This window comes from Cibotium barometz, chromosome 16, assembly GCF_041138505.1.
Source record: "Cibotium barometz isolate CiBa-2024 chromosome 16, ASM4113850v1, whole genome shotgun sequence".
Lineage (NCBI taxonomy): Eukaryota > Viridiplantae > Streptophyta > Polypodiopsida > Cyatheales > Cibotiaceae > Cibotium > Cibotium barometz.
Window position 1 is genome coordinate 27,461,352 of NC_141061.1, and position 126,556 is coordinate 27,587,907.

General features: G+C 43.8%; 1 protein-coding gene and 1 pseudogene across 2 annotated transcripts; one reads left to right on the forward strand and one right to left on the reverse strand.

Annotated features, from left to right (window-relative positions):
• Nucleotides 1-43,459: 43,459 nt before the first annotated feature.
• Nucleotides 43,460-116,143, reverse strand: LOC147630512 (tRNA (5-methylaminomethyl-2-thiouridylate)-methyltransferase). 2 transcript variants are annotated; one of them, XM_086810399.1, is made up of 10 exons: nucleotides 115,495-116,143; nucleotides 115,107-115,181; nucleotides 114,761-114,814; nucleotides 59,635-59,713; nucleotides 59,390-59,517; nucleotides 59,173-59,256; nucleotides 59,000-59,083; nucleotides 56,471-56,622; nucleotides 56,231-56,381; nucleotides 43,460-44,816 (listed from the first exon to the last, which is right to left on the reverse strand). In XM_086810399.1, exons 1-10 carry the CDS (start codon nucleotides 115,999-116,001, stop codon nucleotides 44,361-44,363), a joined length of 1,770 nt encoding a protein of 589 aa, XP_086666525.1. In that variant the 5' UTR covers nucleotides 116,002-116,143; the 3' UTR covers nucleotides 43,460-44,360. The 2 variants fall into 2 exon arrangements, with proteins under 2 accessions (XP_086666525.1, XP_086666526.1); XM_086810400.1 differs by having other exon boundaries at nucleotides 115,107-115,177; nucleotides 115,495-115,733.
• On the forward strand, nucleotides 94,094-94,605 carry LOC147630513 (histone H2AX pseudogene; annotated as a pseudogene).
• Nucleotides 116,144-126,556: the final 10,413 nt, after the last annotated feature.

Genomic DNA, 126,556 nt, shown 5'->3' on the forward strand with positions numbered 1-126,556 from the left:
AGGTCCATCACATTAGTGTGCAGTGGGCCATGTTCTTGGGCGGTGACCGTGTCTATGCAGTGTAACCGCCCTCGTTATATACACGTCTACCACACCGCCTATAGTACTATATATGGACATGGTTGCCACCATGAGCTAAGGTATCCAATGCTTGTGAGTATCCACCCCCTTATACACCTTGTACATACTCCATCTAGAGTATGTCTAGATCGCCATCTAAGCTCTACTTGAGAGCGCACGGGTGGATAGCACCATCACTTGTACCTCTTTGGTATAATCAAAATTTTAACTTCTTTCCATTGTGTATCTATTGCATTGTCTATTATGCTTTGTCTTGCTATCTCTTTCCACTGTGCCATATTCTTATATGGTATCAGAGCTTAAGTGCTCTTAGCAAGAATAGTACATAAATTTTAGTTTTTCTTTGCATAGAACCCTAGGAGTGATGGCTTCTACCTCTGCTGCTTGCTGCTGCACCAGTCTTGCGCATTCGTCCACATGCCTTCATGGAAGGCAAGCTTGATGGGAGGAACTATACTCTTTGGAAATTCAAAATCAGTGCCATTCTAGACTCTTATGAGCTCCTAGAAAATGTTATGGGAATGGATGCAGAACCAGTGGGAAGTCCTAACCCCAACAACCCTACAAACATGCTTCTGCCATATGCAACACTTCTTTAGGCATGGAGAAGGCGCAATGTTGATGCACTTTGTGCCATTGTCACCAGTATAAGTGATTTTGTTCTCACTCTGATTCAACATACTACCAAGGCCACAGAGGCTTGGATCATACTGAGAAATCAGTATGAGACTCGCAATCAGACCAGGATTTTGAACCTGGAGAATAAGCCTGCTGCTAAAATGTTTGTTAAGGAGAAGCTGCTGAAGCATTTATCTCGCAGATCAAAAATCTGCGAGATCAAATGGTTGCTGTAGGGATTACACACATTAGTGAGTTGGCCTGAAGGTGCATTTGAATTCTTCCACATAAGTATGACGGCTTGGCTACATCATTAAACACTCAGGTTAGAGTACCATCTTTATCATTTGAATAATTTAGTGCTATGCTACTTGAGAGAAGGAGATGTGGTTGAAGACCCGCGGATGGTAGTGATGCTGCATTTTTGGCCAATGCTAAAGGCAAAGGTGTGACATCTTCTGATGAGAAGAAGAAGAAGTTTCAAGGGAGCTGTTATTATTGATGTGACAAGAAGGGTCATGTTGTCAAAGATTATAGAAAGAAGCAGGCTGACGTGAAGAATAACACCTTGAAGTCTTCATGGAGAAGGGAAAGGAGTCACTCAACAATGTTGAGACCGAGCTTGAACTTTGGGTCGCCATTGAAGAGGTATGTTCATCTGCTCAGACTCCAGTTGATGATTCATGGATTTTGGATAGTGGAGCATCCCGACACATGACCAATAAGAAGGGTTGGTATAGTTTTTGGAAGCCTCTACAGGAACCCATTAGTGTTGTTGTTGGGAATAATGCTAAATGTCTAGCCCAAGGTTCTAGAACCATATCTTTTGTGGCATCTACAGATGAAGAGAAGAAGCTATCAGATGTGCTCTATGCTCTATGAAGAGAAGAAGCTATCAGATGTGCTCTATGTACCCCAAATAAAGAGAAATATACTATCAATTGTTTGCGAGATGATAGATCGTGGGCTTGAAGTATGCTTCAAGAAAACTGAAGTAGAAATTCTAGATGCTATTGGCAAGGTAGTCAACAAAGGAGTAAGGCGCAACAATCTCTACGAGATGAGTGCCCTTACAGTGTCTGTAGATAAGAGCATAAGCAAGCTTTCGCACGAGTGATTTGGTCACATTGGATTTACCGTGCTAAAGGAGATGCAGAAAAAGGGTATGGTAGCTAATTTGCTTGCATTTTCAGAATTGCAGGAACCATGTGAAGCTTGTATGATGGGCAAGCAACAACACAAGGCATTTTCATTAGGTAAGCAACAATCGAGCAAAGACTAGAGCTAGTACATGCTGATCTTTGTAGTAAAATGTCTACTATTGCATTAGGGGGATCTTCTTACTTTATGCTATTAGTGAACGATTACAATAGGAAGATGTGGGTTTATTTCCTTTGGGATAAGGCCAAAGCTTTTGGCAAGTTCAAACACTGGCATAAGCTTGTGGAAAATGAGACAAGAAGAATGAAGGTGAAGAAGTTTTGTATAGATCGAGGAGGAGAATTTCTTTCAAAACGGAATTTGATAGCTACTGCAAGGAGAATGGCATCAAGCACCAACTCACCATTGCTCACAAACCTCAGCAAAATGGTGTTGCAGAAGAACGCACAATCGAACTGTCATGGAGATGACTCAATGCATGTTGAAGGTAAAGGGTTTTCCCAATACATTTTGTGCTGAAGCAGTTAGCAGTTTATATCCTCAATTGGAGCTACATAAAGGCACTCAAATGTGCATATTCCAGATGCATCAAGGACCAAGCTAGATGCCAAAAGCAAGAAGTGTATCTTTCTTGGATATAGTCAAGAGTCGAAGGCATATCAGCTCTATGATATAGAGGAAAAGAAGACTGTGGCCAACCGAGATGTTGTGTTTGCAGAACAACCACACTCAGTGGAGGAAGGAGGTCCATCCACTCTATCATCAGCCGAAGAAATAGCAACCCACCAGTCAGATTTCCTCTCAAGGAGGTGGAGTTTCTAGAGGATGAAGACTCTCACACATTAAAACAGCTTGTTTGCTGTGCCATATTTAAGGAGATCAAAAACACAAATCACAAAGAGAGGTAAAGGAAATGTGTTTGTAAGAAGGTCATATGACCTAGAAGTGCATAGTGAAGAAGAGAAAATGAATTTAGGTTTAAAAGAATGGATTTAAACATATAACTAAAAAAATTTTAAAAAATAAAATTTTAAATGTATTAAATAATATATTATTACTGATAATGACAAAAACATCCTTTAATCATTGTAAAGTGAAGTCATCAGTATAAGAATCCAAAATTTATTTTTAATGAGAATGTTTGATGTTAAATTCATACATAGCTCTCATGCATTTATTATTTTAATTGTGAATATATATATTTTAAATATGAATTAAATTTTTTAGTAAATCTATTATGTAATCTTATTATATATTAGTTTTTAATGATAATTGTGTATTGAATTCAACACGTTTTATAATCGAGGTCTCTCTCTCTCTCTCTCTCTCTCTCCCCCCTAAGGGCCGGAGAACGAAGGGAGAGAGGGGGAGGAGGTGTTTGCCTCTAGTTAAGAGGAAGCCCCCGAATATGGTCTTGCATGACCATATTCGGGGGCGATATATATATGTATGTTTACACACACACACACACACACACACACACACACACACACACACACACACAAATATATACATATTTATATATACGTATGTTTTGTATATATATATATATATAAATATAAAATTTATATATTTGTAAATCATATGTATGTATAAATACATACATGTGTGTGTGTGTGCGCGTGCGCACACGCGTGTGTATATGTATGTATGTGGGTTTTATTCATAATCAAGTGGAAGTGAGAAAAGGGATAGTTTTACAAACCGAGCGAGGAAGAGATTTTGTTCATTGTGTCACACTTTCCCATGATTATGTGGGTGTTCTTGTGACATATTGCGAGAAAAAAATGTGCCACTTCGGTTTCCAATAGAAAATGGAGACATTCTTTATCTTCATGATGCAATGGAAAGCTTCATCATTTGGCCCATAAAAGATATGGTAAGAGTTTGACTTTCACTTCAATACTATATTATTTTATAATAAAATTATGATAAGTTAACATTTTATGACTTCTACTTAGGTATTGATACAACGATTGAGAAACTCTTTGAATGTTAAAGGATGCGAGAAAGAAACTCTGAATGAACCTAATACACTTGGAGAAAAAGTCAAATCAAATACACAAAAAGGTAGCATAGAAGTATGCAGTAAGCACACCCATAAAAAGCGCAAGGCCAAAGAGGAAGACAAAGATTGGGTGCCTTCACAATGGCACCAACAAAGGCACCAACAAAGGTCTAAAAGCCAAACTACCCAAAGAAGAGGAAAATGTATAGAGGCCAAGAAAGAAGACCCCAAAAGAGGTGTCACAAGAACATAAAGATGAGTCGGATGGGGAGGAAGATGATGATGAGGTTGAGACAAACCAAAATTTTATGATTAACTCCTTCAACCGTCTTTGATTGGATCTTATACAAAATACCATTGATCATCTAACAGTAAGCAAACATATTTGTGTACAACAAATGTAAGTTGAAGTAAGGGTGTTATGATCAATTATAATTGGTATACACCAATCTTTTGAATAGGTGAAGAAATCGACTTCCCTACCTCTCGTTTCACTTTGTCGCCTAGTGAGTAACCCTACAAAAGAAGGGTTCACTCTAGGTACTAAAGGTTATGTGTGGAGCATTTCACAAATTGATATGTTTTGTGCATGGTAATACCAGGTTTGAGTGGTGGCTTCACCTCTCCTTTCTCATTTGATGATCTCATGGAAGGAGGTGTTGGCACACACTAAATAGAAGCCTTCAGATTAGCGGTTGTAGTTGAATTCTATGGCAGGTGAGGTGTTGGCTACTTCACGACTTCTGGAGTGGCCTGACAAACTTGTTGAGTGGCCAAAATTCAATAGAATGGCTCGATTGGGACTAGTGAGAATTATGGAAGGTTTGTTGCCACGTAGAGGCCGCTTATTGTCTTTTCAAAAAATCCATCAATATTTTTGGGTTCCACGTGGATATGTACAGTTATGGGAGAAGGTGAGGGAAGGACTTACACCATTTGGTGATATTCCTCAGTTGGAGGATCAACAACCTTGCTTAGATTGGGCATTTCGAAAGCCTTAGGTTAATGTCTAGCATACAACAAATCAAGTGTACCATATGATGGTGGAAGATAAGCACTAGATCACTGAGAAGGCTAATAGGGTATGAAACATTAGGAAAAGTGGGGCCTGGTGGAAGGAAGTAATCTTATAGGGTTGGTGGTCTTCCATATCAAGGAAAGGTGTTCCTATGGCCCATGCTAGGTGGAGGCCTACCATTGTGAAAGCGACGGATTGCTTCTAGTAATTGTGTGTTTTATACTACATGCTTGGAAACATGCCCACATCTTTTCATTTCATGTATGGGTGGCAAAGAAGGTGTGGGATTTCCTTTCTTGCATATCAATTCCGTTGACAGATAGGCCTGTAAAGGTTAAAGACTGGATTTTTGGCAAGATTCTGAATAGGCTGATAACCCAGAACTTTTCTTTAATTTTTTCAAGTGGGTAGGTTTGTGGCATATCTAGTTAACTAGGAATGCCTTCATATTTGATGTAAAAGTTGGTATTATAGCTCACATAGGTTGTATAAAAGGGCTACTATTGTGGCAAGTCTCTCTTGAGCTCATTTGGTGGAGAATGACACAGCTATATATTGGATGAGGGTACTCTAAGCTACACCTATGGTTTGGAGTTATTAGTGAGGGAAAGCTAGTATATCACGTGGTGGCCATGTGGCCATTTGTAAAGTAATTTTTGGTAATATATCTTCTATTATGAAAAAAAGAGATGGTAGGAGAGGGATAAATATAGTAGAATCCTGGTAGGATAGAGAGAAGAGAGGAAGAGATATAAAGATGGTAGTAGATAGAGAGAGAGAGAGAGAGAGAGAGAGAGAGAGAGAGAGAGAGAGAGAGAGAGAGAGATGGTAATAGATAGAGAGAGAAAGGGAGGAGCTAGGGTTGGGGCTAGGTTGGGAGGTGGTGGGAGGAGGTTGTGATGGAGAGAGTTGAGAGAGAGAGAGTGTTCAAAGTATAGAGAGAGAGAGAGGTAGCCAAGAAAAGTCCCTCATTGACAACCCCCATATTTCTAGTGTAAATTTTAACATATTTGTTTTCTTTGACTTATTTTGTATTTATGTTACGTATATATTCTAAAGGATTTTTTGATGAGTAAACTAACTCTAGTCACCATTCATTGCTAATTTAAGAGCCTTGACATCCTTCTATCAATATATAGTCATAATTGCATGTAACTTGATGGTAAGTATCCTTTGATGTGAGTTTTTAAGTTTTATCCTCCTCTGAGTTAAAAATATCAAAGTTATGTGAATAATCAATTAGAAGGAAGACAAAAGTCTATCATTTATCTAAATTAAAAATGCAAAAATGTTTTATTCATACTTTAAATGGTACCTATATCAAAACAAAACATGTGTCATGTTTTGTGTTCTTTTTATACGTCATGTATCATGTGTCATATGTTTTGTGTTCTTTTTACACATTTCATTTATCATGTGTCATATGTTTTGTGTTCCTTATACATGTCATTTCTCATGCCATATGTTAAATGTCAAATATATTATCTGTTCAAGAGATCAAATAGAGGAAAACACCTTTAAAAAATTAAAATGGTTGTGAGAGAAGTCATGTATTTTGAAAATCTATATTTTTTAAAATGGTCGTGAGAAGTCATGTATTTTGAAGGGGCAACAAGTTACTAAAACATGTAAGTCATTTGCAAATTTTTACTTTTAATAACCTATACTTTTAAGCTGGCTCAATGAATAATAGGAGTCCACTGCTAGGAAAGAGTGAAGTGTAGGCTTTGTTCAAGAATGATGTGATATGAAAGGCTATAAGTGTAAGTAGAAAATCTACTTTTACAAGAAGATGTGATTTTTAGGAAAGAGTGAAATGCATGCATTGTGTAGGAAGAATTGTGATTTTAAAGGGCTATGAGTGCACATACAAAATCTTGGGAAAATTTGCAAGAGCTTTCTTTTATTCACTATGCCCACTAGGAAAATGTATGTGAAGACCCCTATTGATAGCTTTTCTCTAGAAGTGTCACAACATGAGCTTACATTGTCATGATTATGAGCCTAGGATGACAATACAATCATGGCTATGAGCTTAGATAGAGCATGATGGTAGGGTATTGATGGGCACGAGGATCAAGACTAGGTCATCATGGCCATGAGTATAGAGTGGTTTTGAGCGTATTGGAGCATAAGGATAGTTGATGTCATGGGTGTGAGTTTAACTAAGCTCATGTCCATCTCAATGAAGCAAAATTATTCCCTTTTTCTCAATTAAATTTTCTCATATATCTTTTTTTCCTTCTTCTTCTTCCCATTCTTTGTTTTTTTTCCTTCTTCTTCTTCCCATTCTTTGTTTCTTTTAATCTTTAAATAAAAAAAAACTCTTAGAGATCCTGCAGTTTTTGTTAAAGAGAAGGGCAAAGAGAAGACAAGACAAAGGAAACATTTTGGGTTTTGGTAGATTGAACCAGAGTAGAGGTGGTGCTAAGGAGATAGTAGGTCATAGGATCACTGTAAGCAACTTTGTTAGAACTTGGTTTCATCCCGACATTCAGGTGTTTCTTGTTACTTGTGAAGAAGAAGGTTTCAAAAGTTTTTTTAAAATTTTGCAATTGAGGTTCCTTTTGTGTTAGGGTCTGGATTCTTAGAGAGCTGAGTTTGGCTATTTGTCAATCACTTTTCATTTTGTTTTCGAGGGTCAAGTTGTGGAAGAATCATATCTGTATCAGAATGTGATAGTTTTGTTGGTGGCAAAGTTCTAAAAGTTTGAAGTATCTTGTTTGTGTGGGATCAGATTTGGATTTGATTTTATGTTGCTGTGACTCTCAAGAGTCTATGTCTTCTGTGTGTGATATGACCTGAGAGGATTGGGATCTTATTTGTTCTACATTCATTTCATTGGTTGTTTCAACCAATTTTGATTCAATGATAGAGTTGTTGAGGTTGTGTGAGTTTTATCTATCTGGTTGGGATTGTTGAGGGGAAGACATAGCTATGTTAAATTTGAACATAGTTGTGTCAAATCTGTGTTAGACAAACTTAGGTAGAGGCCAGTTTAGGTTAATAAAGGATAGATGGAGTCAGAAGAGTGACTATGATGTTTGGTATGGTCTAGATTTGAGGTTTTTAGGAGTCTGGAGGGGTCATAATCTATCAATTGGATCAGAATACAGTTAGATAACTGTTAGTTTGGGTCACTTGGTGTTAGCTGTTGGTGGAGGTCCAAGGAGTTTGGAGGGGTCATAATCTATCAGAATACAGTTAGATAACTGTCAGTTTGGGTGGAGGTCCAAGGAGGAGTCAGAAGAGTGACTATGATGTTTGGTATGGTCTAGATTTGAGGTTTTTAGGAGTCTGGAGGGGTCATAATCTATCAATTGGATCAGAATACAGTTAGATAACTGTCAGTTTGGGTCACTTGGTGTTAGCTGGAGGTCCAAGGAGGTCAATTGGTGTGATAGGGTGTAGTTTAGGATTGTGGAAGGTCAGATCTGGCCTGGGAAGATATTTGGAGGAATTAACTAAGTCAGATTGAGGGTGTTCAGGTTCCCCTTCTTTATAAAGAGGGACTTCTTATGTATCCTTTCATAGCTTCATGCTTTTTTTAGAAGGTTCTTTTGTATCTTCACTGTTTTTGAGTGGAGGATCTTATAGTTTTACTTGCCTAATTGTTTTAAAATTATTGCAAACCAACACTAGTAGGTTTTTGTACATCTATCCATATTTGATGAAGTATGATTAGTGCTCTTTTTAAAATTATTTGATGAAGTATGCTTAAACCTCTTACTAGTGAGCTTATGTGAGGGAGTGTGTGATGTGAAAGTAGGGACTGGGACTCGTAGTCCAATGTATCAGTGTGACAATTCTCACGTGAGAGAGAGCGATGATGAAATTAACTTCCCAAGAAGGAGATGAATCTCTTGGAGCATGTGGGTAAAGGACGAAGTTCCCATGACACTAAGGATAAAGTAGAATTTCTTCCCATGACACTAACAATGAGGTAGGATTTCTTCCCTCATGGCCTTAACATTGGCACCACTACCAATTACTATACACATTGTAGTAAGAGAGAACATTTCATAGTTCATGTTGCTAAGATAGTGTTACACCATTGTAGCCCTAAGGAGAATGTCTCGGACATATTCACCAAAGCATTGGAAAAAGAGCTCTTCTACAAGCATAGAGCTATCTTGGCATGATGGAACTTCCCTTAAGGGAAGAAGATTGCGCAATAAGGGAAAGCTTCCAACAACAATTTAACGAGCTAACATCACGGTCTAAGATTAGTTGATTTTCTTTTCTTTGATTTTGCAAATTAGACTTAGAGATGACATTCATATTGTGGAAATGTGTTAATGCATACATCACACCATCTTTCAACACTTGGCAGCATAAAGATACGACTTTCAAGGTATCTCAAGATTCATGTTACATCTTGTGCAACATGTAGGATGCATCACAAATTGTGGAAGCATGAGTTCTTATCTTACTAAAGGAATTGTTCTCTAGATGGAGTTTATGATTCTTTGTTTATGAGAGCTGATAAGGAAATATACTGAAGTGTTTCCTTCATATCTTGTGTCTCAATTGTCTCTCTCTCAATCTCCCACTCATCGTGGATTTTACCATGTTTTACAATAGCCATTGCATATTACTGTGCACACTCACCGCTTACTTTACAATAGTATGGCGGTGTGAGAGGCTTTTTGAGTTCTATGAAGTCATGACATAAACAAGCTTAGAGGAGGAAAGGTGGGTTGTAGAAAGATGAGATGTACATATAATAGTCTAAAACAAAGTGTGTAGTCAACATAGTATGAAAGCAGTATAACCAAGATGAATGGATAAATAGAAATGTTATCTACCTGCTAAAAAGGGAAGCTGTGCTTGAAGGTACATGGAGAGAGGTCTAGATGATGAAAAACAAAAGCAAGCGATGGGTGGTAGTTTCATTTTAGAAAGGAAGAGAAGTGTCTTTTTGTTTTGGGATAAAAGGAAGAGAAGTGTCTTTTTGTTTTGGGATGAAAGGGATTATTGGCTAAGGGGTGACCAAAATGGGAGGGAGGCAAAAAAGAGAAGAACAAGGATACACCCATTGAAGAGAGTCAGCAGTGTGAGTAGGTGGGTTGGACCAGAGCACAGAGAGTTAGTGTGAGTTAGAGGATCAGTTGAGGGTTGCAGAGGCAAGCCTAGGATCTTTGACCAAAACTCTATTGGAACTTGGTGCTACCTAGGACTTTTATCAACTGTAGATTTGTGTTTGAAGGAGAAGCTCTACAGAGGTGGCTACAGAATTCAACAAAGAAGTTTGAAGCTATGAAGGATCCCTTAGTTTTTATGCTTTTTACTCCTGTTTGAGCCCAGGGTCTAAGGGTTTTTGAAACTATTTTTGTTCTAAAAATTTGAAGAAAACAGAATGATTTGGTTTGAACATGTTGTGAGTGGATGGATGAGTTTTTAGCTATGGTGTCTTGGTTGTGTTGTTTTGATTGAGATTGTTGAGAAAAATCAATTGTGATTGAAGATCTGAAGTCTGCTAAGTTAGATAGGAGTCAGTTGTGCTGATAGTTAGGAAGAAAGGTATTGACATGTTTAGTACGGTATTGGAGTAAGAGATTTGAGGGTTGCTGGATCTAGAGGAGAATCTGAAAGTCTAGAGGATCAGAAGCTACTTGAAAGTTTGATAAAGTCACCTAGAATCAATCAGGGGTTAGTAGTTAGTCAGTGAGGAATTAGATTAGGTCAGTAGATGATCAAAGGAGGTTATTTGAGGTGTTATGATTGAAGATCAAGGTTGCTAAGAGTTAGATCTGACCTAGGAGGACATTTTTGTAGGTCATCTAATTTAGACTGAGAGGGTTCAGGTGTCCAACTGAATCAGCAACGAGTTAGAGGATAGATACAAGGCTGCTGGGTGCCTTTGGCTAGGTGTTTTCAGTTATTTAGATGCTATAGCTTCAGATTTTATTTGCTCTTCCCATGTTTTACTACCCACACTAAGGATCAGAGAGTTCTTGCATAGGGATTTGATCAACAAGTTGGAAAGCACTTGAAGATCAGCTTAGGGCCTATGGCAGGAGTGAAAAGATGCAGGGGGGAAGAGAGCTTGAGCCCTTGCAAGCACACGCACACAATCACAAAACCCTAATAGAGAACACACAAGGTGAGAGGCTGAAAATCTTCTTCTTCTCTACTTAACACAACACACCATATACAAAAATAAGAGTACTCACAATATGAAAGGTACTCAACCAAATACATACACGGGTTCTCTATAGTGTGAACCCGACTAAATGAGCTGGCGCTATAACTATGCCAGTCTCTAGAATGGCTGTCACACAGCCTGTCATCCCACTGGCCGCATATCACCCAAGATCTCACCAACCATGCCAGTGGTGTAAGTGTGGGGCCTATCCCCCCCAGACACACTAGTGAGAGGAGTTGGCCCGGAGCTTGTGGCCCGGAGCCCGGAGGTGCATCCGAATTCTTCCACAAAAGTATGACGGCTTCGCTACATCACTAAACACTCAGGTTAGAGTACCATCTTTATCTTTTGAAGAGTTTAGTGCTATGCTACTTGAGGAGGAGATGCGGCTAAAGACTCACGACGGTAGTGATGCTGCATTTTCGACCAATGCGCATAGGTGCAACATCTTCTGATGAGAAGAAGAAGAAGCCAAAGAAGAAAAAGTTTCAAGGGAGTTGTTATTATTGTGACAAGAAGGGTCACACTTTCAAAGACTGGAAAGAAGCGGGCTAACCAGAAGAACGGCACCTTAAAGTCTTCATGGAAGGGAAAGGAGTCAGTCAAAAATGTCAAGATGACCGAGCTTGAACTTTGGGTCACCCCCATTGAAGAGGTATGTTCATTTGCTCAGGCTCCAGTTGATGATTCATAGATTTTGGATGGTTGAGCATCCCGACACATGACTAGTAAGAAGGGTTGGTATAGTTCCTGGAAGCCTCTACAAGAACCCATCAGTGTTGTTGTTGGGAATAATGCTAAATGTCCAATCGAAGGTTCTGGAACCATATCTTTTGTGGTATCTACAGGTGAAGAGAAGAAGCTGTCAGATGTGCTCTATGTACCCCAGATAAAGAGAAATCTACTATCAGCTAATGATAGATCGTGGGCTTGAAGTACGCTTCAAGAAAACTAAAGTAGAAACTCTAGATATTGTTGGCAAGGTAGTTGGAAAAGGAGTAAGGCGCAACAATCTCTACGAGTTGAGTGCCCTTACAGTGTCTGCAAATAAGAGCACAAGTAAGCTTTGGCACGAGCGATTTGGTCACACTGGATTTGTCGTGCTAAAGGAGATGCAGAAAAAGGGTATGGTAGCTAATTTGCCTGCATTTTCAGAATTGTAGGAAACATGTGAAGCTTGTATGATGGGCAAGCAACGATGCAAAGCATTTCCACAGGAAAGCTGCAATCAAGCAAAGACTCCTTTAGAGCTAGTACATGCTAATCTTTGTGGTAAAATGTCTACTACTACATTAAGGGCATCTTCTTACTTTATGTTGTTAGTCGACGATTACAGTAGGAAGATGTGGGTTTATTTCTTTTGGGATAAGGCTAAAGCTTTTGGCAAGTTCAAACAATGGCATAAGCTTGTGGAAAATGAGACAGGAAAGAAGGTGAAGACGTTTCGTACAAATTAAGGAGGAGAATTCCTTTCAACGGACTTTGACAACTACTGTAAGGAGAATGGCATCAAGAACCAACTCACCACTACTCACACACCTCAGTAAAATGGTGTTGTAGAATGCCCGCAATTAAACTGTCATGGAGACTGTTGGCTCGATGCATGTTGAAGGCAAAGGGTTTGCCCAATACATTTTGGGGCTAAAGCAGTCAACACAATAGTTTATGTCCTCAATCAGAGCTACACAAAGGCACTCAAAGATGTTACACCCCAAGAGGCCTACTCTAGTAAGAAACCTTCAATTTCTCATTTCAGAACATTAAGCTATGAATGTTATGTGTATATTCCAGATGCATCCAGGAACAAGCTAGATGCCAAAAGCAAGAAGTGTATCTTTCTTGGATATAGTCAAGATTCGAAGGCATATCGGCTCTATACAGAGACAAAGAAGATTGTGGCCAGTCGAGATGTGGTATTTGCAGAACAGCCACACTCTGGAGGAAGGAGGTTTGTCCACTCTATCATCAGTTGGAGAAATAGTCCACCATGAGCCCACCAACCCACCAGTCAGATTTCCTCTCAAGGAGGAGGAGTTTTCAGAGGATGAAGACTCTCACATATCACAATAGCCTACTGTTGTACCATAAGAAAAGCCACTTCCAAAGTGGGCACAATAGCTCTTTGATGAGCATAATCTAGTACCTGAGAAGCCAAAATCTTCAGTAGGATGGACCACGTAGATCAAGGAGAATAGAGGAGCAGAGAAGAGGATCTGATCTCATTGTCAATATGGCCTTGATGGGGCTGAGATAATGGGAACGATGAAGGAGCCAGCCACCTTGGATGAAGTCTTAGCAAATCCAAAGTGGAAAGTCGTGATGCAATCTGAGTATGACAACATCATAAAGAACAACACTTGGGAGCTAGTTGACCGACCACTAAACAGAAAGGTAATTGGTACCAAATGGGTTTGGAAAGCTAAGTATAAGTCTGATGGCTCTCTTGAAAAATACAAAGCTAGGTTGGTTGCATAGGGATTTGCACAGGTAGAGGGTTTTGACTTTGATGAAGCCTTTGCTCCCACAGCTCGTATGACAACTATTAGGGCGATACTTGCCTTGGCTACTCACAAAAAGTGGCCAGTCTTTCACATGGATGCCAAATCAGCATTTCTGAATGGCCATCTCAAGGAGGAGGTATATGTAGCTCATCCACTAGGTTTTGAGATGCCCATATCAAAAAACAAAGTTTGCAATCTAAAGAAGGCATTGTATGGGCTAAAATAGGCCCCAAGGGCATGGTATCATAGGATAGAACAATTTTTCAAAAATATTGGGTTTATAAGAAGTGCTTCTGATGCTAACTTGTATGTTCTAAAAAGGCATGGCAAGATTGTTTTGGTTGTCTTGTATTATGTAGATGACTTTAACATTTCAGGTGACAATGAAGAGATGATCTAAAAGATAATGGATATACTGAGCCATGAGTTTGAGATGAGAGACTTGGGTCTTATGCATTTCTATTTGGTGACAATGAAGAGATGAGAGACTTGGGTCTTATGCATTTCTATTTCAGGTGACAATGAAGAGATGATCTAAAAGACAATGGATATACTGAGCCATGAGTTTGAGATGAGAGACTTGGGTCTTATGCATTTCTATTTGGTGATTGAGGTTTGGCAAGAGTCAGGTAAAATCTTCATTTTGCAGCAAAAGTATGCTTGGGAGATTCTCAAAGCATTTGGGATGACAAACTACAAGCATGTGTCTATGTCAATGGAAGTGAACATGAAGCTTTCTGCAGAGGATTCTTCATCACTTGTTGACATCAGGAGAAGTACATGAAGTTGGTGGGCAGTTTGATTTTTCTCACTAACACTAGACCTAATATCAGCTTCACAGTTGGTGTGTTGATGAGCAGGTTTTCCAACAAGCCAAGAGAGAGTCATTGGAAGGAAGGGATGAGGGTACTTAGGTACATCAGAGTTTCGCATCACTTACAGCATGGGTGACACTCTGACAGGTTATTGTGACTTAAATTGGGCAGGAGATTGTGATTCTAGGAAATTAGTTTCTGGATATTGTTTTTCACTTGGTTCTAGTGCTTTCTCTTGGACCAGCAAAAAGCAACCTATAGTGACACTTTCTTCCACATAGGCTGTGTATAAGGTAGCTTGCTTTACTGTATGTGAGGTAGTATGGCTGAGGAGAATCCTGGTTGACATGGGAGTTCAGATCAGGGAGGCTATAGTCTTGTGGTGCAACATTCAAAGTTGCATGGCTATCTCCTAGAATTGCGTGTTTCATGCTCGCACACGAAGCACATTGAAATTCAATATCATTATGTGCGGGAGCTGATAGAGGATGAGATAGTGGAGCTGAAGCATTGCTCTACAAAGCAAAATTGCACCGACATCTTCACCAAGGCTCTTGGGAAGGACCAGCTCACTCGACATCTTCATTAACTTGGAGTTGGGCCAAAAACCTAATTCATCTTTGGGTGGACATTGAGGGGGGGTGTTAGTATACACTCAATGCCCGCCTCTCAGCATGTATCTCACTTTGATGTATAATGCACATTTGTTACGCCCCCATTATGAGGAGTAACCATGGTGCATATGTCTTTAGTTGGAACCCTGACTTAGATATCAATGGGGTCATTATTGTGACCATTGATGATGGTTAGGAGATGGTCAGGGGTACAAGCGTTAGTTGGGGTCCGGGGCAACGGTATGAGAAATATTCCCTAGAATATTTCCTTGGATACCAGGTCCATCATTAGTGGACGGTGGTCGGTGGTCCACGTTCTTGATACGCAGGCGATGATCGTGTTTATGCAGTGTAACTGCCCTCATTGTATACACATCTACCACACCACCTACAGTACTATATATGGACATAGTTGCCATGACCTAAGGCATCCAATGCTTGTGAGTATCCACCCCCTTCTACACTTCATACATACTCCATCCAGAGTCTATCTAGATCACCATCTAAGCTCTACTTGAGAGCGCATGGGTGGACAACACCATCACTCTTTGGTATAATCAGAATTTTAAATTCTCTCCATTGTGTATCTATTGCATTGTCTATTGTGCTTTGTCTTCCTATCTCTTTTGTCGCTGTGCCATATTCTTATAAACCTGAATCCTCTCAATCTAATGACCCATCAAATGTCCTCCTAGGTCATATTTGACTCTCATCAACCTTGATCTTCAATCATAACACCTCATCTGCCCTCCTCTATCATCAACTGACCTAATCTAATTCCTGATTGACCTCCTTTGATCATCCTTGTTGTATACCCCTGACTAATACTGGGTGACTTTATCAAAACTTCAGGCAGTTTCTTATACTCTTAGACTTCCACATTCTCCTCTAGATCTAGCAATCCTCAAACCTCTTTCTCCAGAACCCTACTAGACATGTCAATACCTTTCTTTTGATTATCAGCTGACTCCTGTCTAATTCGATCCTCACTTAGTAGACTTCAAATCTTCACTCTCACAATTGATTTTTCTCAACAATCTCAATCAAAACAACACAACCAAAACACCATAGCACAAAAACTCATCCATCCACTCACAACATTTGAGAACAAAGCACTATGTTTTCTTAAAATTTGCATCTTAAAATTTGCAAAACAAAAATAGCCTCAACAACCTTGAGACCCTAGACTCAAACAAGAGTAAAAACATTAAAAACTGAGGGATCCTTCATAGCTTCAAACTTCTTTATAATTCTACAACCACCTTTGTAGAGCTTCTCCTTCAAACACAAATCTACAATTGAGCAAAGTCCTAGGTAGCACCAAGTTCCAACATAAGTCTAGTCAGAGATCCTAGGCTTGCCTTTGCAACCCTCAACTGATCCTCTAACTCACACTGACTCTCTCTCTGCTCTAGTCCAACCCTCACGTGCTCACACTGCTTACTCTCCTTAGTGGGTGTATCCTTGTTCTGCTCTTTTTTTCCTCCCTCCTATTTTGCACATGCCTCGGCCAATAATCCCTTCCATCCCAAAACAAAAAGACACTTCTCTTCCTTTCTAAAATGAAACTGCCACCCATCGCCCGCTTTCTTTTTTCATCATCTAGACCTCTCCCCACGTACCTTTATGCACAGCTGTCCTTTTTAGCAAGTACATGGCATTTCTATTTATCCATTCATCTTGGTTATATTGCTTTCATACTATGTTGACTACACACTTCATTTTTTATAGGTATATGTACATCTTATCTTTCCTCCTCTAAGCTTGTCTATGTCATGACTTCATAGGGCTCAAAAAAAACCTCTCACATATTTGCCCAACCCATTGTGAAACACTTTCAAGTGTTTCACCCTCTCTCCTACTTTACATAAGTCTAATGTGGTATGGCTTCAATCTCAAGCCATTGACCATGCTTGGATGCATCCTGCCATCAAGATCCTTCAACTGGTAGCTTCCATTAGAAAACACTTCATGCACAACATAAGGACCTTCCCACTTCACTCTAAATTTGGTTTGGAAAGTGGAATCAAGAGCACTATTATATCTCAACACCAGCATACCTTTTTCTGAGTAAATGCTTTTCTGAGTAAATGCTTTAATTTGGTTTGGAAAGTGGAATCAAGAGCACTATTATATCTCAACACCAGCATACCTTTTTCTGAGTAAATGCTTTAATTCTCTCCTTACTAGTTTTCTCATACCACTTGATGGCTTCATCCCTATCCAAAAGAAGAGAATGCAGGCTGGGTCACCTCTACTCTTGTTTCTACTGTGCTAAATCATACTACAAAATAAAATCAAGTGAAGGAGCATAATATTAATAGGCAACACACACTCATCACCATATACCAAATGATAGGGAGTGAATCTTGTTTCATTCTTTTATGATACTCTGTATGCCCATAAAGCTTTGTCCAAATACATATCCCAATCCCTTGGATATTCTTCCACAAGCTTGAACAACAACTTCTGCAAGACACCATTGAAACTCTCCAACAAGCCCATTGCATTAGGGATGATAAGGAGTAGCAAACCTTTGATTTATGTTCAGCATCTTGGCAGATCCTTCATCGCATCAGCCCTAAACTCTCTTCCCCCACATAAGCTTGGCTATCAAAACCTTCCTCTTTGTGATGTTACATACCTCCTCATGACAAGACTTTAAGAAATTCTGAATCTCATCATAGCATAAAACTCTTTGCATAACCCCATAAGTCCCTTGTCACATAAAGGTAATCACCAATCAAAACATAGCTCATGGCTCTCTTGTTAATTGCTTTCCTCTTTGAAGTATCCAAGTTCTTTCTTTCAAAACCTATAAGAAGAACATAATCTTCCTCATGAAGTGACTCTCTACCTTGATACAAAGGCTCTTGGATCTTTATAGCATGCACATCTTTGGTAAAGACTTGCTCTACCAATTCATGGGCTCTCTTATTGTCATCCCTGGGGATACATGCCATATTTGTAAAGCTTGAAAACTGTTAAGAAGCTATCTTACCTTAAAAAACCATCCTTTTATCTCATCTTTTTTGACCTTCCATGTGCCTTGTATTGCCTTATGATAAGCATGGCATCCCCTTTTATGATCAGCCTTTTGGCTTCTCTTCTTTTGCACTCTTCAAGACCCAAACATAGGCTAAAATATTCAGCCTCATTGTTTCTCTTTACCTCTATCTCTTGGCATCCATGCCATAGCTCCCTTGTTCATTAAAAAAAACAAACCCTTCTCCTCCTTTTTTGACAATTTTCTTAAAAGCTCCATCAAAAAACAATATACCATCAACATCCCGCAACTTCTCATGCAACTTAGGACTAGGTACAATTTTCTTCTCAACATCCTTGATAGAATTAGGCTTTACTTCAACTTCCCTATAGGTGAGTATATCAGCCATGTGAGCTCTCGCACTGTCCTCTTTGATGTTTCCACATGCATATCCATAGGAAAAGTCTCCACCACATGCCTACTTGTTTTCCTTTCTTTTCTTACCAGCTCTTGTTTCCTCATCTTCTTCCTCCATTGCTCTATGGGGGCCATCCTTACTGCCTTTGCATAAGTATCTGGATCCTTAAGCTCCACTTTTCTTTAATGCTTCCATACAACAGTCATATAAATCTATATTTCTTCAAGAAGTTTGGTGGCATTATCTTCTTCTCCAAACTGCTTCAAATCTATTCACAAAAACTGTAATTTCTTCTGAACCTCTCCTTGATATAACCTACTCAATTCTCTCCAAATATCTTCTAGGCTGTCCACTTTTCCATATGCCCTTCTCAAAGCTCCCCTCAACTGGTTCCAATTTCCTTTTTGATCCTCTATAGCCACATCCTCATACCACTCTGGTTGCTCCTTCTAAAAGCAATCCCACCATTCTTGCTTTGTAATCATCATCGTCTCTATTGTTATTAAGTGCTGCTAATTCAATCCTCCTTAGGAATTGGTCTACATCTTCACCCCTCTCTCCTTTAAATAACTCATACCCTACTCCTTGTTGAGATATCGAGCTCGTCTAGTGAGGCGGTGGACACTGATGACCCGCCTGGGGGATAGGCCCCACACTTACACCACTGGCATGGTTGGTGAGATCTTGGGTGATATGCGGCCAGTGGGATGACAGGCTGTGTGAAAGCCATTCTAGAGACTGGCATAGTTATAGCGCCAGCTCATTTAGTCGGGTTCACACTATAGAGAACCCGTGTATGTATTTGGTTGAGTACCTTTCATATTATGAGTACTCTTATTTTTGTATATGGTGTGTTATGTTGAGTAGAGAAGAAGAAGATTTTCAGCCTCTCACCTTGTGTGTTCTCTATTAGGGTTTTGTGAGTGTGTGCGTGTGCTTGCAAGAGCTCAAGCTCTCTTCCCCCCTGTATCTTTTCATGGTATCAGAGCCTGGTTCGTGCTAAGGGTTGAGCTGCAAGCAAGAGAACCACAGGAAGCGGTACGAGGGTAAGAGCTTCAACTACTCTTCCCTATTGTGTTGGTGACTACACCCTTGTCGGGAGCTCTACAGGAGGCACCGGCAAACGGTCTCTGATTGAGGAGCTTTCTTCGCGCGGGAGTAAAGCTATAGGGCAACTATACAGTCCTATCAGACTGAGTCCTATCGGACTGAAATTTTCGGGCGCGTCTGGACCTCCGTTTTTTAGAAAGCAAGCGATTTCGAGCACTGCGGGTAAGTCATCGATTCTCTGCAAAACTCTGTTTTAAGAACTACAGGAAGACAGATTGACTGTGCAGACACTGTGGGTGCTGCAAAGAGGTCTACAGTTGCCATTGGGTGTATGTATGCACATTGAAGTCACTGGTTGTGACATTTGAGAGTACTACAATACCGCTGTACAGAAAATACAGCAGTTTGTGCAGAAAAACCAGAGTGCAGTTTCTGGTAGAATTGTGTGTTTGGCAAGATGTCTAATGATGGCATAACACAGATTGTGGCTGAGAAGCTAGATAAGAATAACTTCCATGCTTGGAGGTTCAGGTTAACGAATTTCCTGATGGAAAAAGGCTATTGGGACTACATAGAAGGTGAGCATGAAGAGGCATCGGAGATACCGGATATAAATCCGACTGCTGCTGCAGATGTGAAAGAGTTTAAAGACTGGAACCAAGGAGCCAGGAAGGTTATGTATTGGCTTTCCATTAGTATACAGGACACCATGATTGGGCACATTCAGGATGCCAAGTCCCCCAAGGAGGCGTGGGACACCTTGGTAAAGCTTTATGAAACAAATACCAAGTCACGTAAGATACAGTTGAAGAATGAACTTCATACTGTGGAGAAAAAGAGCATGTCTGTGAATGACTATGCGTTGAAGATAAAGGGTATTGTGGAATCCCTTGCATCTATTGGTGTGTCAGTTAGATGATGATGATAAGGTGGAGGTCTGTCTCGGGCCACAATATAAGGCGTTCAAGACGTCTATTCAGACTCGGGAAAACATTCCCAACTTTACAGATTTGGTGTCTATGCTGATTATCGAAGAGAAGAACTTGGGTGAAGACCAACAGTCTTCACAAAGTAAAAACATTCAGAGCAACAGGCCTTCTACACGAGTTCAGGAAGAGGACGAGGTAGAGGAGGCCGTGGACGTTGTCAAGGAGGTGGCCGAACAGGTAATCAGAATTATGGCCAGTAGAGCAACAACAATAACAGTCCCAGAATCAATAACAACAACAACACGCAGGTGGAAGAGGCAAATTCAGAGGCAGGGGGAGTCAAAGAGGCCGTGGAAATTGGCAAAGGCAATATAATGATGCACGTGAATGCTATTATTGTGGTAAGCCCGGACATGTGCAGTCAGAATGTTATAAGAAGCAGGCTGACATGCAAAATGGGAAAGTGCAGCAAAACAACTATGCATCCTCAAGCAGAAATAATGAGGATAATGAAAGGTTGTTTGTTATGCAGCATGTCGTGAATGCCATGTCTGAAAATGTTGATGCAGCACAAAAAGATAATGTATGGTATGTGGATTCAAGCACTTCGAACCACATGACGAGTCATGGGGAGTGGTTCAAGGAGATGAAAAACCCGGAAAGACCAGGTTTTGTGGAAACAGGGGATGACACTGCTCATCCAATTGCCCATGTTGGAGATGTGTCATTGTCTATGCACGATGGCAAAGTGAAGTACCTTGCAGATGTACTTCATGTACCGAACATAACAAAGAATCTGGTTTCAGTTGGCCGGATGATTGAGCAGGGTTTGCAGGTTCGGTTTAACCCTGATGGGTGTTATGTTGAAGATTTCAAAGACAAGTGCAGGTTGGTTGCAAAAGGCAACAGAGTGGGCAGAATGTTTACGTTGAATGTAGACATGCCTGAAATGAGTGCTGCAATGTTTGCAAATGGTTCAGGAATTGTTGCAGACACATACATTTGGCATAAAAGGATTGGATATGTAAATGTGCAGAGATTGAAGTCTATGCAGACAAAAGGAATTGTGACAGGGCTGCCAAAATTTAAAGTGGAAGGTATGCAGAAAATATGTGAAGCATGCCAATTTGGGAAGCAAACAAAGCATGTGTTTCCACGTAACAGATATGTGAGCAGAAATGCACTAGATGTTGTGCATTTAGATGTATGGGGTCCTACGAAGACCATATCTATGGGAGGCTACAGGTATTATGTGACTTTCATTGATGACCACACAAGGAAAGTGTGGGTATATTTCATGAAGGAGAAAAGTGAGGTGTTCACTCACTTTCAGAATTTCAGAGTTTTGGTTGAAAAGCAAACAGGGAAATATGTAAAGTGCCTAAGGTCATATGGAGGGGGAGAGTACTTCTCCAATGAGTTCTCTGAATTTTTGAAGAAGAATGGTATTCGGAGACAGTTTACATGCAGATACACTCCGCAGCAAAATGGAGTTGCTGAGCGGAAAAATAGGCACATTGCTGAGATTGCGCGAGCATTGATGGAAGAGAAGAATATGCTGCATTGCTATTGGGCTGAGGGTTTCGACAGCAGTATACATCATGAACAAGACTCCAACTGCAGCCATACATGATGTAACTCCAGAGGAGAGGTTTACTGGCAGAAAACCAGATTTGTCTCATCTGAAAGTTTTTGGATGCATTGCATATGTGCATGTGCCAGATGAGTTGAGAACTAAGCTGGATCCAAAAGCTGAAAAATGTGTGTTTATTGGATACTCCCTTGAGCAAAAGGGATACATGTGTTATAACCCTGCTACACGTGAGTTGAGGGTAAGTAGGGATGTTGTCTTTGATGAGATGAGCAGCTGGTATGCTACTGAAAAAGAAGCTATTGGGGCTGATGTGAGTGGAAGTGTGGTTGCACAAAATGCAGGTGAGCAATCACAGTCTTTGAGTGGACCAGGAGAGTCCTCATCTAGTGGGTCTGTTGATAGACCATGGAGTGGCAGGCTGCGTCATAATACAGGCCCTGCAAATGTGATTAGTACATCACGTAAAGGAAAAGAGAAAGTGGTTGAGCCCCTTGGTATGCCTGACATTTCTACAGGGCATTCTCATATTGATGGAGAGTCTAATGGCTCAGATATGAGCCTTGATGAGGAGCTTGGGATCCCAGCTATGAGAACACCTGGTGTAAAGAAGGCTATGGAAGCCATGAATGAAAAGCTGCGAAGATCTGGGAGAGTGAAAAATCCTGTGCAGAGATTTACCTATGATGGTTATGTGGCACATCACTATGCATATATGGCAAAGGTTGTGCAGGTTGTTGAGCCCACATGCATTGATGAGGCTGTTGGAAATGTGTGTTGGGAGAAAGCTATGGATAAGGAGATGGATGCACTATATGGAAATGAGACTTGGGATTTAGTGCAATTGCCTGAAGGCAAGAGAGCCATTGGATGCAAGTGGGTGTACAAAGTTAAACATAACAGTGATGGAAGCATAAACAGGTACAAGGCTAGATTGGTAGCCAAAGGATATGCGCAGACATATGGGATTGATTATGAGGAAACTTTCAGCCCAGTTGCCAAGATGGCAACGGTGAGAGTTGTGATAGCAGTGGCTACGTCAAAGCAATGGTCTTTACATCAGATGGATGTAAAGAATGCATTCTTGCATGGGGATTTGCAAGAAGAGGTGTATATGTTGCAGCCACCTGGTTATGAGGATGTGAGTCACCCCGAGCATGTTTGCAGGTTGAAGAAAGCCTTGTATGGCTTAAAGCAAGCACCAAGAGCATGGTCTGACAAGATTTCTGAATATCTTGTCACTATTGGCTTTCATGTAGCCAATGCAAATTTCTCATTGTATGTGAGACATGGTGATAGAGGAGTTGTGCTTGTTGTCATCTATGTAGATGACTTGATCATTACGGGGGACCAAGATGTAGAGATCTTTGATGTAAAGATCTTGCTTACACAGAAGTTTGAGATGAAGGATCTGGGGGAGCTCAGATATTTCTTGGGCATTGAGGTGATTAGGTCACCACATGGTATTGGATTACTGCAGAGACAGTATGGCGTGGACATGTTGTCCAAGTATGGTATGACAGGCTGTAAGCCTATTTCTGTGCCATTGGATCAGAATGGCAAGTTGAGTGCAGATTCAGGAGAGATCTTGGAGGATCCTACTATGTACAGGAGCATAGTAGGAAGTTTGATCTACATGACGATCACCAGACCAGATTTGAGCTATGCTGTTGGGTTGGTGAGTCAGTTTATGCAGGTTCCACGGAAACCGCATTTGGATGCAGTGAGACGCATACTGAGGTATGTGAAGTCTACTTTGCATTGTGGACTATTCTATGAGACTGGGACAGAGATATGTGTACATGGGTACACAGATGCTGATTGGGCTGGTAGTATCTCAGACAGAAGATCTACCAGTGGCTTCATGTTTTCTTTGGGGAGTGCTGCTGTGACTTGGAGCAGCAAGAAGCAGCCTACGGTTGCTCTATCGAGTACAGAGGCCGAGTACAGAGGAGCTGCTATGTGGCAGCATGTGAGGTAGCTTGGTTGAGGAAGCTACTTGCAGATTTGGGTCTATCAGTGGATAGACAAGTTGTCATTTTCTGTGACAACATTAGCAGTATACAGTTGGCCAGGAACCCAGTCTTTCATGCTCGTACGAAGCACATAGAGGTCCACTACCACTTCGTCAGAGAGAAGGTCTTGGCAGGAGATCTTGACCTTGTTTATGTCAGCACACAGAGGATCAGGTAGCTGACATCTTCACCAAAGCATTGGGTACAGAGAAGCTCCGCAGATTCAGGGCTTCGCTTGGTGTACATGAGATGGAGTTGAGCTCGAGGGGGAGTGTTGAGATATCGAGCTCGTCTAGTGACACACTAGAGAGGAAGCTAACCATATATTTTATTTAAAAACTAAGGAAGTATAAGATATAGCAAAATTGAATTCTGTAGAGAAAAAAGAGGGAAATGAAAAAAGGAAAAAAATCAAAGCATAAAAAGTGCAAGAGGGAAATAAATTCATAATTTACAATGGAAATTGACATTTTTGATATGAGAATATTTTATTGTGAGAGGACTTCAAGGTATATCTGCCATTTCTCAAGTTTTTAAAGATTTGGTCTCAATATTATATTTCACTAGCTTGTTAAGATTTAGGGGTAGGAGATTCCAAAAGATTCATGTTACATGGATCTAGAATCCCAGCTCTCTCATTGTCTGGACTATTCTTTTTTTAATACTTTCTAAGAGGGCCCTTTTTAGAGTTTGAATTTCTCCTAATGCTCCTCATAAGTAGAGCACCTCACGTGTAAGAGACATAATGCCTCTCCATATGAAATGAAGGGCCACCAGGCCATCTCTTCGCTTGGCTGAAGAGATTTCCCATTCATTTTTGAATAGGAAAGGATATGAATAGGAAATACGTACTAGTTTTTGTCACTGACTAGAGATGAGTCATCCCATAATTCAGTTGTCTGTTTGTATGTCAGAGATGATTCTTCTTTGGTAGACTTTAGTATGGTTGCTCTCCTAAAATTTGTTAGTTCTAGCCTCTCTTGAATAGTGACAAATTTTTCTTATGTTTGGTGATCCATTATGAGCATAATTTGTTGCTTCCTTAAATAAGACACTGAGGGTCTTAGATGCACCAACATAATTTTATGTATTTGTGTCCAAAAAAGAAAATATGGTCTTAAAATCTACCCAATATTCCTCATCTTCAATCATATGTGCAATAGCAATATGATAGTAATCTTCCCTTAAGGAGAACATCATTTGCATGTCTAAGAGCAAGACAAAGCCCTTGTCATTGATACTAAATGATGGTAGACATGGAAAGTTGATCGATGTTTCTAATTCCTCTCCACCCCACTGACATTCTCCTCAATTATTATTCTTACTTTTAGTTTTGCAATGTCAAGTCCTTTAGTAAGCTTTTAGTTCCTCTCCACTGACATTCTCCTCCTCCATTATTATGCTTAGTTCTACAATGTCAAGTCCTTTAGTAAGCTTTGTCTCAATTGAGCTTAAGAGGTTTCTCTATCTCCTCAACATACATTAGTTTGGACTGGCATGGTGGAGTCTTTTTTACTATCACTATTGTCATCTCCATCAACTTTCAAGTATAGGTAGCACATTAGTACAACGTACTCCAATAGAAAACTGCACCTTCTACCTCCATGTACAGTACATGTTTATGTGCACTTGACATCCTCTGGTAGGGAAATATATCTTTTTGTGAGTCTTGACTTCACGTTAGTAGTCGACATAACATGGACATATTTCTTAGATTCAATAACCAATGAATGACCATATGTCATCCATTGAAATTCCAAAAAGAGGTCTTTATAGTAAGCATAAGGTCTTGTTATTAGCTCCACAAGATTATTAGCTTGACAAGATTAATCTTGGGATTGAAGATTTCTTTGATAGCTGTAATATTTTTTATATGTCCAAATTATGTGTTTAAACAAATATTATATATATATTGTCAATATCGCTCTATTGCAGGAGATGTCTCATTGTCTCTAAAAAGAAGACTTTCCAGGAACCCATGGGCCTTCTCTCCACATGGTAGAGTATCCATATTATCTTTAGGACTAGATGATCCGCCATGTGAAGAGGACACCTCTAAGGTTCTCTACGATGTTCTTTTTGCAAGATAGGGTACCCACAGAGTCAAGTGCATCAAATGCACATATTAAAGTGCCTGACAGAAAAAAAACTTCAAAATTAAAAAAGGAAACCTTATCCAACAACGAGTGGAATAAATGTGTATGATTTGATCTCTCATATAGAGTCTTGGATGTTTGTAGTTTGAGCCTTTGTGAGTAAAATTTAGTGAAATTAGGCCAAGACTCCTCGAAAGGCTAAAGCAAGTACTATAAATAATATCCATATTCTCATGGCCATGGTATATATATATATACCATTGGTAAAAGTTTTCAAAAACACACACAAGTATAAAACATAAAATACTTTGTGCCTAGTTATAAAAACTAACACAAGTATAAAACTGACTTCTTTTCTCATTTTCAAAAATACATAGCCCAATTTAAATAGCACGATGCTCTTTCTCTTTTTTTCAAATATATTTTCTTTAAATAGCAATGAGGCTATTTTTTGAAAACAAATGAGCTCTTCTTCTAAAATACATGTCTTAGAGTTTTATAAGAATCATGAGGGCTTTTTTCCAAAGGATAACATCTTTGCATACGAACATTCCATAAAGTAATTTATTTTTATATTTTTCTACATCTAAAACATAAGTCTTGCATTAGTTAGGGTTTTAGGGCACATCAAGAGCCCTTGAGAGCTAATGCACTGATTTTCCACAAATCGCTCAAGGTACCCCACCATGCGGCGATATAAGGGCTGCAAAGGACCTCAATTGTATTCTCATCGCATGGTAGGGTATCCACTTTACACTTTACTTATATTCTTTATTTTTTTTCTCAGATGGCAAGAACAAAAAAGATAAAAAGAAAAGTGGGGGCAGGAATAGGTCTTGCTAGTAAGGTAGCAACAACTGTAAATGTAGAACATGTACTTATAAAGGGAAAATCTATCGATCTTTTGAAGGATCATGGAAGGGCTAGATGGTCTCACAAAAGAGACATCAAAAAGCACAGAAGGTACTTATAAATGCTATCTCGAAGAGCTACCTTTTCAGAGATTATGTAGAAGCAATATCAGACCTTAAAAGCTTTTAGGTGGCAAGAGGCTTATTTGTAAGAGGCTTTAGAAGAGTTATTAATCAAGTTTATGCAAAGACAATTATATATTGGTTGTATATGCTCATAAGGTTACACATATAAATAAAGATATGCATTCTCTAAAAAGAGTGCATTATAGATTCGATAAGCAATTGAGCCCATCCCATGGACAAATAAAAAAACCTTTGAAATACTAAAATATCCCTCCAGGCAAGGGCGGGATAAAGATTGAAGTAGCCCATGATGTTAATACAAGGAAGGCAACTGATTTAAACTTGAAAAAGTATCAGAAACTAGTAGAACAAAGGGCTCAAGAAGCGCAATAGAGTGTGATCACATTGGATGCAAACACTATGAACAACAATCACTCTCACACATGTCTCAAGGCTACCCATGCAGAGAGAATATTGACTACCACACTTGAAAGCATGGCCATTCTAAGAGGCAGGAGAAGGAAGATCAATGATATAATCATTCCTCTCTTTAAGGTATACACTAGGCTCTTCATGATATTCCAGAACATTGTTTAAAAAGACATACATTATGAAACAAACTTTTTTTTAAAGTCTCTTAATGACAGAGAAATCAGATGACATTCAAAGCTAAGTTTGGGTAGTGGATTCTACGTTCTTAGCTTACATCAGAGGATGTAAATAGAAGAGAAGATGAATTAAGATATTGGTTCAATCGTGCCCCTTCATCACTGTTTGTCAAAGTTTTGTTGTTCGCTTATCATGAAAGGTGCTCCCTCTCTCTCTTTATTTATACAAAAGAATTTTCTAATGAAAATGTCCCTTAGTATTAATCATTTCAAGAGCCAGTGGAGCTTAATAATAATTGATAATGAATGAAAAGCATCATATTTCATGAGTTTAGTTCTTGATCTTCATGGAGATGTAAAACTATAAGTATTTGTTTTAAGGTACCTCACTGTGGAATAATGGAAACCCTAAAGCAAAAGCACGGTTACTGTTTGTCAAAGTTTTGTTGTTCGCTTATCATGAAAGGTGCTCCCTCTCTCTCTTTATTTATACAAAAGAATTTTCTAATGAAAATGTCCCTTAGTATTAATCATTTCAAGAGCCAGTGGAGCTTAATAATAATTGATAATGAATCAAAAGCATCATATTTCATGAGTTTAGTTCTTGATCTTCATGGAGATGTAAAACTATAAGTATTTGTTTTAAGGTACCTCACTGTGGAATAATGGAAACCCTAAAGCAAAAGCACGGTTGCCCCTTCCAATGCACTATAAGAAAACCATGGCATATGTCATAATGTCTCTATATGATTTTAATGTTTGCTCATTTTTTTAATTTACAATGTATAGATTTGTGAAGCATACAAAAACAATAATAGAGTGTATGGCATTAATAGAAGATTTGTATGGAGCAATGAATACTTATTGAGATTATTATGATATTAAATCTTTCAGATTAGCAAGTCCCTATGCAGACCGATGCTCACACATGTGGGTGAAGAGTAATCGCCAACGTAATTAAATTTATAGACTATCGTTTTTTCAATGAAATGAATGATGTGAAGGTGAGAAATCCGATGATGGTTTTATCTTTCTTCTTGGTATTTTATTTAAAGATGATGCTCTTAATATTTTTTTTCTTGGTGAGAAATCCGATAATGGTTTTATCTTTCTTCTTGGTATTTTATTTAAAGATGATGCTCTTAATTTTTTTTCTTTAATTATTTTTGTCATTATCTTTATTTAAATGACTACATGTGACTAACTCGTGCATCATTGATTCAAAAAATGGTAGTTGTTGCTATAGCACTAAACCAAGGAGAATAACATACACACCAGATGCAAAAAGAACACCAAAAATAAGAAAAATAATACTCTCTGCTTCTCCATCTTTGAAAAAGGCAGGGATTAATCCTCTTTGAAAAATACCAAAATAAGACTTTAAAAAAAGTATCACCAAAAGAATGTTTTAGTAAAAACTATGAGCAATAGTTTTTCATTATGAAAAAATTCTTATTATAAAATAGTTATAAATAAAACCTAATCAAATTATATATTATTCTATTGAGTTTTTTTTGAGATATATGCTTGTAATTTTAGTGCGAGAGCATGTATACTAATTCTAAGTTGTGATGTTTTTTGCACAACATTTTTCTCTTCTCTTTGGATCAACTAGTTTTGTTGAATTATTCATGTCTCTAGAGTAGTGTCAAAAGTTTTCTCTATTAGTTCCTCAAAATTGTATAAGAATTGTTAAGTTTTAGTAAGTTTTCAAACAATTAGCATGCTATTATGTTAATGAATTAAAGTACTAACCAAGATAAGGGTTTACATTTTAGAACTGAATGAATTCATCTTCTTGTATTATTGTTCTAACCATAGCATACATAAGACTACCAACTGCGGAAGCATAAGGGATCTTGGCCATGGCAGCCCGCTCGTCATCTGACTTAGGGTTGTCATCCTGTGAAAGTTTCACATATGGAGGTAAAGGAGTAGAGAGACTCTTCACCTCATCCATGCTGAAACGTTTCAACACCTTCCCAATGTATTCTTTCTGAGACAAGTGGAGAGTTCTCTTACCCCTGTCCCTAAGAATACGCATGCCAAGTATATGATTGGCATTACCAAGATCTGTCATCTCAAAAGTCTTATGCAGCTCGTTCTCTTTAGTGCAACCAATTCTTGAGTGCAACTCCCAATAAGCATATCATCCACATACAAAATGAGGATGAGAAGACTCCCATCTGAAGCCTTCTTGTTGGTGTATAGGCAGTGATCCTCCTTACTTCTTTTGTACCCTTGAGAATTCATGAAAGCAACAAACTTATGATACCATTCCCTGGGTGCCTGCTTCAAGCCATAGAGACTCTTTTGGAGCTTAGAGACAAGACCCTCTTTCCCTTTGACTGCAAAACCCTCTGGCTGCTGCATATAAATCTCCTCATGGAGATCCCCGTGTAGTCATTTTGACCACAGGTGAGAAGATATCAAAATCAATCCCCTTCTCTTGCTTGAAACCCTTTGCAACCAACCATGCCTTATACTTAGGTGAGGAGTCTGCAGGTGCTACCTTAAGCTTGTAAACCCATTTGCACGGCAATACCTTCATCCCTGCAGGCAAAGACACCAAGTCCCATGTTGCATTCTTTTTCAGAGAGGCCATTTCAGAGAGGCCATTTCAGATTGCATGGCTTTTTCCCACTTCAAATGATCATCCCTCTGCATAGCCTCCTTCTTAAAGCATGAGGGCTCTCCACAATCTGTGAGCAATACAAAGTCAAACCCAGGAACAAACCTGTCTAGAGGACGAGTTGGTCGGGTAAATTTTCTGACCCATGGAGCACCTGGAGCTGGCTGTTGGAAAAATAGGTGGTTGTACCACCTCTTCCTGCTGTATTTCCATGTTCTGTTGCTCAATATTTTGTGGCTAAATTTGAGGCAACACTTCTGCCACCTCTTGAGGTTCAACATGAGCCTTTTCTGCATCATTTTGGGGCTGGGGCTGTATTTGCTGCTGTACAGCCCCTTGGATTTTGATGTCTATGATGCACATCATCTTCATCAATAACCTTTCTGACTTCCTGAGTCTTTGGGGCTGTTTTATATATGCATGTTTCATGAAAAATGACATCATTATTGCGTATAAGCTTTTTAGCTTCAGGATCCCACAATCTATAACCCCATTCACCACTGTCTCACCATAGCCCAAAAAGATGCATCTGCGAGATGTGGGATCAAGTTTGGTCCTATCTTCCCTACGTATGTGCACAAACGCAACACAACCAAACACTCTCAAGTGCTTATATGAGGGTGGCTTTCCCGTCCATAATTCTTCAGGCACTTTGAGTCCCACTGTCCTATTCGGTGACCTATTAATCAAGTGAACAGTTGTTTGCACAGCTTCAGCCCAAAACCCATGGGGTAACGCAGCGTGTGACAACATACTTCGAACCTTCTCTTGAATGGTTCGATTCATACGCTCTGCAACACCATTTTGGGGGGGATTATAGGGAGGAGGTAACTCCCTTTTGATACCCTTACTGTCACAAAACTCTTGAAAAGCATTTGACATGTATTCCCCACCATTATCGGAGAGTAAACACTTGAGTTTCTTACTGGTCTGATTTTCAACCATAGCAAGAAACCTTTGAAAAATACCAAATACCTCACTCTTCAAGCGAAAAGGGTATGCCCACGAGAAATCATCAATAAAAGTCACCATATAACGAGCTCCTCCCAAAGATAACTGAGGCATTTCACACACATATAACGAGCTCCTCCCAAAGATAACTGAGGCATTTCACACACATCAGTATGAAGGAGATCCATTGGAGAACTCCTTAGTGACAAATGCTTGGAATGTGGACCCTGAGTTTGCCGTCCATAAATACAATGATCACAGTTAGACAAATCAACAAACTTATACAAAGGCAAGTAACCAAAACGGGCCAAGGTTTCCATTCCTTTGACACTCATGTGTCCCAACTGGCCATGCCACAGTGAAATATTTGGCAGCTCGGTTGCATTTACAAGAGAATGTCCAACGACATCTGAAGCTATAAGATGATACAAAGTGTCAATCTTCGGTCCTTTGGCATATACCATTTGACCCTTCTTGATTTTCCACTGTTTCCCACCAAAAGTAGTGTAGAAATTTGCATCATCAAGCTGCCCTGTACTTACCAAATTCTTTTTTAGCATAGGAACATGTCTGACATCCTTGAGCATAAAGTGATTACCATCTGCAAAAGCAAGCTGAATATCACCAATTCCAGTGATCTGACAAGCATGGTTGTCCCCCAAATAAACACATCCATAATTCCCACTGGAATACGTAACAAAACTCTCCTCATAAGGAGTCACATGAAAGGATGCACCTAAGTCAACAATCCAATCCAGCTTGTCTGCTAAATCACCGGCAATGAGTGAGTGTGCATTCACATTAGACACGAAAAGCACATCAAGGAATGATATAACCTCAGGAACATGAGGTTCAGGAACATAAGGTACAATAGCACCATCTGTCACTGCATTAAGCTCTTCTATTCACACTGCTCTTGCCTTTGCCTTTTACATCTTTTGCATTTGCATCTTCACCTTTGCTCTCTACCTTGCCTACCTTCTTGTCCACTTTCCATTTGAAGCAAAACTTTTGAATGTGTCCCTTTTTGCCACAATAAAAGCATTCCATATCTTTCTTTGAGCGGGACTTGCTCCTTGACTTACCATTGTTGCCTCTTCCCCTTGATTGAGATCTCCCACGTGCATTCAAAGCACTAGAGGCTTTGCCACTATGATTGTTCCTGCGGTTCATCTCCTCAGTGAGAAGAGAACTCTCCACATCAGTGTATGACAAGCCTGTAAAAGCAGGAGCACTGTTACTCACTGCTGTCCTGAAAGTATCCCAACTTTCGGGAAGTGTGCAAAGCAATAGAACACCCTTCATATCCTCATCAATGTTCATCTTTTGAGCAATAAGTTTGCTCACAAGGTCGTTGAACTCATTGAGATGAGTTCCCATTGGTGTACCCTCTTTCATCTTCATTTCAAAGATCTTTTTCATCAAGTACACCCTGCTGCTTGCACTTTCCTTTGCATAAAGACTGCTTAGCTTTTGCCAAACTCCCCACGCGGTAGTCTCACTTGCCACATTGAAGTAGACATTCTTTGACACGGACAACAAAATTGTATACTTGGCAAGATCATCAAAAGTTCCAGCCATGCATCATCATCCATATCATTGGGTTGAACGCCTTGTAGCCTGATTGGCTTGATAAGCTTTTTGATGACCACCAACACACCACATATTTGCTCCTTCCAATAGTTGAAGTTCACTTGGCCCTCCAACTTTTCAATGGTGTAGCTCCCGCCTTGAGAAATCTTAACTTGGGAGGATGAAGCCATTGCTTTAGTTGAAAGAAGACTCTTACAAAAAAAAAGTCTTGCAAAATCATACTCCCTGAGCAGAAGCACTCCCACTTAACGTGATCTGTTAAAGACCACTTTGCATCCACAAAACACCTTGCTCGAATTTCTGTCGAGCTCTGTATGTTACTGTTTTTCTTCACTTTTCCTCAACAAAGAGATGTCAAAACTGTCCCAAAACTGTCCTAAAACAGTAATGAACAGATCGAACCTGATTTTCCAAATTTTCCAAGCTCAACAGAGCTTCCAAGACTGTATATCTTCCCCCTAACTGAGTTACACAATTCTGAAACGAAATTGGCCAAAAGCCCTTTGATTTCACCTCAAAAATAGAGGGATTTGGGAAGATTCCAGAGCAAGCATAAACTCCACCAACGCTTTTGAAGCAAAATTTCCAGAAAGCCCTTTGATTTGTGACACTACAATCACTCCAAATGCATTCCCGGGCACCAATTACAGCATGTCAAGTGCGCCAAAAGCATGTAAACCTCCAAAAGGCAAAAGCCCTTTGTTTCAACTGCCAAATGTAGCACAAAGGCCACACAATCCACTGCCAAAGTGACGATGTACCTGCGAACCACGACGCCCCGACTGACTATAGTCATAGAGGGAGTCGTAGAAGAGAAAGAAATACCTCGAGTAAAATAGGCTCAAGGTGAGCACGGTAGAGAGTAGAATGTCCGCCGAGAAAGAGGCACTCGGGCCTTCCCACGAGCAAAGAACCGTCGAAAATGGTGAGGAGAGACCAAAATAGAGCTGGCCTACTCCAAGAACACCGAGGGGCTGATCTGGATTGAAGTGTTGGTGGTGGGCTACATTGAGTTCCAGAGGAATGCAGAGCTGGACCCCGAGAAGCGTCTGTACCCTGATGGCAAGTACTTCGACCCACTAGGTCTTGCTGTAGACCCCGAGAAAAAAAGAAGCCCAAAACAGTTCTACCACTTCCCCGCGACAGTACGCACCTCCGTCCACCCTCCAGACACAATTTCGGTGGCTGTTTTTGGCCTCCGTCGCTCGACGTCCCGAACATTCTCCGATGCTGCCCCGGTGTTTGGATAGTTGTTTGCCCCGCTGATTTCGCACTCCGTTAAGCTCTTTTTGTAGCCTGAGCTGCCCGAACTCTTTCTTGAAGTGCTGGAACTGTTTGGTACTATTTTCAGGCTGAAAGAACCTCAAACGAAAGAAAGTGTCCACGAGCGAAAGAGGCGACCGAGAGACGGAGAGGATGCGAGGGTAGGAGAGGATCTCACACGGAGCCAAAGCTCTGATACCACATGTGAGAGTAGAAGGGAGTGAGCGCGAGAGAGAGTGAGAGCAAGAACACACAATGGTGGGTGTGTAGAATGAGAGTGGTGTGGTACATTCCACAACCCCTCATGTTTTATATTAGAAAGGTACAAAACCCTAAGTACAAGTATGTACACACATAAGGGTGTCATAGGGGTCTAGGCATAAATGGGCCTTTACCCCGAACAAGTGGACCCCAACCAGTTTAGATTTGTGCATGGTTCATAGATTCATGAGGTCATCCTAAATGTGCAATGCGGGAGTCATCATGCCCTAGCATTGAATAACCCCTACATGCTCCTCAGCTTGGACCTAGATTGGACCTAGATAAAGTGGAAGATGTACTCTTAGACAAAGAAGCCACTAAGCATGGTTTTAAGTGGATCCCATATGGCTAGCCTTTTTGGCTAGTTGGTTACCCTATAGGAGCTAATGTTAGGAACAAAAGAAAAGATTTGACTAGTTTTACCAAAAAATCCAAAGCAAAATGGTCCAATGAACCAACTATTCTAGACTAGTGATTCTTAAACACGTCCTCCTAGCATATATTGTATTTGTTTCAATGGAACCAAAATAGCACAACCATCACAACTAAGCACCAAATCACAAAATCTAATAATCTAATCTCATCAAATTCAAGCCCAAATGCATTGTCTTTTATGAGAAGAACAAAAACATAGAAAAGTGGGCACCTTCATAGATGAAAAAGGAGCCTGCATGAAACTTACCTTTGTAGAACCAAACTTCAAACTTGCAGACTCCTTTATTGCAACTTTCAAACTCTACAGAAACCAAACCTCTATAACCATGTTAGCCAACCACCCTGTATGAAGCCAAACAACCTTATATACGCTAAAAACTACCGTGGATAGCTCAGAAGTAGTCGCCTACTAGCACTGTTCTCTGCATGCTTGGAAGTAGTCAACTAGCCATGTTCTATGCATGGAAGCAATCAATCAGCCCTATAGCAGCCATAAATCAAGTCAACTAGCTCTCTCCCCTTCAATTCAATCCTGTGATACAGCTGCCCCTTGCTTGCCAAGTTCAACCTTTTCCAAGTTCCCCTCTTGCTCTCATTTTTTTTAAATCCTCTAGGTACAAGATGACCAAATCCTTCATCTTCTCAAACCTTCTTTGACTCCAACACTTGCGCTTCCCAAAATCAACCTTGTAGCCAAACTTGGTCCTCCAATTCTCCCAATTTTTTCTCAATCCCTTGTCATTTTTTAGTTCTCTGCCTCTTCCTGTTGAGAACCCTACATCAAATTCACTAGTCCTTCAATCCCCTAATTTTCCAATCTTTGATGGTTTTTCTGCTCTCTCCTTTTTGCAAGGTTGCATGCATGCTCTAATCTAGAATCCCCTCACAAAAACTGATACCTTCTACTTAACTTTTGGTACATCCCCCTAATGCCAAGTCGATTAACATCTATGTTTAGATATTGGATGCTCATGGCCATGCATCATATATTCCATGTGGATGTCAGATGAAAATGACCATGCATCATCATCATGGACATCATCAACCATAGCTCTTGCCACCTTATACTTGTCTGGTACAAGGAGAGCAAGCATGATATGATCTTTATTGATTGACACCCATGGAGGATGGTGCTATAAAGAGGAATAATAGGCACATTACAGAGGTTTCTCATGCATTGATGGCTGAGAAGAGCATGCCTCACCATTATTGGGCTAAAGCAGTTGCACTATAGTTTACATTATGAACATGTAGTGTATGGTGTGACTTCAGAGAGGAGAAGTATACTAGCAGAAAACCAGATTTATCACAGTTGTTAAAAGTGTTTGGATGCATTGCATATGTACACATTCATGATGAGATACATAGTAAGTTGGATATAGAGGCTGAAAAATGTGTGTGTATTGGTTACTCCCTTGAGAAAAAGGGGTATAGATGGTATAACCCTATTACACATTAGATGAAGGTGAGCAGGCAGGGTGGTTGTCTTTAATGAGATGAGTAGTTGGTATGCTATTATAAAAGACTCGATTGGGATTGATGCATATGAGCAGGTGATTACCTAGAATACACATCAGCAAATCACAGCCGTTGAGTGGACAGAGAGAGTCCTCTAGTAGTGGGTCTATTAATAGACCATGGAGTAGTAGCAAGGTACGTCAGAAAAAAGTCATGCAGGCTCATAAAGTGCATCACATAAAGGTAAAGAGAAGGTTGATGAGTCTTTTGATATGTTTGACATTTTACTAGGGCCTTCATATGTTGATGGAGAATCTAGTGGCTCAAAGCAAAGCCTTAATAAGGAGCTTGGGATTCCAGCTATTAGGATAGCTGGTGTAAGAAAGGCTAAGGTGGCCCACCGCAAGGACACTAAGGACAAATCTAGGACCATGCAGGTCAAGTAGGGTCAACAGGGTAAAAAGGCTATTCGATGTAAATGAGTATACAATGTGAAGCAAAACTCAGATGGAAGTATTAGTAGGTACAAGGCGAGATTAGTTGCCAAAGGTTATGCTCAGACCTATGGCATTGATTATGAGAAGACATTCAATCCTATTACTAAGATGGCAACCATGAGAGCTGCTATTGTAGTGTCTATATCAAAAGGTTGGGTATTTCATAAAATGGATGTAAATGCATTCTAGCATGGTGAGGTACAAGTAGTAGTATATTTGGACTAGCCACCTAGTTATGAGGATTTAAGTCACCCAGATTATGTGTGCAAGCTTACGTAAAGCCTTGTATGGCTTGAAGCTAGAATCGAAAGCACGGCATGATAAGATTGCATAGTATTTTATCACAATTGGCTTTCATATGGCAAATGTTGATCATTCACTCTATGTGCAAAAGAGTGATAAGGGGATTATGGTCATCATCACCATCTATGTGGATGACTTGATTGTTGGGAGTGACAATGAAGAGGAAGTTGAGAATGTAAAGGGTCTCTTCAAGGAGAAGTTTAACATGAAGGATTTGGGTGAATTGAGATTGCATTGTATTTTATCACAATTGGCTTTCATATAGTAGATGCTGATCATTTAGTCTATGTGCAAAAGAGTGATAAGGGGATTATGGTCATCATTACCATCTATGTGGATGACTTGATTGTTGGGGGTGACAATGAAGAGGAAGATGAGAATGTAAAGGGTCTCTTCAAGAAGAAGTTTGACATGAAGGATTTGGGTGAATTGAGATACTTTCTTAGCATTGAGGTCATCCAGGACACCTGAGGACATGTGGTTGTCACAAAGATAGTATGCATTGGACATGTTGTCCAAGTATGGTATGGATGGTTGTAAGCCTATTTTTATGCCGTTGGATCAGAATGGCAAGTTGAGGGCAAACATGATTTTAGAGAATGCCACTATGTACAGGAAGATAGTGGGTAGCTTGACCTAAATGACAATCACCAAGCCAGACATGAACTATAAAATTGGGTTAGAGAGCCAGTTTATACAAGTTCCTATACGAAGCTGCATTTGGATAGTGTGAGGTGCACATTGCGCTACATGAGGCCACAATGGACTATGGCCTCTTCTATGAGGCTGCTATTTAGTTGCAAGTGCATGGATACACTGATGCAAATTGGGTTGGTAGCATCTTGGATAGAAGATTTACTAGTGGGTTTATGATTTTCCTTGGGAATGGTACTGTTACATGGAGCAGTAAGAAACAGTAGACAATTACCTTATTGTGTACACATGTAGAGTATAGGGGTGTTACGATGGCAACATGTGAGATTACGTAAGCTACTTGGAGATTTGTGTACACATGTAGAGTATAGGGGTGTTACGATGGCAACATGTGAGAGTATAGGGGTGTTACGATGGCAACATGTGAGATTACGTAAGCTACTTGGAGATTTGTGGTTACATGTGGACAGGCAAGTTGTCATCTACTGTCATAACCTTACTAGCATACAGTTGGCTAGAAACCCAGTGTTTCATGCATGGACCAAACACATAGAGGTCCATTATCACTTCACCAGAGAGGTGGTCTTTGGTAGGAGATTTTGATCTTGTGTATGTTAGGGATAACATTAAAGCTTCATAGATTCCAAGAGTCTTAGAGATAGAGTTGAGCTTGAGGGGGAGTGTTGAGATGTCAAGCTCAATGAGCTAACACTCATAACGTTCCTAGGTGCAATTCTACCTTTACACCAATGGCGCATTTGGTAGAGTTGCTGCTAGATGTTCGCTAGTGATTCTACAGTTGGACTACACTTACCTAGTCCAACTAAGTTTGGCATACTTGCCAACTCACCTACTTAGAATGTTCACATTATGGACTGTTTGTACATAGGACTCTAGTAGTTATGTTGGTTTTCACTTAGTGATCATTTGTACATAGTACTCTAGTACTTATGTTGGTTTTCACTTATGGACCGCTTGTACATAGTAATCTACTTATGCTAGTTTTCACTTATCTTTTGTAGAGCTCTTTTGAGAACAAGTAAAAGAAGATTTTAGCCTTCCATCTTTGTGTGTGTCTTCTCCATTGTTGTGAGTGTGTGTGTGGTTACCAAGAGCTCAAAATCTCTCTCCTCCCCCAATCTTTTCAAGATCTTAGGACCCTCCTAAAGCCTTCCATCTTTGTGTGTGTCTTCTCCATTGTTGTGAGTGTGTGTGTGGTTACCAAGAGCTCAAAATCTCTCTCCTCCCCCAATCTTTTCAAGATCTTAGGACCCTCCTAAAGCCTGGAATAAACATACTACAAAGCTATAGAAAGATGTTGGAGACAATGCATGTTCTCCTACCAAGAGCTCAAGATATCTCTCCTCCCCCAATATTTTCAAGATCTTAGGACCCTCCTAAAGCCTGGAACAAACATACTACAAAAGATGTTGGAGACAATGCATGTTCTCCTACCAAGAGCTCAAGATATCTCTCCTCCCCCAATATTTTCAAGATCTTAGGACCCTCCTAAAGCCTGGAACAAACGTACTACGGAGCTATAGAAAGATGTTTTGGAGACAATGCATATTTTGCTACCATTTATCATTGTATAAGTTCCAACATTAAAGGGTAGCTTGTAATCTTAGTGTGTGAACACTCCTTATGAGTATACTAGTGTGTGTGTGTGTGTGTGTGTGTGTGTGTGTGTGTGAACACTCCTTATGAGTAGACTAGTGTGTGTGTGTGTGTGTGAACACTCCTTATGAGTAGACTAGTGTGTGTGTGTGTGTGTGTGTGTGTGTGTGTGTGTGTGTGTGTGTGTGTGTGTGTAAATAGCATCCAGGGCTAGATATTATGTGTGTGTAGTAAGCAATGATGTCATAGAGTGTGCCATGTGTCATTGCTTTAGGGTATTTGACTGAGTCAAAAGATAAGGATTTTAAGTCTACAAAAAGAATGTAATCGGTGGAGGTTCAAGATATCTAATCTAATCTTCATTGTGTCATGCCTCACTCTCTCTCTCTCTAGCTTATCTCTATACTTCTTTCTCTACGTCATGCTTCTCTCTCTTTTCTAACCATGGTGAAAACCTTCCACCCTCCTTAGCCCTTCTTCTTCATCTAAATCCTAAGCTCTGAATCATTAGTAGTATCAGAGCTTGGTGTGTGTCTTTTTCTAACGGTGTCCCCAGTAGTGCCTATAACCTGCCACCAAACTTAACTTTGCTCCTAGTCTTTGAATGTCCTCTCTCGCTTCATACACACACTCTCTCATTCTCTTTCTCATACACACTCTTACATTCCATGGCATCCCCTCCTTGAACAACATTGAACTCAATATGTATAGCCAAGTCAATATCGTGTTTGCACAACACTGGGCATCTAGCTTGTCTTCACCACTAGCTAGAGAGAGATGTTGAAGAGGTGAAAGAAACATTGTGTATGTCCTTGTCGTAATAATAAGAGGCTGAAAACAAACTGAGCACTCTCTTTGCAAGGCGTGTGCTAGTTGTGCTAGAATCTTGAAAGGAGGCCGAGGATATAGAGAAACATAGGAGTCATTGTGCTTGTACTTCTCGACTGTGAGCAATTTGTCAAGAATACTGAAAGAAGTGCTTGGCTCTATGCTCTACTATGTGGTGCCTCATGACCTCCTCATAAAGCCTTGGTTTTGACATTGGAGCTAATGGGAGTCTGTGATGAGCAACTTAGGTGATGGATCTTCTTAGGCCACCCACCTCTAATCCCTGCAATAGTTACCATCACCATAGCAATCCATAATCGTCATTTGCTTTAAAGTGGATTTTTACATTGGACCTAAGCCTGTCTATTGTAAGTTTTATGTGACATCAGCAAGCACAATGGAAGAAAGCATCATCATTAGAAGGGATGGATTATGGCCACTAATTATACAATCAATTGGAAAAAGAGACAACCCTTGATCTCCCCAATGGGATGGTTACCAACCTTTGGTGGACAATGGTACCTCAAACCTTTCATAACATCCCAAGACTCCTCTTTTAAATACATGCCAAGACCTCAAGTAACCCCTAAAACTCAACACTCCTCTCACCTCGTCACATCAACTACCCCATCAAACTAATATGGTGATAAGCCTTGAGTGCTCTCCATGGGAGAAGCTTATCTTCACCATCCAAGGGCCATAATGCTCGGCACCTTTCAAAGTTTTGTCACTCCCCATAACCTCGCCTTCTCATGCTCTGACCAAGGAGACATCATCCTCTCCCCCTTGGACAACTTCTATGTTCACACAATTTCCTCTCTTTTCCTCCACAAGGAGGTATTGATGTCTTAGACAAGGCCCTCCACAAGATAAGTGAGCCTTCCAAGAGCACCTACAGGCACTCTCACGATGGAAGTGCCAAGGAGATGATGGCCTACCAGTTTTCCTCTTCAACATTGGGACCTCATGTAGGCTGGCTTTCGAGCAGCTTTGAATGAGGTTATGAGGACCCGCTCTCTCCTCAAGTGCTTGGCGTAGGGTCTTATTTGCCTCATCCCAAAAGAGGACAGTGACCCGACAGTGGCAACCCATCCCTCTTCTTAGGGATGGCTTATAAGATCCTCCCAATCGATCTTCACCTACACTCCTAGCTCTTGAACTTAATCCATGTGAAACTGATAAGTTTCATCTAGGACACTCCCACCTACACTCCTACCTCTTGAACTTGATCCATGTGACCCTGTTAAGTCTCATCTAGGATAGGGGCATCCTAGACAACATCTTCACTTTCTAGGAGGCAACAATGACAACCACGATTCAAGAAAATTGCCTTTTTGGACTTCGAGAAGGCCTAGGACAAGGTGGATTGGGCCTTCCTGGAGGGGACCATGATACACTTCGACTTCTCTACCTGGTGTGTGTGGGGTCTCTGCCCTCTACTCTTGTGCTCATAGTTAGGTGTTTCTTCAAGGGGCACAAGGCAACTATTTTTCTACCTCCCACTTTGTTCAGCCACAATGCCCACTGGCACCATTTGGGAAGCAATGAGCTATTTCCTATGGACCCAAGATACAAGTCTATAGGTCCTCCCCCTTCCAATCCGCACCCTCGACGAGGAGCTCCTAGACTCCGAGTTCCTAGATGAAACAATGGCTTACTTGGTGGGCATTGAGTGCAACCTTTAGCATTTTGAGGCTACGATTGAGGACTTTTTCTTGGCTTGGGAAGCTTGGATTAATTGGCACAAGTCATGTGGACTCCAGGTCAACCACTCACCCAACTCGGCTTGGAGACCACTTTGACGACTACCAACGGATCCCCGCATGCACTTCAATGTGCTACCTCAACTTACCCAAGATATTCCTTTACAGCATCGAATTTTCCTTCTCCTAAGCATTCTGAGGACGTTACTTTGCTAGAGCACAGCTTGGCTTTCATTCACTAGTAGAGCGCTGGTGGCCAACCACATTTCGCTTGTTGCCACCATGTAGTACATCACTTCATGTTGGGCTTTTTGTTGCGCCAAGTACGACTTACACATAACTTTCTTTGGAGGAGATGGTAGGCCCACACGGGCCAAGGTTGCATGGCAAGTCCTTGTTCTACCTCTTCATCAAGGAGGGCTCGTGTACGATCCAGAGCAAGGGCTTTTTGGGCAAGCTAATCATACGTGACCTACTACCACACAAGGAGTGCAAGGACTTCCTCATTAGTTATATCTCCTCCATACTTTTTTCTAGTGGCGACCAATACCATGAGTCCGTTGCATCTTTTGTGAGCACCTCCCCCCCCTCCCCCCCCCCCCCCCCCCCTAGACGAACTCATCACTTCTATTGAGGACAAATTCATAGCTAGTCTCCTACATGCTTGGCAAGAGCTCTATCCAACCTTGATGCAATCACTCCTCCAAACCACAAAATAGGACCGTGAGCAATAGCCCATAGCCCACAACCCTCATCTACGCCTCCACTCTGACATTTTGTAGATTCCCAATCTCAATTTTCCTAGGCAATTCTGCTCGATGCCAACGCACTCAATGGGAGCCCAGCGATGTTTTCAAAGACTCCCTTGGGAAACTTTCAGGGACAAAGTTTGGCTACTTGCACAATTGTTTGCAAAAGTCAAAGACTCCATAGAAATAATTGGACATCGTAAGTAATTCTCTGAAGGCATGTACCATCTTAACGCTCCCTCTCTCTCTCTCTCTCTCTCTCTCTCTCTCACATAGCTCACATCTCTATAAACTCTCTTTTTAAAAAAAATAAGAGCCCAACCATAAAATAGTATGACATCCTCACCATTGAAACCATTAGCCTAGGTCCACCACCTCACATTTGTTAGATAACGTCTTTTAGAACAAGGGCTGAAGATGCACCGGTCCAAGTCCTTGCAATACATCTCTGCTCACCAAGGATCATGATTGCACAAGAATTGCATAAATTGATATACATAGTTTTCACATCCAATGGGGACTCCTCACTCTCATCATCGCATCCACTCAATTCGAATTTACAGAAAAAACCGACCCACATCTACACGATTTGCACAAAGCCACCATGAAACGTTGATTACCAGAACTTGGAGTCACACAAGAACTATATGTCACCTCAAGGCTTTCTATGTGGCAAACATTGCCTCAAAAGAGAGAGAGCAATATAGCTTCCTAGAGTGTATTGCCTATGCTCCCACTAGTAAGCATGAGCAATGCAAGAGAGAGAGAGAGAGAGAGAGAGAGAGAGAGAGGGAAAGAAACAAGGAAATATTCTTTTTTTCCATGAAATTATATAATACATGCGACTTTTGCAAAAGGCAAGCTAGGATAACCACCTCCAGTGCAAACAAACGGAACACTGTTTGGGTATTTCTTTATACAAATATGAAAATTCATGCTACAAAAAGTTTTGAAGCTCGCTTCATTAACAGCAAAATAAGGAAAGTAGAAAGATTTTGGCTTTTACCTATCATATATCAATCTCTAGTGCAAAACACTTTGGATTCAAAAAACTTCTTTTTCCATGATTATCTTCTAAATCATTTTAAGAACATAAGCACTGTTTAAAATTTGCCACCTGCTGACTATGTTTTCTTTTTGAGGCACCATGCAACATTACTACCGAAAGGACAGATATTCATCCTGCCTGTGTGCCTCGTGCAGCAAGCATACAGTAAGTATGAGAGTAAACGTGATGTTCCTGCCCTTGACCCATGCCAACCTTGAGGGAGATGGCATGTCTGACACTTGCAGCTTTTATACAACAAGCATTGCTCCTCATCTTGGAAAGAAGGCATAAGCCACAAGTGAAATGGGTAATTTTTTTGCATGCATATACAGTCCATCTAACACTACATTGAGCTTAAAGTCTGCAGTCCTGTTGTAGGGAGGGAGACTGCCTCAAATTCAGAGGTCATGAAGTAAGCTTGAAGCCTGTGCCGTGCTGTTAGGGAGGAATGCTGCATCTGATTCAGAAAATTGGTGATAATGAGTTTGATGCCAATTAGCTGAACTCGGGAAATCAGAGGTGGTACTCTCCCCTTGCCATGCTGAGCTCCTTCACTGGCAGCATGCATTCGAGAATTGTAGCCAAGAACTTTCATCACTGAGGGAGGCATAGCTCAACACATCTATCACCCGATTTCCTTATCTCTAACCATAACCTAAGCTTCTACACATTGTGGGAGACTGCAATCCCAAGTATAGATGAGCAGCCCCACAGATCAACACACCCATTTCTTGTCACCTAGGTTGAAGCCAGCTAAAACACTTTTTCACCCATCTTTGTAAGCTTGGGAAAAACCACCCAAAAGTGTCTGAGGGTATTGAAGTGTCCCTTCCATCTGGAGCAAGGGACTTCTGCGTGTCTGTTGCAGTTTCTTTGGATGATGAGCTGTTCTTTTTCTTCTTAGATTTGCTCTGACTAGGAAGAGGCATATCCTTCATTTTTGCAGCTTCACGGGCTTCAACAGAAACGGCTGAGCTTCGATCAGCCTTAAATTCACTGATAACACCGGAACCAAGACACACATCCCCTTTGTAAAAGGCTGCATACTGTCCAGCTGCAATACCTTGGTCATCCTCTGAAAGTTCAACTAATGCTGAGGCAAAACTTGTTGAAGTGCCTTCCAGTGTTGGGCTGTTATGCAAATCGTGGAATGAAAGGCTGCAATCATAAAACTTCCGGCCATGACGTACCTGAAGGGCAACAAATCAGACAGCTGTTATTACATGCAGAAAACTGCCTGTGCCTGTGCACAAAATAAATCCAGAACCCTGTTTTTACATAGACCAAACTGCCAGGTAGTCCTAAACGAAACTCCAAATGGCAGTAGCCAACAGTGGAAGCTAAGTCGTGAACTCGAGCGCCAACCCCCCAACCCCCCTGGTTGCCTCTGCACTGCCCGTCTGCTGGTCCCACTACCCCCCAGGCCCTCACACCTGCTTTGCCTCCTCCTTTCGCTGTCCGCGCTACCCTCTGCAGCCGCCCCTCCTCAAGCCCTTCACATTGCTTTTCCCTCCTGCTGCTTGAGTTCCCCTTCAACCCACTCATTTCATGTAAAATCACGATGCTTTCCCCTCCTGGTGCTCCAGTTCCTCTTACGCCCACTCCTTGCCTGTGCAGTTTCCTTGTCTGCCCCCAAGCCTAGCGCACTCCTTCTGCAGCCCAACAACTGCTTGTCCCTTTTTTCTGTTTCCTGCGTACCTTTCCCAGCTCGACCCCCTTCCTTTTCTTGGTTTTTTTTGCCTTCCCGTATCTCCTCTGCCTTCCCAGCCTGCCTTTCTCCCTGTTCTCCCCAGCTGCACGCTGTTCTACAAGAGGAACTTTGAGCCTGATCTGGTTCTCTTTCGGAGGCACGATGGCAGGACGACCATCTTTCCTGACTGAAGCCACCCTCAACTGCCAATTTTTCAAAGCAGACCTCCAGCTCCTTTCCTTCTTGCTGACCTCCCTGAAAGCTACGACTGTGATCTGCAAGTTTGTCGGCACGAGACCCACCCAGACATATTCACAACCTCTTGCAAGCTGCCCTTGTTGAGGAAGAATCATGGACATCCAGTTTCTCATCAACAGCTACATCTGGATCGAGTTCAACTCAGCCTCCCTCGCAAGAAGAGCATGTCAATCCCCGTAGCAACAGGGCGCCCATGTGTACTTTGCCAGATGGAGGCATGGCTTCTCTCCCGACTCTGACCTGCTTGCAGGTGCGACTAGATTCCTGGTCATGGTCTGCTTCCCTGGCCTTCCTAAGAAACACATTAAGCTTCTCCCAGTGATTGGGCACTCCTTAGGCAAATTTTCCCTAGCTCCAGCCTCCGTTTTGACAATTCCTCCAGCTGTGTCACCGATTGGACATAAAAACTGTGCTTACTAGTTTTGAGTAAAGTCTTAGTAAGTTTAACTGAACTGTGAAGAGCACAATGAGTCTCAGCACTCGTGCCTGCGACAAAGATATCAAGTACAAACCTATGGAGATGGTAGATAGTTCCAATACACAATGCGGTGGAGCCTGTTTTGTGGGAGGAAAATGTCTTGAATGTCTGCATTATTTTGCATAGGATCTTCTCAGCTTTTAGTACGTTTGTAATAGCCATAGGCCCCGAGAATGCCCCCCATGGGCCTTGGTTCTTGTAAGATGTGCAGCTCCACAGCTCCACAAGGAGGATTTCGCAGTCTTCAGCTGCCTATGACAGAACTAAACAGACTTTCTTGGAGAGCACCATGCTCTCCAAGAACTAAACAGACTTTCACAAGGCCTATGACAGAACCAAATGGACTTTCTTCAAGAGCACGATGCTCAAGATGGACTTCTCGATGGCCCGGATTCAGGGGGCCTTGGCTACTCTTCCGATCTCATTCACCATACATCATTTCCTGTTCATTGTTGGGCCTTCCCGAGGTCTTGCATTTCACCATCTCATCAGCAATTTTTTCAGTGCCGGATGTAATGGCACAGTGGCTCGAGCCAAGGTGGCCTCACAAATAATAACCTTAGCTTTCTCCTAATCCCAGGGCTCCCCTAACCCTTCTAGATTAGGCCCACAAATCCAAGGATTAGTAACCAAGTACATAACATACTTCCCCTCAAACGTTTCCACTCTTGGGTTTAAGAAGAAAACCTATGTTGTAAACTAGCAACCGTCTCCAAATTTTGAACACATTCCAATCTTGGAAATAAACTGGGGAAACTGAAACTACATCTAACAACCATCTCCATAATCTAGTTCACCGTGCCTACTCTTTTCACTCATGACTTTGCCATAGGAACTGGGCTAAAACTACAGCCATTGTTCCTACAACTATCTCATGTTAGCACATTCATCCCCAGTTTCTGCCCATTTCTGGTGTCCCTTTCCTTGATTGTGGGCTAGCCACCCCTATTTTCCATATTTTTATGGGATTTTTCCAAGCCCGTTTGGTATTTTCTCAGTCGGCCAGCTACTCTACTCCAATCAGCCAGCTTATTCAGCTCCAGACGGCCAACTCTCCCCACCTATGAATAGGTGGGGCTGGCCTCTCACTTTTCATCTTGTCTTGTACATCTTTTGCTCCCTCACTTATGATATATATACCTAGATGAATCCAGGAACATGCCCAAAATCACCAGATCCAAACTCCAAGTAGGAATGCAACGCTGATGAAAAGTTACCTTCTGGCTGCAAGCGATGAAGCCAAACTGAAGGAGAACAACCAGCAGAAGCTGTCCAGAAAACGCAGCAAGAAGAAGGCTGCAAATCTGAGAAAAACGCAGAGGTTAAGGGACTGTAAATAGGGCTAAATCTGGGGCAGCAGATGGATTCGTTGAACCGGGAGCGATGATACCATGAAAGAGTGCACAGAGCGGAAGCAAAAGGGCACTAGAGTGTGCTGAATAGAGAGTGCAAGAGAGAGAGATATGGAGCAACTATGCTGAATATACTGAAGCAAAACAGTCCCAAGCAAGAGACACAAGTAGTCTCATAAGTGAGTGGGGATGTCGTAGTATCTAGTCCATACTATGCATAATGGAGTTGATAGTTATATAGTCTTGTGGGTTGACTACCATGAGTATATAACATGCACGTTCCTAAAAGGTGATTTTGGGCATGTTCCTGGATTCATCTAGGTATATAATTCAGCCGTATTAGCGGACATGCAGATTTCACATTGTGAAGTCTTAATCCGAGTTGCGGCCAGTTGATATTGTGCTAATTCTTTTTATCTTTAGCGGTGCATTTGCCCTATCAACTACTTATTTGTTGTACTAATTCTTTCTATTTGCTACTTCCCGTAGTGCTAGGCTTCATTATGGCTGAGTCTGCCCTGCATCCCCAAAGGTTTGACAGAAACTCAGTACGAAGGCCTGTGTGTGAATATATGCTCTTATGTGTGTGTGTGTGTGTGTGTGTGTGTGTGTGTGTGTGTGTCTGTGGAGTGCGTGTGTGAGAGCATATCTTGATACAGAGTTCTACACCCACTATTGGGCACTGATGACATTAGTGGGGATGTCGTAGTATCTAGTCCATACTATGCATAATGGAGTTGATAATTATATAGTCTTGTGGGTTGACTACCATGAGTATATAACATGCATGTTCCTAAAAAGGTGGCCTGTTTTTTCAGGACAGCATCCCCTCTTTGGCTGCGTTTTCTTCTCCAGTGGACATTCCCTTTTGCAGAGGGGGATTGTGGTGGTTCGGGCTTTGGTGGCACCCTTGGTACCTGTGGAGGACACTTCTTCTGCATTTTTTTCTTGAGGAGAGCCCAAGCTACAGTCCTAGTTGATGCCTTTCCCTCTTGCACCCTCTTACAGCATATTCCCGGGCCCTGTGTGGCTGCCTTTTCTCTCTATATCAAATCTGCATTTTTTGCTTCCCTCTTTTGGTGGCCTCAAGGTTGGAGGTATAGTTGACAGAGCTTTTGCGTTTTTTTTGCTACGGGAGGATTTTCGGGTGATGTCCAGCCTCTTAGGGCTGCGTTTTGGTGGGAGGAAGGGACCTACATCAGCGTTTTTTTATTTGGACAGTTTTTTATCTTATGAGGTTTGGTCCTATTGGTTGGATCAATGATGACAGCTTCAGATTTGGCTCCCGTACCACTTTCTTGTTATTTCCTAGATGAGGCAGACAAGTTGGATGGTGGTAGCTTTCAGTTATGGAAGTTACAGGTTACTTCTATTCTCAGGGAGTATGGTTTGATGGAGTTTCTCTCGTACAAGAATCGGTGCTTGCCGGACCTTGCCTCTGCGGAGGATGTGTGTCGGTGGAGAAAGACTTACAGACAGATCCATGGCTTTCTCCTCCTTAATTGTCAGGATTCGGTTCTTCGACACTTCATCTATGCTCCTGATGATGCTTCTACTTTCTGTGGCAATTGCTTTGTGACCTATATGATGCTAGTGATCAGCAGATGGTTTCTGCTTCTGGATGCTATGCAGCCAGTGATCTTATGGATACTTCTTTTGGAGATGTTCCTGCAACGAATGATAGTGGGCTAGTTTTGATCACTGCATCTAAGGAGTTTGTTTCTCCTATTGCCTTGACTTCAATTTCTGTGCATACTTCTCCTTGCCAGGATGATATCTCTGGTAATGTTTTTGAGGAAGACAGTGGGCTATCTTTGCTCACAGATTTTGAGGGGGATTTATCTCCTATTGCTTCACCTCCGACTCTTTCTTCGACAACCAGTGACCAGGATGTGTTGCTGGTCCCTTTGCCTTCTATGGAGGAGGCTGCTTCTACGCTGTGTGCTGCTATTGAGGAGGCTACTACTACTTCAGTTACCACTACTGTGAATGTTCCTATTTCCCTTACTCTATGCGAGGATTCTGGATTGTGGTCAAGTGTATCCGTGACCATGCCTGGGGCACAGTGGTACTTCCAGGGCTTGAAGGATTGGGATTGGGATTTGGATTGATTGGGCTTGTGGAGTCCCAACATCAGCTTTCAGAGGGGGCAGTTGGGTTCTTATATCTGGCAATGCCGACCTTCGAGGAGGATGCTATTGTACAGCATTTGGCTACTCTTGGTGCAGAGTTGGAGTAGATGGACTCTTTCTTTTGAGGGTATTATCTTCTTGGAGCTACAGGCTTCTAGGGAACCCTGTGGCACTGTGTTTGCATTTGTGTTTAGCACCGATATTTGGAGCAACATGACGCAGCCTACATGGTTGTTTTCTTATAGAGGTGCAGTGTACCTGGCAGCTTGTTATGTTGCTTTTGTAGCTGAGTTGCTGTGGAGATTGCTTGTGGAGCTTTCCTGGTTCCTGTTGTTGCTGCATTCCTTTGTCTTTGACAAAGGACGACTTCTTCGGCTTCTCGGAGTTTGTTCAGCATCTGGTGCTGAGAGGGGGTGTTAGCACATTCATCCCCAGTTTCTGCCCATTTCTGGTGTCCTTTTGGTCCCTTTTGCATGGCCCTTGATTGTGGACTGGCCACCCCTATTTTCCATATTTTCTTGGGATTTTTCCCAGCCCGTTTGGTATTTTCCCAGTCAGCTAGCTACTCTACTCCAGTCGGCCAGCTTATTCAGATGCAGTCAGCCAGCTCTCCCCACCTATAAATAGGTGGGGCTGGCCTCTCACTTTTCATCTTGTCTTGTACATCTTTTGCTCCCTCACTTATGAGACTACTTGTGTCTCTTGTGTGCGACTGTTTTGCTTCAGTATATTCAGCATAGTTATGACCCGGAGCGGAACGAGGTTATTGTCAGCAGAGATGTTTTTGATGAGCATGTTCCAGCTTCCACTGTTGATGAGCCACCACTTCTTGGAGACCCAGATGACTATGATGATGATTTCTAGTCGATTGTTCCAGCTGGACAGCCTCAATCAGTTGAAGAGGTTGAGCCCGCGGCTAGAGATAAGCCCCCGCAGCAACAGGAGACTCCGCGTTTTGTTCGAGTACCCAGGTGGTTGTTAGACACCCTTCGGGAGTCAAGTGTTACGGAGCTTCTCTCTGAGTGGACCACAGAGGACGGACCTCGATGATCGCATAGAGTTCGTGACAAAAGTCATTCAACCGAGCTCTTACAGGTAAACTATGCTTTTGATGTCTCATATCATGCAGGACAAAGAGCCCACTCCCGTAAAGAAAGCCCTTTCTCAAGATATTTGGAGGAAAGCCATGCAAGTGGAACTGGATGCCATAGAGAAGAATAAAATTTGTGAGTTGGTTTCGAGGCCGTCAAAACGGTCAGTCATTGGTGTCAAGTGGGTCTTTAAGACCAAGTATATGTCAGATGGGTCGGTGGACAAACACCAAGCTAGACTTGTGGCTAAGAGTTATGCTAGGCGGCCTGGCATCGACTATGAGGATACCTTTGCACCGACAGTGAGGACGACCACGATTCGGACCGTTCTTGCCCTTGCCTCTTCTTAGCGGTGGCCCGTATATCAGATGGATGTGAAATCCACGTTCCTTAATGGTGACCTGCAGGAGGAGGTGTATGTTGAGCAGCCTCTATGCCTTGAGGTTCCAGGATCAAAGGGAATGGTTTACAGGTTACGGAAGGCCTTGTATGGTCTTAAGCAGGCTCCTAGGGCTTGGAATCAGAAGATTGAATCCTTCTTTCTACTAGCTGGATTTCAGAGATCAATTGCAAATCCTAACTTATATCTCTTTCGGGAACGCGGTTTGGTCACGTTGATCATCCTTTATGTGGATGACCTCATTCTCACTGTCGGTCATGTGGAGCACATTGCAGTGACGAAGGCTGCCTTCTCAAAGGAGTTTGAGATAACCGACATAGGCTTACTCCACTTCTTCTTGGGATTGGAGATCTGGCAGACCCAGAGGCATAGTAGCAGGGGAACCCCGTTTCCCCCCATTGGGAACGGTGGAACGCGTTCCCCCAGCGCGTGGACCAGTGGAACGCTGGAAACGCATGGTGGAACGTGGAGGTGGTCGAAAGAAGGTGGAACGGCAGGGAACGCTAGGTGGAACGCTAGGTGGAACGGGCCAGGGAACGCTAGCCTGCCGTTCCCCCACGTGGGAACGTGCAGATGACGTGGATTTTTAAAAAAAATGAAGCCCGTAAGCCTTGCAAGTTGCGCTAGGCGCTTTTCGAAAATTCGCACAAGTCCGTACGCCGCCCGTCGCCCGTCGCTTTTCGGAGTTCACGCCATTGCTGTCCACGACTCCAGGAGTACAGCCGCCAGCGCCCGTACTGTCCTGCCCGTACAGCAGCGCCCGTATTGTCCTGCCCGTACAGCAGCGCCCGTACTGTCCTGCCCGTACAGCAGCTGTTCTTTCAACTTCTGAGTCCTGACATTCTGTACTGCTGCCTGCATAGTTCAGTCGCCCCAGCCACTGGCAGCCAGGCCCCCAGCCCTTGCACTGTGCAGACTACAGTCATCTAAAAGGCAAGGCAGCAATAAGCTTTTCTCTTTCTTCTCTCTCTCTTTTTTTGTTTGCACTTTGAACTTTTGGTGTTTTAAAAATTACCTATGGTGAATCACAATCTGGACTCCACACTGCACAGTGCACAGTCTCTCCCCATTAAACAGAAGAAAAAAAAGGACTCATTTCTCTGGAATGGTTAACTTTGAAAGCCTATTCAACCGAATTTGCAGACATCATGGCTTACTCGGGTTCAAAGCGATCAGCTTTGAATGCTACTTGGTGGGACGAGGTTGAAAGGCTAGAAAGGTATTCATCTAAGGGAGGTGCAACACGATGGAAATGCAAGCAATGTAACAAAGAGAAGTCAGGAGGAGCAAACCGTGTGAGAGCACATCTATGCCATGTGAACAATGAAAAAGCACAAGTGAACAAATGCCCAGGGACCACCTGAAATGCGTAGAGAGCTTTTGGCAAAGTACCCAAGTGAAGAGGAGAAAGCATGTGCACGAAAGAAACCGGCAGTTGATGCATCTTACTTCAGTAGACAAGGGGAAGATGTACACTTGGGAGATGGACAACAGTATGGAGGACTTGGGAGCTTTGCATTTTCCCAAGATTCGCAGTCTATGGGTGCAAGTTCCGGCAAGCAGCAAACCTTGGGAGCAGCTTGGGATCCCCGCAAGAAAGAGAGGGTAGATGCAGCTGTTGCAAGGTTCTTTTATCATGATCATGTAGCATTCAATGTTGCCAGGTCTCCATATTTCATTGAAATGGTCCAGGAGATTGCACGGTATGGCCCAACATACAAGCCTCCTTCATATGAGACCATACGCACCACCTTGTTGCAAAAGGAGAAAGCTGCAATTGAATGTGCTTTAGAGTCTGTGCATGAAAGTTGGGCAAAGAATGGTGTGTCACTTATTGTAGATGGTTGGAGTGACACTCGAAAAAGGTCCATTCATGGCATGGTTGCTTATTCTCGAGGAAGAATGCAATTCATTTCCTCACATGATGCTTCTGGGACTGGAAAAACTGCAGATCAGCTTGTGGAAGAGTGGGCCGAAGATATTGAGAAAGTTGGACCAGAGAATGTTATTCAGTTCTTAGCTGATGGTGAGGCAACAAATAGAGCAGCTGGTCTTAAGCTTGAAGACAGGTATCCGCATATCACATTCAGTCCATGCTTTGCTCATTGTTTGAGCAACTTATTGAAGGATGTTGGCAGCTTGCCATGGGTTGATCCACACATTCAAAAAGGCAAGGAGATAATAAGCTTCATTCAAAACCATCAGTTTATTTTGAATGAATTCCGCAAGAGATCGGCCAAAAAGGATCTCTTGAAGTACTCAGAGACACGCTTTGGTTATAACTTTCTCATGATGAAGAGGTTATCCAAAGTGCAATTGCCTTTGAAGCAGTTGGTTGTATGCAATGAGTGGATGGGATGGGCACTTTCTCGCTCAAGAGCCGGCATAGAGGTTGCAAGAACCATACAAGACTTCACATTTTGGGATGAAGTCAATACTATCAATGCTATGATGAAGCCGATCATGCGCTTGATGCGGATTGCAGATGGACGGGAGCCATGCATTGGCAAGGTTTATGAGGGGGCTGACCGAATGATCGAGAAAATAGGGGAAATGGGCTTGTCTGATGAGAAATATGCAGAGGTTCGAGAATTATGTGAAGCACGATGGAATGGTTATCATTCTCCTATGCATGCTGCAGCGTATGTCTTGGATCCCGAGTTCCAAGGATGTGGACAAGAGGCCGATGATGAGGTGATGGATGGTTGGGAGACAGTGCTTTCTAGGCAGGTTCGTGATGCAGATAAACGAAGGTTGGTGAAAGACCAACTTGGATTTTATCGCAGCAAGTTGGGAAGGTTTGGATCGGCTGATGCTCAGAGAGATAGGTTTAAGATAGGGGCTGCTTTATGGTGGGAGGATTATGGGGCTCGTACACCACAGCTTCAATCATTGGCAGTAAGGATCTTGTCTCAAGGTGCAAGCTCCTCTCCGATTGAGCAGCTATGGAGTGTGTTCGGCCATGTTGCATCCAAGAAGAGGAACAAATTTGGGACAAAACAAGTCAATGACTTGATTTTTGTAAGTGCTAATTTGCGCTTGCTTGGTGATATGGCATCTCCCAAACCAGAGAAGTTTATATTGCTTGATGAGGAGTCCTCGGATGATGAGGAGACACATGGACTTGCAGATCCTGGTCAGGATGGGATTGAAGATTTGGATGCTGCAGATGTTGGTCTTGATGATATGGCTTTCTTGGATGACATAGATGATAGTCTCCTTGATGGCATCACTGGCAGTAGCCATGCATGATATCTCCTTACTATTTGCAATGTGCATGTCACCTTGAGGCTTGGACTTTGGACTTGGATTGTTTCTTTTATCTAGGCTGTGCCATGTGGGCCACATTTTGTGCTTTTTGTCACTTATGTCATGGACTTTAGTGTGTCTCTGATTTGGTTATATAAATGTGCATTGTATGTTAAGATTTATCGTCATTTCTAGGAATTATCTAGGTCGTTCCCTGTTTCCGTTCCCCCTCATTCCCGTTCCCCTGGTGGTGCTTTCGTTCCGTTCCCGTTCCCGTTCCGTTGCTACTATGCCCAGAGGGGGTTCTTTGTCTCTCAGCAACGGTATGTCCATGAGTTGCTTGAGGCCTTTGGGATGGAGAACTACAAGCCTATCACGTCACCAATGGACCCAAACACGAAGCTTACTGTGAATGATCTTTGTGAGCCAATTGATGCCTCTTTGTATCGGAAGCTGGTTGGTTCATTGATCTGGTTGCTGAACACCAAATTGGATTTGAGCTTTCCTGTGGGGCTGTTAAGCTCGTTCATGCAGACGCCTTCGAAGTCTCATCGGGACTCAGATTGGGGAGGAGATCTACATCAGGCTACAGTTTTACCCTTGGCTCCATCCAGTGCGATAACCAGAGCTCTATCGCTATTGCTCGGAACCCGGTCTTCCATGCTCGGACCAAGCATTTAGAGATACAATATCACTTTGTTCGTGAGAAGATTTTGGCTAGTGACATCTTGCTTCTTTATTGTTCGACAAAGGACAATGCGGCAGACCTATTCACAAAGTGTCTACCTTAGGCTATGCTCCGGCGGCACTCCAGCTCACTGCAGTTGGTTCCACATCCAAGAGCTAAGAGGGGGTGTTAGCAGTCATCTCTTGTTTGTACACTACACCAGAGTCTCCGTTGTGTGGGTGTGCCCGCCCAATTTTGGTGTTCCCCCATTTTTCCTCACTCTCCATGTATTTTTCCCATTTTTTCTGGGTGTGGAGGGCTGTCGGCTGTCTCCTTTTACTAGCCGACTGGTTGATGCTACCTGACTTATCCTATGCAGACCTGGCAGACTGCTGGGACCTGGCCGACCAGGGTGTTGCTGGTCGTGAGCATCTGGATGTTGTCAGCCTGTTCTAGACTCGCCGACCAGCAGCCTGGGGCCATTTAAATGGCCCCTTGCCCCCCACATTCTCCATTGTAGATTCCGGCATTTCTCTCTCTCTCTCTCTCTCTCTCTCTCTCTCTCTCTCTCTCTCTCTCTCTCACATCTGCGTTTTGCTCTCTACAACAGTTGTCTCCCTTTCTCTTGTGCATTCTGACAGCTCAAGCCATAGGAGTTCATAGTATGCTTACTCTCAAGCTTGGGCATAGCGGCAACACATGGAGGACAGGATCTGCGCCCACCTGGCACGCCTTCGCCCCAGGATGGATTGTGATCACTCCCCGTTGAAACCCACGTCCAAGACTCTTGGAGTGGAGGGCAGTTCTGATAGTTTTGCCTCCCATAGGCCGCCCCAATAACAAAACTCCATAGCCAATGAGGACCTCAGCGCTTTGATAACATGAGAGAATGGTTGAAGGCAGCAAGTAGAAGCACAAGAGAGACTTCAAGCAGCCAACAGTGATCTGACACTTGAGCAAATGATGAATTAAGTAAATGGCAAAAAGCTTGTTCTTATATACAGCACAAATAGCCAAGTCAGCCAGTAGAAGAAACCCACAACTGGTGAAACATACCTACGACTTGGGAAACGTGCCTAAAAATGTGGGAAAATTTTGCACAACTTAGTAAAATACATCAGATAAATATGCTGCATAAATGATGCAATAAATGGGATAAATGTTGGAGATGAACACGGTCCAACACTTTTGTGGGTTGTAGTCTACATTGAGCGGATGCCTTTACTAAGGACCTTTTCTTGGGAAAATATTTATATATAGTCCAAAACGAGGGGCTTTATCAAGTACCTTGCATCTTAAACTTGACAAATCCTGAGGGGGTTGACCTCCAAACCAGTTGAATGTGTGCACTTCAAATACACGCCTTTTCTTCTCAACCGAGAAATACTCTCTCGAGACAAAAACAACATTATTCTCCTGATCCTTGTCGACAACATACCTGCATCAGAACTGCCATTAACAGTCCTGGAAAAAATAAAAGAAAACTACCAGTGGAGCCAGCTGCTAATTCTTTTCCTTAACACTTACCACGGTCCATGGGATAAGCGTAAACCTTGCCGTTGACCAATTGTGTAGAACCAAAAGCCTTTATGACTGCCAAGGTAGTTGCCCGTTTCTGCTTCCAAAATCCGTCCTTCCCTTTCTCCAAGATGTCGACAGATGAAGTCACTGAATTTCACCTGCAATAAATGCTCTCAGAAATTGCATGTGGCAGACTAGTGACTCCAAAATTCCAAAACGAACACACCAAATGAGCAATCAGACTATTGTGAATCAATAGCATGAAGAACTATACCTTTGCAAAATGCAGCCAACTAGTCCCCCCATTTACACCATGGATATGTCAACCACCCACAGTCCGCAACTACCCCCTTCACCATAGAGTCAATTACCAAGGCCACTCACAGCTTTAAATAAGGGATGGTGAAGCACCATGGACAACTATAATTTGTATTATTTACTTGTGATTGTACGACTCTTGTACCAAACCTCACAGAGCTCTTTAATGAAACCACATGCCAAGGTTGCCTTAAACCATGAATCAAAACCATTACCGCACCTGAATGATTGGGCATTTGATGGGGCCTAGCAGTAAAGGCATACCTCAATGTTTAAGGAGAGAGGAAGGGGTTCGAGCCACAAGCCAGGTAGGCTTTCAGCAGCATAAAACAACATTTGACCACATCTTCACCTACAGAATGATAATTGATGCAGAAAAACATAAGAGGAAAGAAATTTTATTGCTGCTGAGATTTTGGGCTACTTTAGCATTATATAAGAAGCTAACAATTGCAGAGCAAGGAGTCTCAAGCAAGGTTCAACGCACTACTGGAGTAAAACAAGGGTGGCCACTCTTTGGGCTTTACATAGACAAGCTTGCAGACTTCTTTGACAGATTAGAAGGAGAGGGGTCTACAAGGCAGTACAATGGTCTTGAGACGAGGGGTTCGAGCCACAGGCCAGGCAGGCTTTCCACCACATAACTCAACAATAGACCCCATCTTCACCCGAGGGATAATTGACATAGCAAAACAGAAGAGTTCAGCAGGCCAAGTCAGTTGAAGGATAAGGTTTTCTTATATAAGCAGGTAACAATTGTGTTTCCACAGAGTAAGGAGTCTCAGGTGAAGTTCAACACACGAGAGTAAAACAAGGGTGCCCACTTTTTCTCACTCTTTGGGCTTTACACAGACAATCTTGCAGACTTCATTAACGGATTAGGAAAGGGGTCTAAAAGGCAGAACAATGGTCTTGATCCTCTTTTGTGCAGATGATGTCACACTCATCACATACTACAAAACACCTTGAGGACGCAAAGGTCAATATTGGCAAAAACAAGGTCATGATTATTGATACAAATTATGGAGGACTACAGAAAGATGCCTTTACCTTAAAGAATGGCACGGTTGAGATAGTGAAATCTTTCACTTCCTTGGGAGCGGTATTTTCAGGTCCAACAAAAACGCCAGCAGCAGCCCACTTGGCATAGAGAATATGCATCAATAAGCAGGGCTAGAGAGACAATGCTTCCAGTCACGCTTCCGGCTGAAATGGAGCCAAGAAGAGAGACTACAAGTTATGATGCTCTCACAATTTATACGAAGCAAACTCTCTATACCACACCACATCATTCTAGCAAAATTTGCACCCCATCCCCTTCACATAAATGCCTCGTTTCGGTTGGTCACATACATATTGACACTGCAATGCCCAAGGGACACCCCAAAGGTTACCATGGCTTTCTTTCACTTCATCTATGCACCTGGCCTTGCAAAAGGCTCTCTCTCAATGCATTGCCACCACTAAAATATGATAAGAGCGCCCAATTTCTACATGAAATGAATAGAGCTATTAGGATGGGATTCGGCAGTTAAATATCCATATGACATGAGCTAAAGCCGATTCCATCTAGAATGGCCGTGTACGATGACAACTTCTCACAGTCACTCGGATGGCTTTATTCAGATGCTAACTAACTTGGAAATACACATATCACATGCACTGAGAATCTCACTTGGGAAGCTTAGGGTCTCATCACAAATGCCTGACATTCAGATGGGAAGAGGAAGATGCGATGCAGGAGAATCACGAAAAACCGAATGAGACATGCACCAGATGGAGACAAAAGCATGTCACCTTGCAATGCTCAGCATATTATGAGATTCCATCCCTTTTTCACGGAGGGATTCGGTCCTCACTGCCCCATCTACAAACTCAAAGGTGTCTCACCACCTCTGTAACCTAAGATAGTAGCATGTTTCTTTTGCACTTGTGTAGGGGGGGCAGTTTAGTGCTCTACAGCGTTAGCCCCATGCATTCATGATAACATTTTGTACAGCAGGAAACTGCTGGAAAAAGGGCCATGAGAGGACTAGAGTTACAAAACCTTGGTATACGATCAGGAAGCAAGGCTACGAGCTCACTATTTGTCAGTGTATACAGCACGTATATTTGATTGCCAGAAAATTAAATAACTTGAAGACAACCTCAATAACAAAGACCTTGAGATTAAGCACCACACAACAACACTACCAAAGCTTTTGAAATGAGAGCTACCTTTCCAAGAAAACAGATTCCTTGCGAATCCTTCCTCTGCTTGTTCGGAAGTCCCAACCAATCAGCAATTTGCCGGACTTCTCCCTGGTTTACCAAAGAAAACACAACTTATGTTCGTAGTAATTTTATCCACATGATTCACTCAAAAAGCCTTCGAGAAAATGCAAGCTCACCTTGGATACACATCCAAGGGGGAAAATCAGCTGAGATAGCTGCAACTGAGATAAGTGTGACAAAAAGTAGGTCTGATCCTTGACCTGCACCAAATCCGAGTTTGACAAAGCACGTTATAACAAAATAAGTGGCCTTGTTTTAAAAAAAGCAAGAAAAGCCCTTGGAAAAAGAGGAAAACAAACATGAAAAGCTTATGGTACCCTTAGGTCTTCTAACCTCATCTTTGGACAGCTGCAACACAGATTGCATGCCTTTAGAGCCAGTCCCAATGCGCACCACTTTGGCATAGTGTCCAGAGGCCACTCTATCAAAACCCATGTTTTTTACATGTTCTAAAAAAACACCTGTAAATTAGTGAATGTGATTCAGATTGCTGTAACCACATCGTTTCCTCTCAAATCTGTGTTAAGAACTACTTTTTTTAAAAGAACTACTCTATCTTCTCCAAAATGCTGCCACACCAAATTTTATCCTGGAGTTGCATAAGACATCAGGGTTTGGCGTTCGGCCAGCCTGGTACTCTGCTATCATGTATGACACCTGATAAAACAAAAGAGCATTAAAAATAAAATAATTTAATCAGGGTGGCCAGTTTAAAGAAATTTTTCTGTAGTAGAAGAGGAAAGCAAGACAAATAAAATGACAAGCTTTTTTTGTTAACAAATATGCCACAAATATAATTAAGCCCAGACTTGCTTTTGAACCATGGACTCCACATCATGCTTGAGAAGCTAAACCAAAACTCTTCAAGATGTAGAAAAGGGACTAAGATAGCCAAAAGCTTATGGAAATAACCATAAATGCATTAAAGGATAGAAATCATATGAGAGGACCTCAAGCTCAACAATAGGAAGGCAAGAGTCTTGCCACTTGTCATATGCTTGTCTCAAAGACTATATATACCAAGCATATGCTAGTCATATGCTTGTCTCAAAGACTAATCCATCCATGGGTACCGCATTGATGCTGTCAATGCTTCGTTCAAATTTCCAGCCTATTAACATGGTAGACCAAGCCTACCATGTTGGTGCGACTAGTGACAGAGAATAAGGGTTGCATTCCGGAGAGGGTGAAATCTTGACTTCTTGAAGGTCTAGTCAAATATTCACGTTGTATTTGATCATTGGTGCTCAAATCTAGATGCAGGTGCAAGCATTAGACCATAGCATCTAGCTATAACCACCATGTCATGTTTGTTTCTTTCTTCGAGGGGTTGAGTCCTGTTTGAAACTACAACTGAAACAGTTTTAAAACACATGTTGTTTTGAAATCCATACAGTCTCATAGAAGCTCATGATAAAAGAGCTAAATAAAATTAAGCTTATGTGCCACCTGTAAGCACTATTATGAACTCAAGTGTTGCTCTTCGTTTCAAACTTATAAATTTTTTCTCTATAGGAAAGAAGAAGCCATACTTTGGGCCATCTCTCAAGTAGCACAATTCTTGCACTTTAGCTGCCTTCCTCGCTTCTTACCCGCATCACCTTCCTATGCTTCCTTTCACGCCACTTACGGTCCCAAGCCCAATGTTCTTCCTCTTTCAAGTGCTACCAACCACATTAACACCTGTTTGTGTCCCTCTTATGGTCTCGGGCCCATTGTTCTTCCTCTTTGAAGTGCTACCAACCACATTAAGACCTGTTCATGTCCCTCTTTGATCAAGCTCCATGTTTTACTTTGGGCCTCCATTGAAAAATGGCCCTTTCCAACGTCTGTGTTAGGTTTGTACATTATTACCTTCCCTTTGTGTACCATCCACTCTTCCACATGCCCAATAGGCTCTTGGTCAGCTTTGGACTTTCCCAAAATAGACTTCATAATCCTATGAATGATTTCAATCACTTTCCATTTTGCTCCAACTGCATTATCCAAGTAAGACTCAAATATGTGTCGACAGTCACATTGCTTTTGTCCTCTTCATGTTTACTTCTTGAAAACGCGCCACAAATACATGGAGAGATATAAACCATGATAGCTTAATCCTCTTAGAAATCCTTCCTGCTTTCATAGACTTTTGAATATCCAAGACAATCTAGGATTTAAATGCTAATAGAGTACCTTTGTCTGGAAAATCCCAATCCAAAGAATTTAGGCTTGGTATAGGTAAACTCTCTAGTCTTCCATAAGCTTCTGGTCTTGTAGGGACAATATACTTAGTGTTGTATAAAAATATCTGCTTGTTAATGAAAAAAGAAGATGGTTGATTCTGAAGGAGATAGCACAGGCGGAAGCATAAACAGTAAACATATGAGAGAGTGCAAAGGAGATTGAGGGAGTTGGACAAGATCACCTTTTATATCAGCAGTAAAGCTTTACAATGGCAATGGCCAGCAACTAAGTGTTGAACAATGTGCAAGGGAAGTGGATGAATGAGTGAATAATGGGGAACTCCTTATATAGTGTAGTAGGGACCTGGCCGACTGCCTCTAGGACTGGTCGACTAGCCCTGGACAAATAAATAGGAGAAAATCCAGTAAAATACCATATAAATGATAAAGCCCCAAAACACAGAGATACACAAATTCTAACACCCCCTCTGCAGTTCATAGTGTGCAAGAGTCAGAAGAAGATAAGTCGATGAAGATGCAACCATGGACCCTCCAGCACGACGAATACTAGAATCACCTTAGAGAGAGCACCCGCCAACCTGTTTTCTCAAAACAAGATGCCACCATGAACAGCAAGGAACTTTGCTTGGTCACGAATTCCTACACGTGTGCAGTGAACTCCAAGAATAGATAATGAGCTGCTCGACACACCGCACCCATAATCCCCAACACTGGACGAAACACATCACGTCCCAAAAGGCCCCGAACAATGAACTTGGAACAGATCCACTTCATAATCTCTATTATACCAAAGATAACCATGTCCAGCCAGATGTCTAATGCTTGGAACTCCGAATCACGGTCCCCATGCACCAGTAAGTGGAGCTGCAATCAGCCCCCTCTCCCGCCCACAAGCCTCTTCTGGCTGGAAGCACATGGGAAAAAATACATGTGTACTAGAGAAGTACACCATTTGGGTTCTCCAGAGCCAGAAGCGCCCTGTGATACTTTCCTCAGTTCAAAAGAAAGGTCAGAGGAGTCGCTGCTTTTCCTGTGGAAAAAGAGGCCATCTGTGAAACCGGCCTTCAGAAATCTAACGGGCGGTGAAACAAACACTCGCACACAAAACACTTCATCACCCATGGGGACTTGGAAAAGGAAACAAACAGAGGGAGCTAGAGTGCTCCTGCAAATAGTACAAGGACACCGATTGGCCCCAAAACGCAGTGGTGCCCCTTGCGGTATTTCTTTACTTGAACAAAATTTGAGTACAAAGTTCAACTCATAGAATCCTCTACCAATAGGATCCCTCGAAGCTTTCACCCAAGACTTCCAAATAAGAACTCTCGTTATTGCAGCACAGCATTCCATAGAGAAGGCACACCTGTACGACACCTCCTTGCTTGAAAAGGTCTTCTCCATCATGGATCCCATAGAGAAGACACACCTGTACCAAACCACACATCCTCCCCTGTAGTCATAGCTTACATGTAACCTCGAGAAAACTAGAACCTGTTCACATGAATTCCAAAGATGAAACCAAAGACCTGTATCTGATAAACCATAGACCTGTATCCATAAACCATAGGCATGTTTCCTCGATACCAAAGTCCTGTTTCTTCTCGAAAAACCATTGTCCTTTTTCCATGACAGATATACCATCCAAGCATGGTTGCCAAAACCCAGAGAAAGATAAGAGGACGTGTCAAGCAATCCCTGAATACACATAAGTCCTAGATGAAGAGCAACACACATCTCTTCCCAGAACATCATCCTGTGCATCTTAACTTGATCCTCTGTATCCCAGTCTCGTAAACAAGGTCTGCAATCCATGATGAGAGAGAGAGAGAGAGAGAAAGAAAGAAAGAAAGAAAGAAAGAAAGATTTTATTAGCATCTTCCAAAAGACCGAACTCGGCCTATGAGACAAATCGGAGTACCTGTATGGGGTATCCTCTGTCATCCCAACAAAATGAAAAAGTACTGAACAAAAAAAAAAAAAAACTGAATCTGGGTGTGCAGGGGATGGAGCTCTACTACTAGGAGAAATGCAAAGCTATATGCATGGAGTATACAATCATGATATGCAACCTAGCTAGCTCCATCCTGTACCATACTGGGGGTATAAAATGGTATACATCAGTGAAGGGGGTGTCCACAGCTCCCTGAAGAACATGCCTCGGTGTGCTCTGAAGCGAGCCAGTCGCTCCGCACCCTCTCTGTGAAACTGAGCTCTGATCTCTGTCATCTCTCTCTGGTATAGTCGTGGTGTCCGAAAGCCAGGTGTCCTCTGTCTCCTGCGGGCTCTAAGTGTCTCTGCTCTCTGGAGAGTAATTCCCTGCCGTGTAGGGGCTGGGAGGGGGATGGATCTCTGAAAAAATGCAGTAATCTGTGTCTGTCGCCCCCCCCCCCTCTGGAGCTATCTGAGCCTATAATAATGTCTCTCTGTGTCGCTATATGTCTAGAATGTATCTCCCCAGTATGCGCTGGTCTGCTGCCTCAAAGATCTGGCGTAGGGAACGTGGCTCTCTGAATAGAATGGGATATCTCTCTCTGGTGGCTGTATATGCTCTGCATCTGCATACATAATGCTCCTCACTCTCCACCTCCTCTCTGCACAATCTGCATACCCTCTCCTCTCGGGGGATCCGTGCTGCTCTGCCAGTCTCAATCTCCAATCGGTGTGATGAAACTCTGAGTTGACCAACAGCCACTCGGGAGCCGTGTGGTAAAAAGCCCTCCATGTATCTAGGCCTCTCTATAAATCCATCATCAGTGATACTCATGAAGTGATCTCTGTAGTATAGCATCTTCGGTGGAAGAGGCTGTGTAGGCGATATCCATGTCTCTCGTGTATAGAGCTGCCATAGATCCTGTCTCAATACTCTGTTCCTCTCACTATGAGAGAGACGGATATGTGGTGCATCCCTGTCATACTGGAATGGTGGTAGATGATCCATGTCTAGGCCATGCTGTGAGAACCAATGTGTGACCTCTGCATACCATGATCCTCTGTCTCCTGCCTCAGCCAGCTGTCTAGATGCCTCAAAAGCTCTGTATGACAATCTGTCCTGTGGCATCTCTCTGAATCTGTCTAGCAGGCATATAGTCTGAAATATGGCCTCTACCATCATAGGAGGCGCAGCAAACTTTGCTCGGATAATGTCATGAGGTACTGACGGTTTGCTGCGTATCATACGTGCCATCATGAGGGCCTGTGGTCTCTCTATCTGTGTCCACCAATGGGTAGCAAGGCCTGGCGCCCATACCGCTGCTCCATACATCAATGCCGGTGTGACTAATGTGTCAAATAGCCACCCCTTCGTCCGGGGCTCCTGAAAATGCGCCTGGTGGCACTGTCTCTCTAGCATAGCCAATGCTGCATATCCCCGTGTCAATCTAGCTCTGGCTGCTGAACCCATGGTGAAGCGTGTGGCTGCTGCAGAGAAGGTAACCCCTAGGTACACGTATGATGTCACCACCTCCACCTGGCATCCTGCGAGAGTGAATGTCAGCTGACTCCTGCCCTGTCTCGATGTATGAAAGACCATAACCTTGGTTTTCCCAAGGTTCACAGTAAGACCCCTCTGTGTGCAGAAATCATCGAGTGCATGTAGATGCTGCTGTAGACCACCTGGAGACTCAGACACTAATACAATATCATCAGCATAGAGCATAATATGTACTGAGGTACCTGCTAAATCAACTCCATCTCCGCCTCCCCGTGTAATGAAGTCAGCCACCTCATCAATGTATAACCCAAATAGCGTGGGGGAAAGTGGGCATCCCTGCTTCACACCAATGGTGCTAGCAATAGTCTCGGACATACCTCCTGGACATCTGACTCGCCCAAAAACCTGCTCATATAATGCATAGATGCCCAATGTCATATCTGCTGGTATGCCAAGAGACTGCAGGCGCTAAAAGAGCCTCTCTCGTGGTACTGTGTCAAATGCCTTGCGGAAATCCACAAAGCAGCAATAGAGCTTTCTCTTCCTCACTCTGGCCTGATCAATCATACATCTCAAAGTGAATACATGGTCAGTGGTAGAGAAAGCTCTCCTGAAGCCTGCCTGCCCTGATGAGCGTAAACCTGCTCGCTCAGCATATAAGCTAAGCTCTTGCTCCAGCACTGCACCATAGAGTTTGGCCAGCACGTGGCCAACCATAACCGTCCTGTAGTTGCTCGGATCGAGCATATCCCCTGTTTTGTGAATCGGCACAATGGTGTGCATCGTCCACTCCGCAGGCAAACCCTCTGCTAGTGCCCTGTTAAACAGGTATGCAAGAAAAGGAGCTAAAGAATCTACTGCATATATGAGATGCTCACCCTGCAGGCCCATATGGTCGGCGGCCCGTCCATGCTGCTGTAGGCGGCGGATAGCTTCCTGTACCATCGAGTGGGTAAAGAAGCTAGCTGTGGTAGGTCGAGGCTCCTGTGGCTGAGGTATAGGTGGCTGCTGTGGGGCATGGTATAGGCCCTCTGCATATGTGTGCCATGTCTGTGGGTCTGCAATAGGTGTCGGGGTCCGGGGCTCTCTGAAGTGCCGCCATGAGACAGGGCTATCTCTACTCATGAAGAAATGAAAGATCTCTAGCTCCTGTATCTCTACGAAGGCCCGCCTTTTGCGGCGAGTAAGTCTCCTCATCTCTCTCCTCGACTCCTGCTCTGTGATGGCTCCCAAGGCTCTCTGTATGCGGAGCCGTGAGTATAGGGCTCTGCACTCGTCATCATACCACCTGTTCTGGGGCATAGTCCCAGGTCTCGCAAGCTCTCCTGAGTGTACACGATGTGGGAAGCTCTGTAATGCAGCCGTGTGTAGGAGTGATGCCAGCTGGGCTGTAATGGTATCCATAGGTGCCAGGGGATCCATGAGTAGAAGCCCATCCTCTACTCTGTCAGTGTATATGTCTGCCATGTCATGTGTGAAGTAGATGGTAGTGTGTGGCGTCGGTATGTGGGGGGCTGGTGATACTGGTGATCCGGCTAGTGAAAATGCCAAGTATGTATGATCTGCCCCAATAGGACGAGGTGGAATGGAGAATGAGGTGACAAGCTGTGATGCCTCCAAAGACCCCATAATGTAGTCTACCACCGTGCCTCCAGTCCGTGTATGACCCCCATGTGGGAAGCATGTCAGCCCTCCTGATCCCGGCCACTGTAGCATCCCGTTATAAATAACGAGACGATGCCTGGCTCCCAACTCTAGTAAGTGGTCCCCATAATGTCCTCTGTCTGGTCCAGTGTCCTCTGATGCCCGACTAGCCCCTATCTCCTCTGGATCCACAGGGTGGAGGATCTCCATGTCATCATAGTCATACACCTCACACTGTCTGCTCTGTGTGTGGGCATTGAAGTCGCCCGTAAGAAATACTTCCCCTAGTGTAGAATAATGCATAATCTCCTCTGACAGACAAGTGTATGGCGAGGCTCCTGTCTCCTCCTCCTGTGGCATGTCCTCTGTAATGACATAGGAGGATCCTGATGGAGAAAAGTAACATAAAGCTATGTATATAATCCTGTCCTGTGAGAGCTGTAAGCTGATCCACATGTATCTAGCCTCTGGATCCTGTGCTACCACTCTCAGTCTCCCCTGTAGCTCCCGTCTGAATAGGACTGCTACTCCCCCCGACCCTCTCGAGGTACCCTGGCGTGTGGTCCTCTTGTATGCTGACTCCCACTGGAATCCCTCTACTCGAGGTAGCCCTCTCTCTGGGCTCTGATGTGTCTCTGTCAGAAGTATGATGTCTCTCCCCACCATAACATGCTCCAATCGTCCAGGCTGCACCCATAGTGAACCATTATGGTTCCATACTGCCATGTGTATCTCTGTCAGTGGCCTGGTCTGTGTCCCATAGGCCCCAAACCGCTAATCCATGGGCCGGCCATCAATGATGACCCGACCATCTCGATAGAAGGCCTTCTTGCCTTCTCTCCTCGCGTGTAAGACTCGTGGCATGCAAGTTCTCCTATGCTCAAGCTGCATCCTCGTGAGATCATCATCCAAGAAAATAGGAGCTCCCTCTAAACCCCGTAGTATGACCCTCTTCCTCATGAAGGTGACCCTCTCCGTCTCTCCTGCAAACTGTAGGATGAGGGCTCGCTTGCATGTTGAGTCTTTCATGCTTTGGTGAAGGGGAGAGGGTGCTCTTCCTTGTAGCCGAGCTTCATGCATAGAAGCTGTCCATCTTTCTCGGGGGTGGAGTCGGGTGTCTCTGCTATACCTGTGACTCGAATGTTGAGGCGGCGGGCATGCCTCATCTTCTCCTCCTCAATGGTGGTGTGAATGATTTGGTGTTCTTCCCTTTGAGTCTCCTCCCTCACTTCTTTTCGGATGTTCTTCTTCACCACCTCGACCCATCCTGACTGCTTGGCTTCGAGCTTTCCCTCCATGTCCTTTGTGATCTCCTTGGAGATCTCTTCTTTGATGGCCGTGAGAGTGTTGTCATTGATCTCCCCTTCTTCCTTCTCAGCATTCTTGATGGCTACCATTTCCACTTTCAATGCACTCACCTCCTCCTTGAGTGCTGTGTTCTCTTGTTCGAGGTTCGTGACCCGTGCTTCGAGAGCTATGATGTGCCGATGTAGTTTGTTTTCCACCTCATTGAGGTTGGAATCGGTTGTCTTCTTGTTCTCCTTGATTAGTGCCTTCATTGCCATCTCGAGTGCCTCGAGTTTCTCTTGGAGACTCGGGGCCATTCCTCCACATCACTTTGCAGTCCTTCCCACAGGCAGGGAGGAGAGAGAGAGAGAGAGAGAGTTATGTTGCTGCCTTGGGGGCCTGAGCAAGGGTGGGTGGGGAAAGGGGCGCCAGAGGCGAAATGGCTTACACAGGCGAACTGGCGGGCAGAGGCGAAATAGCGAGCAGGGATGGGTGGTCATGGTGGGATGAGAGAGAGAGAGAAACCCCACTTGCTTGTGAAGAGAGAGAGAAACCCCTTGGCTCTTAGCCCCTCGGCGCCTCCTTCAGCTCGCCTCCTTCCAAAAGAGAAATAGAGTCCACTGGTCAGCTGTGCGCTTCCAGTTACCTTGGCATGTCTGCGCTGGCTGCTTCCATACATGCATCCGCCAGCACCCGCACATGACACTGCTCCATGCCGCAAAGAGCCTCCCACCTGGCTGCCAGTTGCTGCCCGCCTGGTCGCCAGTTGCTATCTGTAGCCCAGCCGCCTCGTGTTCCACACGTGCAACCTCCCACTTGAAGCCCGCCTGGCTGCTTGACTGTCACGGCGACCTGGGTACGATTCCGCCGACCTTCGCCTTTTATAACCAAACATGCGATTCCGCCTACTTTTCTCCAAAGAAAAACTAAAAGCAAATAGCAAAAGCGCATATTTATAAGCCATCTAAGGTTTTAAAACCTTATAAACTCAAAAATCCTCTTTTGTCCCTTTCACACTTGGGCTGGCCACAGATGGGTTTTCTTTTCATATCCAAACTGATGCTGTACAACCTACTTGTTGTCCAAAGGAAAAAAACATAGAGTCGTAACAATCTGTCCAAAGATTGTTTGTCCAAGAAGAAGGACAAGACCAAGGGCAAGGCTTCATCTCAAAGAAAGGCAAAGACACGACACAGGATAGTGATACAGATTCTGGTATCACTTCTAGGGCGCTTGGTTAGAACTGTTGACTGACACCTTCAATTTACCCTCAGAGACAAGTACGTACTCCTCCTCCAAAAGTAGGGAGCTAAGATCATCAAAATCCAACTGAGTGGATGTGACCTGGCACCGCAAAGATCGAGAAATCACATCATAGTCCAGAGGAAGCTTGGTGAGGATAAGAGCATCCAGCTGAGAAGAGGACAAAGCAGCACCCATAGCTAGTAACTGGTCATGGATAACCTTGGCCTTCATGAGAAAAAGACTACATTGAATTGCCTTCAAGAAATAACAAGCCGTAGAGCTCCCCCCCCCCCCCCCCCCCCCCCTGCAAGGTAATTGCCCTTATCGATGAATCTCGTGCAAAGAGATCCTCCGATTTTGACCATACCTAGTGAGCACTAGTGAGAGTTTGCACTGCCGGTGAGACCTCCTCGGTGATGGTCTACACAAGCACAGAATGCGCCTTTTGAGTCCCGATTCTCCCAGTCTTGTAATTCCATAGACAATTCATCTTCCTGATCTTGAGTCCACCGCCTAGAGTTTTGAGGACGCTCACGCTTCCTTTCAGTGCCCTGAACAATGTCCCACAAACCCTTGTGGATGAACCAGATCCGCATTTGAAGCTTCCAATGAGCATAATTGGGTCCTTTCAACTTGTCATCCTTGTTCATGCAAGGAGGAGCCTAATCCACAGCAACAAAGAACAAATCTCAACTCTCAAACACTTCTCTCAAGTGCTTTCCAACAAAGCAAGGCACCAGGAACAATCAGCCCCCTCTCAAACCTAAGAGAGGAGGAGGCTGGACAGCAGCAAAACAGTCCAAAACCGAAAGGAACCTCCTACCAGAAGGGCAGGGACTCGTGGAGGAAGAAGGAAATGTACAGCCACTTGTCTGGAAACTCCACATGCAAGAGAACTCACTAAATCTGATGCCGGAGCAGAATTTGCAGCCAAAACTCTCCACCATGGACAGTTTTCCAACTCCCACTTTGAGCATTCATGTATAGGTGGAGGAAAACATACTAGTGGTCTTGTTGGTAATAACCACCACTGCTTTGCACTTAGTGGAATATGGATATCTAACCCTTTTCTCTCAAATGAACAAAAAACCTGCATATATATACAAGGCATACCCATTGCACTAATTTTTGGTAATGAATGCAGTTAACCAAGAAGATGATAAGATTCTATGATTCACTTTCCAAAACAAATATCCACACAAGTTGTTACCTATAAACCACTCTTTGAGCTGCCATCTGGGTCAAGTCAAGCTTCTTAAGAGACTTGACTAATCACCCCTTTTTTCCTTTGACTCTCCACGATCCCCTAGTGGAAACAAGTATTTCCTTTTCTCAACCTTCACCTTTTCATAGTGGTCAAACAAAGACAAATCTTCCGAGACCATGCCTCTGTAGATGAAAACGCAGCCAAAAAACTAGGCCAGCTTGCCTCTGTAGGAGAAAACGCAGCCAACAAACTGGCCGGCAGCAAGAAGGGCTGGCTGGACCAGAAAACGCAGCAGTGTGTGAAACACAACCACTGTTTGGGGCTGATCTTCAGCCAGGAGGAGATAGGGCAGAAAACGCAAGGCAAAGATGTGACGGCGGGCAGATTTGCAGAGCTTGGAGCAGCCTGGACCTAAGCGTATGATACCATGAAGGAGATAGCACAAGCAAAAGCATAAACAGTAAACATATGAGAGAGTGCAAAGGAGATTGAGGGAGTTGGACAAGATTACCTTTTATAAAAGCAGTAACGCTTTAAAATGGCAATGGCCAACAACCGAGTGTTGAACAATGTACAAGGGAAGTGGATGAATGAGTGAATAATGGAGAACTCTCCAATAAAATACCAGATCAATGGTAAAGCCCCAAAACACAAAGATGCACAAATTCTTACAGATTCTACTTGCAAAACTAACCACTTTTCATTGTTTGGACCCCATCTGGAGCAATGCTACTCAAGCTTCTCTATCAATAGCCCAGCCCATTCAAGCATGCCATTCTGTACCCTACGTCAACACATCCATGTTAGATGTAGGTGATGATATCTTGATTTTTTTTTCGCTCGCTGAAGCTCCCCGCCTCACCCTGCTCTGCGCACCGTCGCTCCCCCCCCCTCCTCGCGCCTGTTTGCCTTCCGCCCCCCGCTTGCTTCCCTCTGCTCGCCGCTGCGCCCCCCCTCTCCTTCTTCGCTGCTGCGCCGCCCCCCCTCCTTCCTCGCCGCTGCCCCCCCTCTTCGCTATTTCGCCACCCTCCCCCCGCTGCCGCCTGTTCGCCTCACCCCCCCGCTGCCGCCTGTTCCCCCCCGCTGCCGCCTGTTCGCCTTCCCCCCCCCGCTGTCGCCTGTTGCCATCCCCCCCCCCCCCCCGCTGCCGCCTGGTCGCCCCCCGCCTTTTCGCCTGCTCTCGCCGCCTCCTATCAGCAGCGCCCCGCCTCCCTCCTCTTCCTCGCGTTGTCGCCGCCCCCCCCCTCTGGGCCTTTCCTCTTTTCGCCGCCCCCCCCTTCCCTGCTTCTCACCCCTTGGGGGTTTTTGTGTTTTTTCCCTCTTCGTCTTCCATCCTTCCGCCTCTTGGTGTGCAGCCCGCTTCTTGCAGGTTTTCCGCTTTCGCCTCGCCTTCGCTTGAGCTTCAGACTCTGATGGAGACTCCTCCCGCCTCGTCTCAGAGGGACTCTTCCGCAGCCCCCTCGCCCGCCACCGAGGTCCTCCCCATCAGGCTTTCTCTTTCGCCGGAAGAGGAAGCGAGCCTCACCGCAGAGGTGGAACGCCTTCAGGCTCACTCCACCATCTGCCGTATAGTCGGCACTCGCCCCAGCAGAGGGGAGATCAGGGATCTACTTCAGGCTCGCCTTCTTGCAGATGTGGGCAAGATCCTTGATGTACAGCTCTTGGGCCGGGGACATTATCAGATCGAGTTCGAGGCCGCCCAGAGCGTTGCCAAGGTCATTGCCATGAGTCCTCTGGATATCAGGGGTGCTCGGGCTTTCTTCAGGCCTTGGCAGCATGGATTTGACCCAGCTGCGGCGGAGCAGGGAGAGCGCCTCTTCCACATTACAGTTTGTTTCCCTGGTCTCCGCCGGGAGTATCTTCCGCTCCTCTCCAGGCTCGGAGCACTGGTGGGCTCGGTTCTTGAGACGGGCCCCTCAGCAGCTTCAGTGGTGGCCAGAGCAGCAGGGCTACCTTCGGTCAGAGTGTTAGTATCTGACATCTCCTCCCTTCCTAAGGTCATTCAGCTACCTAGGATAGGGGGGGGGTGGATAGATCAGAGAGTGGAGTTCTCGGGGCTCCCGAACCAGTGCTTCATTTGCAGGCAGGTCGGTCATTTGGCCAAGGCCTGCCCTCGCAGGAGACCTCGGCCCTCACCACAGCAGCAGGCCACGGATGGCCCGCCCACAGATTCGGCTCGGCAGGCTGCCTCAGGGACACCTGCTCAGGCCACAGAGACCTCGGAGTGGCAGCCTGGACAGGGGCGCCGTCGAGGGAGACAGCCACCGCAGCACGCCCAGGTACCGCTGCAGCAGCAGCCACAGTCTCAGCCTCACTGGGTTCCCGTGAGGAACAGATTTGCTCCCCTTCAGGAGGAGACCCCTGCAGCGACCGAGGACCAGGAGATGCCAGCTCCCCCTCCTTCACCTCCTCCACACCCATCCCCTCCCACCGCCTCGCTTCCACCATCGCCTCCTCCCGCCCCCGCTCCGGTCTCGGTAGCGGCTCCCTCTCCTCCTCCCTCGCCTCCCCCTCCTCCCCCTCCGCCCGCCTCGCCTTCCCGGGAGGTCCTGGCAGCTCCCTGGCGCTCACCTGCAGTCCGGAGGGCGCTGAGCACTGACCTCGCTCGAGCATCACAGAGGAGACCTATGCCGATTAGGGCCTCACGGATTTCTTCTATTCGTAGTCGGCTGAGTCGCCTCGGCATTCGACAGCGCTCGGCGGCGTTTGATTATACCTTCACACGGCTTTTTGGAGCAGAGGGCCCCCATGAGCCAGCACCCATCCGAGTGCATGTAGTGATACCTCCGGCCCGCGGGGAGGAGGCACTAGACTCAGCAGTGGCCTTCTCGTTCCCTCTATGTGGACCTTGTGACCGGGAGTGGACTCTAGAGCTCGCTCTCAGCACGTTGAAGACTCAGGCAGTTGAGTTTTCACATCACATGAGCGATTTGGAGGTTACAGATGTGCTAGGCCGACTCTGGGAGTTGGCTCATTTTGTCTTGGATCCCGAGGGTGTGGATACATCCGGGATTCGACATTTGGTCGTGCGCATAGTTGCAGATTTGGCGCGCGACCCAGGATATGTGAGCATTCACGAGGTTACTATGTCAGAGCAGGAGGCAGTCGCCATGGGTCACAGCCACTGGCGCCTGATCCGGGATTCTTGCAGTACACCGGGTGGGCAGACTCGCAGCCGTTCGGATGGGGACTACTCTCCATCCAAGCCGCTTGCGAAGGCCCGCCGTACGGCTGAGACAGCATCCACCTCAGTAGGACATCCATGAGGATCATCTCATGGAATGTACAGGGCCTTGGCGGAGCACACTTTATACGCTATCGAGGCTGCTTGAGGCAGGAGCTACAGAGATGTCTGGTTGGTGGCAGCATTGACATTCTGATGATGCAGGAGCACCACTTGGGTGAGAGCAGGATCCGGAGATATGGTTCGGTGATGCCTGGTAGATGGGACACTTTCTGGTCTGCAGGGTTTGGTCCGTTGGGTGGACAGGGAGGAGTATGCATGGTTATTGCAGATGCATGGCGGCAGGCCATTGTGGACCGAGGGATCATTGTGCCTGGTAGAGCACAGTATGTCATTCTGAGGATGCATGATGAGCTATTGGGTGTGCTCAACATCTATGCGCCCAATCATGCTAGTGCCAGAGCAGAGTTCTGGACTCAGGTTACAGATGCATTGCCAGAGGCCGCACATTGGTGTGTTGGGGGAGACTTCAACATGCTTGAGGACCCGGCAGATAGGGTGGGAGGCAGTCATGTTACAGTGCACGGCACGGAGCTTGCAGCTTGGGACCGGTTTTGTATGACACTGAGGATCACTGATGCATGGCAGCATGGGGCTTTCTCCCGGTCTCAGGACAGTCTTAGTTTCTCTCGGTCGGATCGCCGGCAGGGAGGGACTAATCTATCTCGGATTGATCGCTTTTATGTGGGCGATTGGTTGGGGGAGCGAGGGGGCTCCGTCGGCATTCTTGCTGGCACCTCATTTTCAGATCATGCGCCAGTTATACTGACTTTGGAGGAGGGGACACAGGAGCCCAGCTTGCAGTTGAGGATCCCAGAGAGGGTACTTGCAGACCCCAGTCTCGCTGAGGACATTGAGAGGATCTGGCATGATAGTCAGTGCTCTGACCAGGATGCAGCGGGCCAGTGTGCCCAGGGACTCATTGATCTTAGCTCTTTTCTACACGCTGCAGCTTTGACACGACTGGGAGAGATTCGCGAGCGGGAGCAACGGCTGAGACGCAGCCTTGCTTCGCTACAGCGCCTTCAGGAGCAACAGCCTGCATGTGAGTGGGTGGCGTCCCAGCTGAGCCAGGCACGCCAGGAGGTTAGAGAGGCAGAGGAGCAGAGACATGAGTTTTACTATCGTCGTCAGGCCTCTCAGTGGACGCAGCTTGGTGATAGAGTGACTGGGGAGTTTTTTGAGATCACTGGACCCCGTCATGCGCGAGCAGGGGTTCGCCAGCTTGCTAGACCGGATGGATCGATAGCTACTGAGCTCGGGGAGATCAGAGCCATTGCCACTGCTTTTTATCGTGACTTGCTTTCAGCGGAGCCAGCCACTGAGGATCGAGATGTATGCAGACAGACTGTGTGGGCCCATGTGCAGAGGAGGGTCACAGACCATATGCGCACAGTTCTAGGTGCGCCTCTGTCAGAGATTGAGCTTGCCGAGGCCTTGAGGGTCCTGCCGCGACATAGTTGCCCAGGGGAGGACGGACTGACGCCGGCCTTTTTTATGCGCTATTGGGACCTTTTGGGGCCAGGCCTCCGCAGGGGCTTTCAGCATGTTTTGGACACTGGGGTGATGCCGCAGAGCTTTTCAGAGGGCTTGATCTATCTTATCCCCAAGGGGGAGGGAGTATCGGATGACATTCGGCATTGGAGGCCTATTACGATCCTCAATACTGTATACAAGGTCTTGGCAAAGGCCTTGAGTTTGAGGATCCAGCCCTTCCTGGGGGAGTTGATTCATGCTACTCAGACAGGATTTGTCAAGGAGCGCAGTATCCTTGACAACATCTTTACTTTCTGGGAGGCGACGGCCCGAGCTAGGTTTCTTGGCGAGGACTTGGTCGTGATGCTTCTCGATTTTGAGAAGGCATACGATAGAGTTGATTGGGGATTCTTAGAGGGCACTATGCTACGCCTGGGCTTTGAGCCAGGATGGATCAGAGGGGTGGCAGCTTTGTATTCCACAGCTCGCAGCCAGGTGCTGATTGCAGGAGGTCGGGGGCCGAGTTTTGAGCTGACCAGATCAGTCCGCCAGGGGTGTCCTCTCGCCCCTTTCCTTTTTCTCTTCTTTGCGGAGGCTATGAGTATGTATTTGACGGCAGAGGAGGTTGGTTTGAGAGGACTTCAGCTCCCAGTCCGGGGGGAGGATTTGCTTGATGCTGAGTTTGCAGACGACACGGGCTTATTTTTGCATGGCCAAGAGGCCAATCTTATTCGGGCAGAGCAGTCGCTTCAGGTTTTTAGTGCAGCTTCGGGAGCATTGATCAATTGGCGCAAGACAGTGGCCTTTTGGATCAGTAGTGCTCCCACTCCGGCATGGAGTCCGGACCCCGGTTTTAGATGGATTCCTCCCGGCACAGCAGTGCGGTATTTGGGATGCCAGATTGGCCTCGATTTGTCACCTGAGCAGCAGATTGCCCCGCTTCTTCTGAGCATTCGGAAGAAGCTATTGTATTGGAGTACAGCTCGACTATCCTTGGCTGGGAGGGTGGTGGTGGCAAATCAGGTGCTGTTAGCGACCATGTGGTACATTACGTCTTGCTGGATTTTTTCGAGCTCTTGCATCAGCCAGGTACAGAGGCTGATCAGGAACTTTCTGTGGTCTGGGCGGGACGGTCAGCCAGCTCGGGCAAAGGTTGCATGGGCAGTTATTACACTCCCGCTGGCTCAGGGCGGTTTGGGCATTATAGATCCAGTTGATCAGAGTAGAGCCTTATTGGGGAAGCTTATTGTTCGGGGGTTGCTTCCAGGCGCTGAGCCTTGGAAAGAGCTCCTCTTGCAGCGATTGCAGGCCCGGGCGCCTCCTGCAGGGGGTACTTGGGCACCAGAGATTCGCTGGATATTCATAGAGATGAGGAGGACAGGCCTCAGTAGAGGATGGGAGGACAGATTTGCTTTGAGTATCCTGAGAGCTTGGGAGTTGCTGAGACCGGGGCTCTCTCAGCGGCCTCCGTCTTGTGTTGAGGAGCGGGCCAGGCAGCCGCTCATCTGGAGCCCAGCGGTTCGTACAGAGCAGGGTCATATGCTGGGTTCTCGGCCTCGTCTAGCCTGGGGACCTTTAGCGGCAGGCCCAGCTCGTAGTTTTGGAGACTGGCAGGCTTTCTGCAGTCTACCAGAGGAGACCCAGGTGGAGAGGCTGAGTCACTTCAGAGGGGGGTTGATTATGCGGGATGATATTCAGGAGGCACTTTCAGAGGAGTGGTTCACACCTCTCGAGCCAGTGGCCCCACGGTGGATGGGTGCCTTCACACAGTTGGAGATCCTGATTGCTGTCAGAGCTAGCACTGAGGATGGCAGATGCCTCTATTATGAGATTCAGGATGAGGGCCGACTCCAGAGAGTGGAGGTGGAGTCGCCCTTGGTTGCAGAGTGCACCTTTCAGAGGATTCGGGTAGTAGCTGCCGCTTCTCGGAAGTGGCATATTGACCCCGACCCTGCTGACGTGCTCCCGGATTGGCGTATATGGGCATATGCAGCACGCCCCTTGGCCCGGCTACAGTGGGACCCCGGAGAGTACGAGTGGCATGATCCTTATGCATCCCTTGAGGCCACAGGGATCACTTTTTTCCAGTATACTGTTCGGCTGGGACGGCATATTTTGACGGCGAGGAGGACGGTTTCTCCAGCGGCAGCTGGGCATTGGCGATTGCAGGGACTATCACAGGAGTTCCTGGAGGATTTCTGGGCTCGACTCTGGGCTAGTCGACAGGCCCGCAGGATCTCGGCTTTTCAGTGGCTGGTCGCCCACAGGGGCTCAGCAGTTGGCACTTGGCTTGTTTATAGCGGTCTTCCGGCGGCCTGCGTCCGATGCGGCCACCCTATGGAGACACAGAGACATTGCCTTTGGGACTGCCCTCAGGCACAGCAGATCTGGCTGCGGATGCTGCGTATTCTAGCCCCCCTCTCTCCAGAGGGTATGTTTACGTGGGGTGCCGCTGCTTGGTCGACTTTGTCAGGGCCTGCTATGGGCTATGAGATGGAGCAGGGCAGTCAGGCCATCAGATTTATTAGGGGCCAGCCTCGCCTGGTTCCGGCACCGGATTTCTCGTCCGACAGCTGGACACAGGAGAGGGATTTACGATGGGAGCTCCTCAGCAGCCTCACCATCTGGTTCACCTGGAGGGCCCGGTGCTTCACGGCCTTTGAGGGGAGATTAGAGCCACCAGCAGAGACTGTTCGGGGGATTTGGCAGGAGTTGATCCACACCCTGCGAGGACAGTACGACCGCATCCGGGGAGACTCGGATGAGGCGATTTTACGGCGCCAGGCCTTTCATACCACTTGGCGCTGCGGCCCGTTCTACACCCTACACACGGGATCCCCCCGTTGGCACTACAGGCCACCTGTTTGGCTCTTCCCCCCCCCATTGTATGATTTAGCCGCTCAGTCCTTTAGACTGTGCTTGTATTTTGCAGCACCTAGGGAGAGTCTCCCGGGCTGCCATGATGTATTCACTGCTCTTCTCTCTGTTAGGAGCAGGAGAGATCTCTTTTGTAGCCCTACGGGCGTTTTTTCTACATAACTAATGAAAGGATCTTTTCTCGGAAAAAAAAAAAAAAAAAAAAAAAAAAGATGTAGGTGATGATGGGGCAAATTTCTTCATCTTGTTGCCTAAAAATGTGTTTTTCTACTGTTGGCAACTTTGTGTCATCGGCCCCTCTCGTCGCCACTATGGCCCAATCCGCCATTCCTCACATTTCTTATTGTTCTCCATCCATCCTCGCTCACCCTGACTCGCGAGGCGGCTTCTAGGCCTTCCCTCGATCTTCTACTCTGATACCACGTGTCACAAGTCCAAAACGACACACCCACAACGCCAAGTCGCATCGCAACCTGACCCCCATCACCCCATAACATCAGCTCTCTTGGCCGTCCAAACTTCAATGGAAATGAAAATTAATTAAATCGTTCTTGCAAGGCTTACTTGATAAACACTCTAAGCAAACTTTGATTTGACCAGTTGTAATCCTCGTAGCTTGTGAAATGTGGCATTGCAAATATCCAAACCTCCCCATACCAAATGCCCAACGTACTGTTCTCAATCAAATAGCAAGATGGGAAAGCATTCATACGTCCACATCAGTACATCAGGGTTGATCTCTTCCTTTTTTTAGCAATTTGCAAAAGCCATGCGCTACTTTTGGGCAGCAGATTACGCCATTTCTAGGAAGCATTTGCCCTCTAGGATGATTTTATAAAGAGTGAGTGCAGATGACACTGCAACTTTCTTGGAGGCCTCTCATAGGACTTTGCATCACTTCACAACTGCTCGTGCTTTGTGCTTGGTTGCAGGGGCCATTATGAACTAGCTTGTGGATTGCAAACAGTCACTCGAGAATGGGATGGCAAATGGATTCCTACAAGAACTCCAAAAAGGTGTTTCAGCTATCAGATAGGTGTAAATACAATAATTTGTGCGTATTTTGGAGGATTTTAGAAAGAAATCACTGTAGGGAAGGCCAGTGAAGCTGAATCTTCTAGTGTGCAGTTGAAAATCGCATCCTTGCCATAGCTTGGTACATCATATCTTGATGGTGATTTCCACGTTCTTGTGTTGGGGTCAAGGTATAACATGCTTGCGGCGATGCTTTGATTGATGCTAATTAACACTGATCGGTTTGCTGCAGTTGTTGGAACATGAAGTCAAGGTGTCCTAGTGTGTACTAGGAACTAGTCTTTGTGTGTGAGTTGCCATGTGGCACTCTTTCTATTATCCCATATAGTTGGGTGTCATTGTAACACTTGTACTTCACTTCTATATAAGTGAGGTCTCTATCATGAATAGATCATCCAGCAAGCTCTCAAGTCTTTTTATGAACACAAGTCTCAATCTTGTGGCCTAACTGAACTTGAGTCTATGTCTGAGTAGTTAGCTTCTTCATCATGCTTGTCTTTGTGTTCTTTCCGCCTTAGCTTAGCCTTGCTCAGTTCTTCCTGCTTTCTAATCTAGCTTAGCAGTAGCTTCCATGTTCCTTCATGTGGTATCAGAGCCACGCTACCCTCGTCGTCACGTTGCCTCGTCTTCCTCCTTCTAGCCTTGATGCTGCCCTGATTCTCTTCTCCTTGCCTCGTCATTAGCCTCGTCATCTTTGCCTCAAATCTGCCCGCCATTGCCTGCATTCTACCAGCCATAAGCTGCCCCAGATCTGCGCCATTTTCTTCTCCAGATCTGCGCCATTCTCCACTAGAAGTCTGCCCCACATATGTGCCACATTGCCTGAGATCTGCCCTCTATTTCTGCCCCAAAATCTGTGCCACATTTCCAGCCATCTGCCTCAGCATCTTCCCATGAATCAGCCCGCCATTTTCAGTTCACTGTCTGCGTGTATGGGAGCTGCGTATTGCTAATCTTCATTTCGAGTTGAGATATCTCTCAGATTGATTCATCATGATGAATCCTCACGCTGCCATTGAGAAGTTCAATGGCCAAGGATTCCACACCTGGCAAATGAAGATCAAGTTCCACTTGATGAAGCACAATCTGTGGAATCTGGTCAAGGGAACTTCTTCATCAAACGAGAAGGAGAAGGAAAAGGAACCTCAACGTCTCGAGCAAGCATTCGCAATCATTGCATTGGGTCTTGGAGACAATTATCTGCATCACATCTCTGATCTTGAAAACCCTGCTGACGCTTGGAATGTGCTTGACCACTTATTTGGTGCAAGTAGCAAGCATTCAAAGTTGTCACTCAAGATTGAATTCTTTGAGTTAGATCTAAAACCTGGAGCACCTTTGGATGCTCATATCAACAAAATGCGAAGCCTAATGAATCAATTGGCTTCCGTTCACTCTCCGGTGACAGAAGATGATGCTATGGCAGTGCTTCTCAAAAGCATGCCTGAAGATTATGACAACTTGGTCACGACACTGAAATATGGTCCCGATCCTTCATTTGAAGGGATCATAAGTGCATTGCAGGAAGAAGAAAGGAAGCGGGAGAAGCGAAAGGATCACCAAGTGGAGGGAGAACAAGCTTTGGCAACCAAGTTCAAAAGGATTTCTTTTAAAGCTTGTAGACATTGTGGCAAAAACAATCATGATGAGAAAGATTGTTTTCGCATCAAGCCATGTGGGATTTGTGGCAAGAATGGCCACTCTGAAAGTAACTGTTTCTCAAAGAAAAATTCAGCAAATATGGTGGAGGACACAAGTGATGAAAAAGCATATATGGTAGATGATAAAGATTTCTGTTTCTAGGGTTCCCTGTCTGGATCATGTTTCCAAAAAGGATTTTTGTAAACCTGTTGCAACCGCTATGAGTATGCAAGGGTATCTTGTCTTATCTGTTTGAACCTCTCAGAGGTATCTATTATATTTTGTGTGTTTGTCCTGGTATATCCCATATTCTGTACCTACCCAAGAATGTCCAACTTGCATGAGAGACTAGAGCCGTGGATTTATCCTTGACCAGAGACCCTGGCATGAGAGACCATGAGCCTATGATTTATCCTTGCAGTATGAGGCATTTCCTTGAGGGGGGATTTGTTGGGTATATCAAGGAACTGCATCTTTTATAAACTCATGATATCACTCACCTTTCCTTCATGGGGGGGTGTTGGAACATGAAGTCAAGGTGTCCTAGTGTGTACTAGGAACTAGTCTTTGTGTGTGAGTTGCCATGTGGCACTCTTTCTATTATCCCATATAGTTGGGTGTCATTGTAACACTTGTACTTCACTTCTATATAAGTGAGGTCTCTATCATGAATAGATCATCCAGCAAGCTCTCAAGTCTTTTTATGAACACAAGTCTCAATCTTGTGGCCTAACTGAACTTGAGTCTATGTCTGAGTAGTTAGCTTCTTCATCATGCTTGTCTTTGTGTTCTTTCCGCCTTAGCTTAGCCTTGCTCAGTTCTTCCTGCTTTCTAATCTAGCTTAGCAGTAGCTTCCATGTTCCTTCAGCAGTCACATGACCTAATCACTTATCTGCAAATACACACAGAAGAGGCAAGATAAACCTAATCTACTGTATATATTGCAAAAGATGGATATGTACAATGCTGATCTGGATCTACACTCATATATCCGTCACATTCCTACTGTGCATTAATGCTATAGATGCATGACAAAAGGTTACTTGTTCTTCTACCTATTCTTGAGTTAAAACTGGCTGCTTGAAAACCTTCTCCTTCCGTCCAACACCTTTCGATTGATGTTTAGAAAAATAGGTGAATACCATCCCTTCTCTTGTGCATTTTCAATTTGTGCATCTAACTAATGATATTGCAGCACTTAAACAAGATTTGGGTCTAATTCAACATTCAGTAATCGGACCAGCTCCTGGCATGATTTGTTACATGTGGAAGGGCTCCATGGAAGGATTGATATCCTAGTGTGAGTTCTTGGCATGACTCAGTACATGTGGAAGGGCTTCATGGAAGGGTGGATACCCTGGTGAGAGTTCCTGGCATGCTGATGAAGTCTCATGGAACGGTGGACACCCTGGTGAGCATTCTTTGTACCTATATGGGTGGTACCCGAGACAGGTTCGGTACAAGATGAATAAGTTGGAAGATGGATCCAGAATATATATTGTACATATAAAGCATTTGTGTGTGTTCTGACATGCATGAATGACTTGTCTTAGCTGCCTGGACAATGCTTGGTATTTCTGCCTGTGATTGTCCATGGGCTCCGGGGACATGCCTGGAAACCCTGTGGACGTGTGTGTGCACACCTGTTTGGGACTGAGGCGGTGGTCGTATGTGTTTTGCAGGTGGTAAGTGACCCCAAACTCAATTTACAGCTTATATTTTATTATATTAAGGTTTATGAGTGCAAGTGCTCACATACACTTAAATTTGGGCGGACAAATTATAAAGTGTTCACATATACTTAAGTTTGGGCGGTATAAACATACTTAAGTTTGGGCGGTCAGTTTATAAAGTGTTCACATCAAGTGGAGTATTCAGGCTGTGTCTTGATGCTCCAAAGACTCTGGGTGCAAGGCAAATAACAGGGCATCCATCTCATCTCTTGGGGTGACCTGTACAGAACGTTTGTGAGCTGAAAACAGGGCTGTTCAGTCCAATTCAGCAAGGTTCTTAGCGGCCAGAGCTAGGGTTTTCATGGCTGGTTATTCGAGACAGCACTACTTAGTGCTGCTAGAGGGTGTGATCATGTCCTAGAGTATGGCTATGCCCGGGGAACTCTTGGAAGGCTGAGATTGAGATCTTAGGCAACTGTTTTACTTGTTTTCATCATATTCTGGATGTATCTGGTGCCATTCTGTAGAGTGTTTACTCTCTTGCACCCTTTCTCTTGTACTGGACTACTCTGTTGGTAATAAAGATACCACGCCAGGGGGGCGGGCCCAACTTCAGCCCCTAGTGCTGTGTCTTGTGCAAGCTTTCATATCGTTGTTTCAGTGGTTTCAAAGCATGCTTATGTAATGTCAGATGCTTATGTGTCATCCCATTATGTTATGTATGGGATGAGATTTTTTGTGTACACGCTTTCGTATTTGTGACAATGGTATCAGAGCTTTGGTTCTCTAGTCTGTCGTAAATCCCCTTGTTGAGGGTAGCAAATAGAGCATTCCAGGCACAAAAGATATTAGTGTTGGTAGAAATTTGTGGTGAGCAAACATGGCTAAACATGTGAGGGATGATGAGCATGTGATGAATACACCTGACAGACAGATGCAAGATGAGGTGCTCAAGGATGTACAAAACACACCACTTGCCACACCACTTATCGATGTATTGTCTGAGTTGGAAACTCTGAGATGCCATGTTAGGCGATATCATGATGAGACTGCAACACTGAGGGCCACACAGGATGATCCTGATGTACAGAGGGTTTTGCAATCTAAGAGAGAGAGCAATACAGATGGCGAGGTCTTCGAGGCCATAGCTGCCCAATTGGGTTATCCGAATTCTAAGGAATTGGCCAAGTCTTACTTGCAAGAAAAAGGCGAGGTAAAAAAGGATGTGTCTCATCATGCCACTCATGCAAACTCTAAGGAGTCTGATGATGCCTCCTCTCATTCTTGGAAACGGGAATACTCCAAGCATGAAGGCTCTTCACATTCCCGGGGTAAGAGAGACAGATTTGATTCCCCTGACAGGTCACGCAACAGGAAGAAGACCCAAGAATTCAAATCAAGACATTAAGTTTGAAAATTTCCATGGAAAGATGGATACTACAACGGCTCTTTCTTTTGTCGGGCAATTTGAGATAGCCTTTTGTGATGGAGATTTCACAAAGAAGTCTAAGTTGAGACATGTGGGTATGCACTTGAAAGAAACGGCCAATGATTGGTGGATGGCCAAATTGTTGGAGGGCACTGCAACTCTTTCTTGGACTGATTTTAAGAGGCAATTTTATGCACAATTTTTGCCACCAAACTTACGGCTAGTGACTGGTGGATGGCCAAATTGTTGGATGGCACTGCAGCTCTTTTTTGGACTGATTTTAAGAGGTAGTTTTATGCATAATTTTTGCTACCAAACTTTGCTAAGAATGTGAAGAAGGAATGGGATTGGCTTAAGCAAGAAGAGGGAGAGTCTGTGCAGATGTATGTGGGAAAATTTTAGAAGGTGCTGCTGAAGGAAATTCCCATCATGTCTCTTGACGAAGAAGAGAAGAAAAGAAAGTTTGAAGCTGGCTTGGACTTTGTAATACAAGACACCCTTGAGGTGTACCCGAATCAAACACTTAAAAAGCTCGTTCATTCGGCTACTGTGGCGGAACGGTTGCATGTTTTGCCCAAAAACATGCCATTTTCAGATCCATATAAAGGCAAGGAGGGACAGCCTCATTAAAGTGAACAAAAAGGCTCCTCAGACAAAAAGGAGGGATGGTTTAAGAAGCTGGGGAGTAAATTCTTTGATCATGGGCTGTCCAAACAACAACGGCTTGATTATGTACGAGATGGGAAATGTTTTGGATGTGGCAGTAAGGACCACTTGTATCCTAAGTGTCCAAAGAATCCCAAGAATGCAAGGGACAAGGCAGAGAAGCCTAATGTGAATGTGATTCCCGATGTGCAGGGAAATACTGGACAGCCTATTGAGAGCAGAACCATATACAAAGCTTGGGGGCAACTGAAGGATCAGCCCGCTCTTTTCCTTTTAGATGATGAATCCACAGATAACTTCATCTCTGAAGAGATGGCTGCAGCTATTGGGTTAAATGTCTCAAATTATGGTATGCAAATGAATGTTGATGCTGCCTTTGCTCGTAAAGGGGTTAATGTAACTCCTATCATTGGGAAACTTCGCATTCATATCCAGGGCTATCTAGATCATGAGAGCTTTTGGTTGCTCCACTCATGGGATGTGATGTATTGTTGGGAATGCCTTGGCTTGCTCGTATGTAGCTGAAGGACTACAAGTCCAAGAAAATTACCTTTATGCATAGAGGTAGGGAAGTGGTCATAGATGCTGGTGCTCCGAGAAGCACCATACCTATTGTCAGTCATGGACAAATTCACAAAGTAATGAAAAAGTCTACTTGTTCTTATTTGGTTTTTGTCAGAGATGAAGTTGAACATGCTCAAACTAATGTCAATGTGGATTATTTGACGCAAGAAAGATTAAAGTTCTTGCATGGTTTTAGGGATTGCTTTCGTGATTGTCACATGCACACCCAATTGGTGTACATGTGGCATGGCATTCTTGGCATTCATGAGCATGAAGCAAGCATGTCATCAACATATAGAGTATCATGGTCATGGACAAAGCAGCATCCAAAACACCAAAGCATTTCAAGCAGCTCATGTGAAAGCATCATAAGCACTTTAGCAACCTAGGCATCACAGTCGGCCAGCAGCAAAGAGCACATGCGCATTGTTGCTCCCAGTCGGCAGCTTGTCCAACAGGCTGACAGCACTTTGCACGGCCCGACCAGCAACAAACTCACATATAAAACCAAGGCATATCATTCAGTCCAGGCAAACCTCTCTCTTTTGGGTGGTCTTCAAACCAAGACCCCTAGAGGTGTGGAGTTCAGCGCTCAGTAGTTCAGCATCCAGAATTCATCCAGTCAAAGTCATCATCATCATCATCATAGATCTTTATAGATCTCAATTGTAACCATCTCATTTAATATAGTTAAATTGCATTTGCATTGAAACTTTTCTCTATTTCTTAAGTACTTCCAAGTGCAGTTTAGTTAAGGCTAAGGTTGTTTTACTATGATCAAACTCCTCACATGTCACATTGGTATCAGAGCGTTACAGAGTAACCAGCCTTACTTCATGTGCATCCCTTAGGTCGTTCAGTAAAGCCATCATGACAGTCACTTCCGCTCAGTTAAATCCAGTTCTCAAGATCTTGCAAGCCATCCTTAGGGTTTTCCCCTTAGGCATGCATCAATAACCCATTCATTTGCATTCTCGCATAGCATATAGGGTCGCACATGGCTTGCATCAGTATAGTAGTCAGTTTAGTTAAGGCTAAGGTTGTTTTACTATGATCAAACTCCTCACATGTCACATTGGTATCAGAGCGTTACAGAGTAACCAGCCTTAGTTCATGTACATCCCTTAGGTCGTTCAGTAAAGCCATCATGACAATCACTTCCGCTCAGTTAAATCCAGTTCTCAAGATCTTGCAAGCCATCCTTAGGGTTTTCCCCTTAGGCATGCATCAGTAACCCATTCATTTGCATTCTCGCATAGCATATAGGGTCGCACATGGCTTGCATCAGTATAGTAGTCATCCTAGTAGTCCAGTATAGACAGTCAATCTAAGCATCTTGCATCTTCAACGTATTCATGATTTACCCATGAGTTTTTTGGGGAAGAATGGCATCCATCATCAAAGGAGAAAATGGAGTTTTGGGCTTCAAGTTTCAACTGGCATTAGCAGGGGGTTCTCTTCCACACAAGAAGACGTAAGTGGCTCCAACATCACCTCAAGAGGTAGTAGGTATAGAGGTTCATGTGTCACAAACAGGAGCGTGGTTATACAGAATTTAATACTGAAATCACAAGATTTATCATCCTTTGATCGCTGCCATATCCCACATACATAGCCATAACAATTGATTTTACAATGTGGAAGTGTTGAAAAGAAATGATACTGCACTAGGGACTAGAAGATGGGCTGGTCCCCCCCTCCCCCTTGAAGGATATATATTGCCTTAAGGGAGTAAGAATTTGACAAGTACATAAAACGGGTGGATTGGCCCAGCCATACACCACCGTTTCTTCCAAAATGATAGAATATGAAAACAACTTACAAACACTATACTTGCCTACAAGTAGCCCAGCTACAAGTTAGCAATATGGTGCCCAGCAATCCCGGTTTCTTCAAATGTAGCTTAACTTCAATAAAATCAACCACCTAATGGCTAAAAATCAGCTTAGGAGAATGCCCAGCATTTCCCATGGGTTCTCTCGCATAGAACTTGTAGCAACCGAATCCAAGATGATTCTTCCACAGCTTCAATCTTGGGAATAATCTTCTTCTTCTTCTAGCTTGAATGGAGACTTTCAATTCTGAAAATCAGAATTCAGCCAGCTTCTAAGTGTTTTGGGGAAATAAAAACACTATGGTATGGCTGGAAAAAAATACTCTAGAATAAGTGCATTAGATAGAGCAATAAACAAAGACCAAGAAGTACTCTTGAATGAGGCTGGAAATCTGAATTTATAGAGTTCTATTCAGCCTAGAAGGAGGCGCCTAGATGAAGAGAAGGAGTGGAGGTTATTGCTCATGAAAAGATGTGGTAGGGAAAGGTTTGTGTTGGTCATGTCCACTCCCAGCTAGTTGAGGTGTGAACCTAGCTTACTCACGGGCACTTTTTCCCTGTGACTGGACACAGGTTTTTTTCCCCGTGTGAACACACTTATGTGTGTTGGGCACTTTGCCCTAGGCCTTTTAGTACTCACTTGTACTTTCATTTCATATCATTATTGAGTACATCTTTTCCAGCACTCACGTTTCTCTGTGCTTGAGGTTGTGTGTGTGTGTGTGTGTGTGTGTGTGTGTGTGTGTGTGTGTGCAGGCTAGCTTCCCTCCTACCCAACATTGGTATCAGAGCCTAGTTAGGGTTAGGGTTTGCCCCCTGCTGCCCTTCAACCTTGAGCTTCAGCCTATTGCATACTTTATACACGCCACACTCTCTCTCTAGATCTGCAAGTACTCTTTCTGCTACACTACTGTACTTTTACACGTTTCTATACGTTGCTCACGACCTGCTGTACGACACCGCCTGTACCGTACACTGCTGCTATGCGCCGCTGCCCTGCTGCTGCCGCCTCTGCCGTCGCCCTCACAGCCGCCGCCACCGTCGTGAGCCGTAGCTGCCTTCAGGTCCGTTGTAGTTTGCCGCCTTTCAGGTCCGCATCGCCGTCGACGGTACAGCAGCCGCCTGCACCCAGATCTCACAGATCTACGCCGCTTGCCCACCGTCGCCGCCTTCGATTTCACCCTTAGATCTGTGCCGCCCTCTGTGTGCGCCGACTGTACCCGTCGCCGCCTGCTGCAGCCCATACACTACACCAACCATTTCGCCTAGCTGGCGCCGCCCTGTACTGCCGCTAAAGATCTCCACGCTCTTGCCTCAGATCTCTCAGATCTGCACGCTCTTGCCTCAGATCTGTCACAGCACGATTGTAGCTGCTCACAATTTGGGGTATTTTTGCAATTTTTTTTTCCCCAAATACTCAGAAATTGCTAAATACACATCATTATTTTTCGGGCTTTTCAACATTGAGCTCAAAATTACAAATTTTTGACCTCAAATTGCACAAATTGCCTGTTGAAATTTGGGGCTTTTCACCATTGAGCTTGCAATTGCAACATTGGCACACATTGGCATTGATTTCACCAGATTTGGTGCATAATTACACTAGAAATTTGGGGATTTTGCAGAAATTGGCACTATTTGCAGGCAATTTTGGGTATTGCAGGCACATTTGGTTGGCATTGGAGCATTTTCCCCAAATTTTTGGGTATTGCAGGTACATTTGGTTGGCATTGGAGCATTTCCCCCAAAAATTTTGGATATTACAGGCACATTTGGTTGGCATTGGGGCATTTCCCTCAATTTTTGGGTATTACAGGCACATTTGGTTGGCATTGGGGCATTTCCCCCAATTTTTGGGCATTGCAGCACTTGGTACAGGTGACAATCGCATTAGCAGATTTACAGGTGCAGATCCGGTTCAGATGTGGTCTAATTGGTTGCATAAAAATTAGGGCTTTTCTACATTGAGCCCATTTTTGGAGCATTCGACCAATTTACATTTGATCTGCCAGGATTTGAGCACTTTGATGGGGAGAAAACAGAATTAGGGATAGAGTTCATTCATGGGAGACATACACAGAGAAGCAAGGGAGAGAGAGAGAGAGAGAGTTGTGGGGATAAGTCAACTCACCAAGTATGAGTGTGTGACTCCCCTATCACACATGTATATTGCACTAGTACACATAGTGCACTTAGTACATTAAAAGTACTAAGTGTACTATGTACTATAACTTATGGGCTTGTACACACTATAAGGGTGGGCATAACGCCTTTACCCCAACAACCTCCCACTTAAAGGCAAAGTGCCCTTAAGTAAAGGAAAAGAAAAAATCAGCATGTACATGATAATATACAAGGCCATATCAAGGCTGAAAGTGGCCTCATCCAATGCCCATCAAGTGTCTGCAATGAGCAAACCGCTCCGGAGGCAAACTCTTTGTCAACAGATCAGCCGGGTTGTCATCCGTATGAATCTTAACAAGCTGAATTTGCTTGTTCTCTATCACCTCTCTGATGAAGTGATACTTCACATCCACATGCTTCGTCTTTGCATGAAAGACAGGGTTCTTTGCCAACTGTATGGCACTCTGACTGTCACAATGCAACAATGGAATATCCCCTGTATAGCCCAAATCAACCACTAACCGAGATAGCCATAATGCCTCCTTGCAAGCCTCTGTGGCTGTAATATACTCGGCCTCTGTAGTAGATAAGGCAGTGCACTTCTGCATCCTGGATATCCATGACACAGCACCTCCTGTGAATGTAAATACATAACCGGTAGTAGACTTCCGGTTATCTGGATGACCGGCATAATCCAAACCGTGTAACCATGCACTAATGCATCCTGTTTGCCAAAGCAAATGCACAAATCCTGTGTGCCCTTCAGGTATCTCATGACACCTTTCACTGCTTCCCAATGCTTCTTGCCAGGGTTGGCCATGTATCTAGAAACCACTCCCACTGCAAATGCAATGTCCGGCCTAGTAGCAACCATGGCATACATGAGACTACCACAAGCTGAAGCATACGGAATCTTGGCCATATCAGCCCTGTCTCTATCTGACTGTGGGCTGTCCATAGCACTGAGTTTCACATATGGAGGCAAAGGAGTACTAGTCTTCTTCCCCCCGTCCATATTGAACCTCTGCAAGACTTTGCCAATGTATTCCTTCTGAGACAAATACAACACATGCTGATTTCTGTCCCGAAGTATCCGCATACCCAAGATGTGATTTGCATCACCCAAATCCTTCATATCAAAGGTTTCATGCAGCCTCTTCTTCAAGGCATCCATCTCTTTACGAGATTTCCCGGCAATCAACATATCATCAACATACAAGATGAGGATCAATAGACTGCCATCCAAAGCTTTCTTGGTGTACAAGCAGTGATCTATGTCACTTCTCCTGAATTTCTGAGATTTCATGAATGTATCAAATTTGTGATACCATTCCCTTGGTGCCTGTTTGAGTCCATAAAGACTCTTTTTCAGCTTGCATACAAGCTTCTCCTGTCCACGCACTGCATAACCCTCTGGCTGCTGCATATATATCTCCTCATGGAGATCACCGTGAAGAAAAGCAGTCTTCACATCCATCTGAATCAAGTCCAGATCATCATGCGCAACCAAAGCCAACACAGCTCTAAGTGTGGTCATTTTGACCACTCGAGAGAAGATCTCCTCAAAGTCCACACCATATTCCTGCTTGAAGCCCTTAGCCACTAACCTGGCTTTGTATCTTGGCTTTGCATCTGGTGCAACTTTGAGCCTGTATACCCACTTGCAAGGCAAAACCTTCTTGCCTGCAGGCAAATGCACCAACTTCCAAGTTCCATTTTTATGCAGAGAATCCATCTCTGACTTCATGGCACGCTCCCAAAGAGCCTTGTCTGCCCTCTGTAAAGCCTCCTTATAACATGAGGGCTCCCCACAGTCAGTGAGCATCAAGTAGTCAACCCCTGGAACAAACCTGTCAGGGGCTCTGGAGGGTCTAGTGGACCTCCGTACCCAATGACCATCATTTGCAGGTTGCTGTCCAGCCTGCATATCACCCATTGGTGGCTCCTGTTCCATGCCATAAGGCTGAAAAATCATGCCCGGTATCTCCTCTAACTGTGGTATATCCATAGGGATATCTTCTGCCATATCTGGCTGTCCATTTGGATCATTTTCAGCACCATTTAAGGGCTGGTTTTCCTGCTGTAATGGCTGATTTACAGCCCTTTGTTGTTGTCCATGATGTCCATCATCATCAAAGATGACTCTGCCAGGCTCCTGTTGCCTTGCAGGCTCCTTATACATGCATGTTTCATCAAAAATGACATCATTGCTGCGTATGATCTTTCTATTCACGGGATCCCAAAGTCTATACCCCATTTCACCTCTGTCACCATATCCTAGGAATATGCATTTATGAGACTTAGGATCAAGTTTGGTGCGCATTTCCCTGCGTATGTGCACGTACGCAACGCAACCAAACACTCTCAAGTGCTTGTATGACGGAGGCTTCCCTGTCCATACTTCCTCTGGCACTTTCCCACCAAGCCTCGTGTTAGGTGACCTATTTATAAGGTGAACGGCTGTCATAACAGCTTCAGCCCAAAAACCATGAGGTAATGCAGCATGTGACAACATAGAACGGACCTTCTCCTGAATGGTCCTGTTCATCCTCTCTGCTGTCCCGTTTTGTGGAGGATCATAAGGAGTAGAGAGCTCCCTCTTGATGCCTTTAGCATCACAAAAGTCCTGAAACTGTTTGGACATATACTCTCCACCATTGTCGGAAAGCAAAGCCTTTAGTGTTTAGCCAGTTTGATTCTCAACAAGAGCAACAAACTTCTGAAACACTGAGAATGTATCACTCTTCAAACGAAGAGGATAAACCCACACCTTGCGTGTGGCATCATCTATAAAAGACACAAAGTATTTTGCCCCTCCCAAAGAAAGCTGAGGCATCTCACATACATCTGTATGCACAAGCTCTAACTGAGCATCTTTCTGTCCAAGAGCTTTCTTGTGGGGGCACTGTAGTTGCCTACCATATATACAATGCTCACAAAATTGAAAACTTGAAAACTTTAGAGAAGGCAAGTAACCCAAACGAGACAATTGCTCCATTCCCTTGACACTCATGTGTCCCAACCGGCTATGCCACATAGAAATTTCCGGCAGCTCGGTTGCATTTACATTATCATGGTGACAAACACCTGCATGCATGAAATAAAGAGTGTCCACCTTAGAGCCTCTGGCAACAACCAGTGAGCCCTTACTAATCTTCCACTTTCCACTACCAAATGTGGTAACATAATCAGCATCATCAAGCTGTCCAGTAGAAAGTAGATTCTTTTTGATCTCACGCACATGCCTGACATCATGGAGCATAAGCTGTGAGCCATCTGAAAATACAAGCCTTACATCACCTCTGCCAAGAATCTTGCATGCATGGTTATCACCCAAATAAACCACTCCTTCATTGCCAGCAGTATACCTGACAAACAAGTCTCTGCAACCTGTGACATGAAAGGAGGCACCTGAATCAATGATCCATGAGTGCATACCATGACCACCTGTAAGAAGTGAATGGGCATCAAGTGAAGACGTAAAGAGGACCTCATCCTCACTGCCACCTGCATGTGACACATTGATTTCTTCAATCTTGACTCCACTTTTGCCCTTTGGCTTTACATCTTTGGCTTCATCTTTCTCTTTGTCTTTGCCTTTTCCCTTTTCCTTTTGATCATTTTTCCATTTGTAGCATTGCTTTTTAATGTGTCCCTTCTTGCCACAATAATGGCATTCCAAATCCTTTTTGGAGCGAGACTTGCTCCTTCCCCTTTCTTGGCTTTTTCCCCTTTGCTGGGATCTCCCACGTGCATTCATTGCATTGGACTTTCCAACAGAGTTGTTTTTCCTGTTCATCTCTTCTTGAAGAAGAGCACCCTCAACATCTGCATATGACAGCATAGCATGCGAATTGCTAGTGGCTGTCCTGAATGTGTCCCAACTCTCTGGCAAAGTGCATAAGAGAAAAGTGGCTTTGAACTCATCGTCCATTGCCAACTTTTGATTTATAACTTGGCTGACAATACCATTAAACTCATTTAAATGGGCTGTCATAGACGCCCCTTCCTTCATCTGAAGACCTATGAGTTTCTTCAACCAATACACTTTGCTTGAGGCACTTTGTTGGGCATACAAGTCCTGCAATCTCTGCCACATTCCCCAAGCTGTCTTCTCTTCACGAATGCTGAAAAGTAATGAGTCTGACACAGACAACATGATAGTAGATCTTGCCAGCTCATCCATATCTTCCCACTCTTCAGCAGTAAGAGAAGCGGGCATCACACCCCTTTCTTTGATAGGCTTGTGCTGCTTTTTCTGGAGCAACACATTGTAGCACTGGGTTTGCCAAATATCATAATTATGCGAGCCTTCAAGCTTCTTGATGTGAAGCAATGAAGAGCTCTCACCTGTGGTTGCCATAGTAAAATGCAACCTGTCAATGCCTGACTCCCTGCAAAAATGTGCAAACACTGCACCAAAAGCACACAAAGTGCTCACAGTTATTCTCCCAAGCTTTATCTCCCACTGCGGAAGCAAGAATGCAACTTTTCTCCCACTTTATGTGATGAAAACACCAAAATCTGGTTGCTGCAGATTTTGGACAGCACCTTAAATGTGCTCTTTTGCCCTTCCAAAGTACTGTACAGCAGTACTAAGTGCTCACCAATGATGTACCAAACCTGTACCGGCAAGTACAGCAGCTGAATTTGAACCTTTTGGTCACTCAAAATAGTATACAGCCATGCCAAAACATGCACAAAGCTGTGCCAAATCTGTACCAGCAAGTACAACAGCAATAAATGCTCTCCTGGCTGTCCAAATGAGTGAAAATCAGACTTTTACAGTCCTGTACACTGCATACAACAGTCCCTAACAGAAATTGGGCAAAAGCCCCTTGACTGCAAGCTGATTTTTGAGGATTCAAGGCATAAATGTCTTGCCTGCTGCTTTGCCAAGCTCAACAAGCATACGAACTTGAAAAACCCCTTGATTTAAGATCAATTGCTGATCATACATGGTACATTGACGCACATGAAGGCATCCAGAGTGTTCACGATGCTTCCCCCTGGCCACATATACATCAAATACATGAAAGCCCCTTGATTTACAGGCACATTGAGTGCTTGTAAGGCATCAACACATTATCCACAGCATCAAATGCGATTGCCTGCATGCAAATCAACCAAATCGGCACAAAAGCCCCTTGATTTGCACTGCAATTTGCTGCAATTTTGCCCAAATGTGCGATTTCTCACATCATACAGCATGTATGAGTGCTTAATTGCACAATTACATAAAAAGCCCCAAATTTCGACATCCAATTTCCTACAAATTGATCCTGATTTGACCAATTTCCTGCAAATTGATCCTGATTGTGACCAATGTCACCCAATTTTGCCAATTTTGCTCAAAAAATTGAGCAATTGGGCACCTGTACCTGCTCAATTGTTGATTGTACTTGCTCAATTGCAAATCCCAAAAAAAATGAGGCAAATACCTTGTAATTTCTGATTTTCCTTCAATTTGCAGGCTGTTGCAGGAGATGGGGGCAATTCTTGCTGCTGCAGATTGTTGGTGCAGAAAGGGTGTCTGTGCATACCATGGAGTCTGTCAAGGGCGGCAAGGGCGGGCGCGGCAAGGTGGCCAAGAAGAAGGCCGTCACCAAGTCTTCCAAGGCTGGCCTCCAGTTCCCTGTCAGCAGACTGGCTCGCTTCCTCAAGAAGGGCCGCTACGCCAAGCGCGTCGGCATAGGCGCTCCAGTCTACCTGGCGGCAGTGCTCGAGTATCTCGCCGCAGAGGTCCTGGAGCTCGCTGGTAACGCTGCTCGGGATAATAATAAGAACCGCATCATCCCCCGCCACGCTGAAGTGCCTTCGTCATGTTTCGCCTAGCGCCGCATACACGTCGACGGGCTCCAGTTGTTGCGATGCCGCCTGTTTCGCCTAGTACTAAGACTAGTACTCGACGCCCCGCTATGCTGCTTTCGTTGGTCTTTGCCTCACGACCCCCGCTTGTACGCATGGGCACACATGCCTCGGGCTATGGCACAGCTGCTGCTACTGGGCAGCGTGGATTCGCCTGCTGGGCAACGTGGATGAGCCTGCCCACGCTGCTGCTTCTCTCCACCCACCTGCCTGCGACTGGTCACACAGTCGACCAGTAGCCAGTGCTGCACAAAGGCGACCAGCGCTGCACAAAGGCGACCAGCAAAAAGGCGACTCAATTCTTGATGAGAGGGAGGGGAACCTGGTGACCAAAGCTCTGATACCAGTTGATGGGGAGAAAACAGAATTAGGGATAGAGTTCATTCATGGGAGACATACACAGAGAAGCAAGGGAGAGAGAGAGAGAGAGAGTTGTGGGGATAAGTCAACTCACCAAGTATGAGTGTGTGACTCCCCTATCACACATGTATATTGCACTAGTACACATAGTGCACTTAGTACATTAAAAGTACTAAGTGTACTATGTACTATAACTTATGGGCTTGTACACACTATAAGGGTGGGCATAACGCCTTTACCCCAACACACTTGCAGCTCTTACAGGTGTCAGCTGATTGTGTTTTTCACGGCACATGTATACATTTGTGGTTTGCTGTAGTATATGTATGCCATTGTGGACACTTTGACAGATTTGCATCATCGTGCAATACACTTGCAGATTTGGGACATGCAGATGTATTTCTCCTAGTGAAGGAGTTCCCTTTCAGTCCATTGGTTATCCTGCTATTTATCTCCCGCATTCTTACGGTTTTGCTGGACATTGCATACTCGTGGTGACTTGTGACAGATTTGCTGTCCTATCATGGCCAACAGTAATAATGACCTCTTTGGAATGCTATCTCAAGAGGACAAGCTCAATGGGGACAACTACCCTATGTAGGCCTATATGATGCGTCATGTTTTGGTTGCCAAAAATGTATGGTTGTATGTGGATGGCACTGAGGAGCGTCCTCTTGTACCTGCTCCAACGGAAGGTGAAGTGATTCCCGCTCATCCTCCTGCAGGTCCACCTCCTCGTCTTCCTCCTACTCAGCAGCAGCGTACTTGGGATGCTAGGGAAGCTCAGGGCCATGCATTGATTGCTCTCTCGTGCCGCAGGCATATCATTCCGCACATTCGATCTTGCACCACTGCAAAGGGTGCTTGGGATACCTTGGCGGCATTGTATTCAGGTCGCAATGAGGCTCGTGTAGCTTACCTTCGGGGCAAGCTTGAGACTGACCGCATGAAGGTGATTCTATCGATCAGTACCTTACGCATGTGAAGGACCTACGAAAGCAGCTCATTAACATTGATGAGGTTTTGACAGATAGCTATCTTGTTCAGACAGTTTTGCGCAACTTGCCTGACTCTTATCAGACATTTGGCACCACTTTGCGGTTGTTGGCTGGCAATGCACCTAATGCGGTCACTTTTGACAACCTTGTGACTCTCTTGCTCAGTGAAGAGCAATCTCGTTCCAACAGGAACAACATGATGTCTGTTGAGTCAGCAATGGCTGCTTCTTTTCGTGGGAATATATCTGGGCCTAAACCTAGCCCATCGAATCCTCCCAAGATAGAGGACAAACCTGAAAAGAAAAGCGCTGTAACTATTGCAGGAAAACAGGGCACACCATAGAGGAATGCAGGAAGCGTATTGAGAGTGAAAAAAAGAAGAAGCTGGCATCTTCTTCCAGAGGTACAGATCACGCCAATTTGGCTACACGTGTCAGCCTTGACACTTACATCTTCATTGCCTGCAGAGATGTCTTTTGATGCCATTGCTTTTGATGACTATGCTTTATAGTCTGTACTCCATGGTATGCATTGTCTGGCAGATGCATTTCAGGGAGGGATTCTACTTGCCCACATGCAGTTGGTGATGCCTCATGGTCACTTATGCTTGTTGACCCTTATGCTGGTCTATGCTAGACGCTTTCTCTTATGTGATGTCTACTGGAGATGCCTTTTATGCTGTTTTCCCTTGCAGCGGGATTGTTTCTATAGTGTCGACATTGTCACTTTCTCACATGTGATGTTTATTGGGAGTGCCTTCTACACACTTGGCCAGTGTTGACTTGCTCTCATGGTTTTGACATGTCACATGTATATTATTCATTGTGGGATTATGCATCTTTACACTTGCCATACATGCCACTGATCATGGCATCGCTGAGAGTTTACCTATCCTCTCATAGCATTGGCTGATGCCCGCCTCGAGCCCCCACTTTTTCTCCCCATTTTCAGCTTTTCCCATTGCTGAATTTTTACTTTTATCAACCCTACCACTGCTGATTTTTTCCTCATCGGATCCTCCATTGATGAGTTTCCCTCTTGCAGCTTACATTGCATGTCTCACAGGCATGACTTCTGGATCCTGTTGCCTTTACACATGCGTATATCTGCTACCTCTTCTTATGCTTATCACTGGTGCAGTTACAGAGCATTGATGTGGATTACATGCAGTTTAGCTTGGCATTTGGATGCTGGCCTTTAGGGGGTATTATGCGATGCCTCTTGATTTGATGCAATTGATGTCCACATGATCTTTGCCATGCATTTCGATGCATTTATGTACTACTATGCTCTAGCATTAGCACTATGACATTGGGGATTCTCCTTTTCCCCATCATATAGTGCTTGCTTTTCCCATTGGCACTGCAGTTCACCTTACCGTGGAGCATAGTGCAGGGCAGCATTCACAGCTTTATCACCCTGCTGCTACCCGTTCACACCATTCACTTGAGGGGGGTTTGTTGGTCATGTCCACTCCCAGCTAGTTCAGGTGTGAACCCAGCTTACTCACAGGCACTTTTTCCCTCTGACTGGACACAAGTTTTTTTCCCGTGTGAACACACTTATGTGTGTTGGGCACTTTGCCCTAGGCCTTTTAGTACTCACTTGTACTTTCATTTCATATCATTATTGAGTACATCTTTTCCAGCACTCACGTTTTTCTGTGCTTGAGGTTGTGTGTGTGTGTGTGTGTGCAGGCTAGCTTCCCTCCTACCCAACAATTTGTGCAAGACTTTTGGATCAAAGAATGGCTATTAGCAAAGTAGCAACTCGTGTAGCTAAAAGAGGAGGAAAAGTTTACTTTTTATCTTTTTCTTTTGAGTTAACTAGCTTGCATGACTCTTTTGGAGAAAAGTGAGCTTGCATGCTTTACTCTTAAGAAAAGTAAGCTTGCATGGCACACTTTTAGATGCATGAAAAGATAAAGCATTGCAAGATGCATGCATGTAGCTGAAAAAGCTTGCATGTCGCATGAATGGGAGTTTTTGGCCATGCCTGTCGCATGCATGGGGGTTTCTAACTATGCATGTCACATGCATGAGGGTTTCTGACCATGCATGCCGCATGCATGGAGGTTTCTCATCATGGAGAAGAAGTTTATCAACAATACTTAGCTAGACTGATGACATGCATGCATACATGTATGCATGCATAGAGATAGAAAACCCGCATAAGAGTGGGTTGTCTTCAAAATGTCAATTATTCCTACACAAATCCATCAATACAAGTTAATTGAAGACCGGTTATGCAACATACTAACCCATGGGTGCAATCCAAGCGTCCCCAGATCCATGAGCTTCTCATGCAATAAAATACAAGCATTGTTCAGGCAAAAAAAACAATACACGCAAATAAAAATAAGCCATGCACACAAATGTATGCATTTAAACACATATTTTGGAAGAAACCCCATCTATTTATATGTACTTGATATTTACAAGGGCTATGGTATTTGGTGTCAGAATACGCAGCGGAGATGATGACTAAATCTGGAAACACAAGAGCAAGTGCAGAAAATAGACAGCAATGGAGAGAGAGGCGTGTAACTCTACTATGTATACACAAGAAGATCCCGAAAAAAATACAAGATGATAATAGCAAGGGGTGTGGAGGTCCATTATATATGGACCCCAGGTAGCAGTCGGCCTGCTCCAGAGGCAGCCGATAGGGTCAAATCCTCCACGACCAGCTACAAGGGCCAGTCGGCCAGGTCTGTACATAAGTTGGGTACAATTGGCTAGAGGAAAAGCGCCTGCCAGCTCACGATTGCCCCCCCCAAGCCACAGATAAATGGGAAAAATATGGGGAAAAATACGGGGAGTGAGGAAAAATAGGAAAAGCACCTAAAAGGGCGGGCACACCCACAACAGAGGCCCTGTTGTCTCAGTAAAGACAGGAGATGACTTCTAACACCCCCTCTCAGCTCCTGGCTGTGAAACCAACCACAGGGAGCTGGAGTGCCGCCTGAGCAAATCCTGAGATAGCGACTTCGTGAAGAGGTCCACCATACTGTCCTCCGTCGAACAGAACTCTAGCAAGATGTCATCAGCAACGATCTGTTCACAAACAAAGTGCCTCTGGATGACTGTGGGTTCCTCCAGTGGAGGCCCAATCCTGCCATGCAACCTCTGCAACCTTAACACCTCACAAGCAGCCCGGTACTCTGCCTCTGTCGACGACAAGGCAGAAGATGACTGCCTCTTACTACTCCGTAAAACGGCTCCTGGGCTTGAAGTAGATCTCCTCGTGTCTGGATCTCCTCCCCAATCTGAGTCACTCCTACCGTGGAGTCAGACTCCATCCATCAATCCCCCTCTTGTGTAATAGAGTCCATGATCCTTCGCATGCTGCGGAAACCACAAGATACGCAATCCTGTCTCCCAAAGAGTCATCTGCAACCATGAGCTCAAATGCCTCATCAAGAAGCTCCCGTCCAATCTGGTGTCCATCAACCAAATGTGAACCATTCTGCTTCCAAGTCAAAGAGGCATCACACAGCTCACAAGGATCAACACCTGTTACGGTGGAACGCCAAGTCCTGGAAACCTGCTAAAGACCACGCAAGGCCTTCTGAAACCTGTCAACCACCCCCTCTGAATCCGAAACCACAAAGCCTGGAGAATCCCCCTCCTTCTGCAAGTAAACAACTGCCACCTGCCTGGCTTTCCGAGAGGTCCCCGTGGAAAGAACATCCTCATCTACAGGAATTTCTTTGTCCCGAATGCTACAAGACATCAGAGCATAGGTCACCTGTAAAGTTTCCTCTGACTGACGAACACAAGAACCACCAACATCAGTACTGGAAAGTTCCTGCCAACTGCTGCCATCAACTAGCAAGCTATCCACCATCTGGTCCTGGAAAGCCTGCACCTGCAGCCTATCCACACTTAAGTGGCCATTACCAGATTGCCACTCATCTCACAAAAATGAGGACCTGGGAGAGCGAGTGCTGAAAGCTTGTAAACTCCATTCTCCACTCCACCTTCCCAAACTACCTGGCCTGTTGCTTTGTCCCAAAGAGCAACAAAATGCTCATCAAACTCCACCCGTACGCCAATCTTGCAAACCTGATGCACTGACAAGAGATGAAAACCAAGTGACGGAACATACAACATCTGGGAGGAATGCTTCCCCCCTCTGCCATCGAGAACTATCTCCAACCTGCCCTCACTGTGAACTGGGATAGTAGATGTATCCCCAGTAAGAATGTGACCAGAATACCTGCAGAGATCCTGTAAATCTGAACGGGAAGGAGTCATGTGCCTGGAAGCACCACTCTCTAGAATCCACTCCCGAGTATCCGTTGCGGAGAGTCCTCCAACCTCCTCCCTGCCTGAAGAAAATGAAACATCGGTGTCCATCACCTCCAAGTGCACAAAAGCCGGAGTCTTCATGATTGCTGTCGAGGAATCTTCACCCTTCTCGGTCTTCCGCTTGGGACACTGCCTCCAATAGTGGCCTTTCTCGCCACAATCATTACAGGTCCTCTCTGCCTTTAGTTTATCACGGTCAGCGTCGAACTTCTTCTCAGAAGACTTCTCCGGTGAAGCCTTCCCTTTGCCCGTGTTATGGCCTTTCGACCGTTGGCCAGTCAAGGCCTCCGAACCTCCGCCTTGAGGAGGGTTCGTGACTCGTTCCTCCTGGTCCAAGACCATGGGCACAAGCTCCTCCAGGTGCTGGTACTGAGCCTGCCCACTAGTAATCAAAGACGAGTAAAATGCTCAGTACTGAGAGGGCAAATGCGACAGCAACGTTATGGCCATGTCCTCTAACGATATCTCCTTCCCAGCTTGGAGAACTTCCTACTGAAGAGCCTGCAGCTTGTTAATATGCTCCCACATCGTCGACGACTTTGCAGGGCTCATAACCCGCATCTGTACTTCCAAGGAAATCCTCTTCATGGGCGATACCCTGTTGTAAAGAGAAGCCAAATGCTGCCATATACCTCTGGCCAGCATCATATGCTTTACGTGATTGATTACCTGTGGTGTGCAGTTGAGGAAGATAAATGAACGGACCCTAGCGTTGACACGATCCCACAACTGTGCCTGTGCCTCCCGGTCCTTACGGATCGACGGTAACTCCCCTTCCTCTACTTCCGGCCGTGGAACCCGGACAACGATGAAATCAACAAGGTCGTAAGACTCCAAAACAAATTCCATCATAACCTTCCATATGTCGTAGTTGTTCCCGTCCAACTGACGGTCCACCGGGAACGTGGGGAGTGTAGGGATCTATGAGGTGACTCTCAATAGAAAGACCAATGCAAAAGCAGAGATGATGTCGGAGCTAAAGCACGGTCGGTGTGACGAAGGCTCGCGTCGATGTGAGGCAAAGCACTCCGAGAGGTGGTCGGTGTCGAAGGCTTGCGTCGGTGGATGCAGAGGCACTCCGAAGATGAGGTGATGCAAGCTCTGGTGACAAAGGTGCTGCTGTACCTGAGGTGGTAGATGAAGAGTAGAAAGGGCTGCCATCCTGAGTGGTGGTGGTGCAAGCTCTGATGACAAGGGTGCTGCAAGACCTTAAGGGTGCAAGCTCTAGTGACAAGGGTGCTACGTACCTGAAGGGTGGTGAAGAGCAAAGAGGGCTGCCGTCCCGAGGGTGGCAAGCTCTGGTGACAAGGGTGCTATGTACCTCAAGTGGTAGAGGAGCAGAGAAGGCTGCTGTCCCGAGTGGTCAAGCTCTGGTGACACGGGTGTTGCGTACATGAGGTGGTTAGGAGCAGAGAGTGGGCTGCCGTCCCGAGTGGTGCAAGCTCTAGGGACACGGGTGCTGCGTACCTAAAGTGGTGTCGATGGTGAAGATAAGCAGAGAGTGGGCTGCTGTCCCGATGGTGTGATGTAGCAGAGAGTGGGCTGTTGTCCCAATGGTGAGAACTGAGGAAAAACGCCGAAGTGCTCTATGTAGCAGAGGGGACTGCTGTCCCATGAGCTGTGATAAAACGCTTATGATAAGCTGATGTAAGCACTCATGATGTGCTGATGTAAGCGCTGATGTGAAACGCTGATGAATGCTAATGTAAGCGCTGAATGTAGCAAAGAGGGCTGCTGTCCCACTGTGTGGCCTGTAGCAAAGAGTGGGCTGCTGTCCCTGTTAGAAGTCATCTCCTGTCTTTATCAGACACCAGGGCCTCTGTTGTGGGTGTGCCCGCCCTTTGTAGGTGTTTTCTCATTTTTCCTCACTCCCCGTATTTTTTCCCCATTTTTCCCTATTTTTACCAGGTGTGGGAGGCAGTTTTCTGCACCCTGGCTGATCCAGATGCTGGCTGACTGCTGGTCAGAGGATCTCGATGCTGGCCGACTACCCCTTCTGGTCCCCGACCTCTCCTGCATGCTGGCCGACTGTGCGCAGCTGGCCGACTGCTTGATGGGGCTGGTCGTGGACATGTAGGCCCAGTCGGCTGCCCTTGCACAGGCCGACTGCATGTATGGGGCCATATAAAATGGCCCCATGGCCCCCACATCATTGTATCTTTGTTTTCATATTCGGGATCTTGTGTATAGAGAAGAGTTACACGCCTATCTCTCTCCTTCTATTGTGCTGTCTATTTTCTGCACTCTACTTACTCTTGTGGTCTCAGATTTGGTTATCATCTCCGCTGCGTATTTTGACATGGTATCAAAGCCCTAGGCTCTTGAAAGATCTTGGGAGTTTTTTGAGCAAGAGGGGGATTGTTGCGTTGCTGATTGGTGGACTGTTAGGGACTGTTCGGGAAGAGAAGTAGCAAGAGGAAGGCGGGCTGAGTTGCTGAACAGCCACTTGCACGTTTAAAGTTTTTTTTTCCCACCCACCCACCCTTTTCAGTTACATCCCCGCGATGGCAGATTTGTTAGAGCTGGCTGAGAAGCATGTGAAGATCCCAACTCTCCCCACGTTCCCAGTGGACCGCCAGTTGGACGGGAACAATTACGGCATCTGGAAGGTTATGATGGAATCTGTGCTAGAGTCATACGACCTTGCTGATTTCATCGTTATCGGGGTTCCACGGCCGGAGGCAGAGGAAGGGGAGTTACTATCAACGAGAAAGGACTGCGAGGCACAGGCACAGATGTGGGATCGTGTCAACGCCAGGGTCCGGTCATTTATCTTCCTCAACTGCACACCGCAAGTAATTGGCCAACGGCCGAAAGGCCGGAATAACAACAAGGGCAAAGGGAAGGCTTCACCGGAGAAGTCTTCTGAGAAGAAGCCTAACACAGAATGAGAGAAACTGAAGGCCGAGCGGTCCTGCAATGATTGTGGCGAGAAAGGCCACTATTGGAGGAAGTGTCCTAAGCGGACTGGGAAGAGTGCTGATTCTTCAGCCTCAGCTGCAAAGACTCCTGCATTTGTGCACTTAGAGATGATGGACTCCGATGCGTCATCGTCTTCGAGCGAGGAGGCAGTTGGCTGCACCGCAAAGGATACCCGGGAATGGATTCTTGACAGTGGTGCTTCCAGGCACATGACTTCGTCCTGTGACTTCTTTTTGGATCTGAAACAGCAGTCAGGTCGCATTTTCATTGGCGCGACAACTCCACCATTCTGATACACAGTGAGGGCTGGATGGAGATTATTCCCGACGGCAAGGGGGGCAAGCATGCCTCCCGTGTTCTTTACATCCCTGCTCTTGGTTTTCATCTTCTGTCAATGCATGAAGTATGCAAGATTGGCTTTCGGGTGGAATTTGAGGAGCATTCAGTTGCTCTACGGGACCGTGAGACTCGCCAAGTTGTTTGGGAAGGCGGTGTGGAGAATGGTATCTACAAGCTCTCTCCACCCTCCTCATTGGCAGGTTCTCAGGTCAGAGATCTGTGGCACTTTCGTTTTGGCCACTTAAATGTGGATGCCCTGCAGCGAGCTTTCCGGGACCAGATGGTGGTTGGCTTGCCAGATGTTGGCAGCAAGCAAGGACGTTGCAGTTCTTGCATACGTGGTAAGCAGCACAGGGAATCCTTTCCGAAGCAGGCTTCCAGGCGGGCTTCAAAACCATTGGAGTTGACTTGTGTGGACCTCACCAGACACCATCATTGGGAGGATCTCTCTATTTCATGCTGCTTGTTGATGACTGTACTAGATTCACGTGGGTCTACTTTCTTTCATCACAGAAGGACCAAGCTTTTGCACGGTTCAAGGATTGGCACGTGATGGTGGATAAAGAGTCTGGATTGCAAGTAAAGACTCTCAGGACTGACAAAGGGGGTGAATTCTCCTTGAATGTATTTCTCAGATTTTGTGCAGATCATGGCATCAAGAGGGAACTCGCCAATACAGGATCGCCTTCAGAGAATGGAGTTGTAGAACGCAAAAACAAGACTGTGGTGGAGATGGCGAGGACCATGCTGGAGCATCGTGATCTTCCTCGTCCACTTTGGGGAGAGGTTGTGGCAACGGCTGTCCATACCCTCAACCGGTCTCCAACGACTTCAGTACCTAATATGACTCCGTTTGAGGCATACTTTGGCAGGAAACCTCATGTCTCCCACTTCCGTATTTTGGGAGTGATGCGTATGTACATATTCCGAAGAAGCAGAGGGGAAAGCTTGACTCCAAATCCCGCAAGATGGGTCTTTGATGAGCATGTTCCAGTATCCACTGTCGAGGAGCCACCACTTCTTGGAGATCCAGAAGAGTCTGATGATGATTCCCAGACCATTGTTCTAGTTGATCAACCTCAGTCAGTACAGGAGGTTGAGCCCGCAGCTAGAGTAGAGCCCCCGTAACGGCAGGAGGCTCCACAATCTGTTCGAGTACCCACGTGGTTGATGGACACCCTTCGGGAGTCAGGTGTCACAGAGTTACCCTCCGAGTGGACCACAAAGGACGGCCCTCGAAGATCGCACAGAGTCCGCGACAAAAGCAATACAACGGAGCTTCTTCAGGTAAACTATGCTTTGATGTCTCGTATTATGCGGAACAAGGAGCCCACTTCCATTAAGGAAGCCCTTTCACAGGATACTTGGAGGAAAGCCATGCAGGTGGAACTTGATGCCATCGAGAAGAAGAACACATGGGAGTTGGTACCGAGGCCGTCGAAACAGTCAGTCATTGGTGTCAAATGGGTCTTTAAGACCAAATATGTGTCAGATGGGTCGGTGGATAAACACAAAGCCAGACTTGTGGCTAAAGGTTATGCTCAGCACAGCCAGGCATCGACTACGAGGATACCTTTGCACCGACAGCACGGATGACCACGATGCGGACCGTTCTAGCCCTTGTTTCTTCTCAGAGGTGGCCCGTGTATCAAATGGATGTAAAATCTGTGTTCCTTAATGGTAACCTGCAAGAGGAGGTGTATGTTGAGCAGCCTCTAGGCTTTGTTGTTCCATGATCGAAGGGATGGTTTACAGGTTACGTAAGGCCTTGTATGGTCTTAAGCAGGCTCCCAGGGCTTGGAATCAGAAGATTGACTTTGTTCGGACTCGTTTTCAGAGATCGGTTGCAGATCCCAACCTGTATCTCTTTCGGGAACGCGGCATGGTTACGATTATCATCCTTTATGTGGATGATCTCATTCTCACCGCCGGCGGTCATGTGGAGCACATTGGCATGACGAAGGCTGCCTTGTCAAAGGAGTTTTTGAGATGACCGACCTAGGCTTACTCCACTTCTTTTTGGGATTGGAGATCTGGCAGACCCAGAGGGGTTTTTTGTTTCTCAGCACCGGTATGTTCATGAGTTGCTTGAGGCCTTTGGGATGGAGAACTACAAGCCTATTACTTCGTCGATGGACCCAAATACAAAGTTAACTGTTAATGATCCTTGTGAGCCAGTTGATGCCTCGCAGTATCAAAAGTTGGTTGGTTCATTGATCTGGTTGCTGAACACCAGATTGGACTTAAGCTTCTCCATGGGGCTGTTGAGCTCTTTTATGCAGACGCCATTGAAGTCTCATTGGGACGCAGGATTGCGGATCTTGCGGTATCTGCAGAGTACGAAGGATCTAGGACTCTTTTACACAGGAGGGAATGGAGTTAGACTCCAAGGTTGGAGTGACTCAGATTGGGGAGGAGATCCAGACACGAGGAGATCTACTTTAGGTTACAGGTTTACCCTCGGCTTAGGAGCAGTTTCTTGGAGCAGTAAGAGGCAGCCAACTATTGCCCTATCTTCGACAGAGGCAGAGTACCGGGCTGATTGTGGTACTGCTTGCGAGGTTGTGTGGCTACGGAGGCTGCTACGGGAGATTGGGTTTCCACAGAAGGAGCCCACAGTCATCCAGTGTGATAACCAGAGTTGTATAGCTATTGCTCGGAACCCGGTCTTCCATGCTCGGACCAAGCACATAGAGATACAGTATCACTTTGTACGTGAGAAGATCTTTGGTTGGTGACATCTTGCTACTTTATTGTTCAACAGAGGACAATGCGGCGGACCTCTTCACGAAGTCTCTACCTCAGGCTACGCTTAGGCGGCACTCCAGCTCCCTAGGGTTGATTTCACAACCAGGAGCTGAGAGGGGGTGTTAGAAGTCATCTCCTGTCTTTATCAGACACCAGGGCCTCTGTTGTGGGTGTGCCCGCCCTTTGTAGGTGTTTTCTCATTTTTCCTCACTCGTATTTTTTTCCCATATTTCCGTATTTTTACCACGTGTGGGAGGCAGTTTTTTGCACCCTGGCTGATCCAGATGCTGGCCGACTACTGGTCAGAGGATCTGGATGCTGGCCGACTGGTCCCCGACCTCTCCTGCATGCTGGCCAACTGTGCCCAGCTGGCCAACTGCTTGATGGGGCTGGTCGTGGACATGTAGGCCCAGTCGGCTGCCCTTGCACAGGCCGACTGCATGTATGGGGCCATATAAAATGGCCCCATGGCCCCCACATCATTGTATCTTTGTTTTCATATTCGGGATCTTGTGTATAGGGAAGAGTTACACCCTATCTCTCTCCTTCTCTTGTGCTGTCTATTTTCTGCACTCTACTTGCTCTTGTGGTCTCAGATTTGGTTATCATCTCCGCTACGTATTTTGACAGTCCCACTGTGTGGCCTGTAGCAAAGAGTAGGCTGCTGTCCCGTGATGTGGCCAGATGAGAAAACGCTGAGGTGTTGTCCTGTCAGGCGAGGATGATGAAGCTATGCGGTGTAGAGCACGGCAGAAGCAGAAGCAGCAGCAGCATATGAAGTGGTACCGGATGTGATCAATGACATGGTACACCATGGTGAATAATGAGGCAAGGCTATATATACAGTGGGGGACTGCTGGTTGGTCAGCCTAAGAGCTGTTGGCCAGTAGCAAAGACACAAAATCCCCAAATAAAACCGAAAATCCCCTTTTTAAGACTAGGTAAAATGTTGTTTTCACAGATCCTCCTCCTGTTGCAACTCCGGTGCCAACTGCTACTTTACACCCACCAGTTCCTGTTGCACAAGCTTCTGCAGCTCCCAATCCCTCTACCAGTACTGCTTTGACTCCGGGATTACCCCCACCAGTGCTTACTTCATCACCTCTCCCAGTAGCATCAGATGAGTCCTCTACTGCAACTGGATCCTCTTCTTCTTCACGCTTTGAGAGGAAGGTTGGCCTACCTCGGTGAGTTCGGCAACTCTTTAGAGATTCTGGTCTCATTGATGCATAGCTCCATAACCAAATCTCTACCACCACCCCTGGACCTTGCCATTCATCTCGGGCTTCCACATCTCATCACACAGTGAATTACGCTCTCATGAGTTCTCTCCAAGAGATCGATGAGCCTGAGAGTCCAGAGGAGGCTCTTTCACAGCCGCAATGGCGGCAAGCCATGGAAGCAGAGATGTCCTCTATTGAGAGGAATCACCCTTGGTCTTTGGTGCCACGGCCTTTACATCGTCATGTGATTGGTGTGAAATGGATTTTCAAAGTCAAGTTCCATGCAGATGGTACTTTGGATAAGTACAAAGCCCGCCTTGTTGCTCAAGGATATGCTCAAAAGGCAAGTGAAGACTTTGATGAGAAATTTTCTCCTACAACCAGGTATACCACCATCAGGATTGTTTTGGCTCTGGCTGCAGACTTCAGATGGCCCGTGTTCCAGATGGATGTCAAAGCCGCTTTTCTAAATGGAGATTTAGAGGAGGAAGTTTATGTTGAGCAGCCTTCTGGGTTTGTGATTCAAGGACATGACACCCATGTGTATCTTCTAAAGAAGACTCTTTATGCTCTCAAACAGGCCCCGCGTGCCTAGTATCAAAAGATTGATGTCTTCTTGTTATCTCTTAGCTTTGAGAGGGCATATGCTGACAGCAATCTCTATGTGCGTCTTCCTAATGGGGATATTTGTGTCATTGTTTTGTATGTTGATGACCTCATCCTTTCTAGCTCAGATACTAAGTTGGTCACACAGGTTCAATCCAATCTTTCATAGGGACATTTGAGATGACTGATCTTGGCCTTCTTTATTATTTTCTTGGTCTGGAGGTTTGGCAGAAAGATGATTGTATCTTCATTTCTCAGCAGAAGTATGTGAAGAAGCTGCTCTCACTTTATGGGTTGTCAGATTATACACCTTTCTCTTGTCCCATAGATCCCAATGCCAAGTTATCCAAGGAGGATGATACACCCTTGGTGGATTCCACAGAGTACCGGCATTTTGTTGGCTCATTGCTTTACCTTGCCAACACCCGTCCAGATATCTCCTATGCTAAGAGTGTTCTCAACCAGTTCTCATCAGCCGCTCGAAGGTCTCATTGGCAGGCAGCCTTGAGAGTTCTTCGTTATCTTCGAGGTACTTCAGATTATGGCATCACCTATTCCAGTGGTGCTGATTTGGTTGGTTTCACAGATTTTGATTGGGCAAGCTACATTGATACTCGGAGGTCTACATCTGGATGTTGCTTCATGCTTGGTACAGGATTGGTTTCTTGGAAGTCTCAAAAGCAGAGGACTGTTTCTGCTTCTTCCACCGAGGCTGAGTATAAATCCTATCTTCTCTCCTCCACTGAGGCACTTTGGATTCATCAGATTCTCGAGCATTTGTGATGGGCCGACACTTCCCCGGTTACCATCTTCTCGAATTCTTAGTGTGCTATTGCTCTAGCTCAGAATTCTATGATACGGGGACGATCCAAGCATATTGAAGTGCATTATCATTTTGTACGTGATTGGATCGAGTTGGGACTTCTTCGGTTGGCCTACTGTTCTACCAAGGACAATGTGGTTGATCTCAACACCAAACCACTTCCGAGAGCTACTTTGGAGTTTGACGTGTTACTTCAACGTGCTGGTATTCAACCGCCCCTGTATGTATCAGATCCTCTCTTCATTGATGATTCTGTTGCAGATGCAAAGAGTTTAAGAGTAACCAGCCAAGGGAACCCCTACCCTCGACTGGTTGCGACTCTTCGCCAAAGGATGTACCTCTTCATCGAATAGCCACATCCCTTCGACGAATGGTTGTATCCCTTGATGAATGGTTGTGCCTCTACATCGAATAGACACATCCCTTAGCCTAAAGTTGTGACCTTTCGTCTAAGGTCATGTCCTTTCGTCAAAGGACGTGCCTCTTCAAATGTGTCTCTTCATCTCCTATATAAGAGACCTATTGTACTCAGTTTAATACAAGTCAATTCAAGCTTCTCTCAAGTGTTCTCCTGAAGTCTCTTGTTCTTTAAGTTAAGTACTTAAGTAGTAATTAGTACAAAATATGAGGGATTAACAACATAATCCGAGATCCAAAGTTCACTGGACATTTTTGGTCGTCTTTGTTCAAATCTCTTGGCACGAATTTGTTGTTCAGTTCAGCCTATCATCCTCAAACAGATGGACAGACTGAAAGAGTCAATCAAATTTTGGAAGAAATGATTCGACATTACATTCAATTCCGTTTGGCATCATGGGAAGATTATTTGCCACTCGTGGAATTTGCTTATAATAATTCCCATCATTCAACAATTGGATTAACTCCATTTCAAGCAGCATATGAGCATACTCCTCTTGTGCCTACAAACTTTGTTTTACAACACAAAGTGGCGTTGGCAGATCAGTTGGTTCAGGAGATGCAAGATGTGCTGGTGCAAGTTCGAGATAAATTGGTCCATGTGCAACAAAAATATCAAAAACAGGCCAACAAGCATCGTCGACATGCAGATTTTCAAGGAGGAGATTTGGTCTTGTTATATGTGGCACCTCACCGCTACAAAACAGTGAAGTCAGTTTTTCCAAAGTTACGACCTCGCTTCTATGGGCCTTTTAAGATTCTTAAGAAAAATTCAGTTGTCAATTACAAGTTGGAACTTCCACCTTCATGGGGAAAGATTCATCCGACTTTTCACATTTCTTGGCTCAAACAATATGTTCAAGGAGATTCGCCTATTCCAGACTTATCTTCATATGTACCAGAAATTGAAGATGACCATATTATCCTTGTTCCGGAAGTAATTCTTGACGTGCGACAGAAGGAAACAAGAAGAAAGTTGACTACAGAATTTCTTGTGAAGTGGATGGATTTGGATGAGTCTGGTTCCACTTGGCAAACAGATGAAGAAATGCAGCAGTACCCTAATCTTCTTCAGGAGTTCTTTGACAAACGGATGTCTATCATTTGACACATGGGTTTTATTTTAAATGGGAGGGAATGTCACAATTGTGACGTATGTATTCCTGTTGCAGATGCAAAGAGTAACCAGCCGAGGGAACCCCTACCCTCGACTGGTTGCGACTCTTCGCCAAAGGATGTACCTCTTTATCGAATAGCCACATCCCTTCGACGAATGGTTGTATCCCTTGATGAATGGTTGTGCCTCTACATCGAATAGACACATCCCTTAGCCTAAAGTTGTATCCTTTCGTCTAAGGTCATGTCCTTTGGTCAAAGGACATGCCTCTTCAAATGTGTCTTTTCATCTGGTATATAAGAGACCTATTGTACTCAGTTTAATACAAGTCAATTCAAGCTTCTCTCAAGTGTTCTCCTGAAGTCTCTTGTTCTTTAAGTTAAGTACTTAAGTAGTAATTAGTACACAATATGAGGGATTAACAACATAATCCTCACAGCCCCTCTGGCGCAGAAGAGGAGGTGTTGGAATATATCATCTCCAGAGGGTCTACATCACCTTTTTTCATGCTTGTACTAGTCATTTTATGGAACCCTGCATTAGCATATTTAGCAGATATTATTTAGGCCTTTTCTACCATTTTTTAGGCATTTTATAGCATTTTATGCTACTGGACAATTGTCGGCCTGCTACAACTGGCCGACCAGCTCTTTGGAGGGATATATAAGGATTCTCTCCCTTCCCCTCACTTTTCATCTCATTCTTGCATATGTCATTGATTGTAGCAACTGGCTCTTGTACTTGTAAGCACCTATAGGCTTCCCTCGTGCTCATTTTCAACAATAATCAATTGTTTCTAGCCTTCTACAATTTGTGCCTTGGACCTACAACCTGTGATGCTCTTTCTTTCATTGATTTGCTCAAATGCTATGCAGCTGAGCGAAAATCAAATTGGGAGAAGTACTTGCCTCTTGTGGAGTTTGAGTATAACAATACCGTGCACATCTCCACTGGGAAAGCACCTTTTGAGATTGTTTATGGCACGGCGGTGCTTCCACCTATCCTTCGCATGAAGGATGAAATCTTTGCTGCGGATGAGTATGTTAGAGATTTGGATAAAGCTTTCTCACAAGTACGGACAACCATACAAAGAACTCAGGAAAAACATAAGAAAGCTGCAAATAAGCATCGCAGACGTAGAGATTTCAAAGAGAGTGATTGGGTGCTTCTCAAGTTTGAGAAGGCACGCCTTTGGAAGCAACCCGGCAAGGCAAGTGCCCAAAGTTGTCTCCCAGGTACTATGGGCCATTCCAAGTGTTGGAACGGATTAATGAGGTGGCTTTCAGGCTTCCTTTGCCTAAGCACTAGCACATACATAATGCTTTTCATGTTAGCCTCCTCAAGAAATGTGGGTCCTGAACCACTTGAGCCGGTTATTGAGGACCAACCCGAAATCAATGGGCTTGAAGAAGTGCTTCAACCGGAACAGATTATGTTTCATAAGAAACCGAGAGCTGTTGGTGGCAGGCTTATCCGCAGGTTCCTTGTGAAGTTTAAGAACTACCCTGCTCTGGATGTGAAATGGGTAGATGAAGACTGCTTCAAGGATTATCCAAATCTTTTATAGGTTTATTGGGCCGCTTTTTAGTTGTAGACAACTGATTAGAAGTCGGGGAGAATGTCATATTTTTTACTACACACATGTGGAGGAACACCATGGAAAGGTAGGTATAGACCCCGGTGTGTGTTCCAGGCATGGTTTAGTACATGTGACATGACTCCATGGAAGGATTGAGATCCTGGTGTGAGCTCCTGGCATGATTTGATACATGTGGAAAAACTCCATGTAAGAATTGAAATCCTGGTGTGAGCTCCTAGCATGATTTGTTACATGTCGAAGGGCTCCATGGAAGGATTGATATCCTGGTGTGAGTTCCTAGCATGACTCAGTACATGTGGAAGGGCTTCATGGAAGTGTGGATACCCTAGTGAGAGTTCCTAGCATGCTGATGAAGTCTCATGGAAGGGTGACACCCTGGTGAGCATTCTTTGTACCTATATGGGCAGTGCCCAAGACAGGTTCAATACAAGATAAATAAGTTGGGAGATGGAATCCATAATATATATTGTGCATATAAAGCATTTGTGTGTGTTCTGACATACATGAATGACTTGTCTTAGCTGCCTGGACAATGCTAGGTATTTCTGCTTGTGACTGTCCATGGGCTCCAGGGACACCTGGAAACCCTGTGGACGCATGTGCACACCTGCTTGGGGCTGAGGCGGTGGTCTTATGTGTTTTGCATATGGTAAGTGACCCTATACTCAATTTACAACTTATATTTTATTATACTAAGGTTTATGAGTGCAAGTGTTCACATTAAATTTGGGCGGACAAATTATAAAGTGTTCACATATACTTAAGTTTGGGCGATCAGTTTATAAAGTGTTCACATCAAGTGGACCAGTTTTTAATGAAACTTGGCTATTACTCAAAGTGGGCAGCCTATCAAGCAATAATAGCTCCACGAGTTGCTATTCTGGGAGGGAGAGGCCAAAAGCAACTAGGCGCCTCCTTTCCAGCTGTTTTTGGGTGTGGAACACTCTAGGGCTTCACACAGGTGTTAGTTTGGCATGCACAACAGCTCTAAGGGCTGGTCGACTCCTACCAAGGCTGATATATAGCTAATTGCTTACCTCCAGAGTTGCTATAGATAAAAGCAATTCTTCCTCCTCTCTCTTGAAGCAGGCGACTACTCCTGGCTCTTCTACAAGGTTGGTCAACTGCTGTACAGCAGTATTCAGGCTGTGTTTTGATGCTCCAAAGACTCTGGGTGCAAGGCAAATAACAGGGCATCCATCTCATCTCTTGGGTGACCTATACAGCATGTTTGTGGGCTGAAAACTGAGCTGTTCAGTCCAAATTAGCAACGTTCTTCGCGACGAATTCGAAGGCAAACAGCATCTAAACCTACATGAAGCCTGTAGCTCCAAGGGTGGAACCTTCGGGTGGCCAGAGCTAGGGTTTTCATGGCTGGTTATTTGCGACAGCACTACTGCTAGAGGGTGTGATCATGTACTAGAGTATGGTTGTGCCTGGGGAACTCTTGGAAGGCTGAGATTGAGATCTCAGGCAACTGTTTTACTTGTTTTCATCATATTCTAGATGTATCTGGTGCCAGTCTGTAGAGTGTTTACTCTCTGACACCCGTTCTCTTGAACTGACCTACTCTATTAGTCATAAAGAAACGTGGGGGGGGGAGGGGGGGGGGGCCAACTTCAGCCCCTAGTGCTTGTTTTGTGCAAGTTTTCATATTGCTGTTTCAGTGGTTTCAAAGCATGCTTATGTATTGTCACATGCTTATGTGTCATCCCATGATGTTATGTATGGGATGAGATTTTCTGTGTACACGCTTCCGTATTTGTGATACCTAAAAATGTGTAATCTACAACCTCTCAATCCTACCCCGATCCTTCATATTCCTAGAAAACTTCCCCATACATACCTGCAAGACAGACCATGGAGCCAACTTTCAAACAACTTTCTTTTTGTCTATGAACCCTGAAATAAGCCCAGAGACATTGTCTCTTCGACTGTGCACGGGAACCTCATCCATTACAATAAAATCATCCCCAGGTATGTGTAAGAGTCCACCACCTCGATTACTTCCCCTGTATCAACTTCCAAACAACTTTCTTTTTGTCTATGAACCCTCAAATAAGCCCAGAGACATTGTCTCTTTGACTGTGCAGGAGAACCTCATCCATTACAATAAAATTATCCCCAGGTATGTGTAAGAGTCCCCACCTCCATTACTTCCCCTGTGCATGCATAATGTTCATTCCCACCCTAGAGAGATGAAAGGGCACCACCTTGGTCTTGCTGAGGTCTATTTGAGATCCATTGACTCACAGGAAGGTTCAACCCAATTGCTTCAAAAGCATTACCGGTGAGAAGGAAATCAACATAATAATGTAAAGTAGAATAGCAATGTAGGACTGCCCCAAAAAAGAAACAGACTTCCTAGCCTCTTGATAAAAGCAGCCACCTCATCGATATATGACCAGGAAAGAGTCAGAAATGAAAGACAGCCCAGCTGAACAGCAATGTACTTCCAGGAATATTTCATCATCAATCTTTTTGGAAGAAAACTCCTCAATGACTCTTCTTAGCTTCCAGGACTCTTTCGACAACCTTTTAGGAAGATAACTCATAAGCAAACCTCTTATAGAGTAGAAAGATGCCTAAAGGCAGCCCTGTATGCCTTTAGGAGATGCCAAAAAAAGCCTGGAAAAAGTGTCTCTAAGGGGCCTCTCACCTCAACATTAATTGGCCAGACTTATTAACTCCACAATTCACATGATTTTCCATATCTTAAAGTTTTGATTCCTTTTACTGTTATCTTGAACATTTTGATAAGAGTTGGAAATAGACAGAAGCGAAAGAAAAGGCGAGCGTAAACATTACCACATTTTTCCAATATTCCTCCGTCATCTGGACAACATGGAGCTCCACACCTACCTGAAAAAAAAAAAAAAAACATATATGCAATGTGAAAGCACTACACCCTAAAAAGTGTATCTCAACATGGTGGTACAAGATAATAAAGAAGTCTATTTACATAAGTATAAAATAAAAAGCAGAGCAGATGAGACTGGAAATCTTTGGATGCTGGTTAGAAAGCAAGATCTAATATTGATCGTTGAATAGTAGCTTAAGAACGGTGATAATTATCATTAAATTACTCCCGTGCACCTCTCGAATATCGGATCATGATTAGCAAAGGGAGAGCATGATGCCAAAGAAAGGATACCTCATCACAAACAGCCTGTGCAAACTTCAAATCTTCGTCCCACGGGCAAGATGACCAAAAATTTTCAAAATCTTCCTACACAATTTGGGGAAAAAAAAAATTTCAAGATCTTCCTACACATTTTGGGGGGGGAAAAAAACACAGTGAAGGTGATACAGAAATCATTAATTGAGCAAATTACACACACACACATACACACCAAAAAAAAAATGAATACATACGTATATACATACATGAATATATACACAGCACACACATACACATACATATATACACAGCACACACATACACATACATATATACACAGTGCATACATACATGCATGGTATATCCCTTTCTATACATGAAAAAACTGAAACATACCGACCAAGCAAGCAAGAAGGGTCACCTGGAACCATATTTTAAGGTAGAAAGCCGTGCAGGAATGCCCTGCGGCCAGCAACAGCCTCAAAGCGACGCTGCTATCAACGCCACCGCTCAGCAGAACTCCTACTTTAAGCCTCTCTCCCGGCTCACAGCAATCCAAAAACCTGCTACCGATGGGCAAACCATCTCTATCTGATGATAGTGATGATGGTGCTGAAGGTGATGGTGGTGATGGTGGTGATGTTGATGACGTTGGTGATGGTAGTAGAGAGTGGTGGGAAGTTATTGGTGTGTTTTTGCTGGACCCGTGGCTGAGGGTTTCCAATAGCTGGTGTTCTCTTTCTGCAGTGGTGGCAAGAGAGATGGGAGCCTGAGAAGAAGAGGCGCGGCAGGGTGCTCTTTGGAGGCGGTGGGCGATTCGAAATGCAGCTGAGGAGGAGGAGGAGGAGGAGGAGAAGGGCGGAAGAGGAAGTCGAGTGAGCACTGGCATACGGTGCAGCATGGCACGTTCAACTAGTAGATACTCCATGCTTCCTTGTTTGCAACAATGCAGCTGCTGTCTTATGCAGCAGCACACAGCAGCCCGCTCACACGTGTGACCGCCCGTCAGTTGTTCATACTTGCAGATAGAGTTTCCTACAGCACAGCTCTGTAGCCACTAGCTGCCCCACAGCCTCCACAAGTCCTTTGTTGTAAACTAATATAGGCCACCAAAAAGGAAAGAGTGGACGGAATGGAGGGTCATCCCACTTTCATCATCAAGGTCAGGCCCTAATGATGGAAGCATGGACTCAAGGCGGGCAGCTATGCCAAACATGGGCACCTAGCGTCATCCCACTTCCATCATCCCCTGACAGATCACGACTATTATGAAGAATTGACCAAGGTCGCTCTCCCGACTTGTGCACCAAGATGATTCTCATAGACCCAAGCCCTCTTGATTGAAGTGGGATGACCCTAGACGCCCATGCTCTCCCATTCCCCGCCCATCGGGTCACCCCTGATGATCATGCTCTACTATTCCCCGCCTTGAGGGTCACCCCCCTTTCTTCATCAGGGTTGACTCGATGGATGTCCATCGGGTGACCCTAGACGCCCGTGCTCTTCCATTCCCCGCCGTCCAGCGTCATCCCACTTTAATCATCAGAGGTTGACCCGATTGCATCACTAATTGACAATTGACCCACGAGATCATCTAATGCCAAGCTATGATCTCTATGAAGTTAGGTAGTCCTAGATGTATGAACACTCATAAATGTAATGGAGTGAGACTTAGCTGAGATATCGGACAAATCACCATAGAAGCTTGAAATCGAGCTTGCTAACCATGATGCCTAAGTGGTTTAAACTCACACCAAGAGGATGGAATAAACCTTTCATAGGCCTATGGTAGCCAAAGGCCTATGGTAGCCAAAGGCTCCAAGAAATGGCATTTGAATAACCCTCACAAACGAAGATGGATATATAAATCAGACACATCAACAAGTGGAATGTTTAAATTTTCAAGCTTGTAAAGATCATGCACATTAGCAACAATTAGAATGTTCAAAATTTCTAGCATTTGAATAACCCACACAAACGAAGATGGATCTATAAATGCCAATGCGCACTTCCAAAGTGTTACCATATGGGTGGGGAGAACAATATGGTGATGGCGGGTTGCCACCCATGGTTAGTCCCTCACCAAGCAAGTTTGTGTCTCGTGATGACCTTCACGATACAAAAGTTGTAGGGTCTCAATGTAAAAAGTTTGAGATTTAATTTCAAAAATTAGTTAAGGTTATCATAGTAAGTGGACTGTGATAGATTGTCAATCTAGCATATCTCTTGGAGATGACTTGAATAGTGGACAATAGTAGGTAGAGAGGACTTGAATAGTGAACAATAGCATATCTCTTGGAGAGGACTTGAATAGTGGACAATAGTAGGTAGAGTCTCAACGTAAAAAGTTTGAGATTTGTTACTTTGAATCTAATTTCAAAAAGTAGGCAAGGTTATTATACAATCCTAATACAGGAGATGAAGAAACCCTTTGCAGGAGATGATAGTAATATCTTATGAAGAAACCCTTTGCATAAGATGATAGTAATCATCTTATGCAAAGAAGTTGCTAGAGGAGTTGTCTGAGAGGTCGTCCTATAATTGCCCCTCTTAGGCCATCGAATCATGTAATGGAGATCACACTAAATGTAATACCTAGGTCATTGAATCATGTAATAGAGAGATCACACTAAATGTAATACCTAGAGAGATCACACTAAATGTAATACCTAGGTCATTGAATCATGTAATAGAGATCACACTAAATGTAATACCTAGGTCATTGAATCATGTAATAGAGATCACACTAAGTGCAATCTCTTACGTGAAAGCTTTATAAATATTTAGTGTTCAAGATTATGCCAAATTGAAGCTCCATCTTGATAATTTGTTAAAAGGGGCTTCAAAAGGCAGAGAGCATCTTCTACGCTTATGTTATTGTAAGAAGAAAGGTGTTATCCTTGTGTGGACTATAAAAGAGACCAAGTAGTATCCTTTACCCTATATCAATGATTCCTTGGTCTAATTATCTACTGCTAAAGTCTTTTTTAAGGTTGATTTGAGATCTTGATTCCATTAATTTGCTTAAAATAGAGATTATCATCAATAATCTACTTCTCAGCAATTTGTCCTTGCCTTTAGAAAATGATATATCACTGCTTCCTAAAGTACTCCTAATCTCATGCATGAATCAATCTTGCTATACGGTAATTGTAGAACAAAGAGGTCTTCTACTAAAAGTATCTACCACTTTCTTCTCTTTCCCCATGAGATACTTGATATCAAACTCATAATCACATAACAACTCCATCCACTTTCTTTGGTGGGGTTGTTTAGAAAGAGTTTATACTTCAAGCTTTGATGATTAATTCTTAACTTAAACTTCATTCCTAATAAGAAGTGCCTTGAATGTTTCACATCAAGACCTGTAGCTAATTCTAAATTATGTGTTAGCTACTTTAATTCAATATCTTCAAATTTTAAGGATTCATAAGTCACCACTCTCCAAGCAAATGATCCATGTGGCATCACCTACAAACATGATTCCATGTGCCATCACATATTACTACAAACATGATTTACCAATCTCAAGCATATTTAAGTTGCGATTCTTGGTTGTTTTCCCCTTGATAGCTTTAAAAGCTTTCTGGCATTTATAAACCCATGTAAATACGGACTCTCTTTTTGTCAAATCTATCAAGGGACTATCTTAGAGAAATCTCTAATATGCCTTCTTTGATTTTGCAATTGGGCTAATAATAATCCTACTTTTCCTATATATAAAAAAGGATCTATGCCAAAAAAACTTTTGACATCTCAATAGTTTTGGGAGTTGGCCATTCCAAGGTTGCATTTACCATTTTGAGATCCATGCGTATATTCCATTCTTGGATATCATACGTCCCAAGTAAACAATGCGATCTGTAGAGCAAAGAAGCACTTAGAAATCTTAGTGTATAGCTTGTTGACTCTTAATAATGTAACTTGTTCACTCTTTAATGCTTTTCTTAGTGAAACTTCAGTTTTTTCATCCTTAGAGTAGAAAGAAATGTAATTAAAAAACCCAATAATGAAATCATCTAAGTACTCTTGAAATTATTAAATGTAGCATGTAAATTTTGTCAACACAAAAGTTAAGATGATAAATTCATAGTGCCCATAATGAGTTTGAAAAGCAATTTTATAGATTTCCTCTTCTTTAAAGTTGAATGTTCTAGAAATTAAGAACAAAATATGAATTGGCAAAAATACTAAGTAGGGGAAACTAGCAAAGTAGCTCTACTCAAGGTAGATACTATGTTGAGTGAAGGCATGTAATAGTAACGAGGGTAAACTAGCAAAGTAGCTCTACTGAAGGCAGGTACTATGTTGAGTGAAGGCATGCAATAGAAAGACTTCAAGCACTTTGTTTATAGGGGTGAGGAGACTCGCAATGCAAACGTAGAAGGAGAGGACAATGAGAAATGACAAGTAGTGGCAAAATGCTAGGAGAGAAGGGAGTAGTCTACTCTATAGGTCAAGGCTTGGTGATTTGTTTGGTAGCAAGCCTTAACCCATCATGGATGTCCTAGCTTACTCTATAATTGTCCACTATTCAAGTCCTCTCTAAGAGATATTATCCTAGATTGGCAATCTATCACTATGTAACCACTTTAACTAAAGTAGCATCACATTATCCCAAATCAAAAAAAGTAAAAATCGACCTTGGAATATATATCACCTAATTTGAAATCTAGGGATTCAATGAATTTCCTCCTTTCATTTGTCATCTCTACGTACTATTTAGACTTTTCACCTATTTTTAGATTCAAAGTCTCAATATAAAGCAATGGCTACTACCTCAATCTATTGGCTATTCAAAATTTTGACCAAAATTTCATTTGCCATAAAAAATCAAGCTTGTTTATGTGCTTTCTCCGAATCAATTGTAGCAAAAATTAAAGCTTGTGTATGTTCTTTCCCCAAATCAATCACAACAAAAGCACACAAAAAATCTCTATGCATATCTTCTTCTTTATTCTCCTCAATGGTTAGGTCTTCCAAGGTTGCAACTTTTTCTTTTATCTTTGGCTTTGGCTTAGTTTTTAGAAAGAAGCTTTATTGGTATATTTAAACATCTAATGGCCTTGATCACCACATTCAAAGAAAATTCCAAGTAATAGTTATCTTTCAATGAAATCCATGTCACTTTGCCATGGTGCTTTTGGGCATGAGGTTGATTTGTAAATTCGTTGTTTCTTTGAAGACACTATGGTCCTTTTGATTTTGCTACATGTTTCCTTTTAAAGTCCACCCTTGTTAAATTTAACTTCCATAAACTTGCTCGTAAGAGCATAATTCATGGAGCACATTTTGAAGCTCTGGGATTTTATCCATGAACTCCTCAATCATTTTTGTCTTCATGAAATAAATTAAAGAATTCAATTTCGAACCTCGAGGATTTTATCCATGTACTCCTTAATTGTTTTTGTCTTCATGTGATAAATTAAAGAATTCCATTTTCTTTCAGATGTAGTACTTGGGTAGAAAGCACCGTTTCTCTATTTGCTTTTTGAATTTTATCGCGAAGTGACGGGACTTGCTCTTTAAAAAAAAACTACTTTTACAGCTAAACTTTTCACCATTGTTTTGTAGATCTTGGAAGCTACAAAATCACCACCTTGGCTTTTCCATATTCTTTAAATTCTTGCATATTAAAATAATGTTATATAAGTCTTCAATCCAGGCCTTGGTCCATCACACTAGTTTTTTGATGAACCATTGAATTTACAGAGATGAGCTCTTTAAAAAACTTGTCATTATATTGCATCGACTAGATTTTCTTGTTTGGAGCTCCTTCTTTGAAAGTCATTTTTTGCATGCAATTATAGAGTTTATAGAATTTGGAATATATATCCAAAACCTTAGTTCTAATTTGCTTAAGTAGCAAATCATCGACCTTCATCTTTCTCTCCCTTGCCTTCTTCATGTTCTTCATGATTATCATGCCCCAACTCTTGTTCTTCACGAGAATCATGATAAGAGATTTTGGAATAGCTTGATTTCTTCTTCAAATAGTGTGGTTTCTCTATGGGTCCTTGGTTAAACTTTAATCTATCCTTTTGATGCACAACTTCTTGATCGTGATGTTTTGTTCTTCCAACAACTTATTGATCATGATGTTTGTTCTTCAAACAACTACGCCATAGCATTTGTATCATTTTTTCACAAGTAAACCAATGCATGAACGAATAACTAGAGATGAAAAAATGTGAGCTCTATTCTAATCATTGAGGACAAATATGGAAATTCTATAAAGTGTATAAAGGGGTCCTGACAGTGGTATTGGAGCAAGGGTACATATACCTAGAGAAGGAAAAAAGCTTAATTTTATCCAAAGGTTTATGAAGGTGAAGAGGTGAAGACCTTTGGGCAAAGGATTGAAGGATTTGATGAATTTTTTGCTTTGTGGGATCAAGGATTGAATCAAGGGCAAGGAGAAGATGCCACCCTCATGAAGAAAACCACGTGCAATTAAGAAAACAATGTTTCAAGCTTAAAAGTGGTTTTTGTAGATTAATCTTGGAATTCAAATATATCTATATGGATTTGATGAGAAAGTCCTAAGCAAGAACACCCCACTCTTAGATTTTTGATTGGTGTGGTTTGAGTAGGATTTCCATAATAAAGGGTTGACAATATTTATCTCCTCCTTTCTCAACAAACTAGTGGTCTACACAAAATTTATCTCCTCCTCCTTTCTTTGAAGAGGGGAAAAAAGGGGGGGGGGGGAAGCTTTTAAAAAAAATCTTATACATTTCAATGAATTACTATAATTTTGGCTTGACTAAGCAAAAAGCGTAAGCGTTTATGCGCTATAGCCGGTGATGACAAATCAGCATCACAATGGGCCAACTTATTCTTCTTTTCTCTCTGCAATTTATTCCTCCTTTTTTCTCTAGTTGGCAATGGAAATAAGCTTGGAGAGCTTAAAGATTTAAGCATTAAAGCTTGCATTATAAAAAAAAGCTTTAATTACCAAGATTTAAAGCTTTGGTTTATAAGGCTAAGACTTTTGAGAAAAAAACAAAGGCTTAAAATAAAATACAAGAAGCTCATTTTTTTCCCCAAAAATTAGCACTAACAAATATACTCATGGGAGATTTGTGAAAATTTTGAGAAGAGGAGAAATCATTTTCTCTTGGGAATTCTTCAAAATCCAGTGCGACTTCTACTATTTTGACAATACGTGATACCTAAACTCTTGATACTACTTAGCAGATTCTCGATGCTTGGGGATTATTTCTCTTGCTTCACAACTAAATGAGTTTACGACTTCTTATAGGTTGCAGGAGAAGCGATAAGTATTATGATTTTGTTCACCGATTTCTTTCTAATTGCATTTAAAATTTACATTCTTTATCTATCTACATTTCTCTCTTCAACATGAATCCTCAAACCCCATCTATTCAAGAGAAAATTCACACACTTCAACATCAGATGGTTGAAAAGGAGTTGAGAAGGGAGTTCGAAGATAGGCCATCCCAAAAAAAAGAGGTGTAGAGGAGTCAATATTAAAGAAACCTTACATTCTAAAGGAGACCATATTCATAAAACTATGGAAGCTACCCTTAGAGCTCAGGAGACTAGAAAAGAGAAGAAGATCAGTTGAAAAGCATTTTTGTATCAAAATTATGATGGCAAAAAGGATGCAAAGATGGTACTCTCATGGTTAAGTCAGCTTGATGTCATTTTTATGATGGCAAAAAGGATGCAAAGATGGTACTCTCATGGTTAAGTCAGCTTGATGTCATTTTTTGCCCGCGTGCGGGGGGGGGGGATTCTTTGAAAAATTATCACGGCAAAAAGGATTCTAAGGTGGTACTCTCATGGTTAAATCAACTTGATGGTTATTTTTCAAGATAAAATCAAGTGCACTGCTAACCATTAGTGCTATGTTGTGGTGGAACGCTACTAAGACAGGGCATCACAAAGCTCGTACTTGGAGAGAGTTCCAAAAGGCAATAATAAAAAATTTATTGCCACTGCAATATAAAGCTAGAAGTCGATGCAATGGGATATCATTAGATAGTTAGAGAAGAAGACTGTGTAGATGTATGTAGATAAGTTTTGGCAAACCCTTCTTTAGCATAAAGCCATTGAGAAAATGTCTGAGAAAGATCAAAAAATAAATTTATAGCTAGATTAAGACCTCATATTAGAGCTAAAGGAAATATGTTTCATCCCCATTCTTTGAGCTCACCGATTTCCCTAGCTCTTAAATGCAAGAGAAAGAATGATGTACCTAAGGAAGCTAAGAGTACCCAAGATTCTTGATCCTCTAAATTTCAAAAGTATATTTCTACTTATAAATCTTTTAACATGTATCAAGTGTCGAAAAATACTTTTCAAATGCTTCAACAATGATTCAAATACCAAGACTGAAGAGTATACTTCCAAGGTGAACAAAGGTGATCAAAAGCAACAAATTAAATGCTTCCAGTGTAACAAGGAAGGCCCCATTACATCCAATTTTCCAGAGAGGAGGCACACAAAACATGCTAAACTCAACATAATCAATAAAGCGAATGATACACATAGTGAGCAAGAGGTTAACTTAGACTATGACAATCTTTCAAACTAAGGAGGTAATTCTAAACCCCCACAAATCCAATCTACTCTGCACATGTTATATTGAAAATGAAAGGTAAGGTAAAAGATAAGTTAATCACAGTCTTACGTGATGATGATAGCACCCATGACTTCATTTCTAAAAGGCTTTTGAATGCACTTAATCTAGAAGTCACGCCATCTAAATACAAAATCAAATCTACTCTTAATAATCAAAAGTATAATTGCACCAAAGAAGTAAGAAATTTAAAATTGATAGTATTACCTTATGTGCAGAGGAAATATCTTTTTTAGTTGCACCACTATAAGGTATTGATGTAATTCTTGGTATGCCTTGGAGACACAACTATAACCCACTAGTTTACCCCCTAGTTTACGTAGTTCTAGACTCGAAGACCACAAGATTAACATAATACCTGGTAGTATTCCTTTATATGACTCTTTTCTTTCCCAGTTCTCTGATTATTTTCTTGACAATTTACCCATTAGCTTATGTAGTTCTAGACGATTTACCCCCTAGCTTACGTAGTTTTAGACTTGATTATTTTCTTGACGATTTACCCCCTAGCTTATGTAGTTCTAGACCTGAAGACCACAAGATTAACATAATACCTGGTAGCATTCCTCCTTGTAGAGCACCCTATAGAGTGAACCAACTAGGGTAAAAGGACGTCAAATAGAAGAACTATTAGAGCATAAATTGATCCACCCTAGTAGCTCACCCTATGATGCCCCAATCCTCTTAGTTAAAAAGCAATAAGGAACATATCGCGAATGTGCATTGACTATATGGTTCTTAATAGAATCACAGTCAAGAATAGGTATCAGATTCCTTGTGTAGATGACCTGTTATAGACAAATTGAGAGGAGCCAAAGTATTTAGTAAGATTGACCTTAAGTCAGGGTATCATCTTAAGTCAGGTTATCATCATCAAGTAAGGATGTGTGTTCAAAATTACTTTAGAACACAGTCAGGCCATTATGAGTTTTTAGTGATGCCCTTCAATCTTAGTGATGCTCTAGCCATATTTAATCGTATGATTAATTACATCTTTCTTAAATATCAAAACTTTGTGGTAGTGTTCTTTGATGATTTTTCTGTGTTCAATAATGATATTACCAAACATAAGAAACTTCTAGAGACAGTATTGAATCTTTTGAAGGGGAAAAAAACTATATCTCAACCCCTAGAAAAATGATTTCTTCCAGACAGAGATTGAATACTTAGGCCACATAGTTTAGAGGGTATTTGAGTGGACCCCGACAAGATTGAGACCATAGTAACTTGGCCTAGACCTAAAGACATACATGAGCTTCGACCATTTCTTAGTTTATGCAGTTATTATAGAAGGTTTGTGAAAACATTTTGCATATCTTTCTCACCATTAATGCAAGATGGGCATCCCATAGCTTTTGAGAGTAGAAAACTTAGACTCCTAGAGGCTAAGTAGTACTTATGATAAAGAATTGACTGATGTGGAATTGATTGATGTGGTACATACATTAAAAGAAGCTCACTAATGACATAGATGCTACTCAGCCAACACATTAGAATTACCTAGATTTAGAAAACTCTCATCGATAGGCTCACTAGGCACATTAACAACTCTTTGAGAAGTCTCACCACAAACATGAAGAACTGCATTACATTAAATAGGAGGGGGAGAGGGGTTTAAAGCACTCAATGGGACTACAAATCTAGAGCATGGTGAACATGGAGGACTTGCAATTTGAGTTTTATCTTACGTTAAAAAAAAAGTATAGGATGTACAAAATGAAAGGTTGGTTCTAATAGACAATAAAGTTTAATTACACAACTTAAAAGTCAAGCCTAAGACAATCTATTACCATCATCGACATCAAACATATTGATGTCACTTCTACATACAGATGATGGCATTGCATAAACCACATTATCACTCACTACATATAAGAAGAAACCAAATACCTAAGCCTAATGCGATAAAATTAACCACCACCACTTAAAGATATGGTTATAATTAAGCACATAACAAAACACACCACTAATCAGTTAATCAACTTGCATAATGAAAAATAATCATTTACATAGTCAAAATACCTTCAAATTGACCTAAAATCCATAATTAACATATAGTATTAATAATAAAACCTATTATTTATTATTCAAAGGTGAGCAAGTTACCTTAGCATGGCTTCAGAGCATACCCTACATCATAGGCATAAATGACATATCCATATCCGTAAAATACCAGAATGGAGCCCTCTTAGAAAGTGTAGGTACTTTGTGTCAAAAGCTATTTAGACAACAATTAAGACCTTAATTAATATAAAATCTATAGATCATCATTGTTGTAAAATATCAAATGCACAATAACATGCATCATACACCATAACATACCTATTAACATCATTAACCATGTGTCTATAAATAGAGGATAACCACAACATGATGAGGCAAACATATGAGTAACCCACAAAGTTTCTACTTATAACATACAAGTAAGCGAATAATATGGACAATTACTTGAAACACACGTGTGTCTAAGATCACAAAAATGCCATCAACAGATACCCAAGCATAAATCCTACTAAATGCCAAGTATCATGCCCTCTGTATTATTAACCACACCAAGGTCATAAACATGCATAACCTATTTATAGAAAGAAACCTATGTTCCACAAATACTAAACCGTAACATCCCCGATTAAAACATAGTAGGTAAACCATGCACAAAGCTATATGTATTGTCACCCTATTGCCATGCATAAGCAAACACCAATAGCCACTATACCCTACTAGGCAAACCATGCACAATGTAGGCAAGCCATCATGCTATGTGTGCAAGACAAACACCACAAATAATAGGCAAAAAAGAGAGAACAAAAGACAATTCACACATATAAAGTAATAATCATTACCTAATGTAACCTTACATGGTACTTGAAAACCC

What these genes read in the sequence shown, in the direction of transcription:
- LOC147630512 (XM_086810399.1), bottom strand. Translation starts at nt 116,001, where the DNA reads ATGGAGTATCTACTAGTTGAACGTGCCATGCTGCACCGTATGCCAGTG. An exon ending in CACAGGCTGTTTGTGATGAG is followed by an intron (nt 114,815 to 115,106) that starts GTATCCTTTCTT and finishes TTTTTTTTTCAG; the next exon opens with GTAGGTGTGGAGCTCCATGT. An exon ending in AGGAATATTGGAAAAATGTG is followed by an intron (nt 59,714 to 114,760) that starts GTAATGTTTACG and finishes TTGTTTTATCAG; the next exon opens with GTGTCATACATGATAGCAGA.